At 44.0% G+C, this 144,179-nt stretch overlaps 2 protein-coding genes and 1 long non-coding RNA gene across 3 annotated transcripts; all 3 read right to left on the bottom strand.

The window, feature by feature from the left end:
- Positions 1 to 10,556: 10,556 nt before the first annotated feature.
- Positions 10,557 to 17,493, bottom strand: CCR4 (C-C motif chemokine receptor 4). The gene is made up of 2 exons (XM_017675681.3): positions 16,033 to 17,493; positions 10,557 to 13,896 (listed from the first exon to the last, which is right to left on the bottom strand). The coding sequence occupies exon 2, from the start codon at positions 13,847 to 13,849 to the stop codon at positions 12,767 to 12,769; it is 1,083 nt and encodes a 360-aa protein (XP_017531170.1). The 5' UTR covers positions 13,850 to 13,896; positions 16,033 to 17,493; the 3' UTR covers positions 10,557 to 12,766.
- A 9,994-nt stretch (positions 17,494 to 27,487) lies between these two features.
- On the bottom strand, positions 27,488 to 28,041 carry LOC140846572 (uncharacterized). Its single transcript, XR_012125809.1, has 2 exons — positions 27,865 to 28,041; positions 27,488 to 27,770 (listed from the first exon to the last, which is right to left on the bottom strand). It is a non-coding gene; the product is annotated as an uncharacterized lncRNA (long non-coding RNA).
- Positions 28,042 to 64,916: 36,875 nt separating this feature from the next.
- On the bottom strand, positions 64,917 to 140,120 carry TRIM71 (tripartite motif containing 71). Its single transcript, XM_073222854.1, has 4 exons — positions 136,732 to 140,120; positions 90,764 to 90,931; positions 79,735 to 79,869; positions 64,917 to 72,397 (listed from the first exon to the last, which is right to left on the bottom strand). Exons 1-4 carry the CDS (start codon positions 137,581 to 137,583, stop codon positions 70,946 to 70,948), a joined length of 2,607 nt encoding a protein of 868 aa, XP_073078955.1. The 5' UTR covers positions 137,584 to 140,120; the 3' UTR covers positions 64,917 to 70,945.
- Positions 140,121 to 144,179: the final 4,059 nt, after the last annotated feature.

The following is a 144,179-nucleotide window of genomic DNA, read 5'->3' as shown; positions in this document are numbered from 1 at the left end:
CCTTCATTGTTTTGTGTTCTAAAGCTGAGACAGCATAAAAACCAAGGCCAAATCTTTTCACTCGATGGAGTTTTTGCAGTACTAAATATCTGCAAGAAAGGAGAACGAGATGGAGATGGAGGACAGTTGGACAGAGAACTAGTCTTGTCTGTCTATCTGTTGAAATATTCTCTGATTGCCCGAGAAGCTGATACTTGGCCTATATTTATTGGAATATACCTCCTAAGCCCTGTCCTGAGGGCACTGCAGGTTCATGTCAATCTCATTACAAACTCTACAGAAGCCAGGCTGGTTAATGATGGAGTTCTGATTGTTCAGGAGGACAGAGGTAGAAGATAGGAAGAAAAGAGATTGAGAGTCATCTGATTTTCTTCTACTCTGAAGACCAGAATTTTGTCTCTCAGTAGTTAGGGAGGAGCTGCCCACCTCAAATGTTCAAAGAGCGAGATGCTTTTGGAGAATAACTGACCCAGAGTAACACATGTGGGATGCAGTCCATGCAGCAGGAGTGAACAGATGTCCAGCCCTCCTAACCAAGCAGGTCCCTTCAGCATCAGCCTGGTCTCTGCTGCTCCTCTTTCTCTTGGTAACAAAACCCTGCCACTTTCTGGTCCCACGTTTTCATACACTGGAATTTCTCCTTCTTCATTCCACAGGTCCTAACACTTACATCCCTGGTTTTTGCACTTGAAAAGTCTCCAAGATCCATTTTTTATGGAAGCCTTATTAATCTCCAATATGCTCTATAAAGTGCTCATAGTGCATCTCTTTGTTAAATCCAGGACAGCCTTCATCCATTCTTTCATTCATTTATTACCTGTTAGTCACTGACACACACTAGGCATTGAGGATAAAATGGCAACCACTTTACAACCCTCCCTCCCCATCTCCTTGTTCAAGAGTATGGAGCTACGATCAACATCAATAATAATAAAAACATGACCAATGCCTTCTAGAGGTTTATAGTTGTCAGGAGAGGTGAGTTACAGTTTCTGTGCAGCCTCATGGACACGACAGTATCCCACAGAGATTGTAGGGCAGCATGGGAGGGCTCAGAAAGGGAAGGAGGAAGCTTGGACTTTCTGCAGGCCTGTTACAAAGTCCCTTCTGTGTCAGGGTCCCATGAATTCCTCCACTGTAGGAATCTACAATACAAGAGCTTATTTCCCCTCTTAACTCTTGAAACTTAGAACTTTGTTTATTTGTGGATTGCTGTTATTATGGAAACTGGTCAGGAAAAACTGTTCCCTTCCACTCCCACTTAAAGAAAATAACATGTCTCTTAAAATCCCTCCATCTTCCCACTAACTGTACTGAGAAGCTCACAATCAATCTTTTGGGGACAAATGCCTCCTAAAAAGAATCTGTCATTTTTCATGCTTACTCTGGACATGAAGGCAATTATCTTACCCAAATGCTGTTGAGAGAATGGGCAATCTCTTGTTTGGGGAACACTTGTTCTTCAGACTTTACTTTTATTCTCCCATCAAAGTGGTCATCATGGAGCTTGTGTGGTCCTGTGCCCACAACGCAACAGCTAATGATAATACAACAATAATTTTAAAAAGGGGAAGAGAAACTTTCACCCTTTAATTAGGCAAAGGACACATAAATAGCCAGGGCACTGTGTCAGGACTTGCAGATTAGGACCGTTCGGCAAAACATTCTGTGAGCCTTTGGGGCCAAAGAGGAAATAGACAAGATAGCTAGTAAATTCTCAGTGTCCCCCTAGAGCTGGGTTCTCCTGAGGTTTAGTAAGACAGGGGCTGTTTGTTCCTTCTCTAGGGTACATCCTTCTATAGGGCACATAGCTCATAATACTGGAGTTAGCTGTTTACCACTGACTGGAAAAGTCTTCATGATAAGCACCATATGATTCTCATTCTTGCAGCCATGGACCCAGTACAGCACATAGTAGGTCCTTCGTCAATGCTTCCTGGATGAAAGGATGCTCCCGGGAGTACATTCACAAACTGGGAGAGGGTCCATGTGTTTCCAGCCTTCCTTTAGGCAAGTCTAACACAAGTGTCAGTTGAGGTGTCCTTCCCTTTAAAAAGCTAAATAATATTTGTCTTTAAAACTTCCCAAGACTTCTGTGAACCCCTGGAGGGCTTACTTTCTCATGGTTTCCTCTGGCTAGACATTCTGCCTCTGCTTCCACTGAATTAGTTCAGTTCATGAACTGATCTCACCATCCCACACATTCTTCTGCAGTATCTTGACTCAAATGTGGAACTGAGTCCCTTGAGATTCAGAAAAACCTCACCCACATTGGGCCTTTTTATCTTTAGTACTTCACAGAAGCTTTGAAAAGATTGGGGGCAAGAGGCGGTCCATATTGCAACAGCATAAGCTCAGTTGTGTTGGATGTTAGATATTCCAGTTTTTACAACACGTCCTACCATCATCCATCTTGCTTGGCCATCCTTTTCACTTCTCTCCTCTCCTTTGTCCACCCCCACCTCTGGATTTCTAATACCTTTCAAATGAAACAAGTCCCATCTATATTCCTGCAATGACACACACTCACCTTTCTCTTCCAGGTCCGGCTTCTTCGGAAGGGTCCTGGGAGGCAAGAGGCTTCCATAGACTCACGGAAAGGGAAAGAAGGGTTGAAGGAAGGCAAAAACGTCAGATGTTAGTGAGCATCCTTGAGAAGAGCCCTGGCACTGCCACCTCCCACAGCCAAGCCCTTGGAGTTGGGAAGCGCAACCGAATCCCCACCAAGGTTTTGAAATCTGGGGCTTTTTGAGCCACCATTCCCAAGGTCAGTTTAGGGGAGGAAACAAGGACCGTGGGTTTCCCATCATGATGCAAGTGGGGAGGCAGAACAGTCTGGGTGTCTGCACGTGGACCAACGCAACCTTCAGGGGTTCCCATGAGCCAGACATGGAGTGGAGAATGGCCTCTGTGCCAGCCAGAAGCAGCAAAGGCTCTCGACAGCTGCGCTAAGACTTCCAAGGCCACAGAGTGCACAAGAAAAACTGAGCGTTTCCTGTGCCACAAGAGAAGTGTCAAAGGCTTTGAGAAGTAGCCTGCACGCTGGAGCAGATCAACTCAGCAGGGTGCTTCCTGGACTGATGGCTGAGGCCCAGACAGGTTGAAGTGTATCTCAGCAGATGCTGAGATAACAGATGACACAGACCAGAGTCCCTTTCCCAAAACTATGACACCAAACATTACAGAGGGAACAGGGAGTTGGTGAAATGCTGAAGTGACTGAGATTAAGTCCCTGCCTTCTGGAGAACTGGGGTCTCAGAACAGATTGAAGTTCAGTTCTAGAAGGAAGTATACTGTTGACACCCATAAACACCTCTCCTAACACGTCTGGGTAAGATCAGCTCTTCTTGGTGTCAGAAAGTGTTTTAGAATCTTTTGTTCTTTGTTAGTGGATGTTATTACTTCCTCAAAATATATCAGCATATTTATTTAAAAGTATTTTTCCACACTATTCTATTATACTGAGTTCATACCAAGTGAGCTCTTGTTTTGATTGTTCACCTTGTTCACTGTTTTAGAATTATGTTTCTTCCTTGGCCTATAGAATTTTGGGTTACATCCTCATTGTTAATGGGAGATTTTGTGTGTTTGTTTATAAAGACTTGTTTTGTGTGCGTGTCTGCTCCCCCCCCACATGGGAATTTTTAGGTTGCCCCTGTATTGCATGTGGTGGGTGCCCTACCCAGAAGCCTTTGCCTGCTGGTGCACTCCTCCCCTAGCTGCTGTAAGTTTTGGTTGCTCCCCACCCCAGAGAACCACTCTTGCCTTAATTACAAAGATTCCTCACCGACGTAAGGATATGAAAGATCAGACCCTCTGTCTCCAAGTGGTATAATTCATGCTCCAGAGCCCCTGTGGGATCAGACCAATGCAGAGAATTTGTTATCATTAATTTTATGTGTCAACTTGACTGGGTCATGGCATGCCCATGACATTTGGTTAAACATTATCCTGGGTGTGTCTGTAAGGTTTTCTCAATGAGATTAACATTTGACTCAGTAGGCTGAGAAAAGCAGATTGCCCTCCCTAACTTGGTGAGCCTCACCCAATCACTTGAGGGCTTGAATAGAACAAAAAGGCTGACCCTCCACTGATTATGAGGCTCCTCCTGACTGAGTGCTTCAAACTAAGACATTATTTTTTCCTGCCTTCATACTCAAACTGAAACATCAGCTCTTCCTGTATCTCAAGCCTACAGACATTCAGAATGGAACCACACCATCAGCTCTCTTGGGTCTCCAACCTGCAAACTCACCTGCAGATCTTTGGAGTTGCCCACCTCCTTATAAAAAGCCAATTCCTTATAAAAGTCAATAGATTATATGACAGATAGACGATAGATTAGGTAGTCAGATATAGATAGATAGATAATAGATGATATATAGATAGATAGATATAGATAGATAGATGAGATAGATGATAGATAGATAAAGATAGATGATAGATGATAGATGATGATAGATGATAGATAGATGATAGATGATAGATTGATAGATGATAGATAGGTAGGTAGGTAGATAGATAGATGATAGATAGATAGATGATAGATAGATGATAGATAGATGATAGATTGATAGATGATAGATGATAGATAGGTAGATAGATAGATAGATAGATAGATAGATAGATAGATAGATAGATAGATAGATAGATATAGATAGATAGATAGTTAGATAGATGATGGATAGATAGATGATAGAGAGAGATAGTCCCCTGTTGGTTCTGTTTCTCCAGAGAACTCTAGCACAGAAAACATCTTGCTTACCTTCTTTTCTTTCCCTGTTCTACATTATTTCCTCCCTTTGCCATGGAGCAGCCCCCAGTAAATCGAATACATTAGAATCTGTGTCTTGGGCTCAGCTTCTAGCAAACCTAACCTAAGACTCCTTCCAGCTAGCAAATAAGAGTAACAATATAGAACCTGGCCTGACTTTGGTGGTTTGGCGCTCAAGTCCTGAGTGGTTTGGGGTATCACAGATCTTTTCATTGAGCCATGTGCTTGGGGCTTGGTTCAAATCTTAGCTGTGACTTTGTGTTTATCCTCCAGCCTAGCGAGGCTGACAGCTGCCAACCAGCAGTTCTTTTGTCTTCTTTCAGAGGTGGTAGCCCTGCCCTGATGTAGCCTATGGCTTCAAGCCCTGCGTGTTGTATGGAGCAGAATCGCAGCAGGATCTGTACTCTGGGCAGCAACTGCCAGCTTCAGGTCCCAGGAGCCAGCAGCTTTGAGATTAAAGCTGTGCTCACCACTTTGCTTATACTTCCCAGTTCTTGTCCCCAGACATATTTAATCCTATACGTTTTCTGCAATATTATTTTGATTGATATATAATTTGAATGCCATGAAACAGGCAGGTTTTTAAGTATATAGTACAATGAAATTTGACAAATACATCTACCCAGGTCAGTCACACCCAGTAAGATGTAGGATTTTTTCATCACTCAGATTATTCCTCTGTACTCCTTTGTGACTGACACTCTACCATGTACCAGGGGCAACCACAGTCACAATTTTTTCCTCCATAGATTAGTTTTGCCTGTTATAAAACTTCATACACAGAGAAGTATACAATATTGATGTCTGGCTTCTTTTGCTACATGTAATGTCTCTGAGCTGTGTTAGTGTTACATACATGAGTGATTCCTTTGTTTCTGTTACTGAGTAGTATTCCATTGCCTGAACATACCAAGTTTGTTCATCCATTCTCTTGCTAATAGACACTTGGATTATTTTCAGTTTGGGGCTGTTGTGCATAAACCTTTTATTAAACATTTTTATTGAGATATAATTCACACACCATAACATTGACTCATTGAAAATGTACAATTGAATAATTTCTTTTAGTATATTCAGAATTTTGCAAACAGCACCCCAGCACAAGTTTAGAACCTTTTCATCACCCCAGAAACTAACCCACAGCCATGAGCAGTCACGCCTCAGCTCCCAGCCATAGTAAACCACTGATCTACATTTTGTCTGCATAAATTTGCATAACCGAAGGTTATGAAGATTTGCAAGTATGTTTCCTTCTAAGAACTTCATAGTCCTAGCTCTTACATTTAGGTTTGTGAACTATTTTCTGTTTCTTGTGTGTGGAGTGAGTTAATGGTACAACTTCCATTTTTATACATGGGTATATCCAGTTCTTCCAACATCACTTGTTGAAAAGCCCATTCACCCCCGCCATTGAATTATCTTGATACTTTTGTCGAAAAAGCAATTGGCCATAAACATGAGGTTTATTTCTGGCTTCTCATATTCCCTTAATCTGTATATGTATCCTTATGCCACATCGTATTTCGATTACAGTAGTCCTGGAGTAAGTCCTCCAAATTGTTCCTCTCTTTCAAGATTGTTTTAGCTCTTCTGGATTTCTTTCATTTCCATATAGGATCAGCTTGTCTTCCTACAAAAAAAAAATTCTAAAAGCCAGCTGTAACTGAGACAGGAATTTTATTGAATCTAGAGATCAATTTGGAAAGTACTTCCCTCTTAAAAAATAATCTTTAATAAATCAAGTCTCCCAATCAGTGAACACAGAATGTCTTGCTGTTTATTTGCTTATACTTCCATCAGCTCTCTTGGGTCTCCAACCTGCAAACTCACCTCTTTATTTAGGTCTCTTTTAATTTCTTTCCATGATGTTTTCTAGCTTTCGGTTACATATCTTGCAATTCTTTTGTTAAAGTTATTCCTGTTTTATTTTTTGATGTTATGCAAATGTAATTGCTTTCTTAAATTCGTGTTTGGATTACTTATTGCTAATGTATATAAATGTAGTTGATTTTCATCTACTATCTTATATCCTGTAATCTGCTGAAATATCCTATAATTATTTATTAGCACTTATAATTTATGTGTGGAGAATTTTCTACATGAAAGATCATGACATCTGCAAAAAGACATAGTTTTGCTTTTTCTTTTCCAATCTGGATATATTTCTTGTTCTTGCCTTTTCCTTTCCTGCCAAGAACCTTCAGTACAATATGAATACAAGTGGAAAGAACAGCCATCCTTGTCTTGTGCCTGATCTTAATGGGAAAGCATTTTGTCTTTCACTATTAAGTATGATGTTATGAACATCCTTGAACAAGTTTTTTATGGACTGAGATCTTCATCTTGCTTGAGATCCAGAATTCCTGGATCACTTTTTACAAAGAATTGTCAAACTGTTTTTCAAAATGGCTTTTGTACCCAACCATCTTTTAAATTTCTCATTATATGTTATCTATCATCTCAAGGAGTTCTGGAAGACAGGAAGAACCCCCGTAACTGTATTTGTGCTGCACCTTAATGAAATCTTGCTAGTGGTAGACTCAACAAGTCTGTGACCCTCCAGTTTTTAAGGGACAATTCTTTCATTTTCCACTTTAATTCATTCCCTTTTGAGCTCACTCCTTGGCCATTGCACCAATCTTCTCAAACTCCTCCAGTCATTCCCCAAGAGGAGCCCAGCTCAACCACAAAATGCACTGTCTGAACCACTGTTCACTCTATTTGCATGATGTTTGCATGGTGATGTCACTAAAATGAGGAGAATCCCTCTAACCAAGATAATCACGAGGAGGTGTTTGTACAGTCCAGTCTTGATGCAGATCTTTTGCCTGCCTGGCCAGTCTCCAGTTATAGGTTTGTTATATCTCCCGTGTGATCAAAAGAATGCAGGCATTCCGTAGCCTCCTACCTGCTATCTTGTACCATTTCATACCATAAACTCTGCTACTTCTCACCAGGACTGACGTCAGCACCTTTTTCAAAGGTGAGAGGAGTAGGCGGACACTCATTCTGATATGATACCTGCCTTGAATTTATTCCTCTTTTGGCCTCCAGAGCAAAGTTGTATAAAAGTGATGATAGCAGGCATTTGTGTCTTCTTTCACTGCTGCCTGGAACACCTCTGAGTGCTCCCTGAAGCATTTTGAGCTGAGATAGATATATTTGCTCATGGTAGTAAAATATTACTACATTCCTGTACTTCTATAGTATTCTGTCCTGACTATAGTCAATATGATTTTTCTTAGTGTTCATCCTTGAATCATTAAGTATGCTCATCTCAAGTCCATGTTTGTGCATGTGCCGGGGACAGTGGGGGGTAGGGGCAGGTGATAGTTTTGCAGGCTGGCTGTTTTCACAACCCAGTGACTCTCTTTTCTCCTGCCACAGAAAAGGACTGCCACCTGCCAATTCGAAATTGAGCAAATCTGCCCCCTCTGATTTTTCTGAACCAAACTGGGGCTAGGAGGGCCAGTCCTGTCCGTGTCTACTCTTGCACCACAGGGTGCATGAGGCCAGGCCTGTTTCCAGGGCAGGTGGAGGTCTGTCTTCAGGACATGGCTCTTCTCCGCCTCCCATACAGATTTTCCCCAATAGTGGCTGCTTTTAGTAGACCTCACATACACTGTATGGTCTGGAAAGTCTCTCACTCTCTCCAAGACTGATTGAAAGTGGACTGCCTTTTGTTTTTTAATGCATTCAATTTCTCAGAGAAGATGAAAATGCAGAGTTCTGCAGCTCTATGTTCATACCAGAAGTCTAAAGGACCTTGTGACCCAAAGACCACCCACTAATTTCTGGAATTAGGAGGCAATTTAATTAGTCTTTTGAACTCTGTCACACAAAGTGTTTTATGAAAAACACAATGGGGGTTTTGGAGAGAGGACTGGTGAAATTTGTGTAGTGAAATAGAAACTTGAATTGCCAGTATAGAACACTTAGCTAAGAGATAAGGAAATTCACTCATTCACTAAAAAATTACTGAATGATTTTTCTTCATGCTGGGCATTTTGATGGGCAGTTAGGTGGTTCTTGCTGGTAGAGTTAGTCCAATTCATGATTGGATTATTGTTTCCCCACACCTGTTTCTTAGGGTAATAAAAGCCACCTTGTCTACTTTAAGAGGCTGAATTGAGTTTCAATATATGAAAGCATTTCGTGGATTTTCAATCCTCTGAAAGGGGAACTTGGAGCCACATAAGCTTCTAAGGAATTAAATACTGCGACCACAAAAGTGGGTGGAGCTCATGTCTGGTTCTGAGCCCAGAAAGTGCCTGACCAGCACAGGATACAGGGTATCGGGCTGTGGTACCGGCGAGGGTAGAGGCGCACTGTGAGCACAACAGCGAGTGGCATGAGGGAAGACGCCTCAGGATTGGGGTAGGCAAATTATGGGAGCGAAGGTGAGACTGACTAGTGGAAGCATAGGAACCCGGAGTCTAAGCGGGTTGCCGGTTAGAAGCAAGGAAGGACATCGCTGAAGCCTCCTCAGTTCCCCACAGCTGCCCCTGTGTGATCCACAGTCCCCGTTTTAGACTGGGGTTCCTGAAACAGACGCTGAGGTTGCATACTGGAGATTCCATGCGCAGTCCCCTGGCAAGGGCATGAAGGAAGTAGGACCGGGTAGCAGGGAGGCTGGACTGTGATGAAGGTGCAACGGAGGCCTCGGCTAAGCCGCTGGGAGGCTCTGGAGTTGGAATGGCCGGTCAGGGTTGTCCTGAATTAAGGCAAGGGGCACGTCTCTGATCCCCTCGTTATCCCAGCCCTGGGTCTGAGCTGCCCCCCAGGAGGACCAACCTGACAAGAGACTAGCTGAGCACTGTTGGCTGTCAAGGCTCCTGGCAGCTACAAAACTGTTGGGGGGGCCCCAGTGGGGTGTGTGCGGCGCCCCATAGCCTCCAGTGCGGTAGGCAGCTGACTCAGGAGCTCAAAACCATCGCCTTTTAGGGCTCTGGTTTGTCTTTAGTCTCCTCTTTCCCTCCTCTGCGCCTCTCTCCCAGCCTCCACCCATTGTCTCTAACTGCAGAACCTCCCCACCGCTCCCTGGTCACACACAGCCCTCAGCACACCTCCTGCCTCTTCAAACCCTTTCATCAACCCACCAGCTCCTTCGTCCCTACACTCCTTATGCAAGGCTTACTGCAAAAGCTAATTGTATCATGAAATTAGATATTGAATCCATTTCTCCTTCTTCTGGGGCTCCAAAGCATTTTGTTTGTAACTCTGTTACCATATCTGTCCTGCTGTCACTGTACTTGATCTTATGTTGGTGTTTCCCCTTGTCAGATTACAAATTCCACAAGGGCAGTGCTTACTCCTGTATCCTATTATTCTCTCCATAACCAAGCATCCTGCTTGGCACAAATAGGGATTAATTGCATCAAATATTCCAAATTGTTATGAGAGCTTCTCAGGAAAAAAATCTCCCTAAAGGTCTGAAGACTCTTCACCAACACTCTCTATGTCTCCTTCTCAGGGGAAGCAGATGAAATTTCTTTATTCAATAGAATTCAAGTGCCTAGTAGGAGACAGATACAGACAGGCTGTTTCTTTTTACTCTTTCTGTTATTGTTGAGTAGAATTCACATACGTATAAAACTAGTCTTTTAAAAATGTACAATTCGGTGGCATGCAGCAAATTCCCCATGTTAGGCAGCTACCACCTCTGTATAGTTCTGAAACATTTACATCACCCGCAGAGCAAGCTTGTTTCTATTATTCTTAAACAAATTACAACTAAGCTGTGTTCCCCAGATGCTAGACAGGTAGCAGCGAGGAAGGAATGGGTCTAATGAGTTATGGTTAAACTCACCTTTTTGTGTAGGAACCATGCTGGTTGGCTTCCTCTGCTTCTGTTACTTAGCAGGAAGACACTTTTCAGTGTCCTGAGAAGATGGTGTTCAGCTGTCACTAGAGGGTCTAGATCCCCATCCTGAGGGCATATCCCCCAAACTTTGGAATGAGGGAAGCCCTGAGAGCCTTGAGAAGATGGATGACCCCATCGGGCGGAGGGATGGAAGCTGTGGGACCATACTGCACCCTTGCTTAGCATTGTATGTGATGGGGAATAAGGGGCAGAAACCCCTTAGGCCATTCTTTGTCTTTTGGTATCCTGAAGTTTTTCATCTCACTGTGATCAAATGAAGAAAATTCCAAGCTCTACCAGGAAAAGGGAGGCAGCCCCTGGCTGGGAAGATGCAAAACCACCCTTTATTGATGACCTAGAAACATGGATGCTTTGCATTAATCATCTTGTTTCATTAATTCAATCACTCTGAAATATATTCTGCTCTATAGATGAGAGGAAATTGAGGCTGAGAGAGAAGAGTAGCATGTTCTGGCTCACAAGGGAGTGCAGAGCTAGGGGTTTGTGGATGGTAGCCTGCCTGCAGAGGTTTCCCAAGGAAACACTGCCTAGAAGCCTGGCCCACCCCTCACTTCCCATCCATTCGGACTTCCAAGCGCAATACAACATGAGAGTGCCTTCTTCCTCCAACCCAAACCTCCCTACCCCCGACTCGCCCCCACTAAGTGGAGAGCTGGACAGTAAACCCTCTGATTGCCCCCCTTGGGTGAGTCCATGACATCTACAATGTGTGTCAAAGTGATGAGAGTGCCAGCAGCTTGGATTCTCAACCCCATTAGGAAATCAAACACAAATGTGATCAGGAAAAAAGGCAAGCTTATTTTATTTTTTCTATAAAGACAATCAATTTATCCTTTTAAAATCACCTTTCAGAAAATAAATTTTCTGGAAATGTATTCTTTATAAATGTAGAGCATGCAATAATATGTAACCTACAGAAGCATTTTAAACATGTTAATCCTAATTTGCAAGATAGGTTTTTGTTTTTGGTAGGATTACAGGTCTCCCCAGACATGGTTAAAATCTTTCCTTAATTTTGATTATGTAAAGCTGTAAGAACAGAGATTTATCTTAATGGGAGGTATAAATAATTAATTATATGATTAAAATGATTTGTAAGAAATGACTGAACTTTTGAATCATCCAAAAGTTAGACAGCAAGCCAATATTTTAAAAGAGAGGATAACACTTTCCACAATTTCATAATCTTTTGACAGTCATTTTTCTGCCACACCAGCAGTAACTTTTAGTTGACTATTCACTGGTTGGCAGGTGCTTCAAAATTATTAAGGAAGCTTTGCCACACTTCACTAGCTCTCATTATTTTTAGTTTTGAAGGCCCTGCTTGTAAACAAGTAAAAGACCCCAACTAAATGTATATGGGCCTACATGTTATTTTAAATTTTTGAATATTCATCTGTTGTAATTAAAACATGTCTACAAACATATGAAATTGTGTTTGAATTTCCACAAATATGTATGTACTTTTTAATGCCTTGTATGTTTGGAAATCAGACTGTGCTAATGCCTTCGTATTGTTTTACCAGTAATGAGCATAAAAAGTTTGGCTGTCCATTAACAAATAAACCTTTACAATCAAAGAACCCAGAGGCAGGTTCAATACTTCACTATTTGTGTCTGCAGACACCTGGCTTCATGGAGTACTCCATGCTTCAGAGATAAAACAGCCAAAGTTTTCTCTATTCTTCCACAAAAGCTAACAAGTAATTAAACGGTCCATTTTTTGCAGCAAGAAATAGTGATTTATTCCATCAGTCAGTTCCCTACAATTCCCTCTGGAGACCCCCATCAGCTTGGGTTAGAAGGGAAAATCTTCTCCTTGCCAATGAACAATTAGCCTCATTGAAGCACTGCCCAGAATTCTCCTCAGGAATACTTTGCCCCTCAGGCAGGCCTGGTGCGGGCAAGTTCCCACCTCAGCCGGGCAGCTCTTGCAGCACTGAACCTGTACATGGCTGAGGAAATGCAGAAGGCCGGGTGAGAGGCCCATACTCTGCGTAGGATGCAAGTCTTTTTCCTGACACATACTCAGGAACTCTTACTAGAACACAATTTTAGGTAAGCTCTTAATTTGGGAAGCTACAAACTGTTTGCTGCATTTTCCTTTTTTACAGTGCATCATGGAGGTCATGATCCACAGTGGACTGTGTGTAAGATGAGCTGGGCATGTCAGGGGGGTACATCTGGAGGACCCTACAGTATTGGCAGAGCACAAAGGAGCCCCTGCAGGTTTTGAAGAGCTGTATGATGTACTTGCGGAATTTCTCCCCTAGGAAAAAGTAGATGACTGGGTTAAGGCAGCAGTGGACAAAAGCTAGGGTCTCTGTGGCCTGCATGGCATAGTCCAGGTGTCTCTCAAAGGCGCAGTCCTGAAGCACCTCCAGCTCCACCAGCATCTCCAGGAAGAGCACTATGTTGTAAGGTGTCCAGAAGCCGAGGAAGAGGACCACCACGGCAAAGATCATCTTCACCGCCTTGTTCTTCTTCTCGTTTTTACAGTGCTGCAAGGTCCTGATGATCATGGAGTAGCAAAACAGCATGATCCCCAGTGGGATCACCAATCCTAGAATGTTGATCTCTAGGGAGCTCAGAACCTTCCACCTGGAAGCATGGAGAGAGTACTTCGTTTTACAGTAGGTATGGTTGCGCTCTGTGTAACAAGTGCTAAATATAAAGCCTGGAAGGGAGGCAAATACAGCCACTGACCACGTGGCCACACTGGTGATGACCCCGTAAGTCAAGGTCCTAGCTCTCAAGGAAAACACTGCATGCACAATTGCCAGGTATCTATCGATGCTCATGAGCATGATGAAGAAGATGCCACTGTAAAAGCCCACCAAGTACATCCAGGAAATAATCTTGCACAGACTTAGTCCAAACACCCATTGATCTGCAGCATAGTACCCCCAGAACGGGAGGGAGAGCACGAAGAGTAGGTCTGAGATGGCGAGGTTGAGCAGGTACACGTCAGTCATGGACTTGAGCCGCTTGTACTTGAATAGTACCAGAACTACTACGGAGTTTCCAAGCAGACCAAATAGAAAGACCAAGGAGTAGAGAGGGGGCAGGAAGAGCCTCCCAAAGGCCCTGATGCCTTCTTTTGTGCATGGCTTGGGAATACTTTCAAAGAGGTAGTAATTGTTATAGATGCTTTCATCCAGGGTGGTGTCCGCTATATCTGTAGGGTTCATTTTCAAGTGGACAGGCTCCTCAAGGCAGGTGTGAGCCCAGCCAGAAGCTAAGGAGGGGAAAAACAAACAAGTTTTCTTAAGAACAGAACCAAATGAAGACAGTGCTGCCTGCAGAGCTCAGCTGCCCAATATTTTTCCCCAGATCATTATATACCTGCACTGCCAACCTCTCCAGGTTGAAGGCTCAGCTGTTCACAGGGCAGTGCAGCCCAATGAAATAAGCCTTCCCTTCGAAATCAAACAATGAAATAAGCTCCTCCCTTCAGGGGGAGCATTGGTTCTCTCATTTGTAAGTGGGGACAGTAAAGCCTCCTTTTCAAGGAGGTGGTTTTCAAGGATATATTTCTAAAAGATAGTCAAGTTACCAAAATCACTTGCAGGAATGACAAGCCCAGTTAACACCCCACCAGTACTGTACCCAGGGCCTTTCTGACATAAATGCAAAAATAATAATAATAATAAATAAAAAACCTATGTGTCCCCTTCAGGTTGTAACTCCAAAACTCCAGAAATTTTTGCTTAGGTAATCCTTAGGCTAGAGAGAAGCCAGGTTAGTCCCTTGCCTTTATATAAAAATTCTAATTCCTCCAGCATGCTTTGTACTTTGTGGATTTCCAAGCATGTTCACCAGTATTGTGCATTTAATCCTGTCCTCACCCCAACCCCCCAACAAAAATCTGGGACTTTCGGTCAAGCAAGCATACTGAACCATGGTGTGGATGACTCACAAAAGATTCAGAGAAGTTCAGTGACTTCTGAAGACCACACAGCTATATTCAGAACTTGTGTTTTGGGGCCCCAAGTCCCCGTGGTGTGCTGATAAACCAGATCTGGGGAGAAAGGTGGGGGACTCTGGTTGATGGTGTTTGCTGGTTTCTGTGGTATAAATACTTCCACCATGGCCAAGTTCAAGCTACCAGCTGCCTCACAAAATTCCTGAATATTGAACAATCTACTCCTGGGAGTCAGTGCAAATCAGCTGTGGCATGCACTGCCAAAGCCCTGTTCATTCCAGAGCATGTCATAGGCAGAAGCATGCCAGGCCTCCCAGGCCCAGGTGGCTAGTTGCTCCTGGGCCAATCTGACACTTCTGCAGCAAATGTGTCTTTAAGGCCCTTGGGAAGGTTGCCATCCATGCTCAGGTAATACACAGTTCTCAGATGGCAATCTGAGGGAACACTGTGGTCTTTTCATCAAAACCACATATAAAAATCAATCCTATGCACTGAATCTTATCAGAGTGGGAATTAGCCTGACAGACCCAGAAAAGGCAGAGATAAAATCTCTACGTCCCCAACCACCCTCATTTCCTATTTAAACTGGCACATGCGGTTAAAACTCTCCTAAAACTATATACAAGCTCACAACCACCCTCATTTCCTATCCAATTGGCAGGTGAAGTTAAAACCTTCTTAAAGTCACATACATTTTCACATGTGAGTGCAAACAATTCAGGGATGGAGGGCTTTTTGACTCCAGCCCAAGTCCTCTTGCTTCTTTCTTTATGGTACCCCGCCGTTCCTCACTGAACCCTTTTTACCTTGTTGGGTAATGCACATCACCTCCCTACCACCCACCCTCACCACCACACACACCCAAACACCCAGACTGTGTGTTTCTCAATGCAGAGATTTTGGTTTATTCCTCAAACAGGTTCGGAACACCTGGCACGTTGCAGGGTCTCCAAAAGAGTTTGTTAAATGAATAAAATTCTAGTCCTTCTCCACGATTTCACCAGTGAAATTACAGGAATAAAAGAGGCCGAGGAGTCAGCAAACTAGCAGGAGAGCAAGCACAGCTGGTAGACGTTTGAAATCATTCTGTGGACTTCATCCGCATGGCGCTTCCTGACCCGGGAGTCTTGATAGAAGCAAGAAGCAGAAAAGTGTATGGGTTTGGTGAAAACATCTGTGTATTCTGAGTATGCAGACCTCAGCCAGATGTGTGCAGGGAGAGAGCCCTGCATATATGAATGCCTGTCAGATGGGGGCTTGCAGGGAGTAAGTGCAAGCAGATCATGCGTGAACACTAGGATAGGAGCCACCGGCGAGCAGAACACATGGGATATCGACGTTGGCACTGGGTAAGCAGCTGGCCAGCTTTCAGTGCTCCCAAGTCCATACTCCTGTCCAGAAAGCAGTTCCCTGGCCCCAGGCCCTGGGAATGGCCCCATCCCCACTTACCTTGCTCTCCTGAAAGTGGCTCTGAGGAAGGTCTGGGGAGCAGGGCCAGGACTGCTCAAGAAGTGCAGCGTTAGGAACGACATGTGGCTTTGAAGGGCAAGTGGCTTCCTGTGAGCACCAACTCTACTCATTTATCTGTGCTGAACGCAAGTGGGTTTTTTTGATAGAAGTAAAATGCAGAATATGAGTGAGTAGTCACTCCTTTCCCCAAACTGAAAGCTAATAAGGTCGGCTTTCTGCTAGATTAAGGAGGAAAATGAAGTAAGTTTTTAAAAAGAAAAAATTTTAAATCTTCCAAATTTATTTGTTGGATTTTTAAGGGAAAAAAATTTCTTTTAGTCGGCTATATGCAGTAGAAATGATCTCCATGTTCTGGAGTGGGCTGTTTATTTCCCCAGCATGGACGATAAGATTCTCCCAACACGTGGGATCTAAGGAGGTCAGAGTGAGGGGCTAGACATACTCAAGAAAATGGATATTCAGTAGAAGAGAGAAAAATTTATACAAGTGTGTGTGTCTGGGAGTGACTTGGAGGGATCAAGTTAGCCAAGTTCAATAATCAGCATGGCCTCAATCTTGTGCTAAGTGACATGACAACATCGCTCAAGCCCCTTTTGCAACAGAAAGACCTCTTCCCAAACCCCGGCTACTTAGAAATTGTGGAGCTTCTACCGACAGTGATCTTGGCTGAGAGTCTCTTTTGAGTCCGCGGAGCCATCCAAGCAAGAGCTGACATCAGACCAGTCTTTTGTATATCGTATACTCAACTTCTGCCAGCTTCCAGATGTTTTCCCTCTCTGTGTCTGCAGTTGCTCAGCTCTGGTTCAGTTTAAAAGAGCCACAAATATCACTTTTCCTGAGGAATCTTCATGAATAAACTAAAAAATTGAGTGGGTGCAGTGTTTATCAAACTTTTTTTTTATTATCACCCTTCTTAAGGAAGCTTTTCAGATAAATCTGTTTCACCATCTCCCCATGAAATGTCAATGCCACAGAAAAACTGTATATCTGTTTATGTAGTGTATGTGTATCTGTGCTTCATACATAAAAAGAGTAATTATTTTCACCCCCAAGAAATGATTTTTACTCCTTGAGGGCACTATTGCCTCTATTAAGAATGCAGGAGTTGTAGTAGTCATTCCCCACCTGGTTCTTTGCGTCCCCTCTGCCTTGGGTCCCAACAAGACATGTAGAGCAACATCTGGAGACATTTTTGTTCAGGGTGGGAGAAGTTGTTTCTGGCTCCTAACAGGAGAGGCTAGGAATGCTGCTAAAATCGTACAACGCAAAGGACAGCCCTTCACAATATAGGATTATCCTATATTGTGCCCTTAGCATGGTGCATGGTACAGATAGTGCTCAACAATGGTACCAGCAGAGAAAATTAGGATAATGTCAATCACGCTGATGCTGAAAAACCCTGAGCTGCAGCACTGTTCCCCAGTGCGTGAACTGTGGAACCAGGTTCACATGTATCCTGCAAAAAAGAATAGAGATCTGTGGTCAAATAAGTTTGGGGATTGCTGGGCATGGGCTCAGGTTAAACACATTTTTCACTGTAGTGCTTCCTGGGGGCTTTCCAGCACTATCATCTCTGTGAACTCTGGAAGAAGAGAAAGAATAAAAATGGCTCAAACAATGTGGCCAGTGAATCTACACTCATGATACAGAGTAATTGATAAAATGAACATGTTTTTAGGGGTACAGAGCCTAAGGAAGATTCCACCATGGAATTACAGACCTTGAGGCACCAGTTAGACTGCTGGAGCTACACAACGAAAGGTGTGAAGCACATGCTTCCCGAGGCCCTGGGCAAGCCCACCTGAGCAAGTGCAGGAGTCTCCATGGACCCTGGCCTGGTGAGAGGAGGGTTACGGTTCTAGAACAGGTGATTCCTAAGGGTCCAAACCATCATAAGTGATCATAGAGCATGGTGGGTCTGGAGATGATCCCTGGAAAGCCAGTTAGCATGCCCTTAGCCAGTCCTGCCCATGTGACAGGTGTTAGTCCCTGAAGGACAGACATCATGAGACCCGACTGCCCTGATGGTTGACAGCATGGGTCAGGCCTGCTCAGTCTGGGTTTGGAGCTCAGTGCTACCGCTTACTAGCTGTGTGACCCTCAATTTTCTCTTCTGTGAAAAGGGGTGATAACCATGAGGACTGGGGGATGGTTAATGGCTAAAGTTTGTAAAGCCCTTAGCATGGTGCATGGTACAGATAGTGCTCAACAATGGTACCAGCAGAGAAAATTAGTAGGATAAATCAAATGTACAGTAATAGCTTTTTCTCTTGAAACAGCTGACCTTGGCCTATTGAAATATGGGAAATATTTGCATGTAAACTCAGTGGACCACATTCAATTTCTGAGTCAGTGTCAGGTTAAAAGCAGGTTTCAGGTTTCCAAATTGCAAAGATTACTGCCCTGGAGAAAGTCAGTCTTCAGATTTGCAGAATACTACTGATGCCGGGGTACTTGTTTGCGGAGTCAAAGAATGTACTTCACAAACACTCAAGGTAGGAGAGCAAGTGAGAAGCTTTTATTTAGAGATAAAGTGAGAGGACAGAGCTCCTGGCTCAGGCCAGCGGGGGACAAGAGAGTCCCAGGGTGGTGTATTGTCTAGGGGATGTATAGGTGGTTGAGAGGCAGAGGGCTAGGGATGCTGACCAGCTAAGTGGTCCCAAAATGTTTATCTTTGAAGAGACATTAAGTTTCTTATTAGTCTTCTGGGTTATTTACAAGAAATTTACTGCTCTGATTTCCTCCCAGGATAGCAGCTTCCTGGTCTAGAAGCATACCAATCAAGACTGCCTGCTTTGCTCCCAAGGTGGGCTTAGATACTGTCTGTTTGTTAAAGAGTATCTTAAGAAACTTAATTTTTAACTAATTGGATTTTAAATTTATCTTTAAGATGGAATCCTTCCTGTTTTTACTGTGTTGTTTTGGGCTTGCTTGCTAAATGGCCCAGGTTGCAAATCACTTGATTAGGGCTGTAGGAGGAAAAGCAGCACCTGGATAAAGTAAAAAAATAAGCTGGGTCCTCCAGCAGGGCAAAGCAAATCCCACAGTGGATTATTTTACTTTTTTTTTTCCAGAGGCCCTCACCCTACTCTGTCAAAACCCACAGTCCCTGTCTCAATACTTCTACTGTCCTGGAGAAACACTAAATAGGTTTTTCCTCCAGGAAAAGTTTCAAAACTTAACAATACTCCTAACCCCAAAAAGGATCGAATTTTTAGTAATGCCTGTTTCTTAGTTGGGGAAATACCCAGAGAGAGGAGGTAGGGCACTCAAGGCACCACTGCCAGAGACACAGAGCTAAAGCCTACACTCCCGACCATTCCACTGGACTGAGTTTCTGGAACCTGACCAAAGAGGGGCAGACCAACAAAAAATATCCAGATCACCCTCCCCCACCCCCTACAAAGCAAGGTCGTAAGCAGCGCATGAAGGCATTCCAGAAGGAAAGCAATAATGTGAGGCTCCAGCGCCCCCTAGTGACCAAGTTTTATTTCAACACCAAAAACATCAAAATGCCCACCATACTAATCCACAGGGACCAGCCTATCTGACACTGGAAGCCAAAAATTCTCGAGGTCTTCAGGAAGAGCTCCACTGTCCACTGGACTCACCTGCAGAGCAGCAACGGTAAATCATTCCAGATTTGGTGTCACACCTGTTACTTTCAGTTTAAAATGAGAGGAAGCTACCAGGTAGGGATACCCAGAGCACAGTACCCAAGGACAGTAACAGTGACGTGGAGGAGCAGAGAGCAGCTTATGTATGGCCAGTGGGATGGGGTTCATTTTCATGAGCTCTCTGTTGACTGGTTAATTGAATAATTTGGGGGCTGTCCCTCATGGCCTGGTACCTGGGCTCAGGGCCTTTAGAACTGGTGCATAGTGGCCCCAGAGACTGAGAGGATGAGAAGGGAAGTGACTGGGATGGACCTACCTGCTCAAAAAGGAGAAGTGATGGGCCCTAGCCAGCACCTAAAACTGGACCAAGACAGCATTTAAACAGACTAAATTATGGGTGAAAACTGAATAAACAGACAAAACTTTGGGAAGGAAATATAAGTGTGCAAATTACAAACTGATTTTTTCAAAGATAATTGAAAAATATCTGCACATTTGAAAATAAGAAAACACATTTTCATATACCCGAGATGTCAAAAAAAATATAATGGAAAATAAAAAGCACTTATAACTGAATGATAATAAAATATAATTTATCCAAAATTGTGGCATGCAGCTAAAGTGGCCCTGAGACGATCACTTAGACCTGAAATGTTTATAGTAGAAGAGAAAGAATGGCTAAAAATTAATGAAAAGTGTTCAACCAGAAACAGAAACAGTAGTAAAAGGAATGGTAGAATAAACTCAAAAAGGGCATAAGAAAAAAAATAATGAGAGTAGAAATTAAACAGAATTGAAAGTCATAGACTCATTAAGGTATTTGAAAATACTAACAAAATTGACAAGACTCTGGGAAGATAGGTAAAGAAGGAAAAAAGTAAACTATCTTGAAAATGCAAAAGGAGAAATAAATACAGAGCAGAAGTGAGAAAGTAAGAAATATTATGAATGACTTTAGCACAATGACTTTGAAAACTTAGGTAAAATGGATAAATTCCTAGAAAATACATCTTATCAAAATGGCCCCAAAAGAAATATAAAACCTAATTTACAATCTTTTTAAAAATTAAATGAGTGGTTTAGATGATTTGCACAAAAACCAAGTAAAAAGACTCGGGACAGATATTATAGGGAAATTCTATCAAACATTCAAGATACAAATAACTCTAATCTCATGTATCTTTTCCCCTCAGAATTAAAAAAAAAAAGCTCCTGAGCTCATTTTATGAAGTGAGTATAACGTGGATAACAATCCAGACAGTAGGAAAAAATTAAATTACTCAATTTCACTCGTGTTGATGTAAATATCCCATATAAAATATTAACAAACCAAATTCACTAAAGTTGAAAAATATATAACAGTTAAGTTAGTTCATTTCTGAAGTGCAAAGTTGGTTTAATATTCTATTAATGTAAATGATCATATTAACAGAAAAAAAGAAAACCTATCTGATGCAGAAAAAGCATTGAATAAGAAAAGCACTATTCATGATCTGAAAAAATTAAAACTTAGGACATTAAGAACAGAAGGGAACTTCTTTAAATTTATAGAGAAACTCATCAACAAACATACTACTTAAATGTAAACAGCAAAAGTCATTCTTTTTAAAATCAGGAACATGACTAGAATGCCCCACCACCAGTTCTATTAAAGCTGGTAGAAAAAGACAAGAATGAAAAATAAAATATATAATGAATTCCACAAAGTTGCAGGATACAAACTCAATACACAAAAATCAGTTGCATTTCTATACACTAACAATGAACAATTTGAAAAAAAATTAACAAAATTCCACTTGCAATAGCATCAAAACGAATAAAATTCTTAGGAAGAAACTTAAAGAGGTGAAAGACTTGTACACTGAAAGCTACAAAACATTGTTAAAAGAATCTAAAGAAGACACAAATTAATGGAAAGACATGCCACGTTTGTGCATTGGAAGACTTACTATTAAGATGTCAATATTACCCAAAGCAATTTACAAATATAATGCCATCTCTATCAAAACCCCAAAACTGTTTTATGTAGAAATAGAAAAACCCATCCTAAAATTCATATGGAATCTCAAAGGACCCAGAATAGCCACAGTCTTAGGAAGAAGAAAAAGGTTGGAGGTCTCACACTTTGTTTTATTAAAATATATTACAAAGTTACGATTATCAAAACAGTGTGGTACTGACATAGAGACAGGCATATAGACAATAGAATAGAAGAGAGTCCAGAAATAAACCCTCACATATGTAGTCAAATTATTTTCAAACAGCGACCCATGATCATTCAATAAGGAAAGAACAGTCTTTTCAACAAAGGGTACTGGGAAAACTGGATGTCCACATGCAAAAGAATAAAGCTGGACCCTAAGCATACACCATATACAAAAATTATCTTAGAAGAAAACAAAGCAAAGGCTTCATGGCAGTGATTTTTGAATATGACACCAAAAGTACAGGCAATAAAAGTAACAATAAATTAACGGGACTTAACTAAAATGTAAAACTTCTGTGCACAGGATATAATCAACAGAGTGAAAAGGCAATCTATAGAATGGGGGGAAATGTTTGAAAATTGTATATATCTAATAAGGGGTTAATATCCAAAATGCATAAAGAGCTCCTACAAGTCAACAACAACAACAACAATAAAAAACCTGATTTACTCTTTGGTGGTACTAGTACAGGGGAAGACAGAAGCAGAATAAAATATTCAAAAATGAACTTCAGTGACTGTTTCAGAGACAATGTTTTTTATTATTTTAAAAATCCCCAAATAATGTCCTACTTACCAGACTGAAGCCCCATGTGTGAAATCAGCTTCCTCCCCACCAGAACCTAACATAAAAATGTAAATAGAGAGATTGTTAATGGGTTAAAACCCAGAGGAGACCTGTCCCCTCCACACCTGACAGTATCTAGACATTGCACCACCCAGCATAACAATTCTTCAGGGCACATTATCTGCACCACCCACCACCCCACCCACCCAACACACAAGCAAACCACCAAATCCTGTCTCTAGAATAACCAGTTCCCTGTTTCTACCTTTCAGTCAGCCCTGGATGAGTTTCTTCCTTCTGAACCCAAGGTTCTCTGCCTTCCCTGGTGTGCATAACTGGAGACACAAAATATATAAACACAGGCTTGTATATCTTAAAATATAAACGGTTTTAATATGCCATTTTATATATGAGAGGGCTAGTAGGTGAAAAGGGTACAACAGAGAAACAGTTCCCCTGGCCTTTGAGACAACATGAAGAGTCACTGTTAGGAAGGAAGTTGGGAAAAAATCTTTTCCTGCAGCCCTGAGAATCCCTGGGTGGGACCTGTGGAGACAGGAGGCGGCTGTGGAGACGGGAAGACAGACTGCCAAGGTGCACCATACTCTGTGGCTGCCGTCTTTTTTTTTGGTCTAGGGTGAAAAGGAGAGATCTGTCAGAAAAAGAATGGCACCATGATGAGCCAAATTATGGCGCCTCCAGCTGAAAAACCCAGGCCTTTTGACCCAGACCCTTCAACAAGGAAAAATGAGATTGTTTAGAAGCAGTGGGAGAAACCCTGGGCTATATTCCCTCAGGGTTACTCCATCCTCAGGGTCCCAAATGTCAAACACTCTCCGTCCCATCCCTTAGTAACACATAGCTCTTCCCTCCCCTTTAGCCTCCTCCAGCCCTACCATTTTCCTGACCCTCCCACGTCAACATTCAGTCCAGAATCTGCTTAAATATTAACACCACAGGATGAAGGGCTGGGATTCCTTAGCCTCAGAGTGCCACATGTCAGTGCGAAGAGGGAGATGAAATAGGAATGGCTGAACACTGCCACCATGGTGCTCTCTTGCTGTGATGTTTGGGAGTTTTCCAAGATAAGTGATGCCTAATGTGAAATTCTATTGTTTTAATCACAAAACCTTTTTCATATACTATCAATGGTACTAAAAAAAATGGTAGTTTAATTTAGAACAGAATGACTTTTTTTCTTTCTCCAAAAATACTTACTTCATATAATATCACAAAATGGCAGCAAGAACATCTTACCACATAAGCGTTTGTGTGTGCATGTGTGTATATACGTATCTGTGTACACATACTTCTGAGTGCAAAAATTACATGAGCAATATTTACACCTGCACAACACGCTGATATAATAAGTTCATGTATCCACGGTACAACAGTATGTCCCAATCACAGAACTCCTCACCCCCTTTCATTTTACGATCTGGGCTCATTTTCCTTTATGAGGCATGCAGGCATTGTTAACAGTTCCAAGACAGATTCCTCTGAGTCTCTTGGCTTGCTAAGAGGGGAGAATGAGGAGAGATGTATGAAAGTTGTTAAATGACTCCTCTTGTATATAATTGAGAAGTGGGATCAATTTGGTCAAGGTTCGTCTATCTGAATTATGAAGATTAAGAACATGTGAAATTGCCCACATTTCATGACACAATATCAAAATATCACTGTATTCATTTTCTGTTGCTGCTATAACAAATTATCACAAATGAAGTAGATTAACAACATGAATTCATTATCCTATGTTTCTGGCAGTCAAAAATCAGAAATCATTTTCACTGGATGTTCATAAGGTTGGTTTCTTCTAGAGGTTCCAGGAAAGAATCTGTTTCCCATACTTTTCCAGCTTCCAGAGGCCGCCTACATTTGCTGGCTCATCTCATGGCCTCTTTCTCCATCTCCAAAGCCAGCAGTGTAGCATCTTCTCTCCTCTCTGACCCCATTATAATGACCCTTGTGATTATATTGCACCCACCCAGATAATCCAGGATGATCTCCGTTTCTCAAATCAACTGTGCAAAATTCCTTTTGAATATACAGTAACAGTCATAGGTCCTGGAGATTAGGACATAAACATCTTGAAGGGCCACATTCTATCTACCACATCACATTTGGTAATATCACCGCTCACTCAAAAACTAAATCTTTAGAACTTGTCATATTCCTAGTAGTGAAAACAAGTTTTCCAAGATTATGATTTTCACTTGAAAACTCAAAATTTATTGTTGGCAGCAAATACTACCAGTTGTTTTACTTGAAAAGAAAACTCCATTCATTTGCAATAAAATGTCTACAAATATCTATTTGAATAATCATAAATGTAAGTCATTCTTTCAGGTAAAATGGAATCCCATGTGAATTCACGGGTAGATATAACAAAATCAGTTTTACCTGATTCTTCAAGGACATGCTTAAGTAAAAATGGCACTGAGAGCACATGGCACTGAAGAGTCATGCCTTTTATACAGTTTTGTGGCATGGCCTCAATCTGTCCGGAGGTACCCCTGGTTTTGCCCACCATTGTTTTTGCATCATCAGTGCAAACATCAACAAAGTGAAAAAGATAAAATTATATTCCTGTATGAATGTAGTTTTGATATCATGGATACCATGGAAAGGATCCCTACTCGCTGTCACCCCCAGGGGTCCAAAGACCGCACTTTGAAGTTTGCTGTGTTAGGGAAACAGAACTTGCCAGCAGATGGCAGCACGTACAGCAGAATTTTTTAATTTACATTGGCCATGATTTAGGAAATACTTCATGATAAAATTTTTAATTTGCTTTTAAAACTCAAAGATAACATTTCTTTTCAGAAAGTTTGTTTAAATATACGGTAGAATTCCATGAAAGGAGTCCTACTTCAGCAAGCAATTCAAACAAGTATACAAGAACTTGTTCTGGAGACAACCATTGTATTTTTAGCTCGCAGAAGTACTCGAGGCTGGCTTCTCATTTTGTCACCCAGAATATTGAGAACAGTAAATAGCCTTGATAATAGCAGTTCTGTCATTTTATTAAACTTAAAAAAATCTATATGTTCTACTAACTGGAATCACTATAAAATTAATGCATTTTCAGAAAGAATCATGTCTAGAGTTTGATAAAACTTCTTTTAAAAGGCTAAAGTCAGTCTGTCTTTTCTCTTTTTCTTTATTAAATCTATTAGAGCACTAAGGAAGAGCTCAAAAAAGAAAATTCATATCCATTGGACCTTAGAATCTGTATATTGTTTTAAGGCACCTCCATTAATGCAATTTTTTCTGAGGCAGAGAAAGTTTCTGAATTTTATTTATGAAACATCAAGGCTTCATGATGAATATCATGAATGATATTAGGACTTTCAGATGCAAGAATGGAGCAAAGCAGTAGTAAACATGTATTTCTGAACTAAGACTAACTGAATAAAAAATATGGAAGCTAAGTAAATATGAGGTAGAATTAAAATAGTGTTCAATAATAAAACAACAAACAGGAGAATGGTAAGAACTAAAATGGTCCACATTAAAGTCTTATATTAGGACTTTATTAGTTCACTTTGTAGTTTAAAATTTAAGGGAAAACTCTAAAAGGATAGAATATAATTTTTAAGTAGAAAAAAATTCATAGAAATAAGCATCTCAATTCAAAAGTAGTAATCACCACACAAAAGATTGAATATTCTTTAATTTCTTTTCTAACACATAAATTCCCTGAATGCAAGGATTTTTGTTTCTTTGTTAATTTCTACATCCTAAAAAAATGTCATGCACATGGGGAATGCTCAAAATTACTTGCTGAATGAAAAATCTCACACAAATTACTTTATATGAAATAATACACACAAGACTTCATTAATAAGCAAAAGATATAAAAATTAGTTCCCTAAATAGAAAATGCTATCATAAATGATAGTGGAATAATGCTCAATTTCCCTAGTAAACAAACCAAAAAAAGCAAAAATTAATCTGATATACCATTTTACCCCATCATATTCACAAACATTCTAAGAGGTAATGAAAAAAATCACACTGAGGATATGTATCAAGAGTCATGAAATGATGTGGCACCCGCACATTTAGGGTTTTTTTCCCTAAGAAAACAAAACAAAACCTATTATGTGTAAAGTCACTGGTTAATTTATGTTATTTGACATATGGTAACAAATGCAATTCCACAGTATAGGAACAGTTAAGCAAACTGAGGAACAAACGCTGTATGAACCACTTTATACAGGCATGAAAATTGATTATGAAGACTGAAGAAATGAAAATGGCTGCATATCGAATGTGGCAAAGTATGGCATAACTACATGAAAGCCAACACTGTAAATTAAGATAAAGCATTGTGTTGGAACATTATTCAGCCACAGAAGAGTTCTGTTCTGGAATATAAATTAGAACAATCTTTTTGTAGGACAATTTGACAGTATATGTTTCAAATTTAAACTGCTCATATCCTTTAACCGAGAGAATTGTTCCTAGGAATTTAAGCTATGACCAGTTCTCCTATATGAAAATTCATTCAATGATTCAACAAGATTCCCTGGACATCTACATCCCGCACAATGGCGATTTCAAGATGAAGTCCGTTTCAGGACACCAGTTCACAGTCCAGTGGAGAGGATAAAAACGTGAGGAGAGAGTTACAATTGAGTGTAATATGTAAAATGAACAGAATTAAACGGTAAAACAGATGACTTTAGAAAGAGCAATTCTAAGATTTGAGCATAATTCTAGACTAAAAAAGAAATCACAGCAGGCTCTGTTTGTTGGAACGGAGGATGACTCACCACCTGAGAATTGCTGGTGTTTGCCAGATGAAGATTAGGCATGAGGTAGGCTTGCCTGGCAAGGCAAAGGAACAGCGGGTCAGAGGCAAGGCACAGGGAAAGGGCGGCGACCTGCTTGCCGATGGGAATGCCCAGTGTAGATGGGGTTAGATACCAATGGCAATGGGAGTTAGACGTAGACTGCAATCGCCATTGCATCGGCATTCTTTGAAGCAAAACCATTATCTCACCAACCCTCTTTGAAGTGGAGTATGTGCTCTACCTCTGGAAATGGAGTACGTGTTCTGCCTCTGGACAAACCCACGTGTCTAAGGCCCCATCTGGCAGGTGCCCTAGTGGTGAGCAACCTCCCCTACGGTTCTCCTTTGAGGGGCTGGTGGTTCTTCCCTTTCCTTCCACGGGAACAGCTCAGCAGCCTCACGTCCATTCTTTGGGCTTAACCCTCACGAGCCCTCCTTCCAATCAGGTGAGGATAGAAGACCCCAGCTCATTTCTTCTTGGCATCCGTGCAGCTACATATAAGGCACAAGTACTTTTTTCAAATGCTGGAGAAAAAAAATGCATTATTTTATTCTTAAGAATAAATGTTTCGGTCTGAAGTCAAGAGGCCAGTGGTTATCAAAGAGCAAATCCAATCACCTCAAAGGGATTGATGGTTGATTAAGCATCTCAGTCCTCCCGGGAGGGGCCCTTAGACGTCAGAGATCCGGACGAAGACCTGGTCTCCATCCGGCCAGTCCACAGGTCACAGACTCACTGAGGGACGACATGCTAGGGGTGGGCAGCCAGGGGTATCTGTATCCTGAAGCACATTTTTTTTTGGTTACCCCTGAGCTCACCCCGCAGTGTGCACTCCAAAGAGGGGAGGGTCGGGCCTCTGAGCGCCAACACCGTCCCACCCACCTCCACCGCGCACCACCCGTTCCACCACCCTCCCTCAGTGGCCCAGTGGGGAGGAAAGAACATGGCAGCTCTGAACCGAACGGGGAGGGGCGAGGGCCTCGCACCTATCAGAGCCAAGCGAGTGCCATGGGGGCGTGCCCTGAGGGGCATTTGTCGGGCTGGACAGCCAATCGTGGCTTACTGCCGCCTCACTGGCTCAACCTTGACCCACAGCAGAGGCCAAGGGCCTGCCGCCCTTCCCAGCAGCCCTTTCAGCGGCAGCGCGCATTCCGTCACTCTTGCTTCCGCCTGGGAGGGCCCAGACGGGGGCGTACGGTTGATCTAAAAGCTTCCCTGATGCCTTCCCTCAAATTCCCACAGTAAAGGATGCCAAAGACTAGAACAGGGCTGGGGAAACATCCTACATCTTCGTCTTTGCTGTACCTAACCAGTAAAAACATGTATATAACCATTTAATTTACGAAATTGTTGAATCATTCAATTACGGAGGCCAATTTCAGTGAAAATTTTCCATATAGACGTTTACACTATTAGGAAGAGCCCTAAATACTGGCCTACTCCCCAGACTGGCCCCACTGGGGCACTTGAAGTTGTCTGAGAACCAGTATGAAACTGAGAGACTGTAGAGGGGCAGCAGAGTCTCCCTGGAACAGCACCTAGAGTCCAGAGGAGAGTGGTGCCTTCCACATTGCTAGATACCAACATGTTGTTAGCTGGTTGACTAGGTTGTGTGCGTTTTCTCAGTCCTTGTCTTCTCCAAGAGATCACCCAAGACACAGACTTAGAACAGTAAGCGGCAGGAATTTAAGCAAAGTGAATGTACACTGAAGAGCCAGCTGTCTGGAAACCAGGAACAGCCCGGCTATTAGGGTTTGGACTGGTTTTTTAAATGGTGGAAAGCCCCTCCCTGTGTCTTACATCATTCCATTAACCTGTTGACAGTTTCAGGTTATATATCCTTCTTCCTAGTAAGCAGGCACTTGACCAAAAGTACATGAGCAAAACCCACAGAGAGGGTGGCAAAACCTCAATGTAAATTTATTATTTATGTCATAATAAGCCCCAAGGTAGCTCCAGGTCACCTTCTGGGTCTTAAGTGTGCCTGCGGCCAAACTGTTTTGGTGGTTTGCAAGCCCTGTTGAGCTTTTTATATCTTGTTTGGCCCTGAAAAGTCAGGAGACTGAACCATAAACAGGAGGAGTTTGGGGTGGGTTCTGCCATTTGGTGACAAGGGGGTAGGTGGAGAGAGGGACGACCTTGTCCAGGACAGGGCTAGAGCTGCTCATGTCTGCCTAGCTACCAGACAGTTCGCCCAAGGGCTGGGATTCTTCAGGGCATATGCTCTGCACACTCACTTAGTCCTCCCAAGAGCCTACACCCACCAAATCCTGTCTATGGAGTAGCCAGTTTCCTCTAACCCTGACTCTACCGTTAGTCAGCCCTGGCTGAGGTTCTTCCTCCCTCCTTAGAACCCAAGGTTCTATCCCTTTCCTGTTAAACACAGTTGAAGACACAAAATATACATATACAGGTTTGTCTATTTAGAGTATGTTTTCATTTTACCACATAATTAATTTTGGAAATCTGACAGTACATTCATATAGGCAATTTTCATACTGCCACCTCAAAAGTGAGAGGCAGGAGAGAAGACAGTATCACAGGTATTTTTACTTATTCCTGAGAATCCCTGGGTGGGACCTGTGGAGGCAGGAGGCGGCTGTGGAGACGGGCAGACAGACTGATGAGCCAAATAATGGCGCCTCCAGCTGAAAAACCCAGGCCTTTCCACCCAGGCCCTTCAGGAAGGAAAAACAAGACTGTTAAGCAGTGAGAGAAACCCTGGGCTATATTCCCTCAGGCATACTCCCTCCTCAGGGTCCCAAATGTCGAACACTGTCTCTCCCATTCCTTAGGAACAGATAGCCCTTCCCTCCCCTCTAGCCTCCTCCAGCCCTACCATTTTCCTGACCCTCCCACATCAACATTCAGTCCAGAATCTGCTTAAATATTAACACCACAGGATGAAGGGCTGGGATTGCTAAGCCTCCCTGAGTGCCAGATGTCAACGTGGAAAGGGAGATGAAATAGGAAAGACTGCACGTTTACCTTATACCCATGTTGCCACCCCAGTTCTCTTATGCCAATATTGAGAGCATTCTAAGCAGTGATACTTAATATAAAATGTATTTTTAATCAAAAAACATTTTTCTTATTTTATCAATGGTACTTAAAAATGTCATGTAGAAAAAAATTGACTTGGTCTTTTCTGAAAATATCTAAACTTTATATAATAAACAATAAAAAATGATACTGTGAAGATGTTACCAAATAAGATAGTGTATGTTAGCTAATGTGTGTGTGTGTGCCTTTATACATAAACGTTTGGGTGCAAAAATTACTACATAAGCAACACTCACATCTACACACAATGAGCTGATGTAATAATAAGCTCATGTAATAAAATGTATTCATGGTACAACATTATGTCTTGATCACAAAAGCCCTGCTCCCTTGTACCTTTTTTGAAACTGGGCTCATTTCACTTCATCAGACACACACACATTGTTAGCAGTTCCAAGATACATTTATTTGAATTTCTTGGTTTATATAAGGAGAAATGGAAGAGGTGTTAAAATCAATTACTGGGTGCTAGAAAAGGGTCACTCTTGCATATAATTGAGAAGAGGGACTGATTTAGTCAATAGTGTCAGTCAAGCTACATTAAACATTTTAACATACAAAACTAACTTTAGAATCATGAGACTGAAACAAAGAAAGGCATTTTCCGCTTTGAGTGTTCATATTCATGAGCAAAATCTGTCAACTAAGTTTTGCAAATAAGGGAATAACCAAATATAGTATTTAAACTCACCCATTTAGTATGTTTTTTAATGCGTTAGCTTCTTTCAGCTTCTCTAAGAGTTTCTGCCTTGTGTTTCTTTGCCTTCAAAGTTGATTGACACTCCAAAGTCATGTCACATCCTTGTCGGCACACTGAGGCTCCCATGGCTTACGTGTCATGAAGTAATTTGACTGGCTTTTTAGTTCAATCTACTTTACATCTAACATGTAAATTCAGAAATTCAAAATGCATTTGGAGGATCCAAAGAATACTACCATTCTTAAATATGTGGAAAATTTATATGTGAAAATATACTCCTTCACATGAAATTGAGAAATTTCAGAATTCTTACATATGAATGTGCTCAAGATGATCACCAATAATACCATTTCCACCCATCTTATAGTATAGCAGACACAATTTATTAATGTGGAGTTTGGAATATCTGGGGAGAAAATTTTACTGTAGGCTAAAGTCTAGAAAAAGGCAAATAATCAGTTTTACGGTATAGGCATTACCCCAAATGTTATATCACATTGGAGATCTTTACTATGGTTCTTGCACCCAAGCTAGAATTTAATACTCATTTTGGTCACAGCTTGATTATATGCATGTGCAGCCTTTTGATCACTGAGTTTAGAATAAAAAAGTTAAAAACAGATATACTAATTTTAAATAAACTGAAAGTCATATGACAACTAAATATTAATATCAAATTAGGCCAAAGATTCATTAATATACATGTGATACTGGAAGAAATTTTAAGTGCATTTCAAGTAATTCTTCCATCAAAAGATCTATTAATGGCAGTATAGTGGTTCTCAAAGTGTGGTCCTAGGACCCCCTTGGGGCTCCAAGATGCTTTCAAAGGGGCCACAAGGTCAAAACTATTTTTGTAATACTACTACTAACTCTAAATAATTTTAACTTTTTGCTCTCTAAAGAGTGTTGTACACTGAAACTTCCCAGATGCTACATGTTATGATGATGGGTTTTATCTGCCAAAGCTTTTGCACCATTAGTGCAAATATCAACATAGTAAAAAAGGCAAATAACATCTTCATATTATTAAGAAAGTAGTTTTGAACTTGCAAACATCCTAAAAGCATCTCTGGTTGCCCCATGGCTTCACATTCCACACATTGAAGACTTTGGTCTTAGGGTAATGAATCCTGCCAGCAGGTAACACAAGGTATAGCGAAGCATCTTCAAATTAATCCTGACCATGATTTATAATATCAAATTATTACATGTAACCTTGGATTAGGCAAAGCCTTCTTAGGTATATCACAAAAGCACAAGCAACAACAAAAAAATAGATAAATTGAGCTTCATAAAAATTAAAAACTTCTGTATTTCAGAGGATACCATCAAAAAAGTAAAAACCCCACAAAATGGGAGAAGATATTTGCAATTCATACATCTAGTAAACGACTCCCATCCAGAATATATAAAAACTCTTTATATTAAGACAGATAACCAAATTTGAACTGGAGAAAGGAGATAAATAGGTATTTCTCCAAAAGAAAGACACAAACAGCTAATAAGCACATGAAAAGATGTTCCATATAATTAGCCATCAGGGAAATGTAAATCAAAACACCAATAATACACAACTTCATATCCACTAGGATGGCTACAACCAAAAACATAGATAATAAGTGTTGACAAGGATGTGAAGAAATTGAAACCCTCATACACTGCTCGTGGGAATGTAAAATGGTGCAGCCACTTTGGAAAACAGTTACGCAATTCCCTGAACAATTAAAGACTTACCATATGAACCAGCAGTTCCACTCCTATGTACGTACCCAAAAGAAATAAAAAGATGTATCCACACAAAAATTTGTACATGAAGATTCATAAAAGCATTATTCACAATAGCTAAAAGTTGTAAACAAGCCAAATGTCAATAGCTGATGAATGGATGAAGACTGTAGTATATCCTTACAATGGAATATTGTTCAGCTATAAAAAGGAATGAAGTACTAATACATGTTACATCGTGGACTAACCTTTTAAAACACTATGGCATGTGAAAGAAGTCAATCACAAAAGACCAGAAGATACAATTCTACTTCTATGAGATGTACAGAATAGGCAATCTATAAAGACAGAAAGTATATTAATGGTTACTACATAGGGCTGGGGCAGAGATGGGTAGAGAATGGTTACTGACTGCTAGTAGGGATGGAGTTTCCTTCTGGGGTGATGAAAATGTTATAAAATCTATTGTGATAATGGTTGGACCACGTTGTGAATATACAGAAAACCCACAGAACTGTACACTTTTAAAAGGTGAGTTTTGTAGTACATGAATTCTATGTAAATGAAACTGATGTATACATATACAAAAGTCAGTGCTTTCTGTTATGACTTTAAGATACTACATATCTACCCTTGATTTTTTTTACATTTCCCACTTGTTTTATTGAAACATTCCAGTATATTTTCAAAAACACAGTTAAAATGACACACTCAAGCCTTATCAACGTTTCCAATAAACTTTTTACATATTCCAACTTTTAGAAAAAAAATTTTACATCCTCAAAATATTATATCCATCACACAAGGCTCAGACAACTTTTTTTTTTTGAGAGGGCATCTCTCATATATTTATTGATCAAATGGTTGTTAACAACAATAAAATTCTGTATAGGAGACTCAATGCACAATCATTAATCAACCCCAAGCCTAATTCTTAACAGTCTCCAATCTTCTGAAGCATAACGAACAAGTTCTTACATAGTGATTAAGTTCTTACATGGTGAACAGTGCAAGGGCAGCCATATCACAGAAACGTTCAGTTTTGATCACGCATCATGAACTATAAACAATCAAGTCAGATATGATTATTCATTTGATTTTCATACTTGATTTATATGTGAATCCCACATTTCTCTCTTATTATTATTATTATCTTTTTTTCTTAATAAAATGCTGAAGTGGTAGGTAGATACAAGATAAAGGTAGAAAACATAGGTTAGTGCTGTAAAAGGGCTAATGTAGATGATCAGGTGTGTGCCTATAGACTAAGTATTAATCCAAGCTAGACAAGGGAAACAAAACATCCACGGATGCAGAAGATTTCTCTCAAAACAGGGGGGGTGAGGTTCTAAGCCTCACCTCTGTTGATCCCCAATTTCTCACCTGATGGCCCCCCTGCGACTGTGCCTGTCTTAGGTTGTTCCTCCCTTGAGGAATCTTACCCATCTCTGGCTAACCAGTCATCTTCCGGGGCCATACAGGGAAATGTAAAGTTGGTAAGTGAGAGAGAAGCATTATTGTTTGAAAAGGTTAGCTTTTTACTTCTTTGCAGATTTATGCCCTGTGGCTTCTATGCCCAGCATTTGTCTTGAGGTATCTTTACAACTTGAAAGAATTATGATATTCGGTAATTTCGATATGAGGCACGAATTCTACTTGAGGGTTGTAATTAGGAAGGAAGAAGAAAAGCTATAGAAGTAACAGACAGAAGAAAACATGGTAAGATTGATTATTTCTTTGGCATATCTTCTTGTAGAGTAACATAAGCATGTATAGGTTTTAATAAACTACTAATTAAATTGCATACACACATTAACATAATAGGAATACAGCTACATAACAAAAGCAGACTGACAATTACCAGCCATATCCAGTGAAACCAAGAAAACCAGTTAGGTACCCTAGGCATTTGTGAAAACTTATCAATGATGTGATGGATATTCTCTAACTGAATTTGAATAGTTTGAGAAAAATAAGACAAATTAAAACAACACATTCCTGTTCACATCCCATGTGTTCTTTTAACAGTAGATAGTCCATAGTCACACGATTTTGGAGCACTGCAACTTGCACTTCTCCTAATTCTTGGTTGAATTCCGACAGTATAGATCCAGTCAAATTTGTTGTTTTGCTGTATGCACAGGCCAGCTTAGATATCTCCTTCTTCATTCTGATGGCAAGTCCAGGAACCGATGGGATGAATGCAGCTACAACTGCAACAGCACCAGGATTTTGTTGAAGGTTTTCATGATCATCTTCTGGAATGACTCTTCTGGAGGATGTTGATGTTGGAAGTTCTTCTTCATATCGTATCTTAATTCATTTTCTGGGTACCCAAATTAGGTTTTGATCCTCTGTATAAACACAAACAACCCCTTTGCCTACACTTTGATACGACCTATATACCATTGTGAAGAACCTATTGCAGATCACCACACAGGACCTGCTTTTTTTTTTTTTCTTAAGAGAAAGGAATATTATCAGAAAAATATACTTCCATAGCTGATCATGTCACACCCTTTAAAAGATCAAAATTAAGGATATGTAAAGCATGCATTAATCGTTGATTTACAGTTAGTTTTATCCTATCAGGGAGTAATCCCTTTTTGTTCTCTTTTTTTTTGTTATCATTAATCTACAATTACATGAAGAATATTATGTTTACTAGGATCTCCCCTTCACCAAGAGCCCCCACAAACCCCATTTCAGTCACTGTCCATCAGCATAGCAAAATGATGTAGAATCACTACTTGTATTCTCTGTGTTGCACAGCCCTCCCCTTTCTCCCACATGCCACATTATGCATGCTACTCATAATACCCCCTTTCTTCTCCCCTCCACCTTCTCCCTTCCTTCCCACCCATCCTCCCCAGGCCCTTTCCCTTTGGTACCTGTTAGTCCATTCTTGGGTTCTGTGATTCTGCTGCTGTTTTGTTCCCTCAGTTTTCCTTTGTTCTTATACTCCACAGATGAGTGAAATCATTTGGTATTTGTCTTTCTCCGCTTGGCTTATTTCACTGAGCATAATACCCTCTAGCTCCATTCATGTTGTTGCAAATGGTAGGATTTGTTTTCTTCTTATGGCTAAATAATATTCCATTGTGTATATGTACCAAATCTTCTTTATCCATTCATCTACTGATGGACACTTAGGTTGCTTCCAATTCTTGGCTATTGTAAATAGTGCTGCAATAAACATAGGGGTGCATCTGTCTTTGTCAAACGGGAGTGCTGCATTCTTAGGGTAAATTCCTAGGAGTGGAATTCCTGGGTCAAATGGTAAGTCTATTGAGCATTTTGAGGAACCTCCATACTGCTTTCCACAATGGTTGAACCAATTTACATTCCGACCAGCAGTGTAAGAGGGTTCCGCTTTCTTCACAACCTCACCAATATTTGTTGTTTGTCTTTTGGATGGTAGCCATCCTTACTGGTGTGAGGTGATATCTCATTGTGGTTTTAATTTGCATTTCTCTGATAACTAGCAATGTGGAGCACCATTTCATGTGTCTGTTGGCCATCTGAATTTCTTTTTTGGAGAACTGTCTAGTTCCTCTGCCCATTTTTTAATTGGATTATTTGTTTTTGTTTGTTGAGGTGGGTGAGCTCTTTATATATTTTGGATGTCAAGCCTCTATCGGATCTGGCATTTACAAATATATTCTCCCATACTGTAGGGTACCTTTTTGTTCTATTGATGGTGTCTTCTGCTGTACAAAAGCTTTTCAGCTTGATATAGTCCCACTTGTTCATTTTTGCTTTTGTTTTCCTTACCCGGGGAGATATGTTCAAGAAGAGGTCACTCATGTTTATGTCTAAGAGATTTTTGCCTATGTTTTTTTCTAAGAGTTTTATGGTTTCATGACTTACATTCAGGTCTTTGATCCATTTTGAATTTACTTTTGTGTATGGAGTTAGACGATGGTCCAGTTTCATTCTCTTACATGTAGCTGTCCAGTTCTGCCAACAGTCTGTTGAAGAGACTGTCATTTCCCCATTGTATGTCCATGGCTCCTTTATTGAATATTAATTGTCCATATATGTTTAGATTAATGTCTGGAGTCTCTAATCTGTTCCACTGGTCTGTGGCTCTGTTCTTGTGCCAGTACCAAATTGTCTTGATTACTATGGCTTTGTAGTAGAGCTTGAAGTTGGGGAGTGAGATCCCCGCCACTTTATTCTTCGTTCTCAGGATTGCTTTGGCTATTCGGGGTCTTTGGTGTTTCCATATGAATGTTTGAACTTTTTGTTCCAGTTCGTTGAATAATGTTGCTAGTAATTTGATAGGGATTGCATCAAATCTGTATATTGCTTTGGGCAGGATGGCTATTTTGATGGTATTAATTCTTCCTAGCCATGAGCATGGGATGAGTTTCCATTTATTAGTGTCCCCTTTAATTTCTCTTAAGAGTGACTTGTAGTTTTCAGAGTATAAGTCTCACTTCTTTGGTTAGGTTTATTCCTAGGTATTTTATTCTTTTTGATGCAATTGTGAATGGAGTTGTTTTCCTGATTTCTCTTTCTATTGGTTCATTGTTAGTGTATAGGAAAGCCACAGATTTCTGTGTGTGAATTTTGTATCCTGCAACTTTGCTGTATTCCGATATCAGTTCTAGTAGTTTTGGAGTGGAGTCTTTAGGGTTTTTTATGTACAATATCATGTCATCTGCAAATAGTGACAGTATAACTTCTTCTTTACCAATCTGGATTCCTTGTATTTCTTTGTTTTGTCTGATTGCCGTGGCTAGGACCTCCAGTACTATGTTAAATAACAGTGGGAGAGTGGACATCCCTGTCTTGTTCCCGATCTCAGAGGAAAAGCTTTCAGCTTCTCGCTGTTCAGTATGATGTTGGCTGTGGGTTTATCATATATGGCCTTTATTATGTTGAAGTACTTGCCCTCTATACCCATTTTACTGAGAGTTTTTATCATGAATTGATGTTGAATTTTGTCAAATGCTTTTTCAGCATCTATGGAGATGATCATGTGGTTTTTATCCTTCTTTTTGTTGATGTGGTGGATGATGTTGATGGATTTTCGAATGTTGTACCATCCTTGCATCCCTGGGGTGAATCCCACCTGGTCATGCTGTATGATCCTTTTGATATATTTTTAAATTTGGTTTGCTAATATTTTATTGAGTATTTTTGCATCTACATTAATCAGGGATATTGGTCTGAAATTTTCTTTTTTGGTGGGGTCTTTGCCTGGTTTTGGTATTAGGGTGATGTTGGCTTCATAGCATGAGTTTGGGAGTATTCCCTTCTCTTTTACTTTTTTGGAAAACTTTAAGGAGAATGGGTATTATGTCTTCTCCGTGTGTCTGATAAAATTCCAAGGTAAATCCGTCCAGCCCAGGGGTTTTGTTCTTGGGTAGGTTTTTCATTACCATTTCAATTTCTTTGCTCGTAATTGGTTTAACTTTTGTGTTTCTTCCTTGGACAATCTTGGAAGGTTGTATTTTTCTAGGAAGTTGTCCATTTCTTCTAGGTTTTCCAGCTTGTTAGCATATAGGTTTTCATAGTAGTCTTTAATAATTCTTTGTATTCTGTGGAGTCTGTCATGATTTTTCCATTCTCATTTCTGATTCTGATGATGTGTGTTGATTCTCTTTTTCTCTTAATTAGTTTGGCTAGAGGCTTATCTATTTTGTTTATTTTCTCAAAGAACCAGCTCTTGGTTTCATTGATTTTTTTTCTATTGTTTTATTATTCTCAGTTTTGTTTATTTCTTCTCTGATCTTTATTATGTCCCTCCTTCTGCTGACATTAGGCGCCATTTGTTCTTCTTTTCCCAGTTTCGATAATTGTGATGTTAGACTATTCATTTGGGATTGTTCTTCTTTCTTTAAGTGTGCCTGGATTGCTATATACTTTCCTCTTAAGACTGCTTTTGCTGCGTCCCACAGAAGTTGGGGCTTTGTGCTGTTGTCATTTGTTTCCATATATAGCTTGATCTCCATTTTAATTTGTTCGTTGATCCATTGATTATTTAGGAGCATTTTGTTCATCCTCCATGTGTTTGTGAGCCTTTTTGTTTTCTTTGTAGAATTTCTTTCTAGTTTTATACCTTTGTGGTCTGAAAAGGTGGTTGGTAGAATTTCAATCTTTTGGAATTTACTGAGGCTCTTTTTGTGAGCTAGTATGTGGTCCATTCTGGAGAATGTTCCATGTGCACTTGAGAAGAATGTATATCCTGTTGCTTTTGGATGTAGAGTTCTATAGATGTCTATTAAGTCCATCTGTTCTAGTGTGTTGTTCAGTGCCTCCGTGTCCTTATTTATTTTCTGCCCGGTGGATCTATCCTTTGGGGTAAGTGGCGTGTTGAAGTCTCCTAAAATGAATGCATTGCATTCTATTTCCCCCTTTAGTTCTGTTAGTATTTGTTTCACATATGCTGGTGCTCCTGTGTTGGGTGCATATACATTTATAATGGTTATATCCTCTTGTTGGACTGAGCCCTTTATCATTATGTAATGTCCTTCTTTATCTCTTGTTACTTTCTTTGTTTTGAAGTCTATTTTTTGTGATACTACTACTGCAACCCCTGCTTTCTTCTCTCTGTTGTTTGCCTGAAATATGTTTTTATCCCTTGACTTTTAGTCTGTGCATGTCTTTGGGTTTGAGGTAAGTTTCTTGTAAGCAGCATATAGATGTGTCTTGCCTTTTTATCCATGCTGTTACTCTGTGTCTTTTGATTGGTGCATTCAGTCCATTTACATTTAGGGTGACTATTGAAAGATATGTACTTATTGCCATTGCAGGTTTTAGATTTGTGGTTACCAAGGGTTCAAGGTTAGCTTCCTTAGTTTCTTACTGCCTAACTTAGCTCGCTTATTGAGCTGTTATATACACTGTCTGGAGATTCTTTTCTTCTCTCCCTTCTTATTCCTCCTCCTCCATTCTTTATATGTTGGTTGTTTTATTCTGTGCTCTTTTGTGTTTCCTTTAACTGCTTTTAGTGGGTAGTTGATTTTATTTTTTGCCTTTAGTTAGTATTTGGTTGGTCTGGTTTCTTTGCTGTGATTTTATTTTCTCTGGTGACATCTGTTTAGTCTTAGGAGTGCTCCCATCTAGAATAATCCTTCTAGAATACTCTGTAGAGGTGGTTTGTGGGATGCAAATTCCCTCAACTTTTGCTTGTCTGGGAATTGTTTAATCCCTCCTTCGTATTTAAATGATAATCATGCTGGATACAGTATTCTTGGTTCAAGGCCCTTCTGTTTCATTGCATTAAATATATCATGCCATTCTCTTCTGGCCTGTAAGGTTTCTGTTGAGAAGTCTGATGATAGCCTGATGGGTTTTCCTTTATAGGTGACCTTTTTCTCTCTAGTTGCCTTTAAAACTCTGTCTTTGTCCTTGATCTTTGCATTTTAATTATTATGTGTCTTGGTGTTGTCCTCCTTGGTTCCTTTCTGTTGGGAGTTCTGTGTATTTCTGTGGTCTGTTCAATTATTTCCTCCCCCAGTTTGGGGAAGTTTTCAGCAATTATTTCTTCAAAGACACTTTCTATCCCTTTTTCTCTCTTCTTCTTCTTCTGGTACCCCTATAATATGGATATTGTTCCTTTTGAATTGGTCACACAGTTCTCTTAATATTGTTTCATTCCTGGAGATCCTTTTATTTCTCTCTGTGTCAGCTTCTATACGTTCCTGTTCTCTGGTTTCTATTCCATCAAATGGCCTCTTGCATCTTATCCATTCTGCTTATAAATCCTTCCAGAGTTTGTTTCACTTCTGTAATCTCCCTCAGGACTTCATCCCTTAGCTCTTGTATATTTCTCTGCATCTCTGTCAGCATGTTTATGATTTTTATTTTGAATTCTTTTTCAGGAAGACTGGTTAGGTCTGTCTCCTTCTCAGGTGTTGTCTCTGTTATCTTTGTCTACCTCAAATTTTGCCTTTTCATGGCGATAGAGATTGTTTGCAGGGCTGGCACTAGTAACGGCTGGAAGAACTTCCCTTCTTGTTGGTTTGTGGCCTTCCTCTCCGGGGAGAACAGTGACCTCTAGTGGCTTGTGCTGGGCAGCTGCGTGCAGACAGGGCTTCTCATTCTTGCCCGGCCGCTATGGAGTTTATCTCCGCTGTTGCCGTGGGCGTGGCCTGCCTCTGGCCGCTGCGCCAATATGATGGAGCTGCATCGGAGAGGGAACGGCCGGGAGGTTGTTTATCTCCGTGAGGGGCCTCTGAGCTGCCCTGCTATCCAGGGGTTTAGGGTACCCGTAGTTCCCTGCTGCTGGACTAAGTGTCCCAGGATGCTTCCGTCTGGCTGTGGGATCCCTGTCCATTTAAGACTTCCAAAAAGCACTCGTTTTTCTTTGTCCCCAGGGCGCCGGCTGCGGGGATCCGCTCACAGGTCTTACTGTCCTGTTTCCCTAGTTTCCAGCACCCCACACATGCACTGTGTCTGCGCTCTGGTGCGGATGGCTGTGGCTGGCTATTTAGCAGTCCTGGGCTCCCTCTCCCTCCCTGCTCCGACTCCTCTCCTCCTGCCCAGAGCTGGGGTAAGGGGGCGCACAGGTTCTGCCAGCTTGTATCTTACCCCCTTCGTGAGACGCTGGGTTCTCGCAGGTGTGGATGTGGTCTGGATGTTGTCCTGTGTCTTCTGGCCTTTTAGGAAGAGTTGTCTTTGTTGTATTTTCAAAAATATATATATGGTTTTGGGAGGAGATTTCCGCTGCTATACTCATGCCACCATCTTGGCTCTGCCCTCTTCAAGGCTCAAACAACTTTGTAATAGAACAATATTCTTGTTCATTGAGATTTTTTAAATGAAAATCTAAGTTGCATATGTGTTTAAATACCCCATTGTTTAAAATATTCTAAGAGATGAATCTGGAAAGAAAGCATAAATGTTGCAAAATACTAAAGTAGTCAACAATTTCAGTTACTGTCATAGCAAGTTTTTCTCTGACCACATTAAAGAAATGTGCTGGCATGGCACATATTCTACATATTAAAGTTTTTGAACTGTTCACAGCCTTTTGTCCTCACCTTTCATAACAGCTACGTTATCATATAATTTATTGCTAATGTTTTTCACCAGTTACCATTTTCCAGAACATCATCTTTTTAAAGTCACAATGTATAGATTTTTTTTAAAGTATCATTGCTATACAGTCTTATGATGGCTTCACATACACAACACTAATTCAACATTCACCCATATCATCAAGTCCTCATCCCCTCCACTGCAGTCACTGTAATGTAGTCAACATAGTAAGATGTTATAGAGTCATTAATTGTATTCTCTGTGCTGTACTACTGTCCCTGTGACCTACCTATTTTGTGACTGTGAAAAATAGTGCCCCTTAATCCCTTTCCCCTTCCCCACCCATCCTCCCCAAAGTCTTCCTTTTGGTAACCACTAGTCCCTTCTTGTTGATTACGAGTCTACTGCCATTTTGTTCCTTCTGTTTTGCTTTTTTATACTCAACAAATGAGTGGAATTATTTGGTATTTGCCTTCCTCCACCTGGCTTATTTCACTGAGCATAATATCCTGTAGATACATCCATGTTGTTGCAAATGTCAGGATTTCTTTTATTTTTATGGCTGAATAATATTCCATTGTATATATGTACCACTTCTTCTTTATCCATTCATCTATTGATGCACACTTAGGTTGCTTCCATATTGTGGCTATTGTAAATAGTGCAGCAATAACCATAGGGGTGCATATATCTTTTCAAATTAGGGGTCTTGTTTTCTTTGGGTAAATTCCTAGGACTGGAATTCCTGGGTCAAATGGTATTTCTGTTTTTAGTTTTATGAAGAACCTCCATATTGCTTTCCACAGCAGTTAAACTAATTTACATTCCCACCAGCAGTGTAGGAGGGTTCCCCTTTCTCTGCATCCTTGCCAGCATTTGTTGTTTGTGTTTTGAATAGTGGCCATCCTAACTGGTGTGAGGTGATATCTCACTCTGGTTTTAATTTGCATTTCCCTGATGATTAGCAATGTGGAGCATCTTTTCATATGCCTGTTGGCCATCCGTATTTCTTATTTGGAGAGGGGACTGCTCAGATCCTCTGCCCATTTTTTAATCAGGTTATTTGTTCTTTTGTTTTGAGGCATTTGAGTTATTTCTGTATTTTGGATGTTAACCCCTTATTGGATAAATTGTTTAAAAATGTATTCTCCCATACTGTAGGCTGCCTTTTTGTTCTGCTGACAGTATCCTTTGCTGTACAGAAGCTTTTCAGTTTGATGTAGTACCACTTGTTCATTAATTATTTTGTTTCTCTTGCTCGAGAGGTGTTCAAGAAAAAGTTGCTCATGTTTATATTCAAGAAATTTTCGCCTATGTTTTTTTCTAAGAGTTTTATGGTTTCATGACTTACATTCAGGTCTTTGATCCATTCCAAATTTACTTTTGTGTATGGAGTTAGACAATAATCCAGTTTCATTCTCTTACATGTAGCTGTCCAGTTTTCCCAACAATTGTTGAAGAGGCTGTCATTTCCCCATTGTATATCCATGGCTCCTTTATCAAATATTAATTGACCATATCTGTGTGGGTTTATATCTGGTCTCTCTATTCTGTTCCATTGATCTATGGGTCTGCTCTTGTGCCAGTACCAAATTGTTTTGATTATTGTGGCTTTGTAGTAGAGCTTGAAGTTGGGGAGCATAATCCCCCCAGCTTTATTCTTCCTTCTCAGGATTGCTTTGGCTCTTTTTGGTCTTTTGTGGTTCCGTATGAATTTTATAACTATTTGTTCTAATTCATTGAAGAATGCTGTTGGTATTTTGATAGGGATTACACTGAGTCTGTAGGTTGCTTTAGACAGGATGGTTATTTTGACTATATTAATTCTTCTTATCCATGAGCACAGGATAGATTTCCATTTATTTATTGGTGGTGTCTTCTTTAATTTCTCTCATGAGTGTCCTGCAGTTTTCAGAATAAAGGTCTTTCACCTCCATGGTTAGGTTTATTCTGAGGTGCTTTATTCTTTTTGATACAATTGTAAATGGAGTTGTTATTCCTGATTTCTCTTTCTACTCATTCATTGTTAGTATATAGGAATGCAACAGATTTCTGTGTATTTTGTGTCCTGCAACTTTGCTGAATTCAGTTATTAGTTCTAATAGTTTCTTAGTGGAGTCTTAGGATTTTCTATGTATAATATCATGTCGTCTGCAAACGGTGACAGTTTTTCTTCCTTACCAGTTTGGATGCCTTTTATCTCTTTGTGTTTTCGGATTGTCATGGCTAGGATATCCAGTACTATGTTGGATAAAAGTAGTGAGAGTGGGCATTACCCTTGATATTCTAACCTCATTTCCTACTATCTCCCCCTTTCTCTCCCCTCTAGCCTTTGCCTCAAAGAAACCAGACATGTTGCTACCTCAGGTCCTTTGTATTTGATGTTTCCTATGTTTCAAATATTCTTCTTTCAGATATGTACAGCAAACTCTCCTATTCCCTTCAAGTTTTTACCAAAAATTACTTTGCCCATGAGGCCTTTCACTGTTATCCAAATAAAAATTTCACCTCTCTCTGACATATCCTTTCAATCCCCATTCTGTTTTTCTTTTTCTCTTTAGCATTTTTTAATATCTAAAATAGTAAATACTCTTATTTCTTTTGTATCTCACATTTAGAATATAAGCTAAATGAGTGCAAAGATTTTTGCCTGATTGTTAAATACTATATCCAGCACCTAGAATAGCATCATACACATAGGACCTCCTAATGATATGTTAAGTGAACATCTTTATAACAGTAAAGGTTCAATACTGGGCAAAATGACAGGAAAAAAGGCAACTCATGGAAAATAAGATTAGTAATAAATGATTAGTAGTAAATCATTACTTGTAATGGAAAATGTAAAAAGTGATCTAAGATATCATTGTAGCCCATTATATTCACCAATATTTTAAGTGATAATAAAATCATACTATGTATCAAGTGTCCTAAAACAATCCCATTTCTAGTTCTTTTCTTAGCACAGAAACCATGTAGAATCGACTACATGTACAGATGATCACTGCAGTTTTATGAGCATATTTGTCCTACAGTAGAATAGTAGCTGTTTGTTGGAATGAACGAAGGATTCTGAGAATAGTTGCATTTGCCAGATGAAGAAGCCGAGAGCTAAGGACTGCTCACTGAGGCAAGCAAACTGGGGCAGGAGGCAGGGAGTGGGAAAAACACAGGCATCCTGTTTGCAGACGGTACAAAGTTTTGTGTCTTAAGGGCTGAAGCTGTTGCTGACCATCTGTATCCTTTTCAAGGAGGAAAAGCCACACTCTGATCAATCTTACTCTCTCACACTGACACGCAGTCCAGGGGATGAACAATAGAAGTGGGCCCTGTCATACACACTCGGCCGAGTGTGCACCCATGACCTTCCCATCCGTGCAGCAACTTTGCAAGGTCGTTTCATCACTTTCTGCATGCTGGTGGCAAACTGGAGATGCAAACTGAAGAACCAAACCTACTTGGTGCTCATAATTATTTTCTAAGTACAAACAAAGGTTTTAGGGCATGATGAATAAGAGACAAAGTGTTCGCCAAAGAGCAAACCCTGTCACTGCAATGGGGACTGTAGGTCGACTGCCTTCCTTCTCAGCCCTGTGGAGTCCCTTCAACGCCAGGTGAGACCTGGGTCCCAACCGACTCATCCCCACCCCTCGGCCCATCCCCAGGTCAAAGAGACTCATGTGAGGAGGAAACTGCCAGGCTCGCCGGCCAGTGGGGACTTCTATGCTCTAAGACATACTTGGGGGACGAGGCCCGGTAACCCCATGGCCTGGCCCTCACCTGGGCACCCGGTGCAGGTGAGCGCAGCGGCCCGGGCCTCACAGCCTCACCCTCTCTATGGCAGCCCAGTCCTCCCGCTACTGTCCCCCTGGCAAGTTCCCTGTCGGCACCGCAGCCAAAAAGGGGACGGGGTGGCTGAGCGCGGTTACAGGTGGCAGTGGCTGGCCGGAGGCACTGGCCTCACAGTCAATGAGAAATAAATAAGCTCCCAAGGGTCCACTCCGGGGGATGTGGCCTTTGCGGAGAGTCTCTCAGTCCTTCCAGGTCAAGGCGGCAGCAGAACCCTGAGACTGACCTGTCAGGAGCCCTGGCCTTGTGGCTGGTCAAGAAAGGGAGGCAAGCCTCGGGGGATCTTCTGGGGCAAGAGCCACGGGCACATCCTTCAGTCTCACCCTTGCTCTCTGTCGCGGCTCAGCGTGGTGGAAGGCTGAGAACTAGGAGACACCCGAGTCTGAACTCGCGCTGTTCCCCCGCCATCAGACCCCTTTCGCTTTCCTTCCAGTTGCCTCCAGTCCTCCCTTTAGGCCAACACAGTGCCGCCTTCTCCTCTAAGCCTCCTCCAACCAGGAGAACCTGGCCCTGCCCTGCCCCAGTTGTTCCACTTTGAGGCCGCCCTGCTTTTGCTCCTCCTCCATCAGACTAGGTGCTTGCTGCACAGCCAGGAAATGGAGGCAGCCTTGCACAGTAGTGATTTGCAAGGGCTTTGGAGTCTGAGGCCAAGCGTCACTCACAACGTCCTTAGTGTGTAGCCTCAGGGAAGGAAATGAATCCCTCTGAGATCAGGCTTCTCAACTGCAAGACAAAGCTGGACTAGTCTCCGTGTGAGTTATTGAACTGTACAAACTGAACTCTAAGTAAAGGGGCAGATGAACCCAGCACAGGCTCTGGTTATTTCCCTATCCTTCTGAAAGACGGGAGGAGTTCAGAGCCTGAGGAGTGGAATTGATAGCACCACCTGTTACCTAAAGGCTTTGGGACAGCTCAGGATGGCACTGGCACAACTGGACCCAGCAGATGGAAGACCCTGGAAATGTTCTTTAGCTGGAAGAAAATGGCTTGGCTAGCTCACCCCCCAGGGTTCCACCAAGAAGGAGGGCTCTCCCCCAGGAGGAGCTGGACAAAGACAACCCCTCAGACTTAAGCCCAGACTCAGAAGCCGTGACTGGGAAGGAACAAACTCTGCAGGCAATTCCCATCTGGGTCCTAAGCCTCCTTATCTCTCAAATGAAAGGACTGGGCTGCACATCTCTAGGTGGACAACTGGATTAGGGAGGGCAGTTCAACAGTGGAAAAAAGCCAGACCCTCCCACACCCTCCTATTCTACATCCTGACCTCACAGCCTTTCATTAGAAACACCTTTTACTACCCAACCACTGTGCCCTCTACTATTTATTTATCTTTGTGTTTTCTTCACTTTCAACATACTATGTACTAAATACCAAAATCTGTCTGTCCCCTGAGAACACTGATTTTTCTCAAATCTCCACTTTTCTCAAACCTTCGTTGTTAAATGGTCACTAAAGGATTTGGTTCTAAAGGATTTGGAGGAGAAAAAAAGGCCTCCTAGCTCCTCATCTCCCCTTCCCAGGCATGTCATTGTCCTCCCCCCTCAAACCCCATCTCCTCTGAAGTGCAGGCCTTTAGATTCCTCCTCTGTGCTGCAGTCACAGCCACTCACAATCTGCCAGTCCTTCATTCACTGAAGACCCTTCACCTGGCTCACGGTCCCGCTCCATGACATTACTGTCCATTGTGCCTGCCGGCTCTGGTCACTCATGTTCATCCCATTCCTTGAGCCCCATTCCTCAACCTCATTTTCAACAGTCCTTTCTGCTTCTCGCTTGTTGTTGTCAACTTTGCCACCACCCACTGGCCCCGACCCCATTTCAAACATCCTACTCTCCAAAAATCACCTTCTGTTTTTCTAACGCTCTTCTCCAATAATCCCTTGATCCTTCTGAGGCCTTCAGTTGGTTGGTACACCACTCTGGCTGCCCATAACCTCCTTTGTTTCTTTGCCTTTCTTCCACTCAGCTTAGATTCTGCGGCCCCATCACCATAACAACTCATTTCAATAATCATCAGCTCGAGTTCTCTGTTGTCCTAAGTCATCTTGCCTGGAGAGCCCCACCAGCGGCAAGTTCACTCACCTGTCACTTGAACCTGAGCAGCTTATGGTGGAGAGAGAGGAAACACTAGGCATATGTGGACTGATCTCCCATCCAGTTCCTAATCATGAACCGTATGTGAGCTCCAATCTTACTAGATTACTCCAGTCAATTTACTGGTCCATTCTCTGAAACACAATTTCATACCTTCTCTCAGTCAAAATTCCAGCATTCCTCTCAATCAGCTTTTGGTCATTTCTTGATTCACGGAGGACCAGAACAGAACCACCCTACTTTCTAAATCTTCCAGTCAACTTGTACTGTATCCATGTCACATTCCGTTAAAATGCATGACCCTCTGCTCTCAGTAAGGTCAACAACTGCTAAGTCTCTCTTCTTGGCTAGATCAACCCCATATTTAAACAACTTTTCCTTACCCAACTTCAAGCTCTACTGCAAAGCCACAGTAATCAAGACAATTTGGTACTGACACAAGAACAGAGCCACAGACCAGTGGAACAGAATAGAGAGTCCAGAGATTAACCCAAACATATATGGTCAATTAATATATGATAAAGGAACCATGGACATACAATGGGGAAATGACAGCCTCCTCAACAGTTGGTGTTGGCAAAACTGGACAGCTACATGTAAGAGAATGAAACTGGATCACTGTCTATCCCCATATACAAAAGTAAATTCGAAATGGATCAAAGACTTGAATGTAAGTCATGAAACCATAAAACTCTTAGAAAAAAACATAGGCAAAAATCTCTTGGATATAAACATGAGCAACTTCTTCATGAACATATCTCCCAGGGCAACGGAAACAAAAGCAAAAATGAACAGGTGGGGTATAACAAACTAAAAACTTTCTGTATGGCAAAGGACACCATCAGCAGAACAAAAAGGCATCCTACAGAATGGGAGAATATATTCATAAATGACAGATCCAATAAAGGGTTGACATCCAAAATATATAAAGAGCTCATGCACCTCAACAAACAAAAAGCAAATAATCCAATTAAAAAATGGGCAGAGGAACTGAACAGACAGTTCTCCAAAGAAGAAATTCAGATGACCAACAGACATGAAAAGATGCTCCACATTGCTTGTCATCAGAGAAATGCAAATTAAAACCACAATGAGATATCACCTCACACCAGTAAGGGTCGCCACCATTCAAAAGACAAACAACAACAAATGTTGGCAAGGTTGTGGAGAAAGGGGAACCCTCCTACACTGCTGGTGGGAATGTAAATTAGTTCAACCATTACGGAAAGCAATATGGAGGTTCCTCAAAAAACCAAAAATAGAAATACCATTTGACCTAAGAATTCCACTCTTAGGAATTTACCCTAATAATGCAGGAGCTCAGTTTGAAAAAGACATATGCACCCCTGTTTATCACTGCACTATTTACAGTAGCCAAGAAATAGAAGCAACCTAAGTGTCCATCAGTAGATGAATGGATAAAGAAGATGTGGTACATATACACAATGGAATATTATTCAGCCATAAGAAGAAAACAAATCCTACAATTTGCAACAACATGGTTGGAGCTGGAGGGTATTATGCTCAGTGAAATAAGCCAGGTGGAAAAAGACAAATACCAAATGATTTCACTCATATGCGGAGTATAAGAACAAAGGAAAACTGAGGGAACAAAACAGCAGCAGAATCACAGAACCCAAGAATGGACTAACAGTTACCAAAGGGAAAGGGACCAGGGAGGATGGATGGGAAGGGAGGGATAAGAGAGTGGGGGAAGAAAGGGGGCATTACGATTAGCATGTATAATGTGGGGGTGGGGGACACAGGGAGGGCTGCACAACACAGAGAAGACAAGTAGTGACACATAGCATCATACTACGCTGATGGACAGTGACTGCAATGGGGTATGTGGGGGGAACTTGGTGATAGGGGGAGTTTAGTAAACATAATGTTCCTCATGTAATTGTAGATTAATGATACCAAAACTAAAAAACAAACAAACAACAACAAAAAAACCGAAGGAGCAAAACAGCAGAAGAATCACAGAACCCAAGAATGGACTAAAAGTTACCAAAGGGAAAGGGACTGGGGAGGCGGGCTGGGAAGGGAGGGATAAGAGCCGGGGAAAGAAAGGGGGCATTATGATTACCATGTGTAACGTGTGGGGGGGCACGGGGAGGGCTGTGCAACACAGAGAAGACAAGTAGTGATTTTATAGCATCTTACTACGCTGATGGACAGTGACTGTAATGGGGTATGTGGGGGGAACTTGGTGATGGGGAGAGTCTAGTAAACATAATGTTCCTTGTGTAATTGTAGATTAATGATACCAAAAGAAAAAAAAAAAACCTCTTCCTTGACCCCATGTTCCACTTCCACTACAACCACTACAACTTTCCTTTATAGCAAAATTCTTCAAAAGGGTTGTCTATGCACATGGTCCCCTCCTGCCATTCTCTCTTTATCCAATCCAGTCTGGCTTTTATCTCTGAAGATTCTGTTCTTATATAAATCATCAACAGTCACCATTTTTCCCAATATAAAATCAGTAAGTAAGAAGTTTTCCAATAAGTAAGAACATGGTCAGCAAAAATGGAAAACACAATAAATGGTCAGCCAATGGAAAGAGTGAAAGAAAAACTTATGGTAAATATTCCATCAAACACTCAAACACAATGAAATAGTGCAACATTAATATCTGCCTAACAAATTGACAAATATTCATAACATATAAAAATTCTCATTGACAAAGAAGTATAGGCAAATAGGCACTCCTACATTTGTGAGAGACCTAGCTTAGCCTATTGATAGTGACATTTGGGAATAGGTATTAAAAGCCAGAAACATACACCATTCGACCCAAGAATTCCACTTCAAAGTAATTTTTCTTTTGGAATGAATCAGAGCTAATCGTTAAGATTAATGTAAACAAAAATCATGGCAACATTATTGAAACAGTGAAAAACTGTTAGTAATCTAAAGGCCAAGCCAAATAATATGAGAATGAATCCATTAATTATGGAACACCCACAACATAGAATGTTGTACAGTCTTTAAGCAATTAGTTTGGAAGCTTGTTAAAGATGAGAACATTCTTCCAGGTATGATAAAGCAATAAATATATTCTTAGGCTATATGTATATATATATATACACACACACACACAGTATGAGTCTAATTTTGTATTTTTGTATATACAAAACTTGAGTATTATTTTATATATTATATATACTTATCTATTTTATGTGGGAACTTGATGGTAACCTCCTTGTGAATTATAGCTGTTTTCTTTACAACTTTTTAGATGTTCTAGATAACTGAAAATTTCAATGACAATACTAAATGTCATTCAGGAAAAATCCTTCTGTGTTCCATGTGTCTACTCTTGTCCATCAGCATTTCTCTGTCCCTCCTTTCACTGTCAAGTTCTTTGAAATAGGTGGCCAGGCTCACTGTGCTTTCTTTGTCCACCTGCAATCACTCTGCATGCCACGGCTGTTTCCTCACGCTTGTTAAGGGGAGCCACAGTCTCCTCTAATTTTCTAATCAAACTGTCATCCTAGGTTCTTATCTTCCTTGAACCCAAGGAAAGTTCTCCAAAATCTATACTGCTTTGCCTTCCAGGGCACTGATCTCCCCTGACTTTCCTCCAACCCAATGTTTGCTTCTTCAACCCAGCTCATTTAAGTGGGCCCACCCATGCTTCACTTTTCTTCTTCCATTGTACACATTACCTAATTTCACCAGAAGATTCACCACAGGCTCATGAAGTTCACCTCTTATGGCTTCTCATTTGCATGAGCTCTTCTGAAGGCCCTGGGAGGGAGGGTCCTAGTGTTAAAGGGTACAATTTTTTTTAAGACAAAATTATGACTCTCATACGAATATAAATAAGTATGTGTTAAAGATTTTATTTTAAGCATAATGAGGGAGTCAGGCAGGTGTTATAACCAGTTCAAAAGAACAAAACAAAAAACAGACACATTTGCAGATCAGGAATACTGAAGCGAATGTGCAAATGGAGACAAAAATGATCTTTCCGAAGGAGAAGAGGGCTGTACCTCCCCTGGGCAGAACTGATTTGCATTTCAACATGTAAGAATTTGTTTGCATTGCTCTCAGTCCCTATAATTTAGAATTGTTAAATAGCTCCTATAGAATTAGAAACAGATAATGCTGAAGATATGTTATAGATAATAGTTTTCCATGAAGCACAGATTTTCCTCTACAGTATAGCAATGTAGTAACCTAAAACAGTCTTAGGATTAATAATAGTAACAAAAAATTAAGATAGCTTAACTGTAATTGGTTCAGATAGCTCTCCTCCCACTTGGAGTTTTCACATATGTCTCATGTCAGAGGCTTAGTTGTGGCCATCAACACATTGAGACACTCAGCAAAGGGGAAATTAAACTGGGAATACACTGAGTGAATTTAACAAGGTGTATTTATGGTTCCCTAATTGCTTCTGAGTATAATTAGGTCACTGCTGTTGAGTGCAGGAACAGCTTCAGCCCTAGTCCTACTGGCTGCTGTGCCTGCTTACTTATTAACATGACGCAGAGGTACAGGGCCCAGACTGAAATTCAGAATGTTCCACAGCAACATCAACAAGGAGTCATGCAGTGCGCATCACCAACTTGAGTAATACTTAGGAATAATTACTGGGCCCTCAGATCTCACCCCTCAAATGAAAGACGCATGTACAGATTTTTTCATGACCAGATATGTAGTAAGTATTTACTCCATGCTGGACACTGTTTAGGCACAGGAAATACAGCAATGAAATGAGTCCAACAGAGGAGGAGGAGATAAACAATGACCACATCATAAATAAGATAACTTAAGCTACTGATAAATGCAAATGCTAGTAAAAAATGAGAAAGAAAACCAAGAGGAATATTCAACAACTATTGAATAGTTGACTATTGAACTGAACTGACGAATAAATAAAATGGCATTACCAAGGCTTCCAGTAAAAGAGTGTAACAATGGAGCTACCCTGGCAGGCGTGAGGAGGTGGCGAAGGGAACCCAGCTGGTGGCCAAGAGAGAAGATGGGTTCAGGTCTATGGCATGGTCAGTTTGGTGGCAGCGATTCCTGAAGCGTTGACAAATATGAAAATGAACTTTTAGGTTCATAGTCATACATACCACCCCTCGCACTGCATATCTGGCATGATCAAGAATAGAGATATTTAAAGCAGAAGAAAAAAAGAACCCTAAGAGGAATGAGTGGCTCTTCAGAACTGGACTATGTTTCCTGGCCCGTGTCCCAACTGGTCCAACTGCCCCACCCCCAGAAGGCCCACACTGGGCCAGTCCTCTGTCTGCATCACTATTTCCTACTCCTCCAATGGGGACTTCTGCCTCTAGTTTGGTCTGCCTTGCCTTAGAAAAATGTCCTGGAGGGAGACCTTTTCAGGAGAGGTTATGTGGTGGTGCTGTGGAAGGTGTGGCGATAGCAAGCTGAGCAGGAGTCAGAACAGAACCTGTTTCTCAGGGCGTCTGCTGGAATTAGCTGGGAACCTTGCATGCTGGCACCTGCCCAGCCCTCCCTGGGTGAGGGACGTGGGACAGAGTATTCTGGGTGGATCCCTCACCCTCATTGTCCTCGCTCCCATCACAGACCTGCAGGTTGTCAGCACATTCCTAAACTGAGTTCCCTAACCTGATGAGATCTCTCAGGTCAGATTAGAGGCCATATTCCAGTCACTACCTCACCCTATCCCATTTTACTAAGCACACATCCAAGTACCAGCCCCTCACAGATAAAACTGACTCATCTGGTAGAAGGTAGCTGTCTACTGAAATCTCATGCCTTAGGGTCTCTCCCTGCCCAGAACATAGTGTAAAGTTAAATTTTTCAAACTCAGTGACATTTAGCTGAGTCCAGAGACAAATAAATACTCTGTCTTTAGCCTTTTGTAGCAAGGAGAGCATGTATTAGTAGAAATAGAAGACTGGCTATTGCATATGACAGCCATTTTAAAACATGTTTGGAATGCTTGACTGTTAACATTGCCAAGATAAGCCTCGATCACTAAAATCAAAGTTGACATCTGAGTAAAACACCAGGAAGTTACCCCACCCAAGTAAACAAAGTTGTTGTCAGGTCACCTGTCCTAGCAAGCCCCAGAAGGGCTTGGTTGAACAGAAAGTACATTCACAGCACAGAACCCACCAGGCAAAAGTATGAGTACTCAGTTGAAGTATACATCTCTATGATGGACTGAAATGGTCACGTTCACATTTGTCAGTGTTGCAGGAAGTATCAGCTCCCACCCTCAGCTCCAAACTCCATACCAAACGGCTCGCCACCAAACGGCTACCTTCACAACCTCCTCATTTCTTCCAGAGTGTCTTTGTGCTGGCACTACCCAGGCATGGAAGATCAGAAGTAAGTCATAACCCTGCTTTTAGAACAAATAAGCCACAGTCTTTTTGGGGAAAAGAAAGATCAACACTGGATATAGCAAGTCAATTGAGAAGACTAATTGGCTTTAATTGTCGTGGACAATGCCTAAGCTAAACTACTACTCCCTGTATGGAGAACTAGATGGAATGAATGAATACACCCCAAATCCTTTAGCAGATGGGAACAGCCCAACTTGTATTATGGAACTGCTAGAGGACACCATGGATTTAGTACCCAAATGGAATTTGCATATGTCCATGAACATAATATGCTTCCCACACCACTTAATGTTTGCTCCTTACTCCAAATGCATAAGGTTGTTTGTGGTGAGAAGGCCCTGTGAAACAATATAGAAAGTCCATAATGAGAAAATAAAACCCATACATTTATATACCAAAGAACCACAATACTTTTCATTGAGGCAGAGCTACGGAGGAGTTGCCTCTGTGGAGTGGACCAGAGAAAGCTGCTGGGAAACGGTGATTCAATGAACACACAAAACTAAGCTTGAGAAAATATAATTTTATGTGCTGGTTCTTTTAAATCAAGAAATTAATATGTTTTTTAAATTACTAACTTCTATAAAAAAGGAGTTTGACTTTTTCTAATTAATGACTTGGCATTTTATGAGTTTTACGGGAACAAAATTTGGTTGGTGCTGGCAATGGAGGGAGGCAATGAGGAGAGACCACCCGTATTTGTGCACTAGAATCTCTGCTCAGGCAAGGGGGACCCTGGCATCTCATACTGTGTGGTTATTGGATTTATTTGGGCAGTATGGTATAAAGGAAAGAAATATAGATACTTTTTCTTACTTTGTACTCAAGATTTTACTAATATTTGCCTTCGTGATCATTATACAAACACCATGAATAATTTTTATAAAATTCTTAACATCAGTAAACTTCTAATACCACGAAAATAATTCTCTAGAGTTATTCTAATCACTTTCCCTATTAAAATTTAGAGGCAATTTTCCCATGAGATGAAGATTTCAAGCCCCACTACATTGAAATATTGGTAAGTTTTTGGATTTTTTAATGAAGGATTTCAGGATTTAATGACACAGCAAGTAAGAAAATTAATAGGAAAACAGGACTACCCACTATCCAAGAGAATGTCATGGGTTCACGATGTTTGGGGGTAAAGCCAAGACCAAATAGAATTTTATTTAAGAAAACATTATACTTAAAATAGAAGTAATATTCTAACAAATAAATTATGGAAAGGAAGAATAGTAACTTTATAGATACCATCTTCACCGAGTGATCATGGTTAGTGATGAATCATGTCGATAACATGAGCCTCCTGTTAGCAATGAGAAGCAACTGTAGCAATGGCAAGAAGAGCACATCACCTCTGGGATATTCTTCTTCAAACGTGTCAGGGTCAGGAAAAACAGGAAAAGCTGATAAACTGCCTTGGACTGGAGCAGACTGAAGTAACATGATGACTAATAATAGAACTAACCTCAGGACAGAAAAAGCACCTTAGTGGGTAAAGCTAATGAAATCCAAAAAGAGTCTGTTATTTAGTTTATAATATTGTACCAATGTTAATTTATTAGTTTGACAAATAACATTAGTAAAAGCTGGATAAACGGTATACAGGAACTCTCTCTAAAATCTTTGCAATTTTTCTATACACCTGAATTCATTTCAAAATAAAGAGTTAAAAAATAGAGGAAGGAACAAGGCAAGAAGAAAAGCAAGAGAAGTAGGAAAACACTGTTCGCAAGATTGTAAAATTGCAACTACTATGGAAAACAGTAGAGAGGTTCCTTAAAACAATTAAAAAAGAATTACCATGTGATCCAGCATTCCTACCTCTGGGTTTATAGTCAAAGAATTCAAAGTGGGATCTCAAAGAGATATCTACACAACTGTGTTCACTATCCCATTATTCACAATAGACAAAAGGTAGAAGCAACTCAAATGTCTATCAGCAGATGAATAAAGAAAACATACTTTACATACCCAATGGACTATTATACAGCCATTAAAAAAATTCAGACACATGCTACAACATGGATGAACCTTGAGGACATTATGCTAAGTGAATAAGCCACTCACAAAAGGATAAGCATTGTATGATTCCACTCATACAAAATTTCTTAAGTTGTCAAATCATAGAAACAGAAAGTGGAACAGTGGTCACCAAGGGCTGGAGGAGGCTGGACAAGGAGGGATTAGTGTTTAATGGGTACAGAGTTTCAGTTTTGCAAGGTAAAGGACTTCTAGAGATGAGTTGTACAATAATGTGAATATATTTAACACTACTGAACTGTACAATTAAAAATGTTTAAGATGGTAAATTTAATGGTATGTGATTTTTACAACATTAAAAAAAGATACAGCAGAGTAAAATTTCAACAACTGAAAAATACAAAAACCAAAATAAGAACTCAATAGATGAGTTTAAGAGCAGATTAGCTACAACTGAAGAGGGATTTTTTTTGTGAACTGGAAGGTAGGTTTAAAAAATCCATAAAACAAAGCTCCAAAAGACAAAAAACGGATACACAGAAGTGAAGGCAAGAGACAGAGATACCTGAGCAGGTATAGCATACATTTAATGAGTCCCAAAAACAAGAGAAAATATGGATGAAACATTATTTGAACATTTTCCAAAATTCATGAAATATATGTCAAGCTACGGATTCAAGAATACTATGAGTACCAGGCAGCATAAATAAAAAGAAATCCACACGTAAAGCTATCAGACTAAAACTGCTAAAGATCAAAGACAAAAAGAAAAATCATACAAGGGACAGAAGGTATTAAAAAAAAAGACAGATTCCGTCAAAGGAGCCACCCTGCAATTGGCAACTGACTTCTCAACAGGAACAGTGGAAGCCTAGAGAAAATGTGTTTTCAAAATGCTGAAAGAATGTGGTGATGGTTGCACAACATTGTGAATATATTTAGTATCACTGAATAGTACACTTAAAAATGGTTAAAACAGTAAATTTTATGTTATATATACTTTACCCCAATAAAAAATTAATTTTAAACAGGTTGTAAGAAAATAACTTCCAACCTAGAATTATTTTTTCCAGTAAAAATACCCTACAAGATTAAAGGTGAAATATGGGCATTTTTAGACATGCAAAAGCAAGAATTTATCACCAATGAACCCAAGATAACAAAGAATATTCATTAAGGAGAAGGAAAAGATCCCAGATGGTAGCCTGATGTTGCAAGAAGGAATTAAACGTGGATTGATCTAAATGTACAGTAACACTATAAAAAAAATGCCTGTGGGTTCTAAAAATACAGAGAGTATTAACATATACTTGAGCTAAAATGTGAGGTAAAGAAGGCTGATTAATGTGGCTAGTGTTCTAAGGTCCTTGAGTTGTTGCAACAGTGTAAAATAAAGTACCAAATAACAATGGACTTTCCTTCTTAAAAACTTTTTATATTAATATAATTTAGGGTTTCTACAAAAGATGCAGTAGTAATACAAAAAATTCCAGTTTGTCAACTGTTACCATTTTGCCCTATTTGTTTTATTGTTCTCTCTCCTTTTTCTCCCATCCTCTCTATGTATCTGCATGTACATTTTTTTCTGAGTCATTTGAGAATAAGTTGCATTTATCACATTCCTTTAAATATTAACAAAAATGACAGTATCCAAATCAATATATACTTACCAAATTTAGAAAATTTAGCATTGATGCAAGACTTACATCTAATCTACAGTCCATTTTCCAATTTTCTCAGGTGCCCCTATACGTCCTTTATAGCAATTCTTTCTTTCTCATACCAGATCCGTTTCAGGATCATGTATTAATGCATTCGTTGCCTCACAGCATTAGTTGCCATGTCTTTTTAGTATCCTTTAATCTGGAACAGTTATGGTCATTCATGATACGGCAGTTTGAACAACAAAGACCAATTATTTTGTAGATGGTAACATTCCATTCTGACAGATTAAGGATGCATTTTGCAGCTAGTGAGGTTCTAAATAGGAGAGACCAGGAGAGATGAGATGCACCAGGACAGGGACCCCAGGAGCAGGGAGGTCCTGGACCACCTGCTGGGTCAGTGTGCAGCAGAGGACGGAGGAGCAGTGTGCCAGGCCCAGGAGGACCACAGAGCTGGTGTTCCCTCAGGCCTTGTCTCTTCTCCCTGGCCCACCCCAAACACTGAACAAGTAAGATAAAGCTGAAAGAATGTTCCTGAACAACAGTAAAAAATAAAGTTCAAATTAACACTGCCCAGAGGGTTGAGTCGTTTTTTCTTTCCCCCTAAATAAAATGAGATTATAAAATGTTGTTGCCCTATGAAGAGTCAATTAGAGTTTACACCCAAAAATACAGTGGAAAAGTTATTACAGAGATCTGTTGACAGGTAGTAGTAAATATTTCCTTTCAATGTTGTGACATTTGTCATATTTTGCATTTTAAAAGTTATAATTCATTGTGACACTTTTCCCATTCTACATATTAATTTATAAGATTTTTATTCATAACTTTGTATTTATTTTCATAAAGAGAGCCTCAGATGTTGAACAAGCTTCAGGGCCCCAAGTTCTAGATTTGTCCTGCTATTACAGGTAAAGAATACTTAGAATTGTAAAGCTAATAGGCCAAAAGAGAATAATTTTTAAAATCCTTAATCAAGCCAAAAAGAGTATAAAAAGAAAAAGGAACACAGACCAGAATAGTCAAAAAGCACATGTAAGTGGGTTGGCTGAAACTGCAATTAAATATATATCAGCAATTAAACTGACTGTAAACAGACCAATTACTTCAATTAAAAGAAGAATACTTTCAGATTGGAATAAATAAACTATAACCCTGTTATATATTACTTTAAAATATATATATATATGTATATATATATATATAATAAATATACTCAAAAGGGAACAGGAGAAAGGTGGCCTCCATATCATTTGCCTAAATATTAAAAAGGGATGAGCCAAGCTCATAATTAGAGAAATGCAAAGTGAGACGACATTAAAATACACTTTCTCACCTATCAGATATTTAAAAATCACTAAAATATTAAAAAGTGTACTTTGTTGGTGAAGCTATGGGAAACAGGCATTCTCGTATATTGTATTAGCACAAGTGGGATGCAAATTAGTACAACTCTTCTGGAAGTGAATCTGGCAATACCTCAAAAAATGACAAGAGGCATTTATCTTTTGACTCAGTCACACCACTTCTAGGAATCAACCCTGAAGATAAACCTAAATTATGAGAAATACACATGCACAAGGTGATTCACTGAAGCATTGTTAATTGCAAAATATTGGAAACATCAAGTGTGATACACACAGGAGTGGTTGAATGAGCTCTGGCTGACCCATCATGGAGTGCTACGTAGCTCTAAAAAAGAATTAGGGTGAACTCTATGAACTCACTGGCAGCAACTTCTGGGACATCTGTTAGATGGAAAAAGCAAAGAGTATCTATAATATGCTACCTTTCATGCAAAAAGGAAGGGAATCTAAGAACATTTACAGATTTGCTCATTTGTGAAAAAAAAAAATGCTGGAAAGACAAACCAGACACTAATGAGAGCAATTACCTACACAGATGGTGGGGCAGGATGGGAAGAGAGAATGGAGGTGGGACAGTGCAGTAGAGGGAAGGGTAAGGCTTCTTCCAGTTTACCCTTGTGTGGTTTTGACTTTTAGAACCTGGTGATGTTTTACATAACCAAAAATTAGATAATTATGCTCAACCAGGGTGTGTGGGGGGACATAAAACAGAAAAACAGCAAGTGAATCTAACTATCTTATAAATAATCTAAATACACTGAAGGGCTTGAGGAAGAAAAGAACTTAAGAAACCTTGAAAGGTAGTGTATTTTCCGGCTAGTTTTAAGCTAAAAGATAAAAAGAACTATATACAAATATGGTATTTTACTTAGTAAATTTGTTTTTCATAAAAGTATGGGTTAATGTTTCTTAAACTACTGTATGTGTATTCAAGGACCGGGCAATAAGTAAGTATATTTTGGATAATGAGTCTCAGGTTTCTCTTCTTGGTTAGAAATTGGGTTATAAATAATGAAAGGGAGGTGGCTAGAATGAGGTCTATGGTGTTGGATTAGAACCAAAAGTATCAGTGTGAACCCATAGTTTTAATATATTACAGATACATACAGAAATAGAGGTCTGTGTGTACCTGCATATATTTTCCCAGCCCTGTTTGCTAAGAGGGCCTAAAAACAGTGAGTCACTTCAGCAGAAATGAGTTAAGTATACATGGCACACAGATTATCACTTCTGAATACCGGTCTGCAATACAAGGAACCAGGGCTCCTTGGAGTTTGTCCCCCAGTGTAAGGGGCCACATGCTCACAGTATGTAGGCACTGCAGGCCACATCCTAGCTCCCTACCCCCACCCCTGCAAATAGACAATCCTTGACCACTCCTCAGCTGTTTGCTCAGGAAGGCAATTCCAGGGAAGGGGACTGTGCAGGCTTTAGAGAAATGTGGGGTCCCAGGTACCTGCAACATGGTCTAGAAGGAACAGCTCTTGGCCAGCCAGACTTCTTTCTCAGGAGTAGGGGACACTGGCTCAAGAAGGCGGGAGAGGGGACCTCCAGAGCACGGGACCCAGGACAGGCACCTTTCAAGAGAAGAATAAATGAACTTAGTATTTTACAAGATTTGAATTTTATCTTCTTTAATTGTTAGGGCTGCTCATGATTCTTGGGCATAAGGGGCCTGTCAGAGTCACTGGTGTTACTGGTTTTAATATTTGGTTTTCTAAAGGAAATTACTCAAGGGCTTAACATGGACTTCTGGCACCACTTAAAGTATGAACTTGCCAACTGGCAACAACTACAGCTGATGCACTGGGGTAGAATACTGGACATCGGGGTTAATAAAAATCATCCAAAACTTGAAAGTCACTGAGGGCCCTTTCAAGGTCATGCCCGTAAGGGTCAAGTGCCACTCTAGGGAAACGGGGCTCATTCGACTGGCTGCTTACTTGGGTAGGTCCAGGCCCTCTTAGTGGAGTAAGAGGCTAATTAATGCAGGGAAGGCTGCACATGGTTTCTGTCCTGCAGAAAGGACAACCGCCCTGAAGGACATGAAGTAGCCCTGTTACATAACTGCCGTCTTGAGGAACATTCCTTTTCCTCCTGGCATTCACCTCTCACCCATACTCCCCCAAACCGGCTCCGGCAACCTGCCATTCCCTCATCCTTGAGTCCAGCACACTCTATTGTCTCAGTCATTTCATGTTTTGAAATGTATGCTTTGTCAGGCTCATCCTGAAAGAACATAAAAAGAAAAGGTCACCATCGCAGAAACCATTATTTCTCTTGTGGACGTACTGTTTATTCAAAGTCTTAGACCTGAATAAAATTATTCTATTTTGGTGAAATTTCGGAGGGAGGAAAAAAACAAACTACAGGGTGAGAAAACAGAGCAGTAACTGTCTGGGCTGAGGGTGATGTACCGACTACAAAGGGAGACTGGAGGAAACTGGGGTGGCAGCATCATTCTCTGACAGGTCTGTCACGCACAGAAATGTACACCGGAGAGCAGAATTTATTACACATAAATTATACCTTAATTTCTTAAATGAAAAGCACTGGTCTCTTAAAATTGAATGCCATCTAATATTCCACCAGATCACATGCTTAAGTGATTTATTCCAGTGTTCGTTATCAAGCTGTCAATAACTGGCACAGTTGCCTAGGAGACAGAAAGCTCCTTTTTAAGCAAGCGTTAAGTCTAGCGTTATACACTTAGGGAGAGAAAACTTCCAACATATCTGAGGCAAAGGGAGTGGTGGTGGGTAACGCGGAGGGTCATTGAGGCACGGCTCTCGTGGAAAGTAAATTTCCTACAGCTGTGTCCCCGGCTTACACTCTGGTTGTGTGCTCTCGGGGGATGCAAAGGTCCATCATCATTGTTCGTTTATCTCCTACCGTCGTGTTATGAGCACGTCAGAAACTTAATTGGCTTAAAAAGGGAGAAGTCCTGAGGTTGCCTGCACCTTGGTCACTGTCCAGTTTTAATAACCATCAAGGGATTGATTGGTTGCTCTGCTTTTTAACTCCCTCATCTAGCAAGAAATCCAGCTTGCAAACCACCAAGCCACTCACTTAATGTCTCTGAACAACAACCTGTAACTTAAAACATGTAGTATTGCTTGGTGCTTTTTTCAAACAGTGCAGCCTTTAGATGTGTGCACACAGCTGGTCATTCCTTTTGACTGCTGGACGTTTTTCTTGGTAGACTGTCCCAGGGCATCCTCCTGGCGGGGAAATGACTGTGCTGCTAGATTGCTCAGTTCCCCACGGAGGGAGCTCTCCTTGTCACTCCCTGCAGCTGTGTGGAAGAGCTCCCTTCCCACTAACAGCTACATTTAGACTTACAAATTTTTACATAGCTGGGTAGGGAAATTCTATCTTTTTGTTGCCTTAGCTCTATTTCTCGGAGTTCTAGGCACAGCTGAGCCTAGTAAATTACTTACCCACATCCTTGCCTGCTTTTCAAAAACAAAGCTATTTTCCTTATTGTAGTTTTTAAAATATTCTGGATAATCCTGTTACACCTGCACACATACCTTCTCCCAGACTGAGAGACTAAGGCTTTTAATGTTTTCACTTTTTTGTATCACCCATTGGACAGATTTTTTTTAACTTAAAAAAATTAACCCTGTATTTGAAGCCATGTGCAGCACTGCTTGGCTGGTGTGCTGGTCTGTGACCCTGGCTCCCAGATCCTGGCCGCCTTCCATCAGGACACTGCCTGTGGCCATGGGTCAGGGACCAGAGCTCTTCAAGGACTCACCCTGCCAATGAAATACTCTGGCAAGAAGCACTGGGTCACTCACTGCTCCTCCTCACAACCTGCGGGCAGCTATGCCCACAGCCCTCCCTTCACCTTGAATACAAGTTTTTAATGTTGTCAGATGCACTCATTTTTTTGGCCTGTTGCCTGTGCCTTCTCATACTGAGATTATTCATATAACACAACTCACCCACTTCGTTGTCACTGCCAATTCCAGAACATTCACATCATCTCCCAAAGAACCCCCAGGAGGATGAGGGAAGGCTGTACATGTAGGGGGGAGGGGGTGAATGGGGAAATCTCCAAATCTTCCTCTCAATTCTGCTGTAAACCTTAAACTGCTCTTAAGTCTTATAAAAAAAAAAAGGTAAAGATACCCCACAGCTGTCGCTGCCAATTTCCCTTCCACCTCAGCACCTGACAGCCAGTATCTGCTTTCTGTCCCTTCTTTGCCTCTGGATGGTCCCCTTGGTGAAACGGTGTGTAGCTGGCTTCCTCGCACCTGTCCTAACAAGGGTACTTCATTCCCTCTTACCGCTTAATAATCTTCCATGTAAGGATGTGTATGTCGTGTTTGTTTATCCAGTCATCAGTTAAGGGACATTGGTTGTTTCTACTTCTTGGCAATTAAGAGTAATATTACTATAAACGTTCACATACTAGTTTGAATTGTCATACATACCTAGGGGTGGCATTGCTTGGACCTGTTTAACACTTTGCCAACTGCTACATTGTGTTCCAACATGTCGTGCTTTTTACAGTCCCACTGGCAGTGGGGGCTCCAATTACTCCACATACTGTAATTTTTATTACTGGCTGTTAACTTTCATGGGCAGCCCCAGTGGCCAGCTGCAACGGAATGTAGTCACCCTTAGAAAGCTCGAGTCCTTCCAAGCAAGCCCACCTCACTGTTGGATGACGCTGAAGGAGTCAGGGTGGCTAAAGATCAACAAGGTGTTGATCCTTCTAGAATTTTTCCTTTTCTGCACCTCCCTCAATAATGGTTCTGCCTCGTTTATCCACCCAACCTTTCACATTCAACAGTCCCTCCCCACCCTCACCCCACTGTGCCCAGGAGTGGGGCAAAAGGGAAATAAAAAAAAGTGAGGGGTCTGGGGTCCAGAGTCCATTAAGTCACACTCCCAGCCTGAGTCTTCGGGGAACTGCTATTCAGGGTGTATCACAGTTTGGAAGCTGAAGGTATCAAAGGGCAAAAACCACTTTGAATGCTCAGGGCCAGCATCGGATCAAGCAAAGAGCAGAGGGCAGAGGCACCCCACACCAGGTACAGATGCTTGGCACTCGCAAGAAGTGGTCCTGTACCGACGGGTAAGATCCATTGTTATTAAACTCCACAAACTTTTAACACAGCAGGTTGGACGCATAGGATAAAAGAAAACAAGGAAAATATAGAAATCCAGTGTGCTGGTCGTTCTAGTTTGCCAGACCCTCTGTTCAAAGGTCAAACCTTGAGCAGTTCGATTAGATGCAAGGAACAGGTGAGCCAAGTTGGGGAAAACAGTTCCAGTTAAAAAAGAAGTCTCAGGCTATGAATGTGAACTCAAAAGAAGTCTTCTTGATCCACTTGGCAAAGAGAGGGGCCACTGGGGCAAGCTGCTCACCTCCCCAACCCTAAGCAGAGGTGCTAAGGACAGCATCCCCAAGGCAGTGGCATCTGTGGGGAAGGAGTCATGCATAGCAGGACCGTAGTAACGGGAGGTGGCATGTACTAGATGCCTGGGAGAAAATAATCCGGGGGCATGCCAGATCTGATACTCCCCTACAACCAAGTCCAGACTTTAAAACACTTAGGCTTGGGGAACTTGATGATGGGGAAGTCTAGTAAACATAATGTTGCTCATGTGATTGTAGATTAATGATAAAAAATAAAAAAAAACTTTGGCTCTTTAACATTTCCTCTTTTAAAATGCTGGTATCCACCTTGTTTTCAAACCTTGCAAGGACCCAACCTGGTCCACCAGCCAGTGTGTGACCTGGGGACCACCTTCCTCATAGATTCCCTCCCCCCACCACCATGGAGCAGGGCACACATACCCTTATATTTATTCTGAATTAAAGGATCACACCGACACGTTTTTTCCATGGAAAAACCCTCTTGTTTATTTGATTAAACAAAAATAAAATAAGCTGCATAGGAACAATTTTAAAGTCCAAAGAGACACCAACTTTGTTTTAAGGCTGCAGTAGCTGATACAGCATCGCCTTGCTACCTTCTCCAGCCTTCTCTGTGGACCACAGCGATACATTCAGAAACCTGTTAGCTAACACAGGGGTTTTTGAACACTTTTCCATTATTTCTTCACCTGCTCATCGCCTGTCATGCCTACGGCCTGCAGTATACCATTTAAAAGTAAAAATCCAGAGGGGAGAAAAAAAAACCCCACCCCAAACAGAAACCCCCTTTAAAGGTTTGGGGGAAAACCTTTGTTTCCCCCTTCTACTTAGGTGATGGCATGTGTACCACCACGGTGATGCCCATTTTTAGAAAGTGTCAAAGAGGCAGTCAGCACCCCAGATGGGCTTCCAGGATGGTTTCTGTGGCCCAGGGAGCTATTCCGGTGGTACAAATAATTCCTTTCATCTTGCCTGCCTTGGACAAGAAAAAAAAAAACAAATAAAACAACCATAAAAGGTTTAACTTAGTCATGTAACATCAGGCCATACACCCACGTTAATTTCTCCAATTCTGCATTTACCTTTCTCACAAAAAAACAATAACAGAAAAAAACCCAAACCTCAAATCAAACCATGTGTTCTACACTCAAAGAATTTTTGCTGACCTGGGCATGACAGCTAATGGACAGCATTAAGCAAGATTCATAAAATAAAAATAAAAAAAAAAAAACTAACAACCCTCCAACCCACCCAAGTATACCTAATATGCTAGTTAAAACAACACCCTTTACTTACCCACCCCACCCTTCTCACCTGCATTGATTTTAGGGAAGAGAAAAAGAGACCTCACACCACCCTAAAACAAGATCACCCCCAGAAATGTGAAAAATCTTCCTCTGAAGAAAGACTTACACAGACTGCTCACACAGAACTATTACAGAGCTGGCGATTTAAAGAAAGTAAACTCTTTGCTACACACGTTAACATTCAGTCAGTGTGCTCTGAGATAGAGCCTTAAGAACAATACTACCTGAGCTTGTAAGTTAATACAATCATTAAAAGAGGTCTAAGACCATGTGGATACACAAACTTTTAGAACCATTACTGGTTAAATGATGATGGAAAACATCCCACCAGGCTGGCTTGTTAACCCGTAAGATCAGTTTTAAAAATAGACATCATTGAGGTATTTCTTCACCACGCCATTTTAAACCCAATTCACAATAGTTTAACAGCGGTCTTAGGGCCCTCCCTTCCAACCTGAACAAAAATGAACTAGAGGAATAGGAAAGGTGGAGAGGCAATACAGTATATATCATGGTAATGTGCTTTTCAACATTATCAAGTATTTAATTAAAAAGCAAAGGAAAACAACGACCTGTCAATATATCACCTTTGGTAGAAAAAAATCAAACACAAAAGAGCAACATACACTTCACCAGTCCCTGCTCAGTAAAACAGTGACTGCTGCGATGCCACAGCGATGGACATCCTGCTGAGTCCAGAAGAGGTCCGATACAATCCCAAAGCCTACAGGATTCTCATTCCCTTCAAATACTTGGTGTTTCCAACAACTAGACCCTTAGAATTGCTCCTAATAGAGTGTGTATTTGCAGATATACAAAAAACAGATAAAATATTTTTCTCTTGAAGAGAGAAAGAGACCTAAAGGTCTTTAAGTTCTCAAATAGGTCAGATGAACCAGCAGTTTCATAATACTGAACATGGTCGTGATGCCCATAATTCCTAGTGAGGGGGAAAAAGCCCTGATTGGTTAAGAAATAATAATTGGATTTATGACTGTATTTGCCTGAGTGTAGAATATTTGGTGTCAAAAAGTTTCTTTTAAGGTCAAAAATGTTTCTCCTGGGAAAAATAAATTCTGGTTTTATAAAGGCATCTTCTTCTAGAGGTACCTCCCCCTCCTACCCACTCCCCGGCAGATGAATAGTTATTCTTTTCAGAGACCCGTCAGATGCTAACATGAGGTAGATGACTTTTGCCAAAATTGAGGTAGAAACTGAACAAAAACCAACGGTGTGGTGTAGTGTGGAGTGGTGTGTGCATCCTGTGCCCCTGGCCCGCAGGAAGCCAGAGAAGCCAAAGAGACTATGGAGGTCCTGGCTCCACGGTATCACACACAAGTCCGAGAGTTGGACTTATATACAGCCCCAGACTGCTGGAAACTCATTCAGAGTGATGTTTTAAATAAATACCCTAAATACTTTTTGGCACCATTGGATTTAAAAAACCAAAAAAAAAGACAAAAAAAAAAACAAAAACAAAAACAGAAAAACAAGCCTATTAACTTTGGCATATCTTTCACTATCTACCAGAACACAGCAATCTTAGAATCTTCCAAAGAGGAAGATAACACTTATACAGACAGTATTCTGCTGCTTCAAGCCTAGAAGACTTCCCGCCTCAAACCATTAAGCTTTGGCTTAACTAGAATAAAACAGAATGAGCCAATCTCAAGTTATTCTCTTCCAACTCCATCACAAAGTGCCTTAAGCCTGGCAACTTTTTTGGCCCAACATGTAATTTAGATTCTGTTTATGGTACCCTTGTATGTGTTTCCCCCAAATAAGTTAGACTTAAAAGGGCATCCATCAATCAAAGAGTTAGTGCACTTGGGGTACTGCCCAGACCCCTGGGCTCCAGCCAGCTCTCAGGCCACCAGCTAGCACAACACAGCGCAGGTCTCTGACACAGCATTGCTTCTCGTGACCACATTTACAGAGGAGTTGTTCGGTTTTTTTTAAAGATTAACACTTTTGAAATGTTAAGTCAGTGTCAACCAAAGTGGTCTGTTGCTAATCTGTGGGTTCTGTACATTTCCTTCAGCCATTTCAATACGAAAATGTATATACCCAAGTCCAGTTGGCATCTCCCAGCATAAACTGACCTGCACCCACCCCACTCCACCTGCCAACTGACCAGGATCAGACATCCATGGTGTTACTGTCTCAACAACACATTTACACAACAAAACATTTTATCCTCCTCTCACTGTTCAAGACTCCCGGCTCTGACCCAATTCCTTCCTACACTGGCATAATTTCAACTTCCAACAGTCTCACTCACACTAGGGAGTTCCAAGTGTTGGCTTTCTTTGATTTGGAGCATCCCACACTGTACGATAAACTCCAACGTGCTTTGCACCAGTCCCTCCCTGTGAGTCAGAAGTCCATCACGCATAACCACATGTGGTCAGTTATTGAAAACAAAAGTTTCCCCGGTGAGACCATATTTCTTAAATGGCAGTGATGCACAAGTATGGGTGCAGAATGGTAAAGAGGAATACCACTGAGGGTGGTAAAGAGGCAGAATCACCCACCTATACACTTGTCTCAGGCAAGGACCACTAGAGCTTTAAGCCTGCAAATTTGTCAGTCTATCAGTTAAGACCTGATTGGTTCAGCCATGTGTGGACACCCTGGCTTTACAGCCACATCTACAGAAAAATGTTAAATAAGCAGCTTTAGTTACTGCTGTTCACCAAGAATATTTCTCACTCAAGTCCCAAGATGTCCCCACTTGGGAGCAAACTGGGAAGGAATCGTGAAGATGACAGGAAAATGCAGGAGGAACCAAGGTGATGACTGCCTGAGCAACTCCCTAGCCATACGATCGCGACCTAGGTTTCTGAGAAATATTTTTAAGAAACTTTAAAGATCCATTTCCCCAACAAAAGTATTTTTTAAGCATTTAAAACCAGCTGTCTTTGGCATTTAAAGGGCAATTTGTTGGGTGGCTGGGGAGCGAGGTAAGAGTAGCACCAAGTTATTCCAAAATGCAAAAATCATAAAAATGTTCAATTATACAAGTTCTTTACCAAAGAGCTTAGAATTTAGGAGGCAAAATAATAAACAGCAACTGAGTAGGAACTGAGGAAGGGTTCACTATTAAATTCTTCAAGAAAAGGCGTTTTGAGAGAACAAGATTTCCTGATTCCTCCCCACCTGCCAGGAGGCACCAGTTTGAAGCTGCTTTTCCAATTTTTGGATCTTTTATTACATGTAGTTCTCCTTTACAAAGTTTTGGCCCATTTTAGTCACTCAGAAACCCTAAAACTAAAGTAATGGAAAGAGAAAGGTACCTAAGTGGTCAACGAAGTAAGTGTCCAAAAAAGCTGGATGGGAGAAGCAATTTGATTGACTTGCAATACTGCCCCCATCATCAACTTTTCTTTTGTGATGACAGAAGCAAATTGCTCCATTTGTTAAGTCTATTCTGTTCATTTAAAACTACATCCACATTGCAAGAGGAAATCCTCTTCAATACAGCAACAGAAACTGACTTGTTAGTCTTTCTGTTTAAACACAAGGTCTCGCTGCAAGCACCTCGCCCTCCCGAGGTGCGCTCTCTTGAACTGGTTCCTAGGTCAGTATTCGGGGGAACGCAGGGACGTATATGGGCTCTGAGAAGCAGGATTCAGCTATACTGACTTTCCACTCGGGAGACAGAATGCTCAGAAGCACAAGATTTTGTACCCAAGTCCAGCTTACTATACACACCGACTCTGTAAAGTGACAGATGCCACCCCCCAAGTCTGCAGTGGGAGCCTGGCTTAAATTTTCATTCTTTGGTACTGAGGTATATAGGTTTAACGAAAGACATTCTGTTCTACATTTCAGGCTGAGACAATTTGGTTTACAAATCCTTTACATTCAAAGTCCTTTGGGGAAAAATTCATGTCAACCATGAGGTCCTACAGCATGGCCTGGCAGCAAACCATACTATCAAGGTAACCCCTGTGTCAAGGTTAACATGAGCTGGGGCTGTTTCTATTAATTTGACTTTCAAATAGCCTATTTCCCTGAACTTCCAAAGCAGGAAAAAATTGTGCTTTTAAAATAGAAGTTCACTTTTTGCCTACTCTTCGTAGGAAAAGAAACACCTGGCATCCACAACATTCAACCTAAGGTTGGAGATGGACCCCCACACTCCCGCAGTTTGGGGGTACCCTGCTTCTTATACTCTCTGCTGACTACCTCAGCCTGTGCAGGCCCACACAACATACACGTGCCAGTCTGCATTTGAACACCCGTTCTGAGAATGAAGTTGATTTTCTTCTTCCTTCCACTTAACTCTTTATAACCACCCACAAACTAAGCATACTTAACTTCTGAGAACACTTTTACTCAAAAATCCTGAACTACATCTAGTTTTTAGAAACCAAAGCGTGAGAAGAAGGTTTTTTGGGAGGTGGTGTGTCATTTTCAGCTTTATGATTCTGGTGTAAGCACACACACACACACCCTCCCTTAAAAGAAAAACAAAAGTTACATACCCTAAAATATGAATGGTCTGCTTTTCCTGGCTAGCAAGCCACAGCCACATCTTCTAGGAATAAGAAAAGATGCTGAAGAGGATAACAAACACTGAGGTATAAAAAGGAGAACACAAGAAAGTTCTCTGTTGCAGCATTAAAAGAAAAAAAAAAGAATTTCCCAAAAAGATCAAGATCACACAACACAATCTAACCCCATAAACACAGTATTCTCAAGAACACAAATACTCTATAATTAAGCATTTTAAATCCTATTTCCCACGTTTTATAGTTTTTTCTTTTTTACTTAGTAGTTTTTTTCGTGTTTCCTTGGCTCAACCTACAGAATACACCCACCACACACATCCAGTGCCCTGCGAGGCTTGTGCGTATCAGGCCCCGGGGAGGGGAAGTGGGGGGGAGCTCCACGGAGCCAGGGGGGAGGAGGGCAGAGGGCCTGCTGGAGAAGGAAATGTAAAGATTTATGAGGTAGATAGAAAGTATCACTTCACAGGCTCAATCCCTGCAGAAAAGATAAGTACATTCATCTGTAAAAAAATAAAGATGAGGTAGGACTTAAGCAATGTTGTACTTTTCTTGTTCTCTTTAAACAAAAAGAAAAAAAGAAATTTCCCTGAGACTGTTTCTTCTCTGAAATTCTAAAGGAGAGATAGGGAGAGAGAGACGTACACAGGCACACCCCCAACACGAAGCCTAGACCGAGCGATCAGAAGATGAGGATGCGGTTGTTACCAAAGTCCACCACCACGATCATCCCTTCGGGTGTGACGGCGATGCCCGAAGGGCGGTCCATCTGCCCAAAGCCACTGCCTTGAGTCCCAAACTTGCACAGGAAGCTGCCGTTGGACTCGAACATCTGCACCCGGTGGTTCCTGGAGTCAGCCACGATGATGCGGCCCTCCTGGTCCACGGCCACTCCCTGGGGACGCAGGAACTGGCCAGCGCTCGTACCCTCTGAGCCCAGGAAGCGGGCCGACTGGCAGTCGGGGTGAATGACCAGGAGCCGGTGGTTGTTGAAGTCGGTGACCACCAACTGGCCCTCGTGGTTGAAGGCCACCCCCCGTGGGGAGTCAAAGTGCTTCCAGAGAGCCCCCTCGAAGCCATACTTATTCAGGAAGACTCCATCAGGCCCGAAAAGCTGGATCCGGTGGTTCCGAGTGTCAGAGACCAGGATCTTGCCCTCCGAATTCACTGCCACATCCCAAGGGTAGTTGAACTGCCCGTTCTTGGTTCCCTTTTCACCAAACTTGAGGAGGAACTGGCCCTCAAAGGTGAAGATCTGGATGCGATGATTGTCCTTGTCAGCCACCACAATCCTGCGGGCTGTGTCGCAGGCCACCCCAGCGGGCCGGTCGAACTGGCCAGGCCGGGAGCCCAGGCTGCCAAATTTGTGATGGAAGGTGCCGCAGGGCTGGAACACCTGGATGCGGTTATTGCTGCGGTCGGCCACCACGATGTAGCCCTCCTTGTCCACACTCACCCCCCAGGGCCGACAAAGCTTGCCATCACTGTCGCCCTCACTGCCGAAGCTCAGGCCCGGCAGCCCGATGCCTGCGTAGCTGCGGCCTGACTTGACCAGTACCTTGAAGGGGCTGTTTTCGATGTGCTGGTTGCACATGGTGACCGACACGAGGTGCTCGCCCTCCAGCTGGGGCCGGTAGCTCACAACATAGGTCCCATTCTGCTGGTCACTCACCTCTGCCCCGAACAGGTTGCCATCGGGGCCCAGGACCACCACTGACACCAGGTCCCCTCCTGAGAGGCGAGGCTCCCCATCGTGGTCGTAGCCGATGACAGTGAAGGAGGCCACCTTCCCCTGGAGGGCCCGCTTAAGGCCGTCCCCTGTGGCCTTGGTGAGCGGAGCGAAGGCCCCACTGCTGACGAAGCCAAAAGATTTGATGGCAAGGTAGAGTGCCTGGTCTGGGGGCGTGAATGTGACCCTGTCATCCTCCTGGGGCTGCAGGAGGCTGCGCACCGACTTCAGCTCCTGCACCTGGGCCAACATGCGGTCCCGGGCCAGCAGGACATCCAGTGCCCTCCCCTCCTCCAGGACCTGCTGCACCGCACTGACGGTGCTCTCCAGCTTGTTGAGGTTCTGCCGCAGCTTCTCCACCTGCAGGTACAGTGATTTGGCCTTCACCTGGCGGATCTTCTCCACCTGGAGGGGAAGGTGAGGGCAGGGAGACAGGACACACAGGGGCTCAGAACCAATCACACAAGATGGCACAGAACCTGGTGCAAATGCCAAAAAGCTGTGGGCAAACCAACGCGGAAGGGGCGGTCTACCCAAACAGCCGTGCACGCTCTTTGAAGTGCAGTGTCCCAAGACCCCAGAAGGCTAAGGAACTGTTCCAGATCACAGGAAGTGACCTCATGTAACAAGTGATCCTGGGTGGGGGGTACAGTATTCAAAACACTACTGGTGGGTTTGACTACCGACTGAGACTGGACACAAGTAGAGTAACAAATCCAAACATCCTGATTCTGACTGGAGCCTAATGTGAGACGGCTCTCGCTCAGAGGAAATAAGCATCTAGGTATTCAGGAGTAAAGAGGCACTGTGCCTCCAGCACCCACCTTACTCTCAACCACATATATACACAGATGAAAAAAAGGATGAAAATGGGCAATATGTACATAATTGGTAAATGTGGGTAAAGGGTATATGGAGTTCCTTTATTATTGCTGCCAACGTCTCTGTAAGTCAGAAATTTAAAAAAAATAAGTTAAAAACAGCCATCTAACAAATGTTCACTGAGCACCTTTTTGCCAGGCACTAGAGGTATACAATGACCTACAGAAAATATATATTTGCCCACACACAGCCTATACTTGAAGATGACAGGTATTAAGCAAGCGATTGAAGCAATGTAGGATAATTTCAGTAGTGCCAGGTATTTGAGAATGGAGACAGAGTGTTCAAGACAGTGACTGGAGGCCTGACTGTGACAAAGGGTTGTCAGAGACAGGTGGCTTTAAAAAAGGTAGAGAGAAAAATGGCAGAAGAGAACCAGAGGCAGACCCAGCAGGCTTCCCAACTGCCCACAGCATGCATTTTCACTGCAGCTACACAGGGCACCAAGTCCTTTGCAGATTCCTTCCCCTCTCTTGTGTGATGGGAAGACTGTGCTTGTACAGGGAGTACAGTGATACAGTGAGGATTCAGGATTAGAAATGCCCCTCTCTTCTTCTCTGCTGTCTTCAACTGTTTTCTCTCAGGTCTTAGAATACTTCAACCTGAAAAGCCCCACACCACAAATTCAGAGATGACAACTTTTTTTGGCAACCGTTAGCCTGCATTGTTTCCAAAGGGGCCCACAGCTTTAAAATGCTTTAATGTTTAGACATGGATTCTGATCTGCCAAAGGAGTTCCTGTTTCTGAGGCTCTCAAACTGTGCTCTGGGAATATGGGATTTTGTCTGACGATGAAACAAGAGTCCTTTCTCCATTCTTTTGCATTAAGTAACTGAAAGTCCTTGAATTTTAAGTAATGCCCCCTGTGAAGGGATAAACAAGTCACCCAGCTAGTTCATGTTGTTTTGCAGAGAAGACCATGACCTCTGACTGCTTTACTTAACTGAACGCTATAGGAAGTCTATTTTGGAATAAGGGTTCACTGTTGGGATGCCTGGATTTTAATCCAAGTTTCCTTTGGGATGCGGGGAAGGAGATGGCAAGGTTTTTGACCCATTTGTGGGTCACCTATCCACTCTGGAAACAGGACGCATGTGTGCAGATTAAATAGCAGCTTTGTCCTTTGGTCTTACATGGGGCCAAATCTCTGGGCTTTGATTCTGATCCCTCAAGAAGGTGGTTGCAACTAAACTCACAAAGTAGTCATGTCCACTGGAAATGCCTAAGCCACAAGAATAAAGAGGTGCATCCAGGTATCTACACCTAGGTCACCTGGGACTCAAGTACCTTCAACAATCAGGAATGCAAGAAAAGGGAACAGAATACACCAAGGGGGGGTGCTCTGGCAGACAGACAGGAAGACTTTTTACAGGAAGGGAGCAGAATTGGGGCAATGTACCGTGGGAAACAGTAATGACCAATGGGACTGAGATATGCCCTTTGGAGGTAGCTGAGAGTATCTTTTGGGGCAAGTAGAAACTAAGTTTATTACACAGAGAAGAGACTGACACAAATCTGCTTCTTCTGGAGTAAAAATTCACTTTCCATTCCTCCTCACCGAGAACTGCTTTTAGAGAGGACATGAGTCAGCCTCCCAGGAGGGAGGGTAACTGAGGTGAGAGCTGCAGAAACCCCTACACACAAAGGCCTTTTCATCAGCAAATTCAGAAGAGCCAATTTGTGGCAGAGGTCACCACAGAGCTCAGGTTGCAGGACCAGTGCCCCTTTTCAGTTCTAATTAACATTCGTGGGTGGCATGAGACTGGTGGACCATGGGGACACATGGGTGCCTGAAAACCTTGTCAGGCCCACAAAAGGTACCTGAATAAAATATGTAAATTAAATCTTGGACTTTTTCCATCCCAGGACTCTTCCTGTCAAAAGGTAACTGAGCCATGTTCCACGTGAGGTCAAAAGAGGACAAAGGAGTGGTTATGAGCAAAATGCAATGTGACAGCTAACACAGCCTTTCAGAACAGTTTAGAGCATAGTAATTGGCGAGGGTCACTTTCAGAAATTGACAAGTCCTCCCTGTCACATGGTCTGAGTGATCAAAACACACATGCACACCCCTAGGCACACTCTTTTTAATCACCAACATGTGAGGTCTTACTGGTGTGCTAAGAGAAATAAACAGGTGAACTGGGTGAGGTATTGGCCCATTTGCAGGAACAGCCCTCTTCTTCCTGAGAGCAGACATAAGGTCAGAGAAGAAAATGGTGGGGTGGGATGAGTGGAGAGTCATTTTCCTACTAAGTTTTCTCTGAACAGCACACCAGTATGCTCAGCACCCTCTCCTGCTCCAACAGGAAGAAAGGGCACAGGCTCAGGGCCCTCCCAAGGAGAAAGCTGGTTTCCTCAAGGGTCAGGAGGGCGACCAGCAAGGACACCAAGAACAAGGATGCTTCCTAGCAGCCCATTTCCTAAGGATCTCAAGTGTACTTCCTTTCTGCTCTTGACAGTGTACAAGTATAAAACTCAAGGCTCGTGACCATAGGGGTACCAGAAGGAGAGAGAAAAAAAGGGATAGAAAGTGTCTTTGAGAAGGTAACTGCTGAAAAATTCCCCAATTTGGGGAAGGAGATAGTGTCTCAGGCCATGGAGATCCACAGGTCTCCCAACACAAGGGACCCAAGGAAGACAACACCAAGACATATAGTAATTAAAATGGCAAAGATCAAAGATAAGGACAGACTGTCAAAAGCAGCCAGAGAGAAATAAATTCACATACAAAGGAAAGCCCATCAGGCTATCATCAGACTTCTCAGCAGAAACCTTACAGGGCAGAAGGGAGTGGCATGACATATTTAATGCAATGAAGCACAAGGGCCTTGAACCAAGATTACTTTATCCAGCAAGATTATCATTTAAATTTGAAGGAGGGATTAAACAATTTCCAGATAAGCAAAAGCTAAGAGAATTTACCTCCCACAAACCACCTCTACAGTATATTTTGTAGGGACAGCTACAGATGTAAGTGTTCCTAAGGTTGAATAGCTATCACCAGAGGTAATAAAACCACAGTAAAGAAAGTAAAACAGCTAATTACTAAGCAGACGCAAAATTAAATTAACCATCCCCAAAGTCAATCAAGGAATAGACAAAGAGTACAGAATATGATGCCTAATATATAAAGAATGGAGGAGGAGGGAAAAAAATAAAGAACCTTTGGATTGTGTTTGTAATAGCATATTAAGTACGTCAGACTTTTAGACAGTAAGGAAGTTAACCTTGAACCTTTGGTAACCATGAATCTATAGCCTGCAATGGCAATAAGTACATACCTATCGATAATCACCCTAAATGTAAATGGACTGAATGCACCATTCAAGACATAGAGTAAATGAATGGATAAAAAAACAAGACCCATCTATATGCTGCCTGCAAGAGACTCACTTTAAACCCAAAGATATACACAGACTAAAAGTGAAGGGATGGAAAAAGATATTTCATGCAACTAACAGAGAAAAAAGCAGAGTTGCAATATTTGTATCAGACAAAATAGACTTCAAAACACAGAAAGTAACAAGAGACAAAGAAGGACATTACATAATGATAAAGGGGGGTCAATCCAACAAGAGGATATAACCATTATAAATATCTATGCTCCCAACACATGAGCACCCACATATGTGAAACAAATACTAACAGAACTAAAAGGGGAAATAAGAATGCAATGCATTCATTCTTGGAGACTTCAACACTCCACTCACTCTGAAGGACAGATTCACCAGACAGAAAATAAGTAAGGACACAGAGGCACTGAACAACCCAATAGAACAGATGGACCTAACAGACATCTATAGAACTCTACACACACAAGCAACAGAATACACATTTTTCTCAAGTGCACATGGAACATTTTCAAGAATAGATCATATACTAGGCCACAATAAGAGCTTCAGTAAATTCAAAAGTATTGAAATTGTACCAACCAGTGTCTCAGATCACAAAGCTATGAAACTAGAAATAAATTAATCAAAGAAAATGAAACACATGGAGGCTTCACAACATGGTCCTAAATAACCAATGGATAACTGACCAAATAAAAACAGACCAAGCAATATATGGAGACAAATGACAATAATTCAAGACCCCAAAATCTGTGGGACAGTGTAGGCCGTGCTAAGAGGAAAGTACATTGAAATACAGGCCTACCTCAAGAAAGAACAATCCCATATGAGCAGTCTAAACTCACAATTAAAGAAACTAGAAAAAGACGAATAAATGACACCCAAAGTAAGTAGAAGGACATAATAAAGATGAGAGCAGAAACAAATTAAATAAAGAAGAAAACAGAATCAGTGAAAGCAAGAGCAGTTCTTTGAGAAAATAAACAAAATAGATAAACCCCTAGCCAGACTTAATAAGAAAAAAAAGTCTACTCACATAAACAGAATCAGAAATGAGAAAGGAAAAATCACTACAGACACCACAGAAATACAAAAGAATTATTAGAGAATATTATGAAAAATTATATGGTAACAAACTGGATAACCTAGAAGAAATGGACAACTTTCTAGAAAAATACAAACTTCCAAGGCGGACCCAGAAAGAAACAAAATCTGAACAGACCAATTACCAGCAACGAAATTGAACTGGTAATCAAAAACCTACCTAAGAACAAAACCTCTGTACTAGATGGCTTCACCACTGAATTTTATCAAACATTTAGTGTATACCTAATATCCATCCTCCTTAAAGTTTTCCAACTCATCCTATGAGGCCAGCATCACAATAATACCCAAAAAAGGCAAAGACACCACAAAGAAAGAAAATTACAGACCAATATCCCTGATGAACATAGAGGCAAAAATACTTAACAAAATTATCAGCAAACTGAATTAAAAAATACATCAAGATTATGCCAGGGATGCAAGGATGGTACACATTCAAAAACCCATCAACATCATCCACCACATAAACAAAAAGAAGAACAAAAACCACATGATCATCTCCATAGATGCTGAAAAAACATTTGACAAAATTCAACATTCATTCATGATAAAAATTCCCAACTAAATGGGTATAGAGGGCAAGTACCTCAACATAACAAAGGCCATATATGACACACCCACAGCCAACATCATACTTAACAGCGAGAACCTGAAAGCCTTTCCTTTTAAGATCGGGAACAAGACAGGGATGCCCATATATGATAAAGGAGCCATGGACATACAATGGGGAAATGACAGTCTCTTCAACAGATGGTGCTGTCAAAACTGGAGAGCTACATGTAGGAGAATGAAACTGGACCATTGTCTAACCCCATACACAAGAGTAATTCAAAATGGATCAAAGACCTGAATGTAAGTCATGAAACCATAAAACTCTTAGAAAAAAACATAGGCAAAAATCTCTTGGACATAAACATGAGTAACTTCTTCATGAGCATATCTCCCCAGGCAAGGGAAACAAAAGCAAAAATGAACAAGTGGGACTATATCAAGCTGAAAAGCTTCTGTATGGCAAAGGACACCATCAGCAGAACAAAAGGCATCCTACAGTATGGGAGAATATATTTGTAAACGACATATTCAACAAGGGGTTAACATCCAAGATATGTAAAGAACTCACATGCCTCAACAACCAAAAAGCAAATAACCCAATTAACAAATGGGCAGAGGATATGAAGAGACAGTTCTCCAAAGAAAAAATTCAGATGGCCAACAGACACATGAAAAGATGCTCCACATCACTTAATCATCAGGGAAACGCAAATTAAAACCACAATGAGGTGTCACTTCACACCAGTAAGGATGGCCAGCATCGAAAAGATTAAGAACAACAAATGTTGGTGTGGATGCAGAGAAAAGGGAACCCTCCTACACTGCTGGTGGGAATGTAAATTAGTTCAACCATTGTGGAAAGCAGTATGGAGGTTCCTCAAAAAACTCAAAATAGAAATACCATTTGACCCGGGAATCCCACTCCTTGGAATTTACCCAAAGAATACAACTTCTCAGATTCAAAAAGACATATGCACCTATGTTTACTGCAGCACTTTTTACAATAGCCAAGAAATGGAAACAACCTAAGTGTCCATCAGTAGAGGAATGGATAAAGAAGAGGTGGTACATATATAGAATGGAATACTATTCAGCCATAAGAAAGAAATAGATCCTACCATTTGCAACAACATGGATGAAGCTGGATGGAGGACATTATGCTCAGTGAAATAAGCCAGGCAGAGAAAGACAAAAGCCAAATGATTTCCCTCATTTGTGGAGTATAAACAACAAAGCAAAACTGAAGGAACGAACTATAGCAGCAGACTCAGAGACTCCAAGAGGGGACTAGTGGTTACCAAAGGGGAGGGGTGTGGGAGGGAGGGTGGGGAGGGAGAAGGGGACTGAGGGGTATCATGATTAGTACATATGGTGTGGGGGATCATGGGGAGAACAGTGTAGCACAGAGAAGGCATACAGTGGATCTGTGGCATCTTACTACACTGATGGACTGTGCCTGCATTGGGGTATGGGAGGGGACTTGATAATATGGGTACATGTAGTAACCACATTGTTTTTTCATGTGAAACCTTTGTAACAGTGTATATCAATAATATGTTAATAAAAAAAATTTTTTATTTAAAAAAAAAACTCGTGGCTCTTCCAGTCTTAGGTGCCCAACTACTTCTGAAAAGGCTTCTTGCCATTTCTGTGCTTGGAGAGCACCCCCAGTGCTCCAGGGATGACCCCTACACCTTTCTGCCAGCAGTCTCTCAGGGACACTACCAAGTGTTGTTTGTAACCCAGAGCTGGGGTCTGGGAATCTACTGCTGGCACCCTTGTGGGTCTGCCGCGGCCCCACAGCAGACGAGGGGGCGAGGGCGGCAGCACGGGGCTGGGGGCCAGCACTACCTTCCACAGCAGCTCACACTCGCGCTCCTCCAGGGCCTTCTTGTGTCTTGCGGTCACAGCTTTGACCTCCGACTGCACGACCTTTGCCTTCATCTCCACCTGTTCTGCCACCGTCTGGGCTTGCTCGATGCTCAGCTGAAAAACCAAACACATTCTCACGACATCAGAAGGACCTTCACTCCCTGCACAAAGCATGTAGGTCTGCTTTCCTCAGACCTGAAATGCCAACACCCTGGGCCCCCAGATTGATCCATTTCCCTGAACAGAAAGCAGGTGCTAAGGGAGAGAACGGCTTCTGCGTGACATGTATCTGAAGGCACTGCTGGCAAGCCCTGCATTTCTTTGTAGGAGAGGCGGCACCTACACAGTGAAGGTCAGGACTATTAGAGATCCTCAGACATGCTGGGAGCATCATAGCTGGGCCACAGCTGAACACTGCAAATGAGGATCGAGTGGGACATGTATTACTCCAGGCACACGAACAACTTCCCACAGCCTTTCTGGCCTTGCTCCCCAATGGGGGAAATGGGGCAGGCTGAGCACATCCCTGCCACGAATATGTATGATAGGCTGCAGGCCTGCAGTTCTCCATCCTGCCCCTCAAGTCAAGTCATTAGCAGCACTGCTTGTTCCTGCCAGAAGCAACACCCAGGCCATGCCAGGAATTACATGTGAGGCTAAGATACCAGGCCCTACAGTCAGAGTATCCACGTCCCACCACCCACCCCAACCCCACCCTGTACCACCAGCCCTTAGTAAATCAGCCAGTTTAATCAGACGTATTATTGTTCATAAAAAATTAATCCAGACAGAAGGCCTGGTGTTTTCATTAATATTACATGATGTGTCTTGAAAAGCCACAAGGATTTCTTTGAGCTACTGAGGTATTAAATCAGGGATCCCCAACTGACTGCTCATGGTGCAGGTTTCGAGCATGTGCTCCGAATCAGGAGGGCCAGAGGATGCAGAGAGAGTCTGGAGCCCGGCTGGGCTCAGGAATGGATTTACAGGTGACCACGGTTCAACAAATCTCAGCTCCACGTCCCATACTTAAGTTTGTAAGACCTTGGACAAATTCCTGCCCTCTTCCCATCTTGGTGAAGGTGAATATGAGGAAAATGAGGGGTAAGAAGGTACATGGAGAGCCAGGCACAGCACCCAGCCCAGAGCAACCTACTGTTGAAATGGGGCTCTGATGATCAAACAACACCTGCACCAGAAAACAGCTCAACCATCCTTAGCTCACATCATACAAGAAGGATCGTGGACCTAGGCCTAGCCACACGTCCTGCCTTTTGTTTTCAAATTGTGATGAAATACATGTAACATAAAACTTGCCCATTAGTGACAGTCAGCACATTCCGTACTGTGCAGTCCTCACCACTATGTAGCTACAGGGCATGCTGGACACCCAGGCAGTCACTCTACATCTCCCCTCCCCCTCTCCCAAAGCAGCCATAACCTACTGCCTCTGCACACCTGTCTATCCTGGTATTTCACATAAATGCAATCACACAATACATGACCAACCTTGTTTTTATGAATGTGCTTCCCACTCAACAGTTGTGTCTCGTTTGGTCACTTACAGGTGGGGTCCCCTATTATCATCTTTAATCCTCTCAGTAAAGAGGACACACTAATGGCATGTGAGCCACACCCACACAGCAGCTGCCTCCACACAATCCATGACAGTTAACCGCTCACGCATTCTCAGCCCCAATCCCTGTGAGGCCTATGGGTACACGAGCAGGCTGGAGCCAGCACTAGGCTCATCCGGGTGGCTCACAGTCTACCTGTGTTCTATCTAGGATACGTTCTTTTCCAATTTCACCCTGAATTTCAACCCAGCCCAGATTCCACTTCCTTTCTGAAGCTGAAATGAATTTTTCTGTTCATCGTTACAATCCTGTCCTAAGTGTTCTTACTTATCAAACTAGTTGGGGGCCAAGTATATAATCCATGATACTTGGCCATGGATTATAACTTGTTACAGGAATAATCGATACATTCAATTTGCTCATCTTCTGTCTATGGCTCTATGTTTATGAAAGCACAAGTAACTACTGGGTTACAAACTGTCCCCCCAAAATTCAGGAGCACCTGAAGCCTCAAACTGCAACCTGATCTGTAAATAAGGCTCTGCAAATACAGTTAGTTAAGATGAGGTCATACTGGACTAAGGTGACCTAAATTCAGTGACTGACTGATCCTCCATGTAAGGCCACGATGCAGACAGACACGAAGAGGCCACATGAAGACCTAGGCAGAAAACTGGAGTGTTTCAGGTATAAACCAACACCAGGGATTTCTGGCAACCTCCAGAAGCTATTAGAGGCAAGGAAAGGTTCTTCCCTGGGGCCTCCAGAGGGAGCACAGCTCAGCTGACCTTGACTTTGGACTTTCGGCCTACAGAACCATGAGCCAGTAAATTTCTACTGTTTCAAGTCACCCAGTTTGTGGTAACTTGATACAGCAGCCCTAGGAAACTAGTATTGTGGTCAACCAACTGAAGCAGATGGATATATCCAAACTACCCCTAAAATAAAAAACTAGACTGACCAACCAAATAAAGTGTACTTATATAAGTAGATAGATGATGAAGTGGGTAGATTTCCAATCTATCAGGCTATCAGGATTGATTCAGAAAAAAAAGAGAAACCTCACTAGACGTTTAAACAGAAATGACCTAATGTAAGGAATCTGGTTAAAGAGGAACTGGCGAAGTGCCAGGGCAAAGGGCACACTGAGGATTAGAGGCAGATAGTAACTTAGGTAAACAAGCAGCCACCACCCCTTGGGTTCAGAGAGCCAGAGAAGTTGGGGTTACAAGAGCTCAGAAGTGTGGAGGCAGGGCCTGCCCAGCTCACGCTGGAAGTGGCAAAAACTGGAAATGGGAACTAACTTCTGCTGTCAGGGTGAAAATGCTGCTGTTAAGAAAAGGAAGTCTAAAGGAAGAAGCCCGGCCCTCTCCCCACTTCCAGACATGTTTTTAAGCACTTCAACCCCAGCCTCACATGGCCCGAGTGTGGAAGGAAGAGTCATCAGCAGTGAGAGCAAGACTTAATAACCTACCATCTGCTTTCCGATGTGTTGGCTATTAGCTAGCGCAGAGCTGGCATCCGTAACAATTTGTTACGCTTGCCCCAATGGAAAGCAGAGGCGGCAAACTGCTTTCTATTTACACCAATGTCATGTTACTTACCAAACTAATTCTCCATAAAAATCAAAGATATGGAAATAACAGGCGCACATTCCTATAGGGCAAGCACTGGCAAGAGGGACCACTGACCACCCCATTTGCACAGGAGGGCTTACACAGACAGACAGACTGCTCACCTCTCCCTCTACTGTCTCCTAGCCAGCTTGCTCCTTCATGTTCCCTGCCAGCTTTCTGCAAGGCCCTTGGTTTTGGAACTTCTGATCTATGACAAGAACTATTTATTCTGTTTTTCCAACACGTAAAGGGGTGCAATGCTCTTCCTGTAATCTGAGTCATGCCCCAAGCACACAAAGATACAACCATTCCTAGGGTAGAGAGTCACAAAAGCCCTACATATACAGGCAAAAATGCATCTCTCCTGTCCAGATCATATACAATCCTGCCAGGCACTGCATTCATTCCACAACGTGTAGAACACCACCCACTGAACTAGTTCCCATTATCTAAAACAGGGCCCAAGGCGCAGGTGGGCTAGAGGAAGTGACAGTGGGTAAAGGGCTGTACACTTCAAAAACAGAAAAATACACTTTGGAGTAAGAAAAATCACCCAACAAGCATGGGCCCTGGAAAAAAAATGTTATCATCTTTTAGATGTTAATAGATCTAACTGAATGTCTGAAAGCTGAAAGGGTCTCAAACTGGGCAAGCAAATCAGTGCCTGCCAGCTGACCACAGTATGCTGGCCACTTAGGACAGAGGAGGAGTCTGGGGCCAAAGCCAGGTTTCATAGGAAAGAGGGAAAAAGAGTACAGAAATTAACTAGTGATGCCTACCGTGGGGAACAGCGGTGTCCTGGTACTGGAGAATGCAAATATCGCAAACATTTACAGGCCACCACCCCAGAAATGAGAACTACTGAGGTTCACTCTCTAACTTTTACCACATTTAATATCTTTGAAACTCTGATACATCTTAAAATTGTCAGTGGGCTTTTTTTATCCTTTGTTAACAGAACGTAAAATACATGTGCATCGTTTACAATCAGTGACATCTTAAATGTGATTAAAGACATACAGTAAGTAAACAACGAAGACTCTCTTCTGGGGGGAGAAACTATATTCCTGATTCTGATGATGGAATCTCCATGGAATCAGTACACCTTATGAAATCCTCTAATTACCTAAATGACCAAAATGCTGTACTTTCAGGAAGAGACGAAGCGGGAGTACTGGAATGTTCTAAAAAGCAATAAAAAGGAGTGGCCATCCTTACACTGATCAAGTATACTAGACAATGTCCGTGCTTTTTTTGTTGTGGCTAACAGACTTTCATCAGAGTAAACGCTCTTTACAGGACTATCTAGAATTAACTGAAGGATTTACTTCTGGGTGTTTTGTCTAGAACTAAGACTCTGAAGCTGAATACAGACAAGTTGTAAGTTTCTCAGAGTCACAACTCAGGAACTAGGGTTCAGTCAACTGTACATCCGATACTTGTAATTTAACACTGAATAAAAAACCAGACAGCCAATGGGGGAAATGTGCCGTTTACAGCCATTCTCTCCCCATCCAGGAATGATTCATTAAAAGCTTATACTCAAAGTGATTTTGAGAATGAGCGGATTGAGGATACTGAAGAAAATGAGGCGTCCACGCCAAGATGTCCTCACTAGGGAGATTATACAGAGACAGCGCACAGGAGGCGCTGCTATTCATTGTAGAGCAGCCCGTGTAAACCTGCAGCCTTCTGGCACTCCCCCCAACACACAGCATGGATTGGGAGTGATTCGGGGTCCAGAGGTGCCTGAAGGGAGAAACATCACTGCTATGCCTCCAGGGAGTGGGCATTATCTCCCTCTACAGAGGGGAAACCAGAGGACAAATGCCCTGGCTGAAAAAAAAAAAGGGAATGCTGTTCCTCAAAAGTCTTTTCTAGACAAAAGTTGGTAAATGGAAATTAAAACACACAAGCCCCAAGTTGTATTGAGTTCAGATATATTGTACCATGTCACCAATACTCATTTAAAGGTATCAAAGTTTGGAAAGGGCTTAGCCGATTTGGTCTAGCTAGCATCTTTTCCTATGGGGCTGGGGCTGGGGTTCCTGTTCATTTATCTGGTCCAAAAGCAGCTCCCAGCCACTGTGCCCCAGGCCACCAGGTTGATCAAGGGCCATTCCCTGGGGTTTATACATACGGAAGCTCCTGCAGGCTCTCTCCACCCCTTGGGGTAGAGGGAAAATAAAAAGGAAACTTACTTTCACCACAGGACAAGCCTGAAGGGATCTCCATCTCTGCCCACCCTTCTCTCCATGGCATGGATGAAGACCAGGTTCAGTAGCAAAAATGACGTCACCATGGTCGGAGGGGCAGAGCTAAATGACAGAGTGCTGGCACCAAGGTCTCGGTCCTTGATCCATTCATATTCTTAAATCCAGTCACCTGAGACTATTCATTCCCTATTAGGTAGATTGCAACCAAGAATCCGAACTGAAACAGCATAAGGAAAGTGTGTATGTGCATGGACATGAGAGGGGATGAGAACACATCTGCCTTCCAAATGGGAAGTGACCATCAATTTGGGATTCAAACTGCAACTCCTGAAGGTCAGTGTGACCTCCGGCAGGTTACTTGGGGGTCTTTCAAGAAAAGGTTTCCCTCTCCAAAATCAAAAGAATGACACACAGCCCTCCAGAGCTACCATATATACACAAATGCCTATTTCAGTGTCTGGAACAGTACGGAAACTCCATAAACGGATTGCTAATTCTCAGTGAGAAAGGAAAGCCTACGATGGTTCATGAGCTCTGAGATCTTGGGCAAAGCAATTAAATTGTGTTCTTCTGTTTCCATACATGTCCATACATGTAATAGAAAAAGTTTCCTTCATCTGCTTTCCAGGCTAGTATATATGAATTCATAGACAGCAAGCATTCTCAGCACTCCCTGTGGTAAGCTTTCGATCATAGCAAGCTGGAGTGTCTCCAATTTGCTAGTTGCGTTACAGTGATTGAACAAAAACAGAAGTCAGGGGACCAATGTAGCCCTGAGGGTCTGGATTAATTTACAATCTCATTTACACAAAATAAAAGAATTATGCTTAGTCATTTGCTCAGTCTCCCTGGTTTTTGTGCTCAATGGTACAATATCTATCACTATTGCTTGTTACATGTTTACATATTTAACCAGGTCGACAAACTTATGTCCAATAAAGGACATCAGGAAGAAGGTAGGACACAGATGCTGGTTGTCTGCAATATCCATTTCACCTTCATTACTACTACTGACTTACTACAATTATCAGATGAAAAGTTAACAGCAGCTCTATCTTCTGTAAGTCTACAGTGAGCTTGAATAAAAAACTCCTTTGCAACTGATGTCTTAAGACTGGATTTGGGCCAGTGGGATATAAGAAGTGTTATCCAAGACTTCTGGGAAATCTCCCTAAAAGGCAGGCACATGCCCACTTCCTTTCAAATGTCCAGAATACATAGAAGTGATGGCTCAAGTTCCAGCAGCCATTTGGGGCCGTAGGGATGAACCTAACTAGGAATGGTAAGGGGTATGACTGAAGGATTCAACAATGACTCCCTGTATTTACAGACCTTTCTCCCTGTCTTGATTTAAAACCTTGAGTATTAAAACCAATACTTTCTGGGAGCAGAGTGAAGATCTGTTCCTCATTGCTAAATTCACTTCCTAAGTGATTAAAATGCAACAAAATCTTAACCTATCTCAGAGCAGGTCAGTGATTGCTTGGGAATATGGGAGTGGTTACCTTAAGGACACAAGGAAGCAAGAAAGTTTTTGGAGGTGATAAACATGTTCACAACCTTGACTGTGGTGATGTTTCATAGGTAAAATACATGCCAGTCGTATGTTACTTTAAACATGTACCGTTTATTGTCTACCAGTTTTCCTCAATAATGGTAGGGAAAAAAAGGGCCTCAGCCCCACTATAAACACAAAAACCCGACCGTTTTAATACCTGCTCTATTTCTTCTTCCTCCCATAAATTTTCTGTCCTATTTTCTGGTTTTGCATAGCATTTCTTAAAGCAACTTCAGCATTTGCTTGTTTTACTTTAACACTTTTTTTTAAATGTGATCGCAAACTCTTTATACATATAAGTGGCTAAAAAATCCTAACTCCTGTTGTTGACCCTTCAGATGGCACAACAGGTACCCTTCAAAATGCAAGACTTGGCCCTGGAGATTTCCAAAACAGCAATGAGTTACTTCCCCGTTTAAAGCTCCAGATGCTTTTCAGAGCACGTTCTTCAACCCACGAAGAGTAATAATCATGGTGTACATACTCACTCATTTATCCAAAATAGGATTCTGGCATCATGTTAATTGGGTTACTGCTCGGGCTTTGAATATAGTGCCACATGTTTATATGAAGTAGCTAGCTGGGTTTTCTCTTTGTGACGTATGTGTTCATCTCTTCCATTCCTTCACCTGTTAGTATGAGTGTCTTCCTGTTGCATCTACTTTTATGAACTTTTCACGGATTAACACTTTGTCTACTGTTTTCTTGTTTATTGCTTTCCTTCTCATAAGCAGAAATTTCTTCTATCACTTCTAATCTTAGCATTTTTGTGCCTTATTTAACATACATGCAGCTTATTTGGTGTCTGGGTGTGTAGTTTTTAAAAATATTTTCCTCCCTCCTCTCCATGTAGTCCTTCAACCTGCACAGGTCTTTTTGGTGTTTGCTGTAATTCAAGTCTGTTCCTACTCCCTCCTTCAACTTTTTTCATCTGATGTCTTTTTAATTCTCTTTTTAGCAAAATAAAGCCTATGTCTAGGATATCTATCTACTCAGGTTTCTTGGACCTGCCAATTTGCCTTAATAAAGGCAAATACATATAAGCAGCTTTAAAAAGCTCCCACATCACCCACTTAATACATTAAGAGCAAATAAATTTGGCCTGTTGCTTAGACCAATGATTTATTAAATGTTCCCTGTAAATAAAATCAGTCTCTTCTTACCCTGTAACCAGAATCATTCTATATTTTGGTTTCAATGGAATTTAACCATTTAGTAACTGGGGAGAGAGGGGAAAGAGAAAGGGTGCATGTGGGGAGGAGGCCACCAAGTTATATGTATACTTTCCCCAAAATTGTTAATTACTATATTCCTTCTTCTCCTGTGCTCACATTAAAAGCAGGAAACATCTCTGCTGTACGACTCTTTGATATAAATGCTATTAAATGGCCACGTAAAAACTTCGTGGTTGGGCCACTTGCCTCATAAACATTTTATTTAAACCACTGCGAGAAGCCAAGCGGAAGCGCCGCACACCAAGCAGTGTACCCCTTCATCACATTTCAAGGCCACTTTTGTACCCTGTGGGGCACATTTCACAATTTCAGTGGCTGGCACTCTTTCCACTACCTAGTGACCAACAAAGGATAAAAATACTTGTACATTAACATACAAATTAGAATTTTTCTTTGTATAAATAAACAAAAGCACACGCTGTGTTATAGTAGCTGCATTTTCCAATGTCTTCCAGATGTGCTTTGAAAATGACTTTTGGATTGGCCCCCAAGACAGGGACCCTATGTGAACTTCTCAGAACTGTGCTCCCTTAACAAAACAGAGGCTCAGTTAAACAGCTGCTCAGCATGTGCAAGCACCTCCCCATTCTCACTCAGCTTCAATGGCACACAACTCTGGTCATCCTGACCCTACAAGGAACCTATGTGCAAATTCTGGGGGGAATGGAGCTTCTTTCTGTGCCTTAGAAAGTAACCAAGTGGCTCTTCAGCAAATGAGTTTTGAGCAGAGCTAACTGGTTCTCAATCTTTACCTCAATTTCCCCTCCCTACCCGCCAAAGGTGCATGTTGGCCTCACAGAGTTAACTCAGAAGAAAACAGGGGCAGTGTTTTCTGCCAACACCCAAGGGCTTCTTTTTTAACAGGAAGCAACCCTGATTCCCTTTTCAGAGGGCCTCCAGATTGTCAGTTTTCTACGGATGGTCAATGCATTGAGTATCTGGTAAGAAAAGAATTTCCAGACAGAACCAATGTCCAGTCATACCCCAATCTTCAGATCATTGGACTAAATGTAGGTTTTTAAAAATTATATCCAAGACCCCCAAAAGGGCACACACACACACCACCCCACACCACCCCCACCCACACACCGTGCAGTTACACAAGGACTTTCTAAAAAGTCTATGCAACTGATGTTGAGCAGAGTACCTGGGGGCAGCCATATAGATTATTAACATACCCAGCTGCCCCGGCTTCCCCAACCAACACGCCCATGCTCCAGCAGATCCAGTATTTACATGAGCGTCAGGCACAGTAATACCAACTAATCTTTGAATTTCACTTCTAGGTTCTTTTTACTACTCGCACAGCAGGCTCTCAGCCAGCACTGACTGTCAAGCATGGCAAACAAAAATCTTCTGCCCGTAACTTCTGTATTCTTTTTACAAACAGCTCAAATTTCCACTTCCCTGAGATGTCATCATGTTAACCACAGATCTCTCCTTAAGCCCCTAGCAAATCATGACAACTCATTTTTCTCCCCAGAGCAGCTGATCCCACACGACACAGAGAATACCAGCCATTCTCTCAATCATGTTTCAAGGGGCCCCAGGTGTTCTCAATCTCCAATGAGGATTGTGTACCACAATCCAGGAGGTGGGACCAGACACCAGCAGAGTAAGGCATATGGCAAGTCCTAACTGCAGCGGCATAGAAATGGAATCCACAAACTGCTTCATTCACAAGGACACAGATTACTGAAACAAAATACTGTGCACACTGGTGGGGATGCTAACAAACAAGAATTCAGTAGCAACCCAGAGACATTCTGAAAGCATACGAAACCAAGCCACTCTGGCATAAAAGAGTATGACAGAATTAGCCGGTTTCTCGAATTTCCAATTATGTGACTTGATCATCAGATAATCAGACTCATCAGAACGATTCCTTCAGTATCCCACACAGGAATGTGATAGCTGCTGAGAAATTTATTAAAATCCTACACCTTCCTTCTGCCCCCTTCTTTAGGGTGCATGACCAATAATTCTTTACCATTTCCAAAAGAGACATCTTTAAACAGTCCACTTATTCAAATACTATAGAATAAAATAACACTTTCTTATTCAATTTCTGCTCAAGGATTAGTAATGTTTCTTGACTTTCAAGCTTATCCTACAAGACAAGGAAAACGTAATTTTTTGGTTTTCCCAAAGCCTTGTCACCTAGATCAGACAAGAAGATTCAAAATCAATTCAGGTACACTGTTGCTGACTATGAAAAGTTAACACTGCTATGGCCCAAAGTTGCATGTGTCCCTTCCTAACCTCAAAGGGATAGGGATTCAACAGAAACAAAAGTCTGAATTGCCAGGATGTGACTTTATCAGCCCAGGAAGAGTTTGAGACTCAAACCTAATGCTCAATTTCCCATGCTCACTTAGTTCTGAACTATGAATGTCTGAATAGCAGAGGTCTCTGTCTGCAAGTGCTCCATCTTTCTGCATCTGATTGAAGTTTGCTGTGTCTGCTTGGATTTGCAGAGGGGGATGGATGGGAAACAGTCAGATGATGGGGGGGGGGGGGGTGCCCAGCCCCACCCCCCTTGTGTCTGAAACAAGTCCTGACTGGCTACTAAATTCGGCCACATCCCTCTTGCCTTCACAGGACAACTGCCAGGAGGCCTCCCCACCCCCACCCCCAATGGATTATTGCTGTGTGGTGTTACATGAGCTCATTTGTGTCATTGCTCCGTGGCCTCCACACACTGGAGTCTGCCCAGTAATCTACACAAGCCATCTGAAAGGGAGTGGGAAAGGTTTCATGTGGAAGAAAGAACAAAGGGAAAGAGGTGAAGGAGGGGAGGACTGACCTGGATTGCCTGGCGGCCCTGCTGGGCGTCAGCCAGCAGCTGGATGGTGAGGGCCCGTGAGTCCTGCAGCGCCTCCTGGAGGTAGATGAAGCTGTGGCCCCCATGCCGGCCCACTGTACACTCACGACAGATGGGCACTGAGCAAGTGTCACAGTACAGGTGCAGCACCTGGGGACCAGAGGAGACAGACATTAATTAAAGACAGGGGTGGGGTGAGTGAGGGAACCACTCTGAATGACCCCAAAACACTCCCTTCCCCAAAGGCAAGTAACCCTCATTGGGGAGGGGGCATGCAGTCAACTGTGAGCACAAGTTGCTCTCCTTTCCGACCCCTTCTACCCCAAATCAAGGAAAAACCAACCAACTCCCTCATTCCACTCCAGTTTCATTGCAACCTGTAACTGAGACACTTCAAAGGCAAAGATGCAATGAAACAATCCTCCTGGCATAAGATTTCCTTGTATCTTAGCTTAATTACCTAGAAAAGTCCTAAGATTATGTTTCCATGGTCTGAGATTGGTAGTCCAAGGGAAAGAATATACCAGCAATGTTTCTCTTGCTAGCCCAGCCCCTGGGTGTGCAAAAGCAAAGAGCCAGTATTAATCACACGTCAGTTGCTTAACTCACACCACGTTTACTGCCATGCTCCCTTGTCAAGAAGAGTAGCGTCAATTACAAGACATGCTTCTCCCAGGCACCCAAGAAAGCTACAGGCTTAAGCTTCTGGAACCAAGGTAAAAAGCTGGTGTAAGGTCAGCCAGCTTCTTGTCTTTCCTCTTCCTGCCAAGTTGTTCCAAGGAGCTGACCCTGGGAGGCAGCCTTGCTGACAGAATGGCTTTCTGTGATGTTCTGCACTTCCCTAGGGCCCACAGGCTGGGAGGGAGGGAGAGAAGGGCTGGCACCACCTCTACCTGCTGATAAACGATGAGCTCTCAAGTACGAAAGCAACTTGACACAAAAACTGGGCCAGTCTGCTTATGTCCCTCCACAGAGCAGGGCACTTAGCACCACTCTCTGTAAACGTCTGCTGGATTGCTTTCAAAAGCAGGGCTTAAATTTGCCTCTGGTGCACCTGGTGTGGCGGAAAGCCAGCCAGCCAGTAACAGGCAGGAAAGTGGGCCGGGGGGGTCCCTTTCACATACACAACATGCCTAATCCCCAGATGAAGACAAGCGCGGTGCTCAAGGCCACACAGTAGCAAGGGCAGAGCAGGGAGGCCAACGTGGGCCTCCGCAAGAGCAGGCTCTCACACACCCCTGGAACTGGCTGCCTTACTCTGTTGCCAATGGGTTTCAGCCCCGGGCAAGTTAGCTATGGATTCACTGTGACCAAAGAAATTGACAGCAAAACATTCTTTGGGGTGAAAGGGTTTATTACCCAGCTTGTTCTCCGGCGGTAGGTCGAGCACTAGCATCTCTGCCTCCGCCAGAGCACTGGGCCAAGCTCTCTATATAGTGCAGTAATAGCTTATTGCCTAAAGGTGTGGAAGCGGCAGCCCAGCAACAGGCCAGTTACATCATCAGGTGGTTTAAGTTCAGTGAGGATCCTGGCCATAGGAACCCCAACTGCCCCACACTCCACCCCTCCAGGATTCTCGCCTTACAGTCTACATGCTTTCAATCTTCCGCAATGGTCCCTGTGTGAGAAAGCTGGAGCACTGTAACCAGATTCCACAACAGCAACAGAGGATAACAACAACTTAGAGATAATAAAAATTAAGATACAGCAAGATTTTGATACAAAAATTATAATAATCCTCAAACCAGAAGAGGTTTCTCTTAACAAAAATTATAATCCTCAAGCCAGAGGAAGTTCCCAATCCACACAGATTTTAGGGGCAATAGGACACATGTTTTAATGTCACCAACACAGGTAAATCTTGTCCATCAGGTAGGATGCATGCAAGAGAGTGGTCCTGTGATAGGACTGTAGCAGGAAGGGGGTCCCTTCCAGGTCTGGTATAGCATACTTTTACTCCTTTCCCTGTGGGGGTTCTTGAAGGGTCTATATATAGACCCTACTGGAGGTGCGATAAAACAAAAGTCGCTGGTAAGATGCTCTTACTTTCTGGCTGTTCAGGATATACTACTGTAACCTTTCACGGTCACTACGCTGTTATTCCAGGAATACACAGGAGGCCAGTTTCCAGGCCTTGTCCCCAAGGTGCCAGGAGAGCCAGCCATCATTGGTCCATGTGTCAAAAGGTCCAAGACCACGTCCACTCAATAGAGTCTCCGGGGTTCAGTGCAGTTGGTGCTGGCAGCAAGATGTTATTCTGGTGGCCAAACCTCGGCTTCAGTGATTCTTCCTTGGTTTGTACTTGCAGTTGTATAGGGGAGGCAGCCATATGTGGTAACATGTCTACAGGGCTCAGAGCTCCCTTACAGGGTCTCTCATTCAAATGCCATAGAACGGTCCATAAACGGACTGACCACCCCTGCAGACTATCTATCATGCCTGCTGCGGTAGGATTGTATGGCACATGAAACTTCCACTTGATTCCCAGCTGTTGTACCCATTCTTGCAGTTTATGTCGAGTAAAATGGGTGCCCTGACCACTCTCAATCACCTGTGTTTGGCCATAGGAAGCAAAGAGATGCTTCAGGCCTCTTTTGATCGCCTGCTGGTCTGCACAACAGGTAGGAAAAGCAACCAGAAGTCCAGTAGCTGTGTCCACACAAGTCATCGCATACTGATATCCTTTTTACACAGATAGAGGTCCAAAATAGTCTATCTGCCACCTGACAAGGGGTATAGGCCCCTTAGCTATTGTACCATGTTGCTGTGGAACTTGGTGTAAGTCCCTTTTGGAGCACATGACACACTCCTGTTGGGCTCTACTAACTTCTTCGAAGGTCAAAGGCAAGCCCCCACCGACACTATCTTTTGCCCTGCATGCAACAAACGCTGATGCAGCCATTGGGCTCTATCAGAGGCAGGCTTTCCTTCTAACCAATGTATCTGGGCCAATTTATCTGCCTCATCATTTCCCAGGGATGCCAGTGGCAAATGACCTGTCACATGGTATACAGTAATTATTTCAGTCTGACCACAGGCCTGTAAGTCTTGCCATAATTCTTGCCCCCTAAGGGGTTGATGACCAACCAGCCAGTTGGCATGGTACCAGGTTGATAGCCACAGGGTCAAGCCCCGATAGACAGCCTAGCTGTCAGTGCAGACAACTATAGGGGAGGGCTCCTTGCTGATCACAAGCCACACAGCCAGCAACTCTGCCCAGTGGCTGCTCTTCCCCTCACCATCTTCCATCCATATTGTCTGTCTTAGGATGGAAAGCTATAGCCCTCCATTTTGGGGCCTGCCCAAGGCTGGAGCCATCTGTGTACCATGCATCTTTGGGTATAGGGGATCTTCCGTCCCGACAGGGACTCTCTGCTGCTAACGGTTCAAAAGCAAGTTCTTCCTGCTTTTCACTAGTATATGTCACCGGCCCCAACAAGCGTCGGAATTCTTCACTCAAGGGGCTACTAGAGAGGGCACTACGCTGCTATAGGTAAGCACACCACTTGGCTAGTGTGGGTATTTGTGCCACACCACTCCTTGGTTTTTGGGTTCAGTCTCATACCCACCCCAAGACGGGATAGGTAGTTATTACACCTTTATTGGGGCCATTCCAGTGATGGGTTCTGTAGCAAGGCGTGGTACATGGCAGCCAGTTGTTTTTCTATAAAAGTGTATTGTACCTCTGCTCCTTTCCAGAGTTGTGACCAGAATCCAACAGGTTGGCGAGTTCGTTCAAGCCGCTGCAAGAGACCCCAGCCATAACTGTCTTCAGCCACATGAATGTCCAGCTCACAGGGCCTTGATGGGTCTATCACACTCCAAGCCTGCACGGCCTTGACTGCCCCTTTTGCTGTAGTAAAGGCAGATGCACAAGTCTCATCCCAGTCCCACCTGACACCCTTTCGTACCAACCAGTATAAGGGCTTCAGAATTTGTGCCAAGTGCAGTATAAACACTCTCCCGTAGCCTAGAAGACCCAGAAACTCCTGTAGCAATGCTACAGGTTGTGGGGGTAGGAAAGGACTGGACCTTGTCTATAACTGTTTCTGGTATACCTCTGGTCTTACCTGACCAAATGACCCCCAAGAATTTAATAGACAAACCAGGTCCCTGAACCTTGGTGCTGTTCACAGCCCATCCTTTCTCCTGTAAATGTTGCAGCAGTCTAGATGCTGCACCCTCTAGATCTGAAAGAGAATGGGATGTGAGCATGACATCATCAATATAATGGTACAGCAACACCATTGGCAGTTTCTCCCATGTAGCCAAGTCCTGGGCTACAAGTCCATGGCCATCCTTCCCACGTAAAGGCAAACTGTTCCTGACTTTTCTGCTTAATGTCAATGGAAAAGGCGGCACTAGCAAGATCTACCACATAATGGTTGGTATGTTCCTAGTTCATGGCTGAGGGTATCCATCAAGCCTACAATAGAGGGGACAGCAGCATGCATAGGGTATGTTACTTTATTCAGTTCTCTGTAATCCACAGTCATATGCCAGGAGCCATCTGGCTTTTCTACAGGCCCCACTGGGGAAATGGAAGGATTATGGGTGGGCTTTATAACACCCACCTTTTCCAGCTCCTGAAGAGTTTCTCCAAACTCTTTATGCCCTCCAGGCAGTTTGTATTGTTTGGTATTAGTCACCCACCGAGGCACAGGCAAAGCTATGGGCGGGTGCCTACCATGTCCCCTTGGAACTGCCCTCACCACACGTACTCTCAGTCTGAACTCACCTGCAGTGGTCTGCAACCATAGACCCTGCAGAATATCAATCCCCAAAATATACTCAGGAATAGAAGATATATACACAGTATACTCTTTTGGGGGTAGACGCTCTATTCCCAAAGGGATTTAGGCTTTTTTTACTGATAGCATTCCCCCAGTATCCATCTATGATAGTGGAGGTCCCGGGGAACCGCTCAGGATTACCATGAATAAGTGAACATTCAGCCCCTGTGTCCACCAGAGCCAGGACACATTGTATGTTCACTGGGGACCAATGGATAGCTATTTCAACATGTGGCCTCCGGTCCCCCCTGGTCCCTCAGGGCAGATACCTTGACCTTTCCCTCAGTCAAACCATGTTCCCCAATCACCTTCCTGTGTGGGCTCAAGTGAGGTTGGCTCATTCTCCAGCAGGAAGTCTTCCAAACACACAGGTTGGACTGTGGCTCTGTCTCTGACCTCTGCCTCTTCGGTCTTAATGGCTGGAACTGCTGCTCTGGTTTCAGCTGTTGCATTAGCTCCAGTAAGATCCTATTTGACTTCCCATCTAATTTCCTTCCATCTGCTCTTGCCCGTATTAAATCAACCCACATCTGGGTCCTCGTAACCTTCATAGGACCCTGTAAATTCTTCCTGTGATTAACAGGTCTTATTTCTTTCCGGATTCTCATTGCTTCTGCCTCTCCTATGTCTGCTACTGTACGTGTCACCTCGCTTATGGGATGCCCTAAGTGAGGGGAAAGAATGGCCACTAGAGACCCAAAGAGGGATGTGGGAGCCATTTGAAGTACAATATTTCTCATCCCAGTAGTGAAAATCTCTTCATCTGGGTTATAATTCTCTGGACTATAGATGGCATTTCTTATGCCTAGCTCTCCTAGCACCTGCTGGAGCTCAGCATATGTCTGCCATCTAACAGGAGAGGATGGTAGTTCACCTGGATTGGGCCACACAGCACGAAGTGCAGCCATAAGCCAATTGAGGAGGGAGTAACTCCCTGGGGTCTGATGTGCATTTTGTAATCGCTGCCTCAAGGCAGGCTGCACTGTCAGGGAAGACAGCTTTCCCATCTCTGATCCAGACAGAACAATTCCATCCACCCCTAAGTCCCACAGACGCAGGAGCCAAGCTGATACTGACTTGGAGGACGTCTGCCTAAACCAGGAGCCCAAATCCACCAGCTCAGCCTGAGTATAGGGGCGGACCATAGAGTACTCCACGACCTGGGGAGGGGGCTGCTCCTCTCCTTGAGGAACTTTCAGCTGCTGGGTCTTTATTTTCTTTACAACCACTGGGCGTGATTTCAATACAGGAGGGGCCAGTGCCGCCAGCACCACCCCTCCTTCATCCTTCTCCAGCTCCTCCATTTCTGGAGGTGATGGCACCTTTCTCTCCCCTCCCCCAAGTGCCTTCTCGGCTATAGCCTTTACCTTTTCTACTGTGCCTTGCAGCAATGCTAGCTCAGTCTTCAGAAGCTCTCTTACCCGTCACCTTTTCGATGCTTCACAGCTGGCGGTCTCACGCCGCCTCCACCTGTGCTTCCCTCAGGAGTTTGTCTTTTTCCTTGATGGCCTCTTCCTTCTTCAGAACACCTGGCAGTGCTGCAGTCTTGTCTCCAATGGCACCTTGCTGCCAGGGTTCTCATGCCACCTCCTCCCGCATCAATACCATTTCCCTCCTCAGGGCATCCACAGAAGTCTGCAGCTTGCATTCTCTGACCGCCTCTTACATCAACACCATTTCCCTCCTCAGGGAATCTATTGAAGTTTGCAGCTTGCGTTCTCGTGCCATCATTTCTTGGGTCTCCTCTGTAGACCTTTTTAAGACTGAGAAGCAGTCAACCCACAGTCCCCACTGCGTCCCGGGCACTCTGCTTCTCAAAGATCTGCTTACTATACCAATGGCCACCCTTACTGCCTCAAGTGTCACCTCCACTTGCCTCCAGTCCTGGGGTGGGGCTAAGTCCTCTAGGAGGTAAGCCACCTCAAACCACATACGCATTGGGGGACGATCCACTGTTTCTCCGTTCACAGGGGCAGCCCGCTGAAGCACCCCTCCCATAAGGGCAGCCTGTCTTTTTCCTTGGTCAGCAGTGAACCCTGCTGACTTTCGCCAATTGTCTTGGCCAATGGGTTTCAGCCCCAGGCAAGTTCGCTATGGATACGGTGTGACCAAAGAAATTGACAGCAAAACGTTCTTTGGGGTGAAAGGGTTTATTACCCGGCTTGTTCTCCGGCGGTAGGTGGAGCACTAGCGTCTCTGCCTCTGCCCAGAGCACTGGGCCAAACTCTCTATATAGCGCAATAATAGCTTATTGCCTAAAGGTGTGGAAGCGGCAGCCCAGCAACAGGCCAGTTACATCATCAGGTGGTTTAAGTTCAGTGAGGATTCTGGCCATAGGAACCCCAACTGCCCCACACTTACCCAGAGCACTAAGCAGCTTGCCAGACAAAGTGGCAGTTGAAGGTGTGAGGCTCGAGGCAAGGGGCTCCCAGGTGGACCACACACACCTGGAGCTCGCAGATGAGAGGCAGGGTAGATAGTGTTGTGGGAGACAACAGGGAACGCTGGTGATGGCGCCACAGACTACAAAGCTTCTATTAGAAGGGCTCACACAGAAAGGGCCCCAGACCGACAGTGAGTATGTGGCTTCTCTCCTTTCCCAGGTTAGTTTATTAACTAACCCAAAACCTGGCATGGAGCAGACCACCAGGAAATTATCTTCCCAAATGGCTCAGTCAAGTAAACAGGCTGCTCCACCAGGAAATGTGTGATCCAGCATTGATTAGGCTGCTTCTCTAGGCAATTCTGGATTCAGAAATAGGAAACAGGGAAAGATTTAGGATATTTTATTCCTAAATTTTAAAAATTGGTTCTGATAACAGCAAGTTTTATTATGGACCCTGTTTTACAAGAGGGAAAGGTGATCAGGTTTGTAACGTTACTACCAATTTTGTCCAGGGGGCAGGAGTTTCCCACTAACCAACATGGATTGAAATCAGGTGATAACCATATGCCTTCCTCAAGACCAATCACTTTTTAAACCATTTGGAGATGATCTGATCTTTCTCACCTGGTAAATCTAATATTCTCCGGCTAACCTTCAATGTTAACCAAAAGATGCTAAGCTAGATATATTTAGAGAAAATTCCCAGACAGGATCTTTTTACGACGTGGTGCTAAAGCAATTCACCCACCCGCTTCAACATCCTGGCTGCATTCCTCCCCTTTGCTCTCTCCGTTTGTCATGGGAATAAAGGGGTCACTCCTATGCTACTAGGGAGTGTGAAAGCCTTCCATCTGAAGGCCCCTTTTAAATCAGAGCGAAGCACGTCTGAACCTTCTGTCCTCTCTGCTCTTGTCTCTTCACCTTGTCTCTGGACCACCTGGCATCTCCGCCCCTCCTTTGTGCAGTCTGTGGGCTCCTGCAAATGGCACAAGGCAGTGAGCGGACAAGCACCCCAGGCTGTCAGCCTGGGCCTGGCACCAACCTGGGCGTGAGATATCCACTCGCCTGAGCTGCAGTCTCCTGTGTGAAACACACAGGGGCTGACTAGATATACCTCAGGAGACCCCTTCCACCCAGGAACCCTATCTCTGGGGCCTTGACGTAAGAAAGCAAAAGGCTCTGAAATAATTCTGGGCTGAGCCAGGAAGCCAGGCTCCAAGGTGACAACAGTGTGACAACAAGGAATTAAGATGATTTTTCTGGGCTTTAGGTTTTTCAAGCCCAGAGCCTGGATTATGATGTGCACAGGAAACAGCCTACAAATGGTAGGTTTTAAAGGATATTCTACAAGTGAAGTGGCCAGAAATCTTTGGTCAGAGAATTAGTGGTAGCAGGGTGTCCAAAGCCCCTGGGCACCTTGCATGGCCTACCCCCAAGACCCCTCCAATGCCTCTAAAATGGGAAAAGGGGGTCCCTGGACACCATCCCACCTGCCATTTCCCATGGGGTTGATGCAGCTATGTGTGCCTACCATGCCCTGTGATTTAGGAAGTACCGGTGCTTCTGCACTCCCCGGCTGACTGTACTGGACTGTGGGGAGGTATGGGGGCAGATAGCTGGTGGTTGAAAGCTACCAGTGACTAAGAGCATAGCCTCAAGGATCCCTGTAATCAATAAACCATTGACTTTAAAAGAACATTGTCCCAACACTGAAAAATGTGACCAATTTTTTATAAACTTTCTAGCAGAAAGAGTAAAACTTTGGGAAGATTTCACACTCTGTTTAGAAGTTCCACATCTCATTTTGCCTGCAATTTTTAAGCTAAAAAACCTACAACTTTAGAGTTTGTGGAACAGAGTCAAGTGGAGAGGATGTGCAAGGGTGTGGTTATTTCTGAGTCAGATGGAAGATTATCGTAAAAGATAAAACTGGAACCCACATCTTCCAAAGGGCTGGCTGTGTGAAGGATCCACAGCCAGAATTGTGGCAGGGGCCATGAACTGTGGCTACAGGAAAAGGGGGAAGGGGCGGTCCTCTGGCAGCAGGAATTCCAGGGCTCAGAGCTGCCCAGTCCAGGGCTTGGAGGGCAGATGCCTGGCCCCGGCCCCGCCCCCGCCCCGCGTGGCGACAATCTGGCTGCCCCAGCTGAATGGAGCGGGCTCAACCTCTGACCTTGCAAGTGACCACCTCTTCCCTGCCCCCAGCTTCCAGAACGCCCCACCCACTGCCTTCCTCTTCCATAATTTCTAAAATACCAGGCAGAGACAAAGACCTAGGAATGTGGGCCCAGCAGGAGAGGAAGGGGGGGGTTAAAGAAAAAATAAATAAAAATACCAAATAGGCAAGTTTACCTTAGCCAGTGCTTAAATAAAGTGCTTTGTTGATGTGCAAGATTGTGTGTGCGTGTACACGCTTCTGAAATCTACTTCCACTACCTGGGATCCCACAAGGAACACGGATGTGTGCACAGGCAGGCGCGCGCACGCGCGCGCACACACACACACAGACACACACACACACGGTGCCTCCTGGGATCCCACAAGGAACACGGATGCGCACACACGCGCGCGCACACACACAGTGCCTCCTGTTAGGCAACAGAATCTGAAAAAAAGGAGCTTCCTTAAAACACAACTACCCACACACCATCATCGACAAATAAACTGGGAGAATTAGGGCCTCTCGTGGTCAAAATGCTCCAAATGTAGTACGTTAACTGCTATACATTTAATTTGGGAATCCAACATCCCTTTAAGTGACTAGGGACACTTGGCCTCCCACAAACTCAGGCCTGGACAGGAGGAGGTCATCACCCACCTCTTTTAAGTTTCCCATCAAAGAAAGAAGAGGCTGGTGGGTGACAAACACGAGTCACCTGTGTGTGCCACTCTTCAGCTCTATTTAAAAACGGTAAACCAAGACAAGGAGTGAAGTCCAGCTATGCAACTAAGGCTATGAAGTAACATCAAAACCAAGCCTTACATTATTTGGGAAAATACACTGGACGCTTGGGCTCCAAACCCTGGGAGCCCCTGCTGCATCTTTGGCCACATGTTACTGCAGAGCTGTGGTCCGAGGGGCCCAGGAAGAGGAGGAAAAGAAAGAAATCCAAACCCTCGTTTATGCACACTCACCACCAGCTCAAGATAGCAGAGCCCAGAGTGGAGGACAAGGGTGGGGGGCCTGAGACTTCTTAAACCTTTTTCCATTTAGATAGTGAGCTTTATTTATTAACTGAAGTGCAGCTGACATTCAATGTTCTATCAGTTTCAAGTGTACAAATACAGTGACCCAACATTTATAACATACATGCACTTTTAATGCCAAGACACACAATTGCAAATGGTCTTTAATCGCCCCTAATCTCTCAGTTGTTTCTACTTTTTACATAGCCATTGAAAACCTATGCTATATTCTACGCATTTGTGAATTTTTTTAAGACACAAATAGAGGACTAGATTATACTAGACTTTTTTCACTTAACTGTATTAACCTGGAGCATGCCTGGGTCAAAACTACCTATTTTATGAATGGCTGCACGGTAGGTCGCCTGTGGATGCACCACCACTTATTTAATTAGTACCTGCTGATAGAACTTTATAGCTGTTTCCCGGTTTTTGAAAAAAATCACAAGCATCGCCACAGGGAATTTCCTTTTTATACAACCCCAAATTTTCAATTTAGTAATATACTCCCATTGCTATGTCACTTGATGTATCGGGGGTGGGGGAAATCTACTTGCAAGTATGGACAGTAAGGATTCTTGAATTCAGTGATAACTTTAAAAGTCAGGTGAACCTCTATCCACGTGAAGATAAAAGGTTGTCAAGCACCAGTTTGCTTCCAACAAGAACCCAAAAGCCAGCAGGGGACACTGGTGAGATATCAATGTTGGGACTGGTCAAATTGAAGGCTCCGGTGGACACTGAGACTGAAAAGCAGCCCAGAGAAGAGGAGCAGCAAGAAAGCAAGATTAATGTGTAAAACCTCAGTAGTGGCTGCTAAGGAGGCTGTCCGGACACAAGGCAGAGGGGTGGGGGTAACCCGGGCAGGACAGGGCTGCAGGTGGACAGTGTACTGGTCTCAATGTAAATGCAGAGAGATGCCAAGACTAAAAACAACCTAAAACCCAGACGGTACCATTCAAATTCTCAGGGAAACAAACCCTGGGGTCCCACACAAACCCACAACCCTTTTCTACAATTCCAAAATCCATCAGGCTCTGGAAACCAAACAATTGACAGCAAAACCTGAATGGCATGAAAATGTCTACATGATACTATACCATTTAGTGTGTGAGTTCATATATTTCACTAAGTGTTGATATTATTTCATGGTGTTGTCACTTCATCCACATACATGCATATATTCTAAAACCAGAAAATTTAAATGTTGAGGCATACCCAATCCCAAGGGTTAGGGTGAAAGATTTGGACATAAACTACTTTCTGTCTGGCCAGCTAGCTGAGTAAGATTCACCCTGAGCTAAACAAACAGCAGAAAAGCCAAATGGTGGTAGACTAGTGCCCAATAATAGCCCAAACTAGGGACAGAGCAGCTCTAGACCAGATTTTTATAGGCTGCGTGGACAAAGGCAAATTTGAAAAGGAAAGGTTGAAATCAGAGGAGATATTGTTACCTCTAACCTCAGACTCGATCGGTTACTTGCTGAAGCAAAGCACAGAATGATCGTGAAGCTGTGTGTCATTCTCCTGAGGCTCCTGTAACCACCCCCAAAGCCACATCATGAACCGTTCCCTATTTTTTAGGAGAAAATTCTCAACCCTCCCAATGAACGCTGCTCCCCCCTTCCCAAAACCAGCCAACCACCACCTAACAAGTCCCAGGTCCTCCGGGAACAGCCAACAGGGCTTCCTTGAAACCAGCAAACTCCTCTTTCCCGCCATTACCTGCTCCCCTGCTTGTGAGACCAGATCTCAAACCAGGCACACGGGTTCCCCTTCATCAGACGCTGCCCTGAGCGGCATCTGGGGGCCCAGTCTCCACCCTACCTGAGCACACAGCTTTCACAGCAACATAGGCAATTACAGAACCATCATCTCTTTGTAGTTAAGAACAAATAAAATGGCACAGATAATTACACAGATGAGTGAATTCTGTTGCCATCACTGAAAGCTTGAATTTGTCTGAGCTTATGTGCAGATTTGGTGAGAAAGAGAAATAACCTAAATTTTGGCTCACAGAACTGTCAGAATTACTCAGAGGGCATGAAAATGAGTTCACCCTGGAGGAAAACCGTTTCCCCTCTATCACTGCCTCTCAAAGACAAAACCCCAGAGAAGCATTTGCACCAGGCTTTGCCAGGGTTACAGACAAGATAGTTTCACGGTGTTTCTTACCATGGCCCCTTCCTAACGCTGAGGGTACAGCAGTAAATCTGACTCCAGAAAGGACGCTACAACCCAGGTAGGTGATTTTCTGGAATCTGGCTCCTCCTCCAGGAGCAGGAGGTTGGTTTCACAGGCAAGAGAGACCCTCTAAGTGAGCTCTGAGGCCAGAGGTCAAAGGTGAGGTGGGGAGGCGGGATGGGGATTTGGGGCAGGAAAAACAGCAGGCAGAGACAGCACTGCCCACACTGAGTTGTAGTTAGCATTTCTCAGAGCCTTCAAGTCACAAAACATTTTAAAAAGTGTAACTATGTCACAAAAAACTAAGTGTGGGACAATATAGGTGGCAACTCTGGAGGTGAGCTCAAGGGGTAAAACAGCTGGGCCACGGCTCACCCCATCCCATGACCTGGAGGGTCCCCTATAACCAACCCTACCCTCTGTAAGAGATGGACAGCCAGGCTCCACCCCTGGCAGCAATGCAAGCAGTACCAGAGCCCTGTGGGCATGTGCCCACCCCGCTTCCTCCCCTGCCCTTCTCCTCTGATGCATATAGATAAATATGCTCTCCACCCATCCACATTGTCTGCCTCTGGGGAACCCAACCTGCAAGAGCTCCCTTGCTTTTTGGACTGCTCATTCACCACTTGATCAGGTTCTAATTTGCAGGCTGGAGCCTTGGACCTTTGCCCAACCCACAAAGCCTGAGGCACATTCATGACCGACCACGCCTATGCCAACTGAGACCACTGGGACTTACTGCCTAAAGGCTTTAACATGAACCCACAGTAAAAGACACAGGCTTAACACTGCCAAGTGACACACGCCCACTTGGGAGTTTTCTCCAACAGATCCAAATGACATGATACTGAGGACCTCTGGAACACACCAAAACTGTGTTTTGGATTACTGCCTACAAAACATAGTTTTTAACAGATCAACTCGGTAACTTAAATAAAACTTAGGTGCTTAAGAATTCTTCCAATTCAAAAACAAAAACATGAACAGAGAAAGACTGTGGTCTCTCCCACACAAGTATTTTTCAGCAACAAAAACGAATTACTGATTCATGCAATCACACAGATGAATCTCAAAGGCATTATGCTTCCTAGAAAAGGCTAGAATTAAAAAAAAAGGTAGCAAATGGCACGATTTCATTTATAGGAAGGAAAAATCAAGGTGGAAAAAACCGAAAAGAAGCTGCAGTTAAAATCTGGTCTGGAGCACAGGAATGTTCTATTATCTCAGCAAAAGGGTTAGTTAACATAGGTGTATAGAACTGTCAAAATTCAAAATGTGCACTTACAATCTATTTATTTTGGGTAAATTACACCTCCAAAAATAAGTAAGACTAGGGCAGTGAAGCCTCCCAGTGACAACCTGGTGTTGCCAGGTGAGGCTGGACCCCAGCCTTGAGGTGGCGGCTCTTCATAGCTAAGGATGTAATAAATACGCATTGAGGCTGTGTATGAGTTACGCCAAGGGCTCCACATAATGTACTTCTAATAGGCTACTACCATTCTTCCCACAGTGTTCCCATTAGGTATTATTTTTCCTTTGCCCTCCACTATAAATATTATCTTAAGTTCTATCTCGCAAGAGGCAAAGGACTAACTCCCTGGGGGTTTGGGGGGAAAAAAATGAGAACCCCCAGTCCGATTAACAGCACCACAGGCGGCCAGCGGTCACACAAAGCCGTATGAAATCATTAGTGTCCCAGCTGCCGCCCCGGCATGCATCTGACCCCTGGTGTACTAATGAGTGGCCCATACAGCTTCCAACAGCAAATAAAAGAGATTTGTTCCAACACTGAGATCCCTGCCCACGTAAATTATAGATTTTTAACTGACACAAAAAGATAGATTTTGACATAGACACTTTTTTCCTGTTGTCGCCAAGGTCACAAAAGCAAGGCACAATTTAATCTGTTGTGTTCTGGACAAGAGCTGGTAGTGCTTGAAGGCTGACTTAAAAAAACGGCCAGACTCTGTAGGTGGTCATGCAACTCAGTCTTCATGTCCTGAACGACTGACAATGCTGAGCACCTGAAACCCTTTCACTCCTTCAAGTAGCAGAAGGGATTTCAGGTACCTGTGAGGTTCCGATCATGTGGGCGGGTGAATTTAAAAGGAAGAGAAGGTACTCAACCTGGGAAACTGTCCCAGGGAGGGAAGAAGAAATTCTCAGTTAAGAATAAAATTAGTAACAGAGGTTTTAAATATTACTGACCATATTTTCTCTCTCTAACACAACACACAAATTCTCCTTTCCCTCCCCATTCCAGCAAGTTCTGTTATCTAGATCCGGACTCCCAGATTGTCCTCTGCCTTGGGCAAGAAAGATCCAACTCTGGCCTTAGGTTGGTTACACTGTGCGTCCGTCTCTGACTATTGAAGATTTTTAGAGCAGGCTCCCTTACCACATACTGCCTCCAAATCAAGAGGTTACCCAAGTGCTTATTGCTGTAGAGATTTTCAGTCCGGAGTTGTTCACAGGCAGGAATCATTTAAATTGGGAAGGGGACCCATTAAGAAAGCAGTACATGCCTCTGCAAATTCTCTTGAAACCAGAAAGCACTGCTCTCCTTGGCAAGGGCAGGGATGGCTCCCCGTGTGTCTGTGCTTCGGGGGGGAGGGGGACTGTCCCCTGGCCTAGACTCTTCTACAGCATTCCTCAAAACTGCTTCACCAAGGAGGGCATTGAACAAAGAGACATGCTGTGCAGCATCCCCTTTTCCCTGACACTCTAGGAATGACCAGAGCTTTTCTCCAGTTTCCTCTGTAAAAGGCAGTATGAGCGAGAACAGAGGGACCCAAACCAAATCTCCGGTCCTACAACCAGGGGTAAGAGGCCTTAGTCTCACCAAGAAACAGAATTTTTAAAGCCCCTTTCAGGTCAGGAGTTTAATTTAATCTAATTAATAAGGCAGTTAATTTAAACCACCCCCTCCCTCTCCTCCAACAATAGGAAACCTAACCCCATGGACACACCCACCCAAATGCCAAAGGGGCACAGGGGAGCACCAGACCAGGAGACCAGTTTTAAAGAGCCACCTGCCACCCGGGCTGCAAGTTGCCAGAGGAAGCGGAGCCCCAGCATCCAGGGGGGTGGATCCTGCAGTTTAACAGGGTGGGTCTTACCCTTCCTTCCCCCATCCCCCACGGGGGAAAATCCAGACAGTAAGAGCAATGGGGACCTCCTATCAGTGACCTCAGGCATCCTACGTAGGGCCCAGGTAGCGTGGAATAAGAGGGCAATCAGGTCTCAGGTTAACACCATTACATTTAAAGGTCTTTTTAAAGAAGACTGCGGGGGTACACAAACCCTAGCTCAACAAAGGGTGGGAGTTGAGGAGCCACACAGGCAAACCAGCAGAAACCGGTCCAACAGGGAAAAGCACAGAAAAGCAGGATTCCGGTCTTCAGGGATGAGACCTGGGGAAGAAGGGCCCAAACCTGTGTGGGAACCACCAGGGACAATGGGGTGAGCGAGCCACACCTGCCAAGGACTGTTCAGCCACCAAACCCGACCAATCAGGGAGGGCTGCTGGCCCCAGCTAAGGACAGCAATGAAGCCCTAGTGCCTGGGAGCTTGCCCACCCCACTTACCCAAGCCTGCACAGCTCTTAATGAGGCAATTACAGCAGGATTTGGCAAGGACCAAGTACAGTGCACCTGGGAGAGGCAGGAAACCCCTGACACCAGGCCAGAGGGATTTCAGGTAGGGAAGTGCCAGCTGACGAATAAGATACTGTCACAAAAAGATCAACAATGGGAGACACTGAAGGTAAAACCTCCTGTCAAGCTCTTTAGAAGCCTGAATTTCCAGGACCACTCATCACAGTTTCTCTTCTCTGAGAAAATGATGGTAATAAGAAATAATTAATTTCAAGTCTCAGCTACGGACCCTTCAGAAATCCCACTGCATTCCAAAGGCTGTGTGAGGCCTATCTTCACACTGTACCTGTGTGCTGTTAACATAACTTCGGGCAGCCTGCTGGCCTTGACTCAGCAGGCAGGGCCATCAGGAGCCCCTCTCTTCCGCCCTACATGGTGATGAGGGGGCAGAACTGCCCCACCCCTGGGCTGATGGGAGAGCCAGACCTGGGTGGGGAAGAGAGAATTCACAAGCTCTGGCCTGGTGAAACAATCAGGTGATATCAGTAATGTCATCTAGACTTTCAGGAGGAAAATAAAGGAAAAAGAGTAGTTCTTAAACTGGTGTCCACTTGGATTCTAAAACTTCTGATCTGCAAGTATTTAGCTATGTGCTGCTTTAAAAAAAAAAAGCCACTCTTGTTTTGCTAGCACCTATGCCAGGAAAAGACAAGACGGAGGCAGGAGAAATCTGAACACCAACTGTACCTGGGTGCTCGAACTGGTATGTTCTGACGTTCTGCACACCCCTCCCTCCCCAACTGGCTTTCCCTTAGTCCTCCTACCACATTAATCCCAAGGCAACTGAGACTCGAAGGGCCTCCTGGGTCTTCCCCTTCACCTGCGTAAGACGCTGGCTCCGGGCTCAGCCTACATGTGGCCTGCAGTCTCTGAGGCCACAATATTCTTTATCAAGTGTGCTGTTTGTGCTGCTAATTTTTTCTTTACTATTTACACTGGATTAGGGCCTCTGAGCTAAGAGCCTTGGGAGATTACAAAAATACCTCCAGAAGCTTCCAGTCTCCTAGAAATCCTGATTGGCTGGCATGGGGAGATTCAGACTGCTCATGTTGTCCACGCCTAACTATTAACAGCACCCACTCTCACTTTTCCAAGGGCTCAGCGAGAAGCCCTCTAGGGAGGACAAGACAGACAAATGAGACAAAACGGGATTAACCCGAATTCCTGAGGGCAGAGAAGAACAGCCATCCAGAAAAGATGTCCAAAATGACTCCCTTCATAGGACTCACTGGGTTCATATGGCCTGAGGGTGGGGCTGGTTTCTTAGAAAGTAGAGGACCCAAAGAGGGCTGAGGTGCCAGACTGACACACCCAGTTCAAAGGAACCACTTGGGCAAAGGAGCAGGCATTTCTTAGGGACCAACTGGCACAGACTGCAAAGAAATGTCAGCTGCAAAGCTCATGGGCCAGGAGCAGGAAAAGGGGGACAGTGGAGGAGCTTGTGAGCAGCGGTGTAAACGGTGGCCAGGAGACCCTGAGGGGACAGATTATAGCAACTGTTCCAGCCACCCATCCAGACATGGAAGGAGACCAGGATGAGTCTGGGGCCAAGGACGAGTCAAAAAAAACCCAGGTTTAAGCGCTGACACAGTCCATCCTTCTCCAGCTCTTTGGGTGAAACTGGCTCGCTGAGCCCTACTGCTACCCATAAAATGAGGATATTACACTCATTCTCATATTCATAACAGAAAGTGCATGAAACCCCAAATGTCCCCCAGCAGTTCCAACAGAAATGAGAGGGATGACGGCTGCAGTAAGGGCTCTGGCATGGTGAGTTAAAGGTAAGGGTAAGGGTTTTATGGCTCAAACTCCAGGAACATGGTGTTCAAGGCTGGACATATTTGCAACACAGGATTGGTAATGGCTGTAAAGCCACTCAAATGGCCTTCTGCGCCAGGGCTGTCACTGTCTACCCGCTTTAAAAAAGGTTGAGAGAGTCCATAAATATAATTGTAAGAAAGTGCACTGGAACCACCTTGTACCCATAGATGTTTCCAACTTGCAGGATGGCCACAGTACCCGCTACCCATGAGGCCAGGAACTCTGCCCCTCCACTCCTGTCTGGTCAGATCAGCCTTTCCGCCCCCAACGGGTGTTCTTCTGTTCCCAGGACGTGCACATCTTACTGTGCCGTGCTTGGCACTATGCTATGCTCTCAAGGAAATGACGGTCCAATGAGAAGGTTGACTGAGTGAGGCCATGACTGTCTCCAACCTCCAGAGCAACACACTGAATAAGTTGTGTGCACCTGCGTGATCTTGCTTAGCATCACTCTTACTATCTACTGATGAGAAACTTCCCCCTTCAAAAACCAAAACAATGTAGCCACTTTCAAGAAAAAAAACAAGCAGAACAACACAAAAAGTTACAGGTGAGAGGCATGGTGGATAACGTGTTCCACGGTGGCGGGTTAAGAATTTAAGCAACTACAGGGTTGGGAGAAAACCAGAAAGCACTGGGCCTGGGATATAATCCCAGTAGACTTCCTGGAGGAAGGGAAGCCTAAGCAATTGCTAACAGTGTAACTAGGAATGGGTGTGAAAGTTCCAGATAACCAGATAAGAGACTATTATGGGAAAAAGCATGATATTTATCACCGTGCGTTCCAAAGTCAGCAGTAAACTTGAAAACAACAGGCGCCACTCCAGAGAAGGGGCCCTCAGCAGATGCCAGCAGACCCGACCTGTGGGCCTTTTATTGTGCGTGCTGCCCTATGCAGACGGGGGTGTATCATCTCCAGGCAGCTGTGCCCACAATGCTCTGAATCTCTTCCCACCCCTGGTTTAACTTAATCACATGGGTCCCTCTGAGCACATCCCTCCCCTCTGGCTCTGTGTTCCCCAAAACCACCATGCCTGGACCCCAACCTTCATTCCAGGCCCAGCAAGCCCCTTGAGAGAACCCTTTCTCTCACAGACATCCCTAAAAATGCCACCACTCTCCAGACCACCAACAGAGCCCCTTCCTTTTCAAGAATCAGAGACAAGTCCTCCCTCCTTAAGAGCCCTCTCATGGCTGTCCATGGGTGATCTGCCCCCCAGGAGCTTGGCTGGGCCCCCCTTGACTCCTGGCGTTGCCCCCACCCCACCCCTCCCTTGGGGAGACACTAAGCAGGGCATCAGCCCACCCATCCCACCTCCCTTACCTCCCAAACTTTCTCTGGAGCACGTTTCACTACTTGTTGATCTCTTGTCTCACTACAATTTAAGTATTGTGAAGTCCTGGGAGTTTTCTGTCCCATTCACTGCTTCGCTGCCAGTACCTCAGAGTGTCTGGGACATGGATGCTCAATACTTGCCTTTAACTATTTACAGACAGGTGGTTATACTGTATCTCGCCAGAACAGAAATCCCAGCTAGAGGAGACAATGAATGCCTCACACCTCCGGAGCAATGCACTGACAAGCTGCGGGCACCTGTTTGATCTTGCTCAGCAGCGATCTCACTACCTACTGATGAGAAAACACCCTCCTTCAAAAAAAACAAAACAATGTAGCCACCTCAATGAAAACAAAAAACAACCAGAACAACAACACAAAAAGACGGAAAGTGCAAGGTAAAGGTTACAGGCAAGAGGCATGGTGGAAAACGTTTTCCACAGTGGCAGGTTAAAATTATGAATGGAAGTTTAGGTTAACTTTGGGAAAATGCAGTCCCCATCACTGAGAGGTGGCATCTGGGTGAGTTTACTAACTTTTCCTAGAAAAGCCACTTGTGGTCATTTGAACATGGCTGCACACTGCTGCTGTTCTCACCAAAATAGGGAGTCTGTTTCCCCTCTACTTGAATCTGGTCTCCTCTTGCAACTTGCCGTGCTGAGCAGGGCAGCCAGGATTCCATGTGCTTGAATACTCTCGGCAACCAGCAAGCAGCTCACTGTGGGAAGAGGCCCAGGCCACAGGCAGGAGAACCCAGAGCCTCTGGTGGACTGCCCAGCTGGACCAGCCAGGTAAGTGGGCCAGCCACCCGGGATCTTCCAGCAGAGCTGCCCATCCACCTCCAATAACAAGGACAAAAGACTCACTCAACTGAGTCCTACCTATTTACAGACTCGGGAGAAAAAAATCACTAATCAGAACACCACTTTTATTTTATTAAGAAAGATAAAACAGCTTTTCACTGAGTTGGAGTTAGCACTGGAAGGTGTCCTCAGCCAGATCACACCTTCTTTCCTCCTATATTAAGGCCTAGGGGATTGAATAGGGTATTTAAGGTTCCCTCCTAGCTCTGCCCATAGCTAATTTCATGAAAATTCCATTCATCAATTCATTTCAGAGCCTTGTCAGGCAGCAGCCACGGAGGGAGAGCCAGACAAAACCAAAATTCATATTCCCAAACCCAGAGAGCAGGCCACGACCTCTCAGAGCCGGAATATACTACGTATGTCCAAAAGCATCTTCCCATGTTCAAGACAGTGTCTATGAGCCAGGGGGTGGGTTCTCCAGAAGTAACTACCCCTGAGAAAGTGGTGGAAAACAAAACCATTAAAAAGAGAAAGGAAGGTTGTAAATTCCATCAGCTTCCAAAGACCCTAAGATGTATTTCCACAGGTTTCCCTAAGTCTCCGTCTCTCCCACACTATGGACCCAAAACAAACTCCAGGTCTGACACACCTGTGGTCCAGAACTACTCGGCATCTTCTCACCATTGGCTCAATGTGATCTCAGGAAAACCTCAAACCTCCATTTCTTCTCAGGAGAAAGAGAGGGCAGGGCATACCCTCTTCAGTAAACAAGACCCTTTACAAGCTTACAGGATCTGTCTTCCTACGTTCAACCCATTCAGCTAGGAATGAGGCACTTCCTTGAAAAGACAGATGATTTATGGCACCACGTTTGAGACTGGAAGCAAACTAAAATGCCCATCAACAGAGGGCTGGTTAAGTAATTGTTATGTAGATGTTACTGGTCAACCCTGAAAAAAGAATGGCATGCTCTAGGATCCATAATCTCTAAAATACATGACTATGAAAAAATAAAGGAGTAATGCACACAGCATGCAACTATTTGCATAAAGGAAGAAAAACAGGCTAACAAGCATTCTTTGCTGCCCAGATCTATAGTAAGGAGTACCTGGACGCTTGGGTGCCAGACTATTACCGAGTGGTTTTCACCCCATGCCAAACTGGGGTTTATGTAGCTACTTAGAACTTAATGAAACTGCAAATACTTTTTGCTGTTCCATTCATATTGCTCAAGTATTTGCTAAGATACACATTTAATATCAGATATTGGCATAAAATGTAAAGTGTTAACAGAGCACAAATTATTCACAGTATGATCTTTATAGGGAAATGGAGGGATAATTACTCTCTTTTAAACCAAAAAAGTGAGTATGGGATGCATCGAATTGTTAATCTCTGCAAGATGACTAGTAACTTCATTTTCTACCATTTCTAAATGTCCGCATAAGGGGCTTAATGAAGCATAGGGCTGAACTCTGAGGTTCATTTACCCAAGTTTGTAAGACCCAGAAGGAATTCAGTAATGCCCAACATTTTTCTAAGTGTGTACTAGAGGCGGGTCCTGTGGCAGGTGCACTACATATTAATTTGTTAAATCCTCATCACAACTCTACCAGTAGCTGTCGTTATCATCGCCATTTTACAGAAGCAGCAGCGGAGGAATAGTAAGCAACTTGCCCAAGGACAAAGGTAGGACGTAGCAGAGCCTGACTCCACAGTCGGTGTAGAAACCCTGGCTCTCTGCTGCCAGTAACGGAATTACCCTCTTCTGCCTACCAACCTAGGGTTTTGTAATCCTGTGCCGTAGGCACTGGTACCTGTGTGCCAACAACCACTGCTCAAAACTAATACTCTGTTTTCATGACTCCTGAACTCAAAAACCTTGACGCTGCCTACAGGTCAAGAATGAATTCCTCTCGAGCTTAACATGCCTGACTTTTTGTATGAGCACAACACTGCCAAGGCACCCAGAAGTTAACTTAGTATGATGAAACCTGGGCCCGATGTCCTGGTCTTGCTTTGGGGCTCCGCTCCTAAAAGCTCACCTCCAAAGGCCCCACCTTCTTACCCTCCACACTGCATTTACTCCAACCACTCAGGTTGCCTCCAAAAACCCCAAGTTTCTAACCAACCTTTCACAGTAGGGCATAACCCAGCAGCAGTTATGTGGAGCCGGGGAAATCTATTTCTTGTCTCCCAACCCCTACCAGCCCTCGGGTCAGAGGGAAGAACTCCTTTCTCCAGAATGTGCCCCTGGGGGCCCCAATTTAGGCCACCATACTGTCTCTGTCCCTAATTTCATTCATGGCCCCACAATCCAAAAGGCTACCCCAGGGGATCTGTGACCAATTTGGTCCAAAGCTAAAGTAGGGCCGATCACAAAATAGCTGGGTCCAAGATGGCAGCTGGTCCAATACACATCTTTTGTTCCTACAAGGTCCCTCTGGCATGTTCCAGGCAAGGGGGTTCCAGCACATTCTCTCTGCCACAGAATAGTTTCTTCCAAGTGGGAAGTAAATAGAAAAGTCCTCCCTCACTCCCCTCCCAAGAAGTAATAGCTGTCTTAAGCCTGGATGAGAAAATGAGCTTTTCTTCTTTCCCTTTTCTGCAAGATTGATACTCTTTAGACTAACTCCCACCACCATCCTGCCCCATTTTATCACCCTGAAATCATTACATTCCAAAAAATAAATCTTCTATTGTCACATAGGAGGTAATTACTTTAAAATCAGAATTGCCCCATCTCCCCCAAAGCTGCCAGCTCTAATATCATTACTAACAGGAAGAAAAGATGTGGATAACACCAGCTAAGAGACCTTCAGGCAACTTTTTATTTAGCTGAATGAACTAATGGAGGAGGAAGGCATATATAATCAAAGTCAATTCTGCATATATGCTTAATATACTGGCTCAGCTCTTTAACTAATTGTATTTGGCTCTATTACTAACTATATTCATCTCTATTATCAATTGTATTCAGTTCCTCCTTTGCTAATTATAGGCTCAAGTTTAAATTTCAGGGTCTGAGGAATCTTTTTCAAGTAGGAGTTGGGGTGGGGAGGGAATCGAAACCAACATTTATCAAAAAGAACAGGCTTTTCCCAATCTGCCAAGAAACATGGTCAAACTAGGTTTTTAAATATGAGTTGAAACAGATTTCCAGCAACATTTTGAGAAAGGGAGCTTTTTAAAAGACCTGTTCACCAAGGCCTAAAAAAGCAGGAAGGTGGAGAGGATTGTTTGTAAAAATTTCATTTTGTGTATTTCGATAAATAATTCTCTTAAACCCCTCCTCCAGCACACCTCAGCTTTTCTCATTTGAATGGGGTGGTTGGTGGGGGTGGAAAAGGACTTGAGGTTTCGGGATTTGATCAGTGCAACATGTTAGGGGCAGAGCACAAGGTCAAAAGGAAATGATTAATCCCACAAGAGAAACAGGCGGATAGGGTAGGGAATGCTTCCCTACAAAACCCTCACTAATAAATAGGCTGGAAGATAACTGTCTAGTGAGGCTTTCTCCCCAAACCAGACTCAGTATTTCACCCTAAAACACACTTTCGTAAATCCAAAGAACATTTACCTACAGTTTTCCTTAAAGATTACTTTTACTTGCCGATTATATTCCAGTCATTGCCAAAGGGCATCCAGAAGAAAGGAGGCAGGAGAATGGCTTCAGTCATTTGGTGTCGGCTACATTCTATGGCAATTTCCATTACTAGAGGGAACCAGGCTGACCATTAATGGAGATGGGAACATTTTAGGCCTACTTAAAAGAAGTTACCAGTCAAGACATACAATATCCCTTTGAAACGCTATGACATCACACTCTGAAAGTACATAAATAGGTCAAACACGAGAGTGGGGGGCAGGGAAGAGCCTTACAAAAATCCTTTGGGAGACCATTTTCCTCTTAGCTTTTCACCCTCTCCCTAAGGCCTGCTTTTACATTATCATTCAAAAGCTGGTATTCCTAATTAATTATGCAAATTTCCCCCTCTAATCACCATGCTCTCCTATACAAACCCCAGATTTGCCACAGGGCTGGCATTATACACAAGCTCAGAACTGGCTGCAAGTCTCTCTGCCCCATCACCTACCTATCCCCAAACAGCATGGACAGAGACTGGAAAGTTTTGCCACTATGGGCCTCAAAGGCTCAACCTTGGAACCATGCAGGCAGGCTGGGTGGCATTTTGTTACACTTTTAAAATTTGTAGTAACAGATGGCTATCTTGCTTTGAAAGGCACTGAGAAATATCCCCGCCCTGCACCCACCTCACAGTGCTCGGAGCCACAGAATCCTAGAGGCTAGATGGGAGTGACCCTCCACCTGTGTGCTCAATTGTGACCGCATCTTTCTGGGGGGAAGGTGCACAGGTGTCAGAGTCCCAAAGAGGTTCCTCATTACTTAAAAAAAAAAAAAAAGCTAAGAATTCCACAGTCAATGCAATACACTCAACTGCCACTTCTACCAGACAAACTGGAGGAAAGAAGTCTCGTCTCTCCAGGTAAACAAGCTGGGCTAATGTAAGAAAAAAGATTAGAACACAGTCCTGCGGGCCCTCTGTCCAGGCTCCCTCCTCTAACCATGCTGCTGACAAATTAGTCCTGGGGGTAATCACAGTGCCAGGGTTATAATCTTAGGCCTGTAAGAGAACTCAACTCTGCCTTCCCAGTAAGAGGTTTAACCACCAAGACTTCACAGTAGCTCCACAAGATCTGGTTTCCTTCTGACCTTATCCATCTAAACTGAGGCCCATTTTCCAAGACACTGCTTTCAAATTTAAACTGCACATCCCCTCCAGGCCCCCACCTGCTGAACAGGAGAGTCCTTGAAAATTTTTGGACAGCATTTTAACCCTCCCACACTCCCAAAATATTGTGGCTTTAGGGGGATACTGAAGGCTTGGGGATGTGAACCTGGTGTCAGGGCCCTGCCACTACTAGGGGTACAGCCACTGAGGCTTTCTTGACTTCCTGGGGTTCCCTGCAACCCTGAGTCCCAGCTGCTCCTCCACTGGGTCCATCTTGCCTGGCCACTGACCCAGGTTTCACCCAGCCTGCCAAGACTGGCAGCTAAGGGGCAAAAGTGAAGAGGACACAGGCACTAAGAAACTGCCTGGCAAGGGGAAACTAAACTCAGCCTTCTGGTCATGAAATGAGGCACAGATCAAGCCTCATTTCCCAAAATGAGGGTGAAAAGCAGCAAGATGAAGACAGGTGAGCAATTCACCAAAACCATCTCTCTGTTTCTCCAGAGACCCCCACAGCTCCCTGCCAGGATGACTCAGGTCCCCATCCCTCTGGGGACAGGGTAGTACCGATGACAGAGCAAGGTGACCAGATGACTTCTGGAGAAATCTAAGAGTTTATGGGCCAAACCTTGTGCAACTCCCTCCACAGGATTCCTCAGTCCTGCAGAGCCAAGAGGGCAGAGATGACCACGCCCTAGCCTGAGGGGGCCAACTGTCAAAGGCAAACATCTCAGGCCTGAGGCTTTAGGAATGCACCCTTCATCATCCCTGTTTAACAAATAAGGAAACCAAGGCAGGGCAAGCAAGGGCCCTGCCTGAGCTCACCCAGCTGCAGGTGGTGCTTTGCTCTTAGCCCCTCCCACACGAAGTTCACCCCAGCAGCATGACTTCCGAGATAATTCCTCTCACAACTAAGAAGAGCCCCATACAGAGAGACCCCTGGGCCAAGGCTCCACGGCCAATGTGGGAGATGGCCCACCCTCCACAAATCTGTTTTGTGGTCAGCACATTCAGCTTCCCTGTGAGGAAGGGAGTGGTGCATTTAACTGAGCACAAGGCTCCACTCCCAGTGGGGTAAAGTACACTCGGCCAAGTGGATGAATAATTAAAGTCATGCACAGGGCTGAATGTGTCCCTGTATCATCACATTTAGAAAGCACACCCCTGAAGAGATACCAACTTCCAATTATAAAATTAATAAGCCAGGGCATCAAAGGAAAGCGCAGAGAATATGGCCAGTAATACTGTTGCATCATTGCATAGTGAGCACTTTGTAATCCATGTAATTGTCCAATCACGAAGTCGCATCTTAAACCAACATAATATTATGTACCAACTACACATCAACTAAAAAAATAAAAATCACTAAGACCCCCAAAATGGCATTAAAAAAAAAAAAAGCCCAACCTAATGAGCCAAAAATCCCATCTCCATTTTACAGAGGGTGGAAACTCAAGCTTTGGCCCAGTCACATGGCTGGTATGCAATTTGACCCATAGACCTCATAAAAGACCCCCAGGCACTTTATTCTCTCCAAGTGCTGGGGTATTATTCACCTATTATACACAGAACTGGTTTGTAATCTCATGCAATGCTCAGTTGTCTAGTGCCCAGGAAAAGTTTACACCTCTGAGTAACCAAAAAAATTCCCTGTGAGCATGTTAGAGTGTGCCAAAGACACAAATATTTATAGAAAAGCTAACTGCTATATAGGCAAGACAGGAGAGAGGGAGGAAGGGAGGCTGCAGCCCCCCACGTGTTAGCAGGAGCTGCTCAGCTGGACAAGGGACATGGGGACACCCTGAAAACTAGTCATGGGCAGCAGTCAACAGCTGCACTCTTCTTCCATCCTCTTGGCCCCTGGAGATTCCTACCTCTGCAAGGTTTTCGTGGGTCTAGCTCTGTATCAGGAGCAGTGTGCCACTATCTCCCATGTTTCCTCCCACGTAGAATTCATCCTGGGCTGGGAGTGGCAGCCCTGGCTGGCCTGGCCTGCGGGACACAGCCACAAGTTCAGCATTTTAGCTTTGTCTTAAAAATTACTGTGATCTTCCTTCCCTCCATCTTCAAATGAAAGGGACACTTGGAGAAGATGTGTCCCATTTGAACATTCCCACCTGCACTTGTCAAAGGCTGCGAAGGGCGGACGGGAGCAGATTAATTCAAGATGACCTACGCCAATGTAAAGTGTGTGTGTGAAAACCACCAGACAGAGGACTTACGGTGAAAAGGAGAGGCTTATTTACTGATTCCTAGTCTCTGAAGGAAACATGGAGATGAGAAAAAAACATACTGGGATATAGCATAATATTAACAGATCAATTTCCCAAGGAATAAAGCAGCATAGCTCTAGAAGAGTTTCTTAAGCCAAAATTAAAGTTGAGTGTGGTCTGCACTTACACTAGCCACACCAGGGAGGCCTGGCCTCCTTTTTGGAGGGCTAATCATTTCCCCAACTCAGCAGAGGGATGGCCACCCTCCACCCTCCCCCGTCCCAGGAGGGGCCCAAGATCCGCTGCCAACTCCCAGCAGCCCTCCAAGTGCCTGAGCGGCCCCTGGGGAACCTTGGCTCTATTTAGACAGAGGAGGTGCCAACAGGCAGTAGCAACAGCAATGAAGCCCGGCCAGGGTCGCAGCTCTGTGCCCCCAGTAGCTGTGCGGACACTGGGAATGTGGTGCCAATGCCCAGTCCCAGAGTGGCTAACATAGCCGCAGCTGCTGTGTCTGAGGCAACAGCAGAGCTCCACATACAAGGACGGTGGTGTGGTGTTCCACTCACATACAGGCCAAAAAACTTACTGTCTTCATTAACCTGTCCACACTGGGCTTTCATCCCAGTGTCAGTATGATTGGGGTGCTTTGGAAATTTGGAGTGATTTTTCAGAAACAATGTCCCCCTTGGCCCTCTCTTTCCAAAGGTGCCTAGGAGGGGGTGTTATGCTTTTAAGGTGAAGAAACCAAAAAATAAATTAAAGCATCATTACAATCGCAGGCTGCTTAAGTCAGGGCATCTGAGGACAAATGGGTGTAACAAGTTGGATGGGATAATGAAATAGTGATAATGTATGATTGACAATTGGAGGTTAAAACGCCAATACGAAAAAACAAAAGTGTGCTCAGGACTCTGCTGTGATCCTTAAATCCCCTCTCCCAGGGCACCCTTTAAAAATCTATTTCTCAAAAGGGTCAACCTGCACTAGAACCCCCAAGGTGCCATGTTAAAAATGTAAATTTAAGCCCCAAGCCCCATCCCATTTTAAAGAATCAGCATCTCTGTAGGATAGGGAGCCCCAGGGCTAATCAACTCACTCATCAATGTTAAATAGGGAAAGGTTGATTTAAACACAAAATAATGAAGAATTGAACGAGAAAATGGAAGTGAGCTCACAGTGAGCAGTCCCTAAAAATGCTTTTTGCATAAGACAAATCAAGAGAATACTTCTGGCTCTGATGATAGTGTAGGACACCTGTCTTTTTATTTAACTTCTAGGAACGATGAATCCTTAACAGAAAACTGTGTTATCTGGAGTTACTTGCATAACATTAAATCCAGGAGGATTTATGGAGCTCCTCCACAAAGGAGGGCAGGGCCCAATCCTTGTCCACGCCCCCGCTGCTCTCTGGGTCAGCTCTGCAAAGCCTTCCCCGGAAGCAACAAGACAGGAGTTCGGGGAGGTTCTACATCCTCTGGGACAGGACTACTACTCCTCCGAATGTTACTTGTCCTTGGCTGGGCTGGAACAGAAAGCATCAGGTCAAGGGATAAGCAACACAGGCAAGAAGCTTCCCAGGGAAGACTAAACACAGTTAATGAAAACCCTGCAGAACTGAAGGCAGGGGATTAGTTGGCAGGGGGAAAGGAGCGCCCTGCAAGCAGGCAAAGTGATGCCTGCCCCCCAGATTTCATTCCCAGGGCTCTTTTGCCACTAATCAACATTAAATGTGTGGTACACCCCGGCCATCCATTTTAATTTGACAGATCCCAGCATCCCTTATTTAAAGGCTATTCAGAAAGCCTGCCCCAAGCACAGGGCATTTTTGGCAACCTCAATGATTTTCGTGTCAACACTGAAGCTTACAGAGGAGTTAGTGCTATACCTGAAAACTGGTGAATGACACACAGATGTGACGGGGAAGGATCCTACAGGGCAGTGACCAGCAACCCTCAATCGCGGCTCATTTGTCCCCACCCCCACCTCGTCACACAAGCCAGAGCAAGGAACTGAGTGTCACAGGAAGCACAGGGCTCGGGGAGTGAGGCCCAGCCCCTCTAGGATTCCCTGCTCAACAAATTCAGGCCACCCCAGCTACATACCCGAGGGGCTCCAGCACTGTCCCGGTAGGTAATCGGACAAAGCTTCCCACCTCACCTCCCAATGACATAAGACCAAGGGCATCCCCATCAAAAGTCAGTTGTTAAGCACCTAACTGCCTAGAGTCTGGGCAAAGATTCATAGGGACCTGGCCCCTGCCCTGGGAGTGGGTCATTTATGACCATTAAGGCCTGAGTAAGGCAAGCTCCCAGAGGCCCATAAAACTCCTAGGGAAGGAAATGGGGATTAGCCACTTCCTCCGCCCCTCAAGAAGGGGTTTCAGGCTCTACCAAATTGCAGAGGGCTCCTGGGAGGGGGTGGGGAGACAGTGGGGATATGTGGGTCAGGAGATCCTACACCCGGCCACGGCCTCTGCCCGGGGACATGACTAACCCTGGGGTTTCTCAAATTGCTTTGACTTTTACAGACGAAGGCTTTGTAGTCCCTGCAGCCCCAGCAGCAATGAGGCACATTCTAGCAAGTCTCCTCACCGCCCCTCGGCACGGGTCTGGACTCTGTCCAGGGAGGGACAGAGCATACATGATGACTGTGTTTGTTTGACAAGAACTGGACTGGTACAATGGCTTAATTCTTTTACATACTTATCAGCCGCATTTATTGGATCAAAACTGTCCCTCCTATCTTGGACAGTTTATAACCCCAATATCTTTCACTCAATTTTTATGGAAATTTATTTCAGCAGCTTACAAGAAAGTTAATAATGTGCAAAATCAAGCTTCAGTCAAGAAAGCAGCAGCACGTCAATGAGACTTCTTGGATTAAAACTGAGTTTGGCTCTGAGCTTCCTGGCAGTCAAGGCAAAATGAGCAACAGCATGCAATTACGCCATCAAAACATCAGTTTGAAAGGGCCAATAGTTTTCCTGGCAGCAAACCCAGACACAGTAAGGGAACCTGTGAATTGCCCTCCTGAGCAGCCACAAATACACACTAGAAACACACAAGTATGACCTGCTCTTGGAAATCTCTGCTGAAATGCTACAGGGACAATCCTTTTCATGCTGGAGAAAAGCAGACACAGGCACCCAGAACCAAGAAGTGTTGCCCCTATTGTGTGTGGAGCAAGTTTCCATAAACTGCACCCTAAAAATCCCTCTTGTAGAAAACCCTGGCAACTACTCTCCGTATACTTCAGGCCCAAACCCCTGAAAAGACAGGAATGAGGGGCTGTAAACAATGAGATACACCACCCCTATAAACACACTGGCTGACGGCGGGCACTGTGACTCCAAGTGTTTGGCAGCAATGGACTGTGAGCTGGGGGCAGGGCTTTCTCCCACGCCTGGGCTGGCTTTGGTTTTTCCAGGGGAGCCTTAGCACCCTGCCCCACCCCTTAGCCAGGATCTGAGGGGTGGTGGGTTGGGGAGGACGGTAAGGAGAATCAGAGAGGTCCTGTTCCGTGCACGGTGTTCTGGTGACAAATGCTGTCACACCCAGGAGGAACCCTGCAACAGGTCCTGAACCCGAATTCAGGCTGGAATCTCAGCCCCGCCTACAAGCTTTAAAAGGAGTGCCAGGAGATTCCATATAAAATACAGCACTGCCCGGTTAAGACCTTCATTTCAGAAAACCAACAATTTTTAGTTATAAAATATGTGTCATATATCATGTGGCACATACTCTTACTTAAAAAAAAAAAGTTTTTGTTTATGAACTGGGCATGTTTATGAACTGAGCTGGAGTTGGCAATGCTGGTCAGGAGAGTTCTGGGGGGTCCTAGTTTGGTGAGGCAAACCTCAGAGAGAGAAACCCCAAACTTTAGGAGAATTATTCACTGGCTTAACATGTTTTTTATGTTTTGCTTAAATGAGTGGACCCGAGTCTTTCGTTTGTGGTTAAGACAAAAGTTAGGTCACCTAATCCAAGCCCAGGGGTGACTGAGCTGGGAGGTGCACCCCCTACCCCCAGTAGAGCCCTGCAAACTCCCCAAGAACAGGGGCAGAAGGCTTCAATGGTGCTAGTAAAGCCTAGGCGATCAACATTCCAGAAGGCAGCCATTCCCGCCCTTCAAGGAGGAACAAAGCCTGGGGAGGAATTCCTGCTGCCCCAAGCATGGGGGGTGGGGTGGTATCCAAACAAAACTGGGCAGAAACCGCCCCCCTGGCACCCCCAGCAAGGGGCCTGAGGAAGCCCACTCCTGCCTGTCAAGTCAGAAGACTAAGAAAGCCCAAGAAGGATGCCATTGCAGATTGAAATGGGACCTTATAAATACCAAATGTAACTCAGAGACTAAGTTCCCAGCCGTGATGGAGTAAAGTTCAAGAGAGAAAAATCTCTAAAGGAAACAGGCCAAAACCTCCGAATTTAATCATTAACTTTTTCTTGAGGGTCTTTCTTTGTGTTCATGTGTGTGCTGGCTTTCACTGTAACCAATGTAAACATTTCAATCCTTCGAAACATAGAAGGTAGGTTTTGTTAGCTTGTTTTTTAAACTATACAGCTCCTGCACCGTAGATGATTCCAGGCAGATTCCAATAGGGGATCCCCAGCAGGACCTTTGGAAGGGGAGAGGAAGTGGGGAATGGAAGTGATGAAAGCAACCTTTCCTCCCTCCCGCCTGCCGCACACCCACTCCCTCCTGTTGACAACACAGTGGATATGATCTTCAGACAGCTTGAAAGGCAGAGGAGAGACTTGGGACTTTCACAGGCTCAGCAAAGAGGTTCTGAGGCCGACTTACACAACTGCAAGGTTCTCTTTTGCTCTGAGGGCAGAGGTGGTTCCAAGAGTAACTGTGTTCCCATGAAAGTCCCTTTTCACCATCCCCAGCCACAGGTTTTAAATGGGGCCCAATAGCTCCCTGGAGCCTGCTGAATGAACTCCGTAAACACTGGTGGAACATTTGCTTTGCAGATAAAGTTCTAATCACCAATGCAATCCTCAGCAAAGTGCTTCTCAACATTTCAAATGCCTAGCTCCTCAAAGGCTCCCACGTCTTTCCTCCTGGGGCTCCACCAGTGGCCCTCTCCCCTCCCCCTGAGCTCCACCCACTAGGCTCCCCTTCCCCATGAAGCCAAGCAATTAAGTTAACTTTTATGCCTTGCAATTGTTTCTTACAGTATCCAATCCTTACTCTGTTCTCGTTCCACACCAGCAGCCTATTTCCTTCGGTAGACTCACTTCCCAGGGGCTCAAGAGCCCATACATGTGTAAGCATTGGGGGAAGTGGAGAGACCCACTCTGAATCCTGTGTCAGGCAGTTAGGGACCACCTACCCCAAAGCAAGGCTCAACGATCAACTTTCTAAAGACCCAACAATTCTACAAACAACAAACGGCCTAAAACCTACTGTAAAGTCCTCAGACGTGGGGATGAGATGTCGTCCAGTGAAAGGCATTCACAGAAGCTGGTCCGTGGCAAAGGAAACGACCCCCTACTCCAAGTGAAATATCCCCTGTAAATTTTAATTTTTGAAAAAGTTCAAAATCAAATAAGGAATAGAAGCTACCAACCTTTCACAACTAACAGACCCCAGGAAGCCTGGAAAGCTGTGAATTTTCTCATAAGTTTTCACTATCAAGAGCCTAGACCTAGACTCCAAGGGCAAGACCTTAGTTTTAGCTTCCGTATTAACACCGGCTGGGGCACAATGCAGGAAGCTGTCACTCTTTGCTTAGACCTTCACTACATACCTTTTTTGAACCGCTAAAATTTAAAAAATATTAATAAGCATATAACACCCACTCAAAAAATAATTTAGTACCTGTAACACGTACCTTGTTCACCACAGTACCCCAAATCCCTGGCTCACTACAGTCCCCCCAAATCCCTGGCCATTCTATTTCACTTTTTATTGATGTAAGGGTTCCCAGAAGGCAACCTATCTTAGTCCTTTGTGTTCTCCGGACAGAGCCAGGCATAAGGCAGATGCTCAATGAAAAGTGGGTTGATTGAACAGAATTCACTTCCACATTTTCCAAGCAATCCTTGAGGAATTTGCCTCCCAGCAGGCATCTGCTCCCTGGAAAACAATGTGCCCTGGCCATTTGCATTGTGGCCCTGAAACAGCAAAAGCTTAAGAAAAAAAGGGCTAGAATCTGGGCCTTCTTGGAGGCTACAATGCCTCAGAGGTAAAGATTTTTTGGGAAGAACTCAAGCACACAGCCAGCCTTGCATAAGCAATAAACCAGGACCTCAGACACTGCAACTTTCCATCATTCAGAGACTCATTCACACCCAAAGCTCTCCTGCTCACTCTAAGTTTCTGTAAATCCTCCCAAGACCCACGACCAGAGTAGCAGGCCAAATTCTCCAGACATCAGCACTAAATGGTACTGCAGCAGAATGCTCTGGGGAGGTAGAAATATTCTGTCTTGATGTGGTGGTAGCACAGATGTGTAAACATCAGAACCCATCAAAATGTGGGCTTAAAAATGAGTGCATTTGATTGTGCCTCGATTATACCTCAAGAAAGATGATGCATAAATGAAGTGGTGGATTGTCTGTCATGTGCCAGATTCATTAAAACACACACACACACACACACAGCAAGAGGTAGAACTCTAGCTACAATAATATAAAACAATTTATTTTCATCAGTGTATGCCTGATTAAATCACAGTCATAAAGATAATGTGGCACAGGCATAGGAAATGCCAACTGATGGTACAATCCAGCACCTTAACAGTAGTTACATCTGGGGAGTGGAATAAGCAGGTTGTATTTCTTGGTTAACTACTTAGCCATTTGCTTGTGTTACAATGACTACTCTTGCAATTAAAAATCCAATGAAGATAAAAACTCAAGTGAAGAACAAGCAACTTTATAACGAAAGCAGGTCTGTGTGGCCCTACCAAGTACACGGCTGCCAGCAAGGAACACAGACTGGCAATGACTGGTGTTTAACAGGCCTAGACCAATGCATGCATTACCACTTAACTGTGGTGAATAAACTGAACATCTGCAGAGAATCTATTTCCTTAACAGCTAGCAAACACTGACAAGATTTTTAAGTGATTTAGTATAAAGCCACAATGCATTAACATTCAACCAACGTTGAAGTGCAAGCCAGTGGGCACTCAGGGGGCAAAGGTCTTAATACCCCCCACTCCCCACCGCCAGCCACCAGCTATATTCCGAAAGGTTTCCCAGAAATGTGAGGTTCAAAGAAAAAGTGGAAATGAGACCATTCACTAACCGGACAGTAGGCTCGTCACTTGTTCCAAATAAAATTCAAACCCACCACATTCTGAAGTGGGATTAAAGACACAACAGAGAGAAAAGTAAGAGACTATCACAAAGCAGACTAAAATTTACAATGCCTACTGAGTTAAACTAAACGGAGGCAAGCCATGGGCTCAAGAAATCCTTCCCACCCACTACACCTTGTGTATTCCCAGGAAGTAAATATGGAGCAGCTGACTGTAATGCCAATTTAATTATACAGGTAGTACACAAATACATCTTTGTTGGTTATCTGTAAAATTTTTAAATATAAATCTCAGTCCTCCTTTCCAAGGTGAATGATCTGGGTTTCTCTCCCAAACCCCTTTCAAAAAACTATGGGTACTTCATAGTTACCCTAAACATCACAAATTGATTTAAGACCCAGGATACGCAGGCCCAGAAACCTTGATAATTCAGGGAGGAAACCCAAATGGTCAATAAGCATACGAAAAGATGCTCCCCCATACAATCATCTCGGAAATGCAGTCAACAACAGGACATGCCCTCTTTTTCCCATTAGACTGGAGGCAAAGAGGACAGTAGGGTAGGAAGAAATGCGGCTGGAGGGAGGTAAGCTCTCTGAGCAAATTAACATTTCAAATGCACCTCTCCAGTGTCCCAGCCATTCCCATGCTGGGGGTGAAGCAAGATCTGCCTCCAGAAGTTACAGGGACACATGGCTGTGCACACTGATGGCGATGGCCAAATGTAGAGAAAATCCAAATAAAGAAAGAGCTAAATTCCACACCATGAACACGAAGTTTGGAACAGCTAGGACCAGCAAGTCGGTACAGGAAAACACGTCTGTGGTTTTAAAACATTTCTATAGGCTTTTGGGGTATGTGTGAATGGTAGTTAAGAGGGTTTTTGGAAGTTACACCTTAAACCAATACATGTTGCACCATCAACTATACTTAAGTTTTTTTGAAAGGGGTTTGGGAGAGAAACCCAGACCATTCATTCACCTTGGAAAGGAGGACTGAGATTTACATTTAAAAATTTTACAGATAACCAACAAAAATGTATTTGTGTACTACCTGTATAATTAAAGCGGCCTTACAGTCAGCTGCTCCACATTTACTTCCTGGGAATACACAAGGTAGCCCTGAGAAAAATCTCAATTTTCCATCATCCAGCAAAGCTGAGGATGGTCAAGAAGGTATGAAAGGTCTCAGATAAATACTCACAGGCTTCTACATATTCAGACAAATTTACAACCCAAAATGACAAGTGCTGTGAAGTCTAAATAAAATGTCAGTTAAAAAAAAAAAAATTCCAGTGTTTGTTGAAGAGCACAAGTTCAAAACAAAATTGTTACCTCTTCTCCCCCATCCTTTTAACCTCTTGTCAAGTGTTTGCAAATGGTCTACAGTTTTTATTAAGCACTCATTCACTTGGGTTCCTCTTTTTTGTTCACTGTGGGCAAACCTGTCTGGCTTCAGCACCAAGAGGTGGGGGGTGAGACCCCTCACACAGCAACAACGTTCTCAAGTGCCGACTGCTCGTCACCAAGCTGAAATGAGAGCCTGGCAGACCTGACAGAGACCTCCAAGTTCGTTTTTTACACATTGGTTCTCTTCAAGTGCTGAAACCACAGTGTTATTTATACCTTGGACAATCTGGGCTTCCCCCCACCATCGTGTTGTTATACAAGCCAACAAACGGATCCAACAGAGCCCGAAACCCTCTCCTCCCAAACCAGGGCTGAACATCCCCCCTCCTCCTCAACTTCATCACTGGATCTTGCATATGGCTTCCTAATTTTATTCCACTTGTTGCTTCTCATGCCTTTTTCTGGTGGAGAATTGGTTTTGGATCCCGACTAGCAAACAAACAAAATACCTTGAAAGTAAGTTCTATGGGGCTAAAGAATAGGCACTAACAAACTAGGCAGCCTGAAATTAAATTCAGATTCTTACGGGGCTCTCTTGTTCCCTGCTGGCATGAGCCAGGAGCTCTTTCCTCTCACTTTATTTCTAAATAAAAACCTGTACCTTGCTCTCCTTAAAAAAAAAAAAAAATACAGATTCTTGCTTGGTTCTGCTGGAGACCCTACACAATCTACAGGGAAACAAGCACTAACGTGGATGCCAAAAACACCAAATGTGAATGAACGCGATCCTTCTTTTGAGAGGGAAACGTTTGTTTTCAAACTTCAAAACGAGCTTCACAAGGTGCCTAGAGCTTTCAGTCAGAGATGCCCAAATGTATTTAGCACCTTTCTCTGCATGTTTTTTGTTACTAACATTTGTATATATAATGAACCACACACAATTTATTTGGTTAGCAAATAACCATCAGTAATGCAAAGATGCTACCAATAAAAAGTAGGCAGTAAGAAAAAAAAGTAGGCAGTAAGTTCAGGTTTTAGACATACCCACTAAGCACACTGTACACCTCAGGATGAATAAGGGTGACAAAATTAGTAGCTATTGCAGCAAGTTCCAATGCTATCTAGAATTTACCACTATTTCTTACTAGCAGAGGGTTTTGCTACTCCTTCATAATTGGTTTCCATTTATCACTATAAATAAACCCTAAACCAACAAACCCTTCTTCTCTGCAAACCTTCAGTTTAAAAGGAGAGACTCTAAACCTTACTTCATCCCACACCACACCACATGGAGGGGATTCTAAGATTCCCCCAAAGCTCCAGATATTTTGGGTGTTTTTTTCCTGCACTCATGTGGCTTTTTAAAAACTCCAATTAAATGGATAATAAAAATTTTCCTCTTAGAATATTCCTCTAAATCCCTGAAAACTGATGAAGCAGCTAACAAAAAAACAAAGGAAATAAAATTCAAGGGAATTTTTCTGAAAGATTACAAATAAAGAGAGCAGAATAGGGATGGCTAGCAGGTGCTTCCACTGGCCCCAAATCAGTCCCTTGCTTTAGATTTCTGAATTTCTTCACTTATGTTCACAATGTTATGTCAGAAAACACTTCATTTGATTCTCAAACCACAAAGGCAGCCCCTAGGACAAACTTGCTGGATCGTCGGAGGGGCTCCTGCACAAGACAGACACCACCAACACTCAGCCCAGCACTGCACATATTCCAGGAATTAAATATGTATATTCCCAATAGCCAAACCCAGGAACACAAGTGCCCCTCTCAACTGGTGAATGTATGAACAGTGGCACGTTCACGCAATGGAAAACTACTCAGCAACAAAAAGGAACTATGAACACCCGAAACCACAGACTCCTCTCCTCTTAAACCCCTTATGCCAAGTGGAAAACACCCCACTCCAAAAGCTTCAATGCTGTATGACTCCATTTCATGACATTCAAAACACAAAATCACAGATAAGACTGGAGAACGAATCAGCAGGGGGCTGAGGCTGGGGGAATGAATGGGGCATGTGGGAGTGATGGAATTGTTCGTGTTTGAGTGTGGTAGTGATCCACTGTGTGCTTACCAACCTACAGAACTGACCACTAAAAGTGGTGAACTTTATGATATGTAAATTACACCTCAATAGGCAAAAACAAATGCTGGAAAAAAATCAAAATAGGAAATCACCAGACCAGAAAAGTCTTCCCTTTCAAGCTAAGGTTATACAGCCTGAGCTGTGGGACAAAGCATGGGGTGGCGGGTAACAAGCAATGCCACAGGCTCAGGAGAGGGACAGGAGGCAAAAAAAGGGGAAGCTCCTTCCTGAGCCTCTCCACTCACTCTCAAGATCCCAGTCCATAAAGGGCTGACCATCTAGCTCAGACCAGACAGATACCCACCTCCATGTACCAACAGCAGCCCCGTTCAGGGATAAGAACCCAATCAAGGCCACTGGGGAAAAACAGCGAATCACTGAATCTCAAAGTAAGCTCCACAAGGAAAGGGATTTGGGGCTATTTTGCTCACTGCTGTTTCACTAGGGCCTCCTACTTTACCAGACCAGTTTTCATAGAAACCTTAGGCATTCACTTCATTTTTACTTAAACCAGTATAAAAGACATAAATAGGTTTGGGAGCAAAAACAGCTGTCTCTCTTGGTAAGCACATAACCCAAATGGTGAGTGGGGTTGCACGTGGCCAGTGCAGCTTGCAAGCAGGACTGGGCAGCAAGCTAGGTTACCAGAGAGTGTAACCACACTGACAGGAAGTTAGTGCTGCTAACTTGGGTTAACTTGGGACTCCTTCTGGTTCTCATTAGTCTGAGGTGTCCCTCATATTTTCATGCAAAGTTTTTCTCAGCTTTACCAGCGGAGTTCCCTGTCAGACTTCAACAATGGGGGATGCTAGAGGGAGAAAGGATTTGCCTGCTTCCTGGGTCACAGCACCAACAGACTTAGCCCAGCAACACTAGGTGCTCCCTGGGCAGCACAATTTCAGTTTGCAGCTAAGGGAGAAATTGGCTCCTTGACCCTCCATGCTACAGGACCGCTCCCAGACACTATTAAAACTTTCTTTACCACATCCACACATTTTTGTCTGTATGTTTTCAGTACAAGCCTACAGATAACCCTAAGAGAGAAGTACCACCCTCTAACATTGATCCTGTAAAGAGGCAGAATGCACAGACCAAAATTTGTGGATGGGGTCTAACACACCATTAAGTACCACTGCCACCTACTCACAATTCTCATTTTTTAAACCATGTTAAGTAGTCATACCAGATCCACATTTAGCAGTAAAATCAAAGCGTGCAGATTTTTTAATACAATAGCATTTTCAAAATTATCCCAATTAAAAAAAAGAATACAAAAAAAGTTCCCAAAACATACTGGCATTTCGGTGGGGGGAGGGGTTGCAGAATTGTAAACTGCCAGTCAAACTTTCCAGAAGAAACAGGTGAAGGATACAGTTGCTGATGGATGTTGAGGAAGGCATAGGGGGTTCGTTTTACTAGCTCTGGTGCCAAAGCCCATTCAGGGTCCCTCAAAATTCTCAGGGTCAGAGCCATAAGGGAGGGCTCCATCTACACAACTGACGTTGCCCCACTTCATTCTTTTTGTGTACACTGCTCTGCTTCATTTATAAGTCCATTAATGTTGATAGAATGTGCTATTCTACAGAATCCTGTTTGGATAAATAATCACAATCAAGATTTATCCTCCTATTCATGACCAAACCGTCCCTTCCCAATATTTACAACTTCAATTTGCTCATCTATTACCAAAAGCAGTAACTTTATCACTAAAGATCACCACCTCCTTAGGGCACCTGTATCGGAAATAGTTTTTGAATAAAATTACACTGGCTGCCAATTTTTGTGCCTACTGATCATTAAACTGGGACCATTATACAGATCCATTAAAAAAAAAGAATCACCTGGTGGGAACTGATGCTCAGATAAAGATCGATTGAGCTGGGGTTAGCAGAAAAGCTAAAGGACAGAACAAAATATTGGCTTGTGCACATAGTGAATGTGTGGCATCTTGCTGCACTGACAGTGACTGCATTGGGGTATGGATGGGAACTTAATAATATGGGTAAATGTAGTAACCACATTGTTTTTTCATGTGAAACGTTCGTAAGAGTATCTATCAATCATACCTTAATAAAAAATTACAGAAAAAAATGTATCATAAAAAAGAGGGGAGTTTAAAAGAGATGTAAAGAGCAATCAAATAAAATGCACGAATGTTGCATGGACCCTAATTTGAACAAACATTTATTTTTTTATGCTGCATTTGTGAGATACTTGGAGTAATGTGACCACTGATTGGCTATTGAATGTAATTAAAAACTGTCATTAATTTTAAATGCAAAAATATATATATACATTGGCCTGTGTGTGCCTTCAGATTACATACGGACCTCCCAAAATCTCAGATGGGTCTGGGTGGGCAATGAAACCCAGAATCGGGGGGTCTTCCCTCCATTTCATTCCACCCTACCTTCACAGCCAACTGTAAGCCAACTACTTACATGAGAGTGGCTAGAGATAGCACCTGAAGAGGGAAAGGATTACACTGGGAAAAGGTTTAAATCAAGTAATTTCAAGCATCAAGAGCCTGCGCTCAGCCCCTAACCTCTCCCAATTTTTGGTTCACAAGTCAGAGTTTTTATCAAAAACAGTCAGTCTGGTTTCAGTCAACCTGGTTTCTGGAAACAGATAAAACCTGAAAAGGAGAAGAAATTAGTACTGAACAAGCACAAGGTCATATCAAATGAAGAGAAAAGCTGGATCAAGCTTTGCCTGGAAAATCACAATACTAGAAAGGTCAAGAGGAGAGACAGGGGAGCACAGCGGTCTGCAATGGGTGGCATCCTGCTCCCTCTAGGCAACTCTAATTATCAGTATCTTTTCTCTTGCTCTATGCCCAAATAATTGGGATGGCAAACAACAGCCCTAGTGAGCCCAGCCTTTTAACTCTCTGTGAATGTTACAGCAGGCGAGAAGAGAAAGCACCACTTTGAGACACCTGAACAGTAGAGTACTTCTCAAACTTTTGCTTACATGTCCCAAAGAATGACACTAAAATGGCTCTTTGTTCACTAAGAAACAATACATCTAAAATAAACCTTGCCCTGTATGAGGAACTGGGAAGGAGAAATAGCAATATATAAATAAGCATGCCTTTTCAGTTAATATCAAAGGATACAAAATCTATTAGGGGTTAAATTTTTGAGCTATAGAATTATCAAGTAAAACGTCTCTTTAATCAGTAAAGCTTAAAAACCCTTTTCTCCTGGCAAACTACTTCTACAAGAGTGTTTTAACCCTCTCACACCCTTGCTTCTAACTTCCCCACCCAGTGCTAACTCCCTTTCTATATATGCACAAAGAATTTTTTAAATGAAAATATAAAAAGCTAAACAGCTATGCTCAAAATTCTACATGTAGGGAGAATTTACTTCATTTTAAGTAATGCTTTAACTACATTTTAATGTTGGTTTTAGCATCCTGAAATGTGAAAAGAACTCTAAAATAAGAGCATTCACAAATAGCTAAAATGGGAGAGAGAGCTGGGGTGGCAAAAGGAAATGTCTCAAAACTTTCAAAATTTCTTTATTCCACATCTATTTAACTGCAAAACATCTGAATCATGAAGGAAGAACCCACAGTAATACAGAACAGACTAAAGTCTGGGAGAAAGTGCCCATTTTCTTCCTAAAATAGCTTCACTGTTTCTAAACAATAGATTCCTAGCACTGTAAATAAAATTCGTAGACCAAAAGCAAGTCTATGCAACCTTTAGAAAGAAAAATCAGTCACAAAAATAACACAACAGAGTTGAATATTCCTATGACTTGGGGTTATGCCTAGGAGGCAACCACTCACCACAAGGTTGCCCAACTAGGCCTAGCCCACTTCCCTGGGACCCATATGTTGATAAAATCTATCCCTGTCCACCTTAATGGCAGAGCTGGTACATTCCTCAGCTCCAAAGTGACTTTTTAGAAGTCCACAAACAGATTACATTCAAGGCTAAGTAATTAAGATATCAATAATATACATTTCTCACCCATATAGTTTCACCAAGCATTTTCTAAATTTAACAGACTTCAATGTACAAACATCTACCTGCTGGAGTGGATTCAAAGCAGCAACCTCCAATAATTTCCAAGGTATGGCAAGTTTGGTTCTCTGGCAAACAGGGCAGAGATATTCATTAAGCAGCCACATATCCACCTAGTCCTATAAAGCTGGTTGAAGAGGGGATACAAAAATACCAGAATGCACATTTCTACTCATTTTTTTTGTCTTACCAGAAAAAAAAAGCCTTTTGTTATAGATTTCATAATTTGCACAGCACCTGCATATAACTTAAAAGCAAACATGCATACACTGGGTATGCATGCCTGAAAAAGCTTAAGACTCTAGGAATGTAGGATAAAATGAATTGCGTCAATACCAGTACAATCCCCAAAAGTAACTTACTCAAAGATACAAGAATTCATTCCACAAGCAGGAAAGCACCATTTTCAAAGTCGTTTGTGGTTGATTTTTGGAGAGTGATTCCTGGGAAAGGTTAAGTCCCCAAGCCTAGGAGGGATCAATCAATATTCAGGGTCAAACTGGGTTGGAATTCTAGAATTTATCTTCCCAGGCAGCCTTTTTTTTTTTTTAAAGCCCAACACAGGCTCTGAATATAAACTTTACCAGCCCCTGCCCCCCGTATTCCATCCGGGAGACTCAGGAAAATCCCGCCCCCTGGCCTGCCTACTGGAAACATTGCCATCCTCGGGCTGGGCGGGACGGTCTAAAATGTTTCCCTGGGCCGAAGATGGCAACTGTGTCAACCCCGGCGAGCGCCCACCGCCAGGGCCTTTCCGGGAACCGGAACAAACTCAGACCCCACTGGCTCCCCGCTATTTACAGAATCCCAATGCCCAGCCCTTTAATACACGACACACACCCTGGCCTCCCCCGACATTTCTGCTCCCAATGTCTCCCCCAAGGCAGCAGCAAGGGCTCACATCCTGAGCCGGTAACACAACATTGAAGAGCAGCCTGTGCCTGGCAGGAGCAGCCCTTGCCTCGCTTACCTCCTGGACCTCATCAGCCAACCGCGCGTGGACCCTTCCCGGGGGGGGGCGCGGGAAGGAGCCCAGGGAGGGCCGGTGGCGGGGAGCGGACCCTTCTCGGGGGGGGGGCGGCGCGCAGGTAGGGGCCCAGGGCGGACCGGGGGTGGGGCGGAAGCGGATCCTTCCCGGGGGGGGGGGGCAGGGAGGGGCCCAGGGCGGGCCGGAGCAGTGGGGGGATGGGGAGCAGACCCCTCCCGGGGCGTACCGGGGCAGTGGGGGGTGGGGCAGCGAACCCCTTCTGGGGGGCGCACGGAGGGGCCCAGGGCGGGCCGGCGAGGGCGCGGACCCTTCCCGGGCCTTCTCTCTTGCCTCTCCCAGGCCCTAAATCCCACCCAGAATGTTCGCCGGGTCTGCAGGCCTTTTCAACTGACCATCGAGACACCAAACTATCCAAAAAGCCCAATTACGTTGTCTCCATGAGCTAATTATGAGATCGGGAGGAAACAACTCTTTATCATTTCGTTGGAAAATCCAACTCCCTCTTACTTTGAAGTTACATTTTGAATGAAGAACTCAAAACACTACCAATCCTGAGGCGCCGTTTCCGGGGAGTGAGGGGGGTAGGGGTTAAGGAAAGCGATCTTGGGGCCAGGACGTTAAGGCTGCCTCCCGCACCCCTGGGGGCCCACTGTTGGAAGCACTGTAACAGCAAAGAGAAAAGCTTGGGTCCGGGCCTCCTTCCCAAGGTCAGGTGTCTTAAGGCAAGGACGCCCTTAATTATTTAATGGAGCCTGTTGGCACCGGAGACAGGTCCGTAAAAGCAGCACATGCGAGAAACCGAGGTAGACTGTATATTCAGAAATATAGGTGGATGCAGGCTTTCAGTGTATCACAACTGAAGAAGAGAGAGCACCCTCACCTTCCTCTGTGCCCTGAGCTCCCATTCCAGGCAAGAAGTGCACGGCCTTTTGAAGGAACAATAGTCCAAAACTGTTAAATCAACTCCTTGTAAAGAAAAACGGCTCATTTAACCCACGGGGCACCCTATATGAGCCTGGTGCTTTCCTTCCCCACACTTGAGTCCTCTATTCACAGCACTAGTTTGTCACCTTAAAATTCAAATGGCCTAAAAGCGTCTAACCCCAGAATGAGTCTAAAAATTAGCTTCCAAGCTTTCTTCTTCAAACGAAAGCCTAGGGAGGGAAAGTAGAATTTGGTTCAAACCTGACCATGTTTGGAAATATTTCATGTTTCCAAAGGACATTTAACTTAACAATGTAATACCTTAATTTTTTTTGCCAAGCAACTTCAACCTAGCATCGCACATGTTAAAAAGTTAACTTCCAGGACACCCAGGTACCTCCCAAGATGAGGGGGGAGGTTGCCTTCTCTCTTTACACTCCTCTACACCGTTTGAATAGTTTGATAATTTAAGAAGTGTAGAAACATTTTACAAGTTCGGCCAACACAGAGCATCCACTGTTTTTGCCCAAATAAAACCTTCGTGGATCTTTAACTGGGGATATAAAGAAAACCTGACATTTAAACTCAATTGCTGGGAGGGAGGGTTCCGTCAGCGTCCCTCCCAGGAGGAAAAACGTGGCCAGTGAATTTTGGCTCCATCTTTCCATTCCTAGGATTCAGACTGGGAGCTCAATCATTCATCTTTATAAAAATGAAGAAAGAACACACTAGCAACATTTGAATGTGAAAATAAACTTTTAAGATGAGTCCATTCAAAGCTTTAAACACTAAGTAAAGCACTAAGTGCCCCCTAGCTTCATACCTGGAAGAACATTTTTTAAACGAGGCGCCCAAAACAAGTAGATGAGAAATTCAACTTTTTCCCAGTAGAAGCCACAGCCAAAGGCCATCGGCAATAGCTCCGCCCTCCTCCCCAAATTAACAGGTTGGGAGCAGAAAAGGCTGCGCAGTGCAAGCCTCAGCCGTGCTCGGAACCAACGCTGCCATTCCATCTCGCAGCAACTCCCACTAGAATTTTTAAAGCTGCTGCCATCTCCTGCTTTCCCAATGCAAAGACCACATTTATTAAACACACCAAATCCCACGGGACTACAGGTAGCTCGCAAAGTCACCAACCCTCGGCAGAACCTGCTCCTCAAATTTCTGACCCCTTCCTGTAATAGGGACGGGTGAGTGGAAAGTGTCACGCGGTGTGAAAAGCAATAACGGTTTATTCGACAGGCAGCAGGGAAATCAAGCCCAAAAGCTGTTGTGTACCCTGGGTTCGAGTCGCGTACACATGTCTGCTTTCCACAAGGCAGATTGGGGCGGGGACACCCAACCAGGTAAACTGGTTCCGGTAAAGATCGAAGCCGCAGCTGAAGGGGGCAGCCCAAGGCTCCCAGATGGCTGAGGGCAATGGGCAAGGTCCCCCGACTGCGCTTCCCTCACAAGGACGCACGCGGAAGACTGGTCTCCACAAACACACGCGTTCCTAACCCACCCGCAGGCAGCTTCCTGGCTCACGCCCTAGCCCAGAACAATCTACGTGTCTTAGAAACAAACAAGAGAAAATAAAAGGAGAGCCCTCAGCACGTTGGGGAAGCCTCCGCTGCGCCCGCAGGAAACCACATCTATATAGGGACACAACACACACACACACTTCCATGTCGGTTGTCTTAACATGCACGTTTTATGCAAAAGAAATGGGGAAATACAGTCCCCGAAGGGGCGGAGGTGTCCTCAAACCCCGGCAACCATCGGGGAACGAGGGAAAACACGCACTTAGACCAGATCCACAGAGACACACATCCATTCTCCTCCCGCTGCACTGGACACAACGGTTGCCACGTTTGCCACACAGAGAATTAGATACGTAAAAAGGAGGGACTCCCACGCCTCCAACTTCTGGGATCCGTCGGGTCCCAAACACAGAAGCCATACGTTCTACACACAGACTTCCCCACGTCATGATCCACAGTGACAGCTGCCACGTAATTAAAGGAACACCTCGAAATCCAAAAAGGACCCCCTCCCCCCCACGCTTTGGGACCGGTCCGGAGGACGGGCCTTCGTGGGTACCCGCAGTGACCCGGCGGCCAACACCCCCCCGCCCGGGGTGGCTCCCTCGGTGCGCCCACACTCACCTCGTCGTCGTGGTGCTGGCAGAAGCCGAGGCGCTCGGGGAACACCGAAAGAATGGAGAAGGGCGCGCCGGAGAAGGGCTGCCCGAGCCCGAGCTGCTGCGCCGCGGCGGCGGCGGCGGCGGCGGGGCCCGGAGGGCCGCGCTCGATGTAGTGGTCTTTGGTGAGGCGCACGCGCTGGTGCGCGCGGACACAGTTGTCGCACAGGTGCTCCTGGCAATCGAGGCAGCGCGACGAAGCCGCGTTGCCCTCGTCGCAGGAGCTGCAGCCATGAGGCCGACGCAATAGCAGCGCCGACGGAGATGCCGCCGGGGCTCCGGGGGCAGAGCGGGAGGGCGCGGGAGGCGGCGGCGCCTGCGGGAGCGGCGGCGGCGCTGAGGCAGCCGCTCGCGGGTGCGCGGGGTGGCGGTGGTTGCTGTGGCCGCCCGCACCCGCGGGGGCGCCGGCACGCCCGTTCTTAGGCGTCGGCTCATCGGCCGTGGCCACCACGGCGTCGAGCAGGTTGCTGAGCAGGAAGGCAGACGAGGGCAGTGCGTCCATGCCTGCCGCCTCGGACAGCACCACTTTCTGGTCGCACACCGGGCAGCGCAGTTTGAGTGGCTCTCCTGGCGCGCTGCCGCCCGCCGCCGGCAGCCGGTGCGCCTCGAGGCACGGGCGGCAGAAGGCGTGCAGGCAGGGCAGGACGTGCAGGCGACGCGCCGCGGCTCCGGGGCCCCCGCCGCCCCCGCCCGACGACGTGGACGTCTGCGAGGACGACGACGACGCGGACGAGTTGGAGGAGAGCGGCGCCGGCGAGCCGCACATCTCCTTACACAGCAGGCAGATCTGGAAGTCGGTCTCAGGGAACGAAGCCATTTGCAAGCGGGTCCGGAGGAGGGAGGAGACCGGGGAGGAAGAGGAGGAGGAGGAGAGAGCGGACGAGGTGGAGGGGGAGGGAGCCGCCGACTCACTCAGCAAAAGGCATCGATTAGGCCAGGCCTGCAATCCGGGAGTCGGCACCGGAGCGGCGCAGCTCGCCCGCTGCCACCCCCGACGCTGCGGGCATTAAATGCCACTGTCCAGAGGCGACAGAGATTCCTCCCGGAGGACGTGGGGGCTGCGTGCCTCCCAAAGCGGGAGCGCCCGAACAAGTCCCGACACGCGACGAGCGAGCGGGCGCAGGGAGGTCAGAGGGCTCCCTGGAGCAGCTGGAGCTTAGCTTCTCGGTAGCCGTCTCGCTAACCGAAGGAAGGCCCCCAAAGCGGAGTCCGCTGTGCAATCCCAGTTGCAGCGGGAGAAGCAGAATTTGGTTCGACGAGTGTTTGGTGTGTTGCTTTTCTCTGGCCAGATTTACTTCGTCTCTTCTTGGGAGAGGTAGACTCCCCAAAGTAGTAACGGCGTGTGCAGCGCGACACCAAGTCCGTGTCCCGCCGCGCGACGCCGGCCGCCCCGGCGCATGACGCGGCGGCCAGGGGCTCCCGGGTGGCCCGGCTTGCTGTGCTCGGGGCTGGGCTCTCGGCGGGCGCGGCCTCCCCTGCAGGGCGCTGGGCCCTGCCGCAGCTGTAGCTCGTAGGGGCCCGGGTCGGGCCGCACGCGTGTAGTACGCACGCGCACCCCACGCGCCTCGCCTCTCCCGCGCGCCCGCCGATCCCCGCCGCGGCTGCCGGCGCTTAACACGCACGCGCGCCCCGCGCGGTCCGGGGCCCTCGCGCCCCCGCCCCGCCGGGCCCGGGCGCCTCCCGCGCGCTCCTTCCCCTCGGGTTCAGCAGCGCTGCAGCGCGGGGCCGCAGGTCCCCGCGGGCCGCCCTGAATTATTCATCGGCAGGAAGATATTAGATGTACCCGCTGCCCGCTCCGCGCGAGCCGTCGTGCAATGCTATCCGAGCTCCGCGCGCGCCCCGCGCCCCTCCTCCTCTTCACGTCCGTCCTCTCTGAAACCTTGGCAGCGAAGGGGGATCACATTTCCTTTGTCATCGGGCCATTTCGCCCTCGCCTTGGTCCCCCCTCCGGTCCCGAGTTGCAGGGACGGAGCCTTCTCCGGGGCGCGCTGGAATCAGTGGAACCGGCAACGGCCCAGAGCGGTGAGCTGGGAAGCCGCGTGGCCAACAACGCCGGCCCGCGCCCGCTTCATCTTCCTTCTGAAGCGCGTCACCGAGCAGGACTCGGGTGGCCCGGGCCGCGCCGCGCCTACCCGCCTTCGCTCGCGCCGGGCGCTCTGGTCTCCTGGGGCTTTGCTCAACTCCCCCAATTCGGGTTGCGGGCGTGCACGCGCGCGCGTGCCCCCTCTTTCTCCGGTTTGCCGCCTCTTCCTCCTCCGTCCCCTCCTCCTCCTCCTCCTCCTCCTCTCAGAACGCTGGTTATTGGGACTGATCGGAATTCGGAATCCTTTTAATCTCTAAAGGAGCAAACTCACTTCCGCCCGAGTGCTGGGAGGGGGCTGGGGGAGGGGACACAGGGCAGGGGGTTCCAGGCAAACAGGAAACATTAGCCCTCTCGGCACGGCTCGCTTTGTGTGCTCCCTCCTCCCTTCTCCCTCCAACCTCCTCCCTCCTCCGGGCCGCTAGGGAGATGAACGCCCCCAGGCTTCAGTGTGACGACCTTTGAAACCTTCTGAGCGAGGAGCTGAGAGCGACTCTTCCGTTTATTTAAAAAAGAAAAGATTTCATTCTGAAACCTGGTTCAACAGAAGCTGCTATCCACTGCCCGTGAGATTTGGGTTTCCCTCCACCTTTTTTTTTTTTCTCCTGCGTTCTCTTAAGGACTCTGCCTAATCTGTGAGCAACACCAAAACATCAAACAATTGTGTGCAGTTGGATACGTGGAATTAAACGAATATAATTCTGATCTGCGGGAGGGGCCAGTTTCCTTTTGAGCTTTAATGAGAGGGTGGAAGCAGAGAGCAGCTGGTCCGGGGAGGCTAGCCGGGTGACGGCCCGCGGCCATCTGGGTGGTGCCCGAGGCTGCTTGGGCCTCTGGGAGAAGAACTTTCTTGGCGCTGGAAAAAGACTGATTGGAAGTGCGGAGAAGGCCACACACCAAGATTTAGAGAGTATCTGGTCTGGAGGCCAGAGGGTGGAAAAATTTGTCCCCCTATTAACACTATCAAGCTGCTAGTGACATCTCTAGTCCTACTTATGCCGGCAACAACCTGGATCAATCGCAAAAACATCATGTTAGGAGAAAGAAGCCAAACAAAATTTGAGTTCATACTAGGTGATAACTGAAAATTCTAGAATGGGCAAAACTAAGCTATGGTGATAGGAAAAGTACCTTTGGGTTTGAGGGAGTGTTGACCTCGAAGGGCATGCGGGGACCTGGGGGAATGAAATAGGAATGCATTGGTGTGTGCATTTGTCAAAACTTGCTGTGCAAAAGTTCACTGTGTGTAAATATAGTTCAATAAAAAGAAAAAACTGGTGTCCTACCTGAACAACCATACCTCCATCGTAAAGATGCAAAAGTATATCAACAGCTCCAGCTCCTCCTCTGAATTTCCTCACCAGCATTCAGGGAGTTTTCCAGGGAAAAATCAATCTTGGAAAGAGCCCTTTAGTCAACCTTGCTAGGCAAATGCGCTGAAGGCCCCAGGCTGCAGAAATACCTCCCAAACAAAGCCAGTGTGGGGCCCAAGTGCTGCTCTGCCATGGGGAAGGCTTCCAGGTCGAGGAAGAGCCTGGCAGTGCCACTAGGAAGGCTCAGGTCCTCAGCTCCTGAAGCGAGTCCAAGCCCAGGGAACATTCCCTGAGATGTGTGAGGAGTGCAACAATTATTTATCAAAATCAAAACATGTCAGTTATCTCAATAAAACAGGAAGAAAAAAAAAGTGCTCTTTTGCCAGTGAAAAAGAAGTAAATACTTTATACTTTAAAAATTAGAGAGGAGCTTCTAATGCTACCATCTATGGCCAATGTGAGTTTCCGCCATATTTAAGACCTACCGGTAAATATGTACACTCACACTTGAATCTACCCTACACCATACGGACCTTGCTCCAGAGGTGGTGTACGCATTGGTTTGGTTTGGTTTCTTTTCCTTTCTTTGATTGTTTTTATTTCATTTTTTAATTTTTAAACAAAAAGCAAGAGGAAAACAGATGCGGAAAGAAAGATGACCCCAGAGGGTCAGAAAAGGGATGGGTCAGCCCTGTTGTCCCCCTGTAGGTTGGCCCCACCCACAAGCATCTAAAAGGGCTAAAAAAAAAAAAACCGGGGTGGGGTGGGGGGGAGGCGTGAGGGAGGGGGTAAAAGGCTCAACAGTCCTCCGGGTCCTAAAGCTCTAAAATAATATTGCAAGTGGAGAACAGAGATGAAAGGTCAGCTGACATGGAGGAGCAGGAAGGCTGTAACTCCAGAAAGAGGAATCAAACTTGACAGCGGTTGGTGGGTTAGTTTCCTGGGGACAATTGCACAGAATAAGTCAAAAAGAAAAGAAAGAAAGAGAAGAAAATGCGTTTTGATTTCACGTCGTGAAATAGCTTCCTTTTCTTTCGAGAATTGACAGGACATTGCCAGGAAACAGGGCTGCCATGTAAATTGTTAAATTAGCACATGCCTGATTTCCATTCAGACAGTTTACCATAGGAGAGAAGTCTTCAAAGCAGCTAATTTAACCCCAATTGTATAGAAATAGTTATGAGTTTTTTAACATATGGTATAGTGAGAAAGAACGAATTAGGATTATATGCAAATGAGGCTCTACCTAATGCGAGAAAAGGCATTAGGACAGTCCCCAGCTATAAATGTGCATTAAATTTTTCATTGCCATCCTGGCTAATAAACACCCTTTCTTAGCAAGGGAGAAGCAAGTAGCCTTCCAGTTCTCCCCAACTATCTAACATTGGAAAGGAGTATGTATATATATATATATATATATATATATATATATATATATATATACATGCCTTCTGGAATCCTGAAAATAAATCATTTGTGTTTTAATAAGTAACCATTTTTTAAAAGAAACCAGTCCTAAAATTATTCAGGCAGTAAATCTGTATTCCTTCTCAAATTCGTCTGTAACCCTATCTCATTTTCAAAGATGACACTAGCCCCTGCCGCTCTCCCCGACCTGGAATTGGAGTTTAGGTGACATTCCCATCAGAGCAACTTTGCTTCAGCTTTTTCCATCTGATCCTCTAATTAAATATTTGATGCACCCACTTGTTGTGATGTCATAATTGCACCTTTCACCATCGTCTTCTGAGTGCATGCCCATAATTTTTAAATACATAAATCACCAGAGTATCCTTTTTAAACATTAAGCAAACACTACATCACAATTATTGTTTGAACCAATGAGGGGTGGAGGTCGCGGATTACCAGCCTAACGCGACCATTGAATCATTGCCTGCATCCTGCCAGTTGAGGGCGGATGGAGTTCTACACACCAAACTCTTGACTCTACCCTGACTCCGGCCTGAAAATAATTAACAAGTGTGTCAGCGGCTTTCAACAACCCGGAGTTCAGAACGGGAGCAGGTCAGATGAAATAATGTAAGCTCTAGTCACCTAGAACTTTACTGACTACAGTAGAGAAACTTGAACTGCACATATGTTGTAAAGTCAACATCCAGCTTTGGTAGTTAAAAGCAGTTCAGAGCTCAGCTCTGGTTATACCCAGCGCCACCACTCAACTGTGTGACCTTAGGCTGGTTACTTAACCTCTCTGTGCCTCAAATTTCTCATGCCTATGACAGGACTGGTACAAGTACCTAGCTCATTAGGATTAAATGTTCCACTAAATGTACAGTGCTCAGTATATCAGAATCATATGTAAGTACTGGAGCATACATTTTAATATTAGCCTTTTGTTTTTATTACCATTACTTGGCAGAGTGGTTTGCAAACTGCCTGCCTACCCCTTAAAGGGGTTGTTGCCTGGTCACTACCTCCACTGGACCTCACATCCCCTCCAGAATAGAGCTACCATCTGCCTCCTGTCACTCAGCTCAAGACCCCAGTGACTGCCTCTAGCCGCCATGTTTAACCTACACTCTTAGCCTTGATTTCTAAAATGAAACGTCTTTCATAACAAGGAGGCAAACAACTATAAGTTGATTTTAAAATAAATATTGCAGAAAACCAAAAGACATATGAATCAGTACATACTGTTAAGGCTGACCAGTTCGTCCTCCAAATGCGCTCTCATTTTGTAGCTGAAAGATGATGCCATTTAAGCTAGCCCTGCTTCAGCCTACCCCTGACCCTCCCTCATTCCACCAGCTCCAGATTTCAAGGGCTCCCTCTGGCTTTAAAAAGTTAACTCAAACTGCTTAACCTGGTGGCCCAGGGCCTCTCTGTTCTGTCCCAAATCTCCCTTTCCATAACTGCTCTGCACAAGCCCTGCCCACCACCCACATACAACCAAACTCAACTGCTCAGGACCCATCATGTCTTCTGCCTGGGCTGTTCTGACCCAGCCTCTCCCAGTTTCCAGGGCTTTCATGAGGTGGGCTCTACCACCCCTGCCCCAGAGTCTGGCTGGCAGGAAGCTGCTTTGGCCAAAAGAGTATGGCAGAAGTGAGCCTCTGCCCCATATTTAAGAGAACTGGCACCTTCCCCTTGGCCTCTTGAAGCCTGAGCCACCACATAAGAAGGCTGACATCCCTCCTGGAGAGATCACACGGAGAAGGAAAGGGGCCCTTTTGAGCCAGCCTCCCAGCCAACCCTGCCAAGGTGTCAGACATGAATGAAGCCATCTCGGGTCCTCCACACCATCCCAGCCTGAATGCCAGCAAGCCAGTGCCACGGGACATCACTCAGCTGAGCCAGCTGGAATTCCTGATCCACAAAATTTTGAAATACAATGAAATGTGGTTGTTGTTTTCAGCCACTAAATTTTGGGGTCCTTTGTTACTCAGCAATAGCGAACTGGGATACATCCACTCTGACCTTCTTTATATTCTCTACCAGATTAATGCCCCTAAGGCTCTTTCTTTTAAATAAGATAAGTGACATGCAATAAATTGCACATATTTAAAGTACACAATTTGATAAGCTTTGATAAATGGATACCCCCATAAAACCATCACCCCACCAAGAGAATGAATATATTTCACCTCCAAAAGTTTTCTGGGGCCCCTTGAAAATCCCTCCATTCACCCTTTCCCCAGACAACCATGGTTTGCTTTCTATCACTGTACATCAGTATTTGCATTTTCTAGGGTTTTATATAAATGGAACCATACAATATGTATTCTTTTGTACAATTTGTACTTTTTTGGGGGGAGGCTCTGGCTTCTTTCATTCAGCCATGAGATTCATCCATGTTTTTGCATGGATCAGTAATTTGTTTCTTTTCATCGCTGAGTAGCATTGCGCAGTACAGATGCCCTACAGTTTGCTGATCCATTCACCTGTGCTGGTCATCTGGGTTGTTTTCAAGTTTTAGCTACTACAAATAAAGACGCTATGACATTCACATCCAAGTCTTTGTCTAAACAAGTGTATCTTTTCACTTGGAAAAATACCTGC

This window comes from Manis javanica, chromosome 15, assembly GCF_040802235.1.
Source record: "Manis javanica isolate MJ-LG chromosome 15, MJ_LKY, whole genome shotgun sequence".
In the NCBI taxonomy this organism is placed as follows: domain Eukaryota; kingdom Metazoa; phylum Chordata; class Mammalia; order Pholidota; family Manidae; genus Manis; species Manis javanica.
The sequence above is the reverse complement of the archived record's forward strand: the minus strand, read 5'-3'. Positions and strand labels throughout refer to the sequence as shown.

Excerpts from the sequence above, each read along its gene's own strand:
- TRIM71 (XM_073222854.1), bottom strand. The coding sequence starts at position 137,583 with ATGGCTTCGTTCCCTGAGACCGACTTCCAGATCTGCCTGCTGTGTAAG. Across the intron at positions 90,932-136,731 it reads GCCAGCACCACGACGACGAG|GTGCTGCACCTGTACTGTGA; the intron begins GTGAGTGTGGGC and ends TCTGGTCCCCAG. Across the intron at positions 79,870-90,763 it reads AGGGCCGCCAGGCAATCCAG|CTGAGCATCGAGCAAGCCCA; the intron begins GTCAGTCCTCCC and ends TTGGTTTTTCAG.
- CCR4 (XM_017675681.3), bottom strand. The coding sequence starts at position 13,849 with ATGAACCCTACAGATATAGCGGACACCACCCTGGATGAAAGCATCTAT.